Source organism: Orcinus orca, chromosome 4 (genome assembly GCF_937001465.1).
Source record: "Orcinus orca chromosome 4, mOrcOrc1.1, whole genome shotgun sequence".
Lineage (NCBI taxonomy): Eukaryota > Metazoa > Chordata > Mammalia > Artiodactyla > Delphinidae > Orcinus > Orcinus orca.
Window position 1 is genome coordinate 72,689,862 of NC_064562.1, and position 144,179 is coordinate 72,834,040.

Here is a 144,179-nt window from a genome sequence, read left to right on the forward strand (position 1 = left end):
CGCAGACATAGAGAATTGACTTGAGTAAACGGTGTGGGGAATGGTAAGCTGGGAGGAAGTGAGAGAGTGGCATTGACATATATGCACTACCAAATGTATAATAGATAGTTAATGGGAAGCAGCCACATAGCACAGAGAGATCAGCTCCATGCTTTGTGATCACCTAGAGGGGTTGGTAGGGAGGGTGGAAGGGAGACACAAGAGGGAAGGGATATGGGGATATATGTATACGTATAGATGATTCATTTTGTTATACAGCAGAAACTAACACAACATTGTAAAGCAATTATACTCCAATAAAGATGTTAATAAATAAATAAATAAAAACCTACAGGAAAAAAAATCCATAATTCCAGAAGATAATCTTAGACACCTAATGAAATGTAATAGTGAATTAATCATACAGTTTTTGTAATGAGCTTTACAAACCAGAACTCTGTCAGATTAAAATATTATGTTAATAACCAACAAATGTTTCCATGCTCTATGCAAAAAGAACAGTAATTTTTATCCTGTATTTTAGTGCTATGAATTAATATCTAACAGAGATGATTTATATGCTAGAAGAGTGTAATCTGGAAAAAACAAAATGACCTTCTTTTAATGAAACACCATTCATGCTCATTTCTGTAAGAAGCCAAAACTTTGTTTAGTCCAGGTTATAAAAGCATTGATCCCTATAAAGATAAATTATGGATTCTTAAAATTATACGTCTGTAAATTCCAGAGGAATAATTTTAGATACCATAATGAAATGTAACACTGAATCTTCTCAGTTGATTACACAGGCTGCTTTTATGGTAAACCTTATAAACCAGAACTAAATTCGTAAAATCAAAATGGAGTAATGGAAAATGGATTTACCTTCCCACCTAAAACAACTAAGCAAAACAAAAACTAAAACTACTGCCAAAGTGTATGTCAGCCATTGTTAAGATGTTGGATATCAGGCAATGAAAACAGTGATCCCTGAGAGATAAGAAATGAAAGAGCCAAATCCTACAAATACCTCAGCTTACCTCCTGGAGAAAGTTTCCAGGCTATAACGTAGGAAGAAGGAGCCCAGAATTGAGCCCAGAATTGTCCTTGAAATGAATAAATAGAACTGGGGATCTGAAGACTAAGAGGAAGCTATGATTAATATGGAGAGAATATCAAACAGGAGAAAGATGAGAGAATAAGGGAGAGAGAGGAAGTGAGAGAGAGAGAAGGAGGAAGAGAGAACACATGAGAGAGAGAGAGAGAATGAGCTCTAGAGGTCTGAAAGGGAACATCCTTGATTCTTTAGCTGAATACTTTATATGATACAGAAGAGAGGAAACTACATGAGAAAGGAGAAAGAGCCGTCCAAAAGGACTACAGGGGACAATGCACCAAAATTACACAGGAAAAGGAATGGTTTCTTTTCCACCAGTGAAAGTGAATAACCTCGTATTTCATAGTGTATTGGATAGAAAATTTAGAATGGCTTTGCCTGTGTGGTACTGAAAAATTAGTCCTAAATAAATACCATTCCTTTCCTGAAACGCTAAAGTTGCTACTGCAGCTCCCAAGAATCCTGTGCGTAAGAACAGGTCACTATCCACACCTCCCCTCCTGAGAGGCTGTGCAACCTGCCACTGCCAGGGTCCTGTGATCCAGGGGCAACTTCCCCAGGAGAACACAAAGCATGCCTCAGGCTGCTGCAATGTCATGCCAGCCTCTGTTGCCAGAGGCATTCCTTAACCATCCCTCCTGCCAGCCTGAGTGAGCCACAGCCTCCTAATCAGCTGCTCCTTTAACCCTATCCTGTCTGGACGGGAACAGATGCCCTCAGGGGAGCTAAATGCAGAGGCGGGGCCAAATCAAAGCTGAACCACAGGAGCTGTACGAACAAAGAAGAGAAAGGGAAATCTATCCCAGCAGTCTCAGGAGCAGTGGATTAAATCTCCACAATCAACTTGTTTTACCCTGCATCTGTGGAATACCTGAATAGACAATGAATCATCCCAAAATTGAAGCAGTGGACTTTGGGAGCAACTGTAGACTTGGGGTTTGCTTTCTGCATCTAATTTTTTTGGGGTTTATGTTTATCTTAGCTTAGTATTTAGAGTTTATTATCATTGGTAGATTTGTTTATTGATTTGGTTGCTCTCTTCCTTTTCTTTTTTTACACATAGATATATATATTTTTTCCTTTTTATCTTTTTCTGAGTGTGTATGTGTATGCTTCTTTGTGTGATTCTGTCTGTATAGCTTAGCTTTTACCATTTGTCCTAGGGTTATGTCTGTCTGGGTTTTTTGTTTGTTTGTTGTTTTAGTATAGGTTTTAGTGCTTGTTATCATTAGTGGATTTGTTTTTGGTTTGGTTGCTCTCTTCTTTCTTTGTTTTATTACTTAAAAATTTTTTAATAATTTTTTATTTTAATTACTTTGTTTTTTTCTTTCTTTCTTTTTTTTTTTAACATCTTTATTGGGGTATAATTGCTTTACAATGGTGTGTTAGTTTCTGCTTTATAACAAAGTGAATCAGTCATACATAAACATATGTTCCCATATGTCTTCCCTCTTGCGTCTCCCTCCCTCCCACCCTCCCTATCCCACCCCTCCAGGCTGTCACAAAGCACCAAGCCAATATCCCTGTGCCATGTGGCTGCTTCCCACTAGCTATCTACCTTACTACGTTTGTTAGTGTGTATATGCCCATGACGCTCTCTCGCCCTGTCACAGCTCACCCTTCCCCCTCCCCATAACCTCAAGTCCGTTCTCTAGGAGGTCTGCGTCTTTATTCCTGCTTTACCCCTAGGTTCTTCATGACATTTTTTTTCTTAAATTCCATATATATGTGTTAGCATACGGTATTTGTCTTTTTCTTTCTGACTTACTTCACTCTGTATGACAGACTCTAGGTCTATCCACCTCATTACAAATAGCTCAATTTCGTTTCTTTTTATGGCTGAGTAATATTCCATTGTATATATGTGCCACATTTTCTTTATCCATTCATCCAATGATGGGCACTTAGGTTGTTTCCATCTCTGGGCTATTGTAAATAGAGCTGCAATGAACTTTTTGGTACATGACTCTTTTTGAATTTTGGTTTTCTCAGGGTATATGCCCAGTAGTGGGATTGCTGGGTCATATGGTAGTTCTATTTGTAGTTTTTTAAGGAACCTCCATACTGTTCTCCATAGTGGCTGTACCAATTCACATTCCCACCAGCAGTGCAAGAGTGTTCCCTTTTCTCCACACCCTCTCCAGCATTTACTGTTTCTAGATTTTTTGATGATGGCCATTCTGACTGGTGTGAGATGATATCTCATTGTAGTTTTGATTTGCATTTCTCTAATGATTAATGATGTTGAGCATTCTTTCATGTGTTTGTTGGCAGTCTGTATATCTTCTTTGGAGAAATGTCTATTTAGGTCTTCTGCCCATTTTTGGATTGGGTTGTTTGTTTTCTTGTTATTGAGCTGCATGAGCTGCTTGTAAATTTTGGAGATTAATGCTTTGTCGGTTGCTTCATTTGCAAATATTTTCTCCCATTCTGAGGGTTGTCTTTTGGTCTTGTTTATGGTTTCCTTTGCTGTGCAAAAGCTTTGAAGTTTCATTAGGTCCCATTTGTTTATTTTTGTTTTTATTTCCATTACTCTAGGAGGTGGGTCAGAAAGGATCTTGCTGTGATTTATGTCATAGAGTTTTCTGCCTATGTTTTCCTCTAAGAGTTTATAGTGTCTGGCCTTACATTTAGGTCTTTAATCCATTTTGAGCTTATTTTTGTGTATGGTGTTAGGGAGTGATCTAATCTCATACTTTTACATGTACCTGTCCAGTTTTCCCAGCACCACTTATTGAAGAGGCTGTCCTTTCTCCACTGTACATTCCTGCCTCCTGTATCAAAGATAAGGTGACCATATGTGTGTGGGTTTATCTCTGGGCTTTCTATCCTGTTCCATTGATCTATATTTCTGTTTTGGTGCCAGTACCGTACTGTCTTGATTACTGTAGCTTTGTAGTATAGTCTGAAGTCAGGGAGCCTGATTCCTCCAGCTCCATTTTTCGTTCTCAAGATTGCTTTGGCTATTCGGGGTCTTTTGTGTTTCTATACAAATTGTGAAATTTTTTGTTCTAGTTCTGTGAAAAATGCCAGTGGTAGTTTGATAGGGATTGCAGTGAATCTGTAGATTGCTTTGGGTAGTAGAGTCATTTTCACAATGTTGATTCTTCCAATCCAAGAACATGGTATATCTCTCCATCTATTAGTATCATCTTTAATTTCTTTCATCAGTGTCTTATAATTTTCTGCATACAGGTCTTTTGTCTCCTTAGGTAGGTTTATTCCTAGATATTTTATTCTTTTTTTTTTTTGCAATGGTAAATGGGAGTGTTTTCTTGATTTCACTTTCAGATTTTTCATCATTAGTGTATAGGAACGCCAGAGACTTATGTGCATTAATTTTGTATCCTGCTACTTTGCCAAATTCATTGATTAGATCTAGTAGTTTTCTGGTAGCATCTTCTGGATTCTCTATGTATAGTATCATGTCGTCTGCAAACAGTGACAACTTTACTTCTTCTTTTCTGATTTGGATTCCTTTTATTTCCTTTTCTTCTCTGATTGCTTTGGCTAAAACTTCCAGAACTATGTTGAATAAGAGTGGTGAGAGTGGGCAACCTTGTCTTGTTCCTGTTCTTAGTGGAAATGGTTTCAGTTTTTCACAATTGAGGACGATGTTGGTTGTGGGTTTGTCATATATGGCCTTTATTATGTTGAGGAAAGTTCCCTCATATATGGCCTTTATTATGTTGAGGAAAGTTCCCTCTATACCTACTTTCTGCGGTTTTTATCATAAATGGGTGTTGAATTTTGTCAAAAGCTTTCTCTTCATCTATTGAGATGATCATATGGTTTTTCTCCTTCAATTTGTTAATATGGTATATCACGTTGATTGATTTGCATATATTGAAGAATCCTTGCATTCCTGGAATAAACCCCACATCATGGTGTATGATCCTTTTAATGTGCTATTGGATTCTGTTTGCTAGTATTTTATTGAAGATTTTTGCATCTATGTTCATCAGTGATATTGGCCTGTAGTTTTCTTTCTTTGTGACATCCTTGTCTGGTTTTGGTATCAGGGTGATGGTGGCCTCATAGAATGAGTTTGGGAGTGTTCCTCCCTCTGCTATATTTTGGAAGAGTTTGTGAAGGATAGGTGTTAGCTCTTCTCTAAATGTTTGATAGAATTTGCCTGTGAAGCCATCTTGTCCTGGACTTTTGTTTGTTGGAAGATTTTTAATCACAGTTTCAATTTCAGTGCTTGTGATTGGTCTGTTCATATTTTCTATTTCTTCCTGATTCAGTCTTGGTAGGTTGTGCATTTCTAAGAATTTGTCCATTTCTTCCAGGTTATCCATTTTATTGGCATAGAGTTGCTTGTAGTAATCTCTCATGATCTTTTGTATTTCTGCAGTGTCAGTTGTTACTTCTCCTTTTTCATTTCTAGTTCTATTAATTTGAGTCTTCTCCCTTTTTTTCTTGATGAGTCTGGCTAATGGTTTATCAATTTTGTTTATCTTCTCAAAGAACTAGCTTTTAGTTTTATTGATCTTTGCTATCGTTTCCTTCTTTTCTTTTTCATTTATTTCTGATCATATCTTTATAATTTCTTTCCTTCTGCTAACTTTGGGGTTTTTTTGTTCTTCTTTCTCTAATTGCTTTAGGTGCAAGGTTAGGTTGTTTATTCGAGATGTTTCCTGTTTCTTAAGGTAGGATTGTATTGCTATAAACTTCCCTCTTAGAACTGCTTTTGCTGCATCCCATAGGTTTTGGGTCATCGTGTCTCCATTGTCATTTGTTTCTAGGTGTTTTTTGATTTCCTCTTTGATTTCCTCAGTGATCATTTCGTTATTAAGTACTGTATTATTTAGCCTCCATGTGTTTGTATTTTTTACAGATCTTTTCCTGTAATTGATATCTAGTCTCATAGCGTTGTGGTCGGAAAAGATACTTGATACAATTTCAATTTTCTTAAATTTACCAAGGCTTGATTTTTGACCCAGATGTGATCTATCCTGGAGAATGTTCCATGAGCACTTGAGAAAAATGTGTATTCTGTTGTTTTGGATGGAGTGTCCTATAAATATCAATTAAGTCCATCTTGTTTAATGTATCATTTATGCTTGTGTTTCCTTATTTATTTTCATTTTGGATGATCTGTCCATTGTTGAAAGTGTGGTGTTCAAGTCCCCTACTATGAATGTGTTACTGTCGATTTCCCCTTTTATGGCTGTTAGTATTTGCCTTATGTATTGAGGTGCTCCTATGTTGGGTGCATAAATATTTACAATTGTTATGTCTTCTTCTTATTGATCTTTTGATTCTAATTAAAATAGAAAGATACCACCCAAGGGTAAGTGTTCTACCTGAAGCTCAGAGAATTTTATAAACAAAAGTGAAAATGAAGTTGACAACTTTTATCATTCAGACCATACTGCTATTTATTTGGAATAGCACTTATCAACATTCATTTAGCAATTTTTAGTCTGAATATGATCTGTCCATACACAATCACATTCAGTTCTCACCCTTGAGATGCAATTTTAGTACAGCTTTTTTAAAAATTGAGATGCAGTTGGTGTAGAATATTATATAAATTACAAGTATACAACATAGTGATTCACAATTTTTAAATGTTATACTCCATTTATAGTTATTATAAAATATTGGCTATATTCCTTGTGTTATAAAATATATCCTTGTATTTTATATCCTTGTATCCTTGATTTATTTTATACACAATATTTTGTACCTCCTACTCCCCTACACCTCTCTTGCCCCTCCTTCCTTCCTTCTCCCTGTTGGTAACCACTAGTTTGCTCTCTATATCTGTGTATCTCTTTCCTTTTTATTATATTCACTGGTTTGTTTTATTTTTTGGATTCCACATTTAAGTTATATCATAAAGTATTTATCTTTCTCTGTCTGACTTTTTTCACTTAGCATAATATCCTCCAAGTCCATCCATGTTGTTGCAAATGGCAAAATTTCATTCTTTTTTATGGCTGAATAATATTCCATTGTGTATATATACCACATCTTCCTTATCCATTCATCTGTTGATGGACACTTAGGTTGCTTCCATATCTTGGCAAATGTAAGTAATGCTGCTATGAATATTGAGGTACATGTATCTTTTTGAATTAATGTTTTCATAGCTTTGTAGTTGAGGCAGTTTGAGTGGTTGTGGAAGTGACCAATGGTCAATGGAAATTCAAAACATGCTACACACTTGAAATACACAATCTAATTTAATACTTTCAACAGTCATGCAACTAGCTATTATAATGCACATTTTACAGTTGAGAAAATACAATGTCAAAAATTTGTCAAATGTTATTTATGTACACAATTGTAGAGTTAATATTGCAAACCTAGTTCTAATGACTATTAACGTACAGTCACACTGAGGAAATAAAGCAAAACATAACTGCATTCACTCCAGGTCTAGTCTGTGGTAGGAAAATGGTCCCTGGTCTAATAAAATGTTTGTCAAGTCTTATAAATTTTAGGCTAATGGAAAAATTGTAGGAGTAAGCAACTTTCAAAGGACCTGAAAACTGTACCCTGGGTATCAGATCTTTATTTATTTGAGCTTGGTAATTTCTGGCAAGATTAGGGCTATCATGAGACTGGTTTCCAAGAGTTAAAGGAGATAATAAGCAGAGGAAAAAATTATTCCCATTTGCCTTACTGCCATTCATTGTATGTCAGATTATAAATTCTTTGTTTCCAAAATAATTCATGTTAGATACCTTACATCCAGTGAATGAATGGATGGATGAATCAATAAATGAGTAAACAATAAAATAAATAAAAAATAAATAGGATAGACTACAAATCATCAGATAACATTCTCTGATATATTTTTATTTGAATTTGAATATGACCCATAATGATATGCATTTTAAAGAGAATTTATCTTTATATTCTTGTCTTTGTAAATGTCATTTTAAGGAAAAAAGTATGGTAGAACTTTAAAAAATTACTGTATAAAATTTTGTAAATGTTCACAAGGAAGCACCTGGTGACATGGAAATTATATCTGCTCAAAGACTTAGAGCTCAAAAGCAGCTTGGTTAATGCTGAAAGGAATGATGCTCTGAGGAAAAAAAGAATTCTAATAAAAATGGAAACGATGACCTACTACATTCCTATGCTTCTTCAGGCTACTGATCATCCTGCCATTCACTTTGCCATTTATCATTGTAGGTTAGGCTGGAGAACATTTTCCAGCAGATTAACAACTCTTAGTATTGAGAAAGTTATGACTTATTTACAACCTTCCTCTCTCATCTGCAAAGGGTACTGGCATTTACCCATAAGGCATACAAACAACATCCTGTGAGTGTAGTTTATTTCTTTAATGAAAATATGTACAGTTTGCCAGAATCTAAAACAGCATGTAAAATTTAAATCTGTAACTTTCTTTAAAGTAAAGAGAAAATTAATGTGATTAGAACAATAATAATAGATTATTGATGATGGCTTTTGTTTACAATTCTTTGAAAATTAATGAATAATGAATCTCACATTTATTAGGGAAAACACTAAAATATTTTTAAAGAGGTATATAGTCACACTTTAGGGTGCCTAATTTTCAGAAATGCAAATGTAAGTGAGATTTTAAAATTGTGTTCCTTATTTTGTTCAATATGAGGAAATATTGAGTACAGTTAAAATTTTTGATTTGCAATTAATTTGTGTTAGTAACAACATTGCAGTTACTAGTAATTTTGTGCTACCATGTGAACCTTTAACTGAATAAAGGTGATGTAAGTACCATTTTTTTGACAAGAATTATATAAAAACACTTTAATTTAAAAATCTCAGTATTTTTCATAGCTTTTCCTGATTCATGTCTGATCTTATGTAAGCAGTGTCACTAATGGCATACACTGAGGGATTTACAAGGATTGCATGGGGATCTTGACTAATGCCTAAATTAAATCATTCATGATTAATGCAACATTTCCAAAAATATTTGACATGTCAAATTTATAAAAATTTTGTTTGAATATTGATATAAAATAATTTTTCTTTGTGTCTGAACATGGGAAATATACTGAAAGCTCCTTTGGAGTATAGAATTTATAGAAAGATTATCAGAGAAGAAAAGGGGAAAAATGGTTTTGATGGAAGAGGTAAATTTGGTGGGAAAGTGAAAGAAAGAGTAAACACCATTAAATACATATTTTGAATAATATATAAATTATATAAATTATAAATATATAGTAAATATATAAAATATATATGAAATTTATTTATACATATACATGTATTTAATTTTAATGGTGTTATAAATTTAAGTTCGTTTAATGCCATTAATTCATTAGATCTATCATTGAAAAAGACATGTTGGTCCAGAAATTTTAATTTGAACTGTACATTTTGTTGACAAAAGTAAAATGGTTCCCTCCACATTTTATTAAGGACATCTCAGTTCTCTGCTAAAAGTGACAGGCAAAATAATAGAAAAGGAAAATATCAGGGATTCTAATTTCTGTTTGTTGGACATTTTATGATTATTATTTGAAATATGAGTGTCAGATAAGTTTGTGTTTAAATTCCAAAATATTCTCTCTCATTGTTTCCTCAACAATTTTATTATGAAAGGAAAATTTCTTGTTTTAAAATCTTAAAAGCATCAAAAGAGTTCATTTACAGAGTAATGAAATCACTAGACTGAAGAGATGTTTTCTAAAGTCAGTGTGTGTGTAGTATATGTGTGTTTGAACATGTGTGTGAGTGAAAAGAGAAGAGAGTGAAAGTTGTGATTGGAAAAAACACTGATGTTCTACACAGTAGGCAAGGCATGGAGCTATTTTTAACAGCAGCTTTTCTTTCCAAATCAAAACATGCTAGATTGCAAATGGGATGAAACTGCCAATGTGAGACCAGGCAAGAGTGTGTGGACTGAAAATTTCTAAGACTGACTTATATGCTCTAAGTAAAACCTATATATAGGACATATATAGCTTCTGGGGAGAACCCCAGAAGTACAATTTCAACAACAAAGTTAATATGAACAAATTAACTTTGAAACTCCTGTTGGTGTTAGAAGCGATAGGAGACAACCAACAATCACTTCAACTTTCTTCACAGATCATTCTTTCTCTTTAATTTTTTGTTGGTCTGTCACTTCCTCATGAGCCACAAGGCAGCAGCTAACAGCCCAGTGTATATACTTCCATAGCTTTCTTTATATTCCTATAATCATAATCAAAATATATTAACATATGCATTGATTTTTGACATTTAAGAAAACAGGTCACACTTTATGCTATATATACATCTTGATTTTTCTCATTTAAAAGAGAAAATATCTAACTCATTCATTTAGAGGCTACATAATGTATAATGATTTGCATGAGCCAGAGTTTACTCAAATATTACCTATTGGTGGTCACTCAGGTAGTTTTATTTATTTTTTTATTTTTGCTGCTAGTAACAATGAAGTAATAAATGTTCTTGTACTTTAAAGTGCAGATGGCTGCTTTACTTTTTTTTTTTACAATATTGAGGAGCTATAGTTGACATGAAATAAACCATACTGAATTAAAGTGTATAGTTTCATAGTATTGACATATGTATTTACCCATCAAATTACCACCACAATTAAGATAGTGAACATATCCATCATCTCCAAAAATTTTCTCATTCTACTTTGTAATCCCTTCTGCCTGCCCCTCCCACTGCCCAAAGGCAACCCATAACCTGCTTTCTGCCACTAAAGATTTGTTTGCTTTTCCTAGAATTTCATATAGACAGAATAGACATTTTAAAGAACTAGTTTCTTTCACCCAGTATAGTTACTTTAAGATGAATACATGTTGTTGAGGGTATCAGTAGTTTATTCTGTTATATTACTGGGCAGTATTTTATTGTATGAATATCCCATAATTTATTTATTCATACACCTGCTTCATGAATTTTGAAGCTTTGTTGTTATGTGCATAAATATTTAGAATTATTATATTCTCTTAATAAGTTGAACCCTTTATCATTAAGCAATGAACTTCTTTATCCCTGGTAATATTTTTTTTTCTCTAAAATCTAATGTATCTGATATTAATCTATCCACTTCAGCTTTATTTTGTTAGTTTTAGCATGGTAACTCTTTTACCAAGCTTTTACTTTTGATATATGTGTTTTTTTATACTTAAAGGGTGTTTTGGTAGACAAATATAGTTTGAGTGTTGTTTTTCATCTAATTTAACAATGTCTGACTTCTAATTGCAGTGTTTTAATCATTTACATTTAATATGATTATTACTATGGTTACAATTCAATCTTTCTATTTTTATTTGTTCTTCTTTGCATTTTTTCTTTTCTCTTCCTTTATGAATAAACTGAATACTTTTATTCATTTTAAACACATCCACAGGTTTATTCATTGTAATTCTTTGTTGTATTAGTTGTTGGTTTACAGTTGGAAATATACATCTTTAGCTTTTCTCTGTCTAGCAGTAAGTTATATTATACTACTTCCCATATAGGTAAGAACCTTACAATAGTATGCTTTCATTCCGTCACCTCCCAATCTTTGTGCTATTGTTATAGTGCATTTTACTTACACATATGCAATGAACTACCCTGTACAATTTTTTCTGTTTAAACAATCAATTATATTTTAAAGGGATTTAAATTATCAGAAAGGAAATATGTATAGTAGTCTATGTGCTTACTATTTCCAGTGCCTTTATTTCTTTGTGCAGATATGTATTTCCATCTGTATCACTTTCCTCCTGCCTACAGAATTTCCTTTAATATTTCTTGTCAAGTGGGTCTGTTGGAAATAAATTACAGGTGATTTTTATGGACGTAATTAGAAATGACTTCTAGAAATTGGATTGTTGATTTGAAAGATATACATTATTTTAGTAAAACTTTATTGAAATGCAACATACAGTGAGAAAAGGAAACATAATATAAATATATAACAATAAATTTCCATAAAATAAACACTTTCATGTAATCATCACACAGATCAAGAGAAAGAAAATTACTAGCAATTCTGACGACTCCTCCTGGCTCTACCAATCATTAAACTCCATAAGGTTAACCAATTTTCAGACATCTAGCCTCCTAGTTTAGTTGTGCATATTTTACAAGCATTATAAGTGAACTCATGTAGTAAATGCATATCTATGTCTGGTTATTGTTTGTGAGCTTTGTGTCTGATTTCTATTGGAGACATTGACCCATGTTTCTTGTGTAGTTGTATCATGTTCATTTACATTAGCGTATATTATTCCAGTATGTCATTATGGCAAAATTGATTTATTCATAAACTGTACATGGGCTTTACAATTTTTGCTATTTAGAGTGGTGTCACCTTGAACTTTCTTCTTCCTGTCTTTTGGTTAACATATTATCACATTTCAATTCAGCATATACAAAGAAGGGAAATTCCATATGTGCATATGGTCAATTTCTGTAGCTATGGTCAAAGAGTTTTCAAAACTAATTGATCTGATTTACTCTCTAAAAAGTGCTGTAGGAAAGTTCTAATTTCTGCAAACCCTCAGTAACACTTATGATTGCTCATTTGCTTTTCTTTTAGCCATTCTGAAGCCTATGCAGTAATGTCTTGTGGTTTAACTTGCATGAAATAAGTGATTGAATATCCTCTTTTTGAAATGTGTGTACAAGTATTTTGCTCATTTATTGTGTTATTTTCTTACAAATTTGTAGAAATTATTTAGTATTTGAATTTTTTTTCAAATATCGGTATTGCAAATACAATTCACTCTTTGATTTATTTTTCATTTAATGGTGCCTCTTGATAAGTAGAAATTTTTAATATTAATTTTGTCTTAATTATTATTTGCCTCGTTGGTTAGCACTTCTGGGAGCCCTTCTAAAAGAATGTATAGCTACCCTAAGCTTATAAGAATATTTTCTGTATTTACTTCTAGAAACTTAAATATTTTTATCATTTATATTTTGATATTTAATCAATCAGAAATTTTTATGCATCAAATAGGCATATTCATTGTTTTTATATACAAATGTACAATTGACTATTGAAAATAAAGTTCAACAAATAATTGAATAGTAATTAAAAAATAAGCAATTCCCCACTCTATTGAGGTTTCACGTTTGTCATAAATCAGATGGTGTTCATTAATGGATGGATCTGTTGTTGTAATTTGATGTCTCCCATTGAAAAAAGTTTCAACCCCACATTGTAATAGAATTACAGTATGAATTTATATTTACCTCAAATTTCATATATACTTGAGGGTGAGATTGCTGGCTTTCTGTTTGATGTACATACCATTTTTATAAGCATTATGATATAACAAAAGTTTACATAATGCCTTTTCAATCTAGTCTGTAGTCATTTTTTAAGAGTTTTTCCCTCTTGCTTTTTAATCTTATTTTCCTCTCTTTTTACATGCTTAATCATTTTTGTTTGAGTAACAGATATTGTGTGTATAATAAATTTTCTGGAGACTCTAAGTGACAGTATCTTCTTTCAGAGTGGATTCACCCTTTTATTTACTGAGCAGCTATCATCTTAAACTAATCAGGAATAGATGTGTCATTTGGATTATAGTTTGGGTAATGCTCTTTCTAATTCTGGTTTACATACCATGATCTTGTGTCTAGGATTACACATTTTAACTGAAATAGGATTTTCAATCAGGTTCCAGCTCCATTTCCTCTTCTCACTCCCACAAGCTGCCTGATAATACGTGTAGACTGTTTTTAGAGGATTTTGCCTTAGCTATTTGTTTCTAACTCTCATACTTTCAGAATTTGGTAGATTCCTTTAGGGGAAATGGCTATGAGGTTAGTACCAATCCAGTCATCAATTTCTTTACTCTGACACCAATTACCACCAAAAGTTCTGTCAGTTTTATTGTCCTTCAGTAGCAGCCCTGTACCAGGCAAAGAACACATTTTTTAAAAATCTCTTGCATTTCTTGGATTTGGCAAATTTCCATGAAAGAAAAGGTTACATAAATTTAGCCTACTTTTCCTTGATTCGTCACTATGTGTACTCTTTGCCCTTCTAGTTCTTACTGCTTCCATTATTCTCTTATATCTTTAGTAAGAGGATTTTTATATTTTATCCAACTTCCTTACTGTTCCCAGCAGTAGTATTGGAATGTCACAAGCTGTATGTCCTGTCATAATTTATATTGCTGACAGATGTACTGACAGATTGCACTTGAAGAATGGATATACAATTCATATTTCCTCTAGCATTGTTTAATAATGTCCTTTTTACAGCATTACCATCAGCACAGGTTTTTATTTGTTTGTTTTATTTTATTTTTTCATTTTGCCAGTGACATGGTTGAGAATGGATTTCACATACCCAGAATTCATTTATATTATGTTGGACTCAATTGATGCATAATTTTATGGTAAAGGCAGGTTCCTACTCAGTCAATTTATGAGGGTTTTCTGAAATATTTTTAAAAGTATAATATACATAAATCAGTCTAAAAGGGAAACCATGTTTAGCTTTAATAGTATTATGCTTTTGAGACTTATTGGTAAATAATGCTAGAGTCTATATTTTGACCAGAAGAAAGGTAAATATAATAATTCAGGAAAACCTCTCCCATGTAGAATCTTTGAGAAACTAGGTACAATTATAATTAATAACAGTCTGACTTCAGAATATTTATGAGTCACATATTATTCCCATATACATTGGAGTAATAAAGTATAACTGGCTTCTCAAACTGGCTTTTTTATCCTCACATCAGTTTTCTATAAAACATAGAATAAAACATACGTAAGCAGAACTTTTTATTCTAAATTTTTATTCATTTGTAGTTCCATTGGTACTGTGATAAAAAATAGTATTATTATTTTGTTCTTAGAATTTAATTCAAGGCATAGCATTTCTGAATTACTGGAGTAGAATTTTATTTATTTGCACTGAGATATTCCTAGGAGCAATTTGCCCAGCTCCTAGTTTATGGAGACTTTCAGTTGACCAAATTAATCAATGTTCTGAAAAATATGGTACCTCTTAGCTTTAAAAAATGTTTGCTCGGGGCTTCCCTGGTGGCACAGTGGTTGAGAGTCCGCCTGCCGATGCAGGGGACACGGGTTCGCGCCACGGTCCGGGAAGATCCCACAGGCCGCAGAGCGGCTGGACCGGTGAGCCATGGCCGCTGAGCGCCTGCGGGTCCGGAGCCTGTGCTCCGCAACGGGAGAGGCCACAACAGTGAGAGGCCCGCGTACCACAAAAAAAAAAAAAAAAAGTTTGCTTGTTTCTTAGAGTTTGAACACTTTGCTATAGGCAAGGTTTTCATTACATTTAGAGTCAATATGACCAAAGCTTCTGATTTTTCCTTCAGTTCTTTTTAAAAACGTTTTCTGCTCAGTGTGACTTAACTTCAGGTTTAGGGGTGATGTTTCTGTGTCATACAGAGAGATTTTTATACTTTCTTTTTAAGACTGACAAGTTACAGGGAAAGTTTTAGCAACCAAAAAAATGACACTCTGTTTACTTTAGAGAGTTCTTTTTCTTTGATCTTTTTTGGATGGTGCACTCAAATTTATCTCTTTTCTACATCTGAGAATTTGCTCATTTGATCTTATTATTTTGGATGCTTTTTTTTTTTTAAAGATTATTGCATCTGTTCATTTCCATTGCTGCTATCATAAATATGCCATGACTTTCAGAGAATTCCCAATTACTTTCAACCTTGCTAAAGGGATTTTTGTCCTAAGAAAAACCTTTATGAAATCCTGAATATTAAGTTATGATGCATCCCATTTTTGTATTTTTAAAAATCTGTATATTTCTAATTTTATACCTGATGTTACATAATTGAAATCATATTATCTACTAAATCATAATTTTACTGAGACTGAGCTACTTAAATTAACCATTATTCAAAATTTTATATAGTACCCTTCAAGTTACTGACTATAGTTATACATTATATAATAAAGTTATTTTTTTAGTGATCATTAAAGAAATTGAAGTTTTATTTAGTGTGGCTTCACTTAAAGCATGGTCTAATCTCATAGACAACACAATTTACATTAAAGCAGTATGTTTTCCAAAAATATGGATTTTTTTTAAAATGTCATTTCAACTTTGTGTATTATTTTATAAGAAATATGCCACTAATTCAGGATATAGGTATAGTTTTCTCCAAGAGGATGCTAGATAGATATACTTAAGTGCACTCTATTTTTCAGTAATATATTCCAGAAAGGTTTTGATTTTTCAACTAAAAAAAAGTACTTATTAGGAAATAAGGTAATAAATGTATGTGTAAATATTTATTACATAACAATAACATAAATATTACTATTATAAGAAATTCTGTATACATGAGAATCATGTTACAAACATTAATTGAACACATATTATACTGCTGAACTCTTCTATGCACTTCCCATTATAAGTTTATTTAAATAGTATCGGTCACTATAACTAGGTAACACCAGGTTAGGAGAAAAATAAATTAATCCATGAATATACGATACTCTTACAACTAGGTAAGAACTACTTAGAAATGTGTACTTGATCGTATGGGACACAAAGAATCAAAGTTAATAATAATAATAATAGAGGTTTGTTTTTCAATCGTTAGGTGGTTTGCAATAAAATAAAAATATTTGTGTTTAATTGATATATATTCTTAGCACCTATTCTTTCAGTTTGTTTTTATTCCAAGAATTCAAGGAAAAATATACATAAATTTTATAGTTGTAGTTGAAGGAAAGAATAAGAATAAAGATCTTTCTAAAGAAATTGTGACATAAATGTATAATTTATACATTGACTCTTTTTTTCTTCCATCAAAGTGCTGGAGCAGTGAAATGCTATTTTCATGTACTTTCTAGTGTTCAGTTGACATCAAAACGTACGTGGGCGAGAACATTTCATGATGTTTAAGGGTACTGAGTTTATTTGTCTAGGTTTGAAATTCAGCACCATGAATTACAAACTATGTAATCATAATAAAGTAACTATTTTATTTTAATTCTTAGTTTCATTATCTGGGAAACCCTAATGCTGATATTTGCTCCTACATTGAATGTTTGTGAGTTATTCATTATTAAATGAAGTTTAAAAATATTTATATAACCAGGAGCCTGAACATACAGTTAGCACTCAGTAAATGTTATCTATCATTATGTTACATTTCAGCAATTAAATATATGGCCTTTTTAAGACATAAATTGACATATCTTACAAAAAAAGATTAAATGCAAAGAAATAAGGTGTTCAGAGTTTTTTATGATGAAGGCAAGTAGTTGGATATATTTATCTCTATATTACTCCCATCTAAGAGATTACTACTATTATTAATTGATATGTATAAGCATGCACAATGAAGGCAACTTTAAAGAGAACTTTGGAGAGTACAAATGTCTATTTCCAATAAAATTTATAGAAATTTCAGCCAAAAACTATGTTTTTAGGGTAGAAAGTAGCCAAGTACTAGTGATTTAAGGGGTCTATGTCTGATTTTAAAAAATAAAACTTTGAGGGCTTCCCTGGTGGCGCAGTGGTTGAGAGTCTGCCTGCCAATGCAGAGGACACAGGGTCGTGCCCCAGTCCAGGAAGATCCCACATGCCGCGGAGTGGCTAGGCCCGTGAGCCATGGCCGCTGAGCCTGCGCGTCCGGAGCCTGTGCTCCGCAACGGGAGAGGACACAACAGTTAGAAGCCCGCGTACAGCAAAAAAGAAAAAAAAAAAAAAACTTTGTTACACATATACATATATCCACTCTTTTTAGCTGTACACCTGGAACCAATACAACATTGTAAATCAATTGTACTCCAATAAAAATTTAAAGAAAGAAAGAAAATAATAAAAATATTAAAACTTTGCTCACACACAAAGAAAAATGTCAGTACATAAAATGTTTAGGTATGAACTATATAGAAAAGAAATTCTCCATTTTAGAATTTTATACTTTTCTGTAATGTTTTCTCTAATGTTTATAAGTTTGTGTGACTGCAATGATAAATTTGCAATAGGGAGGATGTAGGATTTATGAAATTAAGCCCAGTGTCAATGAATTAGAATATCTGTTTAAGAGTCTCTCTAAACTAATCCAATTATTAACACTCTAAGCATTTGCTGTTTTGCTTGTTTGTTTATTTATTTAGCACATCTCTAATATTGGAATGATTGTGTCTAATCTGATTTGCAAATTCATTGACTTATACTGCCCCCACTCTGAACGGATTTTAACTGTAGCTGAATGAGTTTATATTTACTCAACATAATCTCTTCTGCAAAAATATGTGAAAAAAAGCAGCCACTTCAATATATATTTCCTGTATTTTCCTAATTTTGCAAAATTATTTGACACATATTCTCCACATTAATAAACATATAGAGTATTCAGATTTTATAAAACTGAGTCTCCTCTTATGAAATAATTAAAGTTTTGCTTTGCATTTTAGTACATTCATATTTATTTTTAAATAGAATGATGTTTTATTTCCACAGTGCACATACAGTTTGAGCACTGAGAAACTGGCAAAACTATACTTTATATCAAGACTCAATTTAAATATCTATGTAAGGAGAAAGATGCTGTAGATGATATATACTGCACATTTGGTATTTTGGGGACAACTGATATGTCTTCATTGTCAGTGTAAATAAAATGCATCACAAATAATAAATATACACATAGTCAATATATGTAATTCTATTTGCTTTGTTAAGATGTAAGTTTACCCAAATAGTGAATTAAGATTCTTTTAAAAATCTATTTAGCTTAAACAAATTGTATAGGACTATTTTAGTGCAGATCATTTTTCCCACCAGTTCCATAAGTCAATAAAAATATTTTCTTAATCAAAAGCAAAATAAAGAATCGGTACATATACAAAATAATTTTACATCTTAATTATTTCTATTTTAGTTGCATGTCTACAGTAACACTAATGATAATAGCATTGCAAGTACTACAAAGATACAGTTGAGTCTTTCTAATTAAGGCAAAATAAGCACACTTAAAGGCTGAACATTAAGTACTTTTAAACAAAATACGAACACTTCACAATTTCTTAACAGGTCTGATAACAAAAAGACAATAGGCTATATATCATTGCAGAAGCAGAAGCTGAAAACATTTACTAATGGCTTATTAAAAAAAAGAAAAGACAAGAACGAGACTGAAGCAAATTCAGACGCTAACTGCAAGCTTTTTCTCAATATTTTAGCAATGGGAATAAATAATAAATCCACAATAATTTTTAAATTGTTTTTAATTTTTTGCTCTATGTTGATAGGGCAAACTGCTGGTAGTTTGAAGTAACTTTATTTTATACTATGGGTTTAGACATCTCAGTTAATTATTTTCCCCTTACAAAAATCTCTGATTTAAAGAAGCATCCTTGAGAACTTTCAGGGTAGATATATAAAACAAGTAAATATATCTGATATTTTCAGCTACTCTCCTATTTCTATAATATACAAGGATCCAAACATTCCTCTTGCATATTAAGTATTTTAAGATGACTTCATGTGTCACAAAGGAGAAAAAACAAAAAGAGAAATTACATTCTCGTTTATAGAACCACACAACAAATATGGATATATACAACAGTACATGAACACAGGCCTTCTGAATAGAAAACCATATCCCATGCATCCCAAAGCAATAAATAGTATTCATAGACATTAACAAGTTTGAAGAAATGATTGATAGTAGTGACCCTCTAAGCCATCTATCACCTGCATTTTCCAGAGACATGACTGAAGCCTGTGGACACTCATCAAAACCTCTAGTATTACCAACTTATAAACATCGAGGAAAAGCATGGAGCAGGTCTTGAAATACATGGATGTCATAGACAGGAAACTGAAAAACTTGAGGATATATAAACTCTTTTCATGTCATAATGTAGAAGCTCATCCCTTTGGAAAATAAGCAACGTAAGGTTTAAGTAGATAGTTATATTGAAAGGAGATTTATTTTCTAGCTTAAGATACTGGTATTTGATTATAAGCTCTTGCCACTGAAATAATGAAGGAGAGGATGAAAAATTCCTTTGCAAGTAACTTTCCAGAAAAAGTATCAAGTTTAGACCGGTTAATCTAAATTTATTTCTAACACCAAGATTCTGTGATATTAAATGTAATATAGCCAAAATGTCAATATATTTAAATATATGTAATACATATAAAATATTAAAACTGTTTTGGTCATTTTAAGAATAATCTTAAGTATATAACAGAACTTTTGGAAAGTAGAGGAAAAAAATCATCCGTAAGAGCACTAGCCACAGAAGTACCATAATCATTCCATTGTGTTTGTTTTTATAATTATTGAATTATGTAAGACTGTCAGTTATATAAAGATCATTGAATATGTTAAATTGTATATAATAGCTGTTTAGATGAATACATTTAAGTATTATTACATATTATTAATAGGTGTAATTCATAGTGACTATATACTATTCCATTCAGGGAATAAAATATAATACAAATTTTATTTTTTAAACATTTTTATAAATATAAAAATATTGTTATGAACATCTTAGTGACTTTTACACATTTCAAGTTTTTTCACAATAGATTTTCAAAAGAATAATTATTAGAACAAAATTTTTGCACGTTTCTACTGCTGCTTATGTATAGTGTAATATTGCCTTTCTGAAAAATGTTTTTCCATACTACATTATTTTATGAAAGTTTTATGTTGAATCTGAATCTCAGCCTTTACATACAGATATTTTACCTCATTAAGTATTTTTGGCAACAGTAAATAATTTTGAATTTCTACTATGCTCTAGACAATATCCTAAATCAGGTTTTGGCAAACTTTTTTTGTAAAAGGCTATATAGTAGATATTTTAGACTTTATGTGCCTTGCAGTCTGACATATACTCTACTCTGCCACTGGAACAAGAAAGCAGCCATTAACAGTACTTAAATGAGTAGATAGATGTTCCTGTGTTCCCGTAAAACTTTACAAAATCAGTGGAGCTCTGGATTTAGTCTACTAGCTGTAGTTTGCTTATCCCTGGGCTAAATAATTAAGTATTAATGTATATTCTGTATATAAAATATTAATGAATATCTTTGTTATTCAAATTATAAAATAATTTTACTGGAATGAAAGTTAAATTTTGAATTTATCTTACATATATAATAGCTTTCTGGAAATCAAAATAACCTTGAATGTGTTTGATTCCACCTTCTTTCTTTAGTGCCATGTGACATAGTAACAGTAATTATCATTTGTATTTGTGACAGCAACATAATGAGTTATCTGCCTTTTAGTGTTTTATTTTGTTTTAGAAACTAATTTCTCATATGTACTATGTAAAGAAATTATGCTCAGTAAAACACCTTCGAATATCTTTACTTAGAGAAAACATTTTCTGTTTTGTCATCTAAGAGACTTCTTTTATTCTTGTCTAAATATATCTGTTACTCCTTGTCGTTGAAATTTTCACTTTTTTGGATAAGTAGTACTTAGAACATGAATTCTCGTTTAAAAATTTTTTATACATATCAAGTATTTATTTAGTAAAGGCATAAACAATAATCTAAGTTTATCCTTGTTTAATATCTATTAACATATATATTTAATATCTATATATATAGTATATATAGAGATATATAAATATATTATATATATTTAATATCTATTAACATTATATATATATAAATATCTATTACCATTATTCTTGTTTAATATCTATTATTGTTTTTCAAATTATTTGCCACAGGGACTCTACTCTTCACAACTTCTTTTAAACACTTAGGGATTCAGAAATAAATGGAAATATGTGATGTTAAAAAAATCTCCAAATAATATAATTTTATTTAGAAGCTTTTGGTTATGTTAGAAACTACATTTCATAATAGAGATCTTAGCCTATAATGTTTACAGTAAAAATGCAGATCTATAAGATTATGTTTTGAGACTATAGATAGGTCTAACATAATTGCTAATTTTAATTTTATGACTACTGTACTTAATATTGACACAAACATTTTTTCTACCACTGAATTGCTACTATATCTTGATATATAAAATATATTTCAGTATTGTCTATGATTTACTTTAGTTTGGAAAACAAATTCACAAGTGGAAATTCTCATTTTGGAAATGGTAAAATGTAATGATAAAGTTAATTTCCCCCGTTACCTATCAAAGGAAAAGCACAGCTAAGACACATCAGTCTGAGGTTCTCTGCTCTCTGGACAGTTCATCTTGCTGCACTATCAAAAGGTACAAGAAAGTTTTCATTATCATGGTCAAAAGATATTCTTTCCTATGAGATGAGAAAATTTAGTGGCAGCCTTATATTTAGGCAGAGAAATTGGACATTGTAGGAAGTTAAAATCCGCAAATACCTACCTTCCATTGTAGGAGGTAACAATTAGCATTCACTCTATGACATTAGGCTCACTCTGTAAAAATGAAAATGCTCTTGGGATAGTTAGTGCTATTTATTCTAGGGAGCATATGGTTCCTAGTGTTTGTAGTACTGTTGGATAAGTCTTCTTTTGTCTCCTTTTTTTACTGATATCCTGTACAACACTTTTTGTGGTAACAGAGAGATGAACTTAATGCTGAAATTTTGAATACCTGTCGCAAGCACAAATGTTAGCTTGTCAGGAACTTAGGCAGACTTCAGGTCTGAAGATTCTGCAATCTAGTAACTGTTGTCATGAAAACATCCTTGAAAACTTGCCAAAACAAAAACAAATAAAATTTTTCCACAGCAATAGAAAAAGGAGTCTGAGCTATTCTATAATATGGGAATAGTGGATACATAATACAATGTTACTAGAATATGAAAAATAATAAAGAGGATAGACACATATTTTGCATCCATTATCAGCAAGGAGAAAAACAAAGTTAAGAAAAAGAAGAAACTCAATATCTCATTCCTCTCACCCTAGGTTTAGAAATTCAAAGCCTACATTTACTTGAATCCAGTCCACTTAGTTCATAAGAATGGATTTCTGACTCACCAGAATAATTTCTAGTAACCTAAACTCTTCTTTTGGAACATCTATTCAGAAAATACAAATGCTAATTTCTACCATGTCAGTGGCTAAAAGAAAATGTATGATTGCACATTATAACAAGAAATGAGACTAAAAGATCCCTGGAAGCTGTCCACCCTGGATAGTAGTTCTGCTGCCCTGGTCTATGAAGAGTTATTAGAAGTGTTTCTCAAAATCTGAGAACAAGTAATGGAGCAGGAGATGCTCCCACATAGTCCAAGTTTCTAACCACAATAAAATAACCCCTGCTGGATTCCTGTTATGGGATACACAAAAATATGGGATCCAGTTTTAGATAAGAGAGGAGAATTCTCAGAGAAAGGGCATGGTCAGAAGGGGGCTAAGGGCCATCCCTGAGGCTGGATAAATTTCTCTTTTTTCATAGATAAGTTAGCAGAAAGAGAAAAAAGCTAGAGACCATTTTTGTGTCAAAACATTTTAAAAATAGGAACACTAATTTTAGGACTTTTAAAGGAAGTTTTTTTCTTAATTTTTCTTACTATCAGAAAGCAAATAAAACAATAGAAAGTTCTCTGCTTTTTACTCTCCGTAAAATAATAGTCAATTGTGTCCCTATAAATAAGAATTTATTATAATGTAGAACATACTGGAAAGACAAAAGAAAATCTTGAGAAAAAATGAGATCAAACAATAATAAGAAAAGCCAGCAGAGTCTAAAATTTTAGTAGCAGAATTGAATTCAGTGTTAAAAATCAATAGAAAGAAAACTTAAGACAAAAAAAATGCAACCTGTATTTCAGAGGTCAAGTAAAAGATTTTTTTTGATACATAATTGAAAATGACAAAGGAGTCAAAATTATGTCATAAGTGATATGTATATACAAAATTGAAATCTAATTCTCAAGAGGCATTAGCAAATAATAATCTTGAACAAATAGTGGGAAAATAATAATCAACATTTTTATTCACGAAAAGTAAAATACCTGAGCTGAAAAGGCAAACAAATGTGAGGAAAAGTTATCTGAAACACAAATGACAAAAAAGCACTAATATCCATAATCTAAATTACTCCTATCCATATGTCTTAAACTCCCTCTGAAACAAATATATCAAAGCAAGAGAATAATTCAGAAAGTAATCTTATAGTATCGATAAAATGAAAAACAACAAGGCTAGTAGTCAAGTAAGTGCAAATTAAAACAAAATTAAAATAGTATTTTTATTAGTAACATTGTAGACTACTGAAATGCAATGATAATATTCAGTTGAATCTTTCAGGTTTCTGTTATGAGAGAGAAAGCACACTGAATTTGGTTGCTTTCAAAGATATTCACAAGGTGAGGGGAATATTTAGGAAAAGCACAGGGACGAGTGAGGAATCCTGGAGAGAATAATAGCAGGAGGCTGTTACCACTCAGCTTTGAAGAAGTAATATGAAGGATGAGGGAAGGCTTATCCGACTGGATATTTATATTAGAGAGAGAGGGAGAGAGTTAAGAGTTTTGTAGGTAAAGTTGGCCACCTGAAAGAAGTTGTGCCTTTTGACCAAAGTACACATAACACAGCAAATAGGGCAAGCCTGCCAGGAAGGAATGACGGGAAGAAAGACCTCAGATTCACATAACTCCCTCTCTCAAACATGTTCTCTAGGTTTCAGCAGCAGATTTTACTATTTTTCATCATCTTTCATCAAGCCCATTTATGGTGTAACCCATATGTCTATGTGTTTTGAGTTCAGCAGGAGAGAAAACTTTGCAACAGATTCAGATTGTCTGGCAAGGTGCTCTGACACTAAGGTATGTGATACAGCAGATTTGATGGGGGACAAAGTGCTTGTGACAAATAGGAATGCTTTAGGAAGGCCCCATAGGTAAAGTATTATGCATACACTAAGGATTTTTGAGCAAATATAAGCTATCTGTTGCAGAAATTTGTTCTTTTTGTGGAGAAAAAACTCTGCAATAACATTGTGCCAGGTAGAGACTGAGTGCTTTATCATGGGCCTCCAAACTACCAAGTAATCTAACGGCCCACCTTGGACTCAGTGTCTGAGCCATCAAGCCATAAATTTGAGTACATTAGTGGCACTCCATCATAAAGTCAAAATGGTAAATAAAAGAGTATACAAGGTAGTAGGTACTGGAGGCATAGCTAGGTTGCATAAGGAAGTGTCTCAGATGCTCATGGAATATCAAGCCATAAGACTTCATAGAGCATTCCCTATGATTGCTTGATTGAAGAAGAAAAGGGTTATCGGATCTAGTTTACAGGTGGTGCTGATAAGCATGCTGTACCACCTGAAAGTGGATAACTGCAAGGAAATCCTCTAAGTAGGAAAAGCTTTAAACTACATGTTTGGTGGCTAACTTTATTTTGAGAAAGAGTTGAGCAGAAGTATAAATCTACATTAACTCATCAAATATGTTTAATAGTTTGACTAATGGTCAAGGACTTGGAAAGAGCAAGATTGGAGATTTGATGACAAAGAAGTCTGGGGAAGAATTATGTGAATGGACCCCTAAATTTGGCAAATTGGGGATGTTTGTTTCCCAAAAAAGTGCACATCAAAATAAATCATAGGAAAAAGAAGGCTCTCAATTATCAGGTGATCAAGATAACCTACTTTGTGGGAGCCAATAATCTTCTTCCCCAGATGCTCTTGTCTTTGTTTAGTAGACGCATTACAATGTGCTGACAACAATAGGGAGGAAGGTTGTGTATGAGTTCAACAGCAGTCATTTGCATTCAACAAGGCTAATCTGATCATCGTTAACAGCAGAAACTATGAGTTTCTGATACGGCACCATTCCACAGGGAAACAGAAAGTCATATGAAAGCAAATTGGTTACATCGAACCATTTCCATCATGACATTTTTACCTTTGTTAGAAGATGCTTACCTTTTTTCTTTTTTATAATTAATATTTAACATCATTTTTGAGTTGTAATTAACATACCTTATAATTCAACTATTTAAAGTGTACCATTCAATGATTTTAGTATATTCACGTGGTTGTGCAACCAGAATCACAATATTATTTTAGAATATTTCACATTCCCACCAGCAATGTTTGATGGTTCTAACTTCTGAACATCCTCATCAACACTTGTTATTGTCCTTCTTTTTTACTATAGCCATCTAGTGGATGTGAAATGGAATTTTGCTGTGATTTTGATTTGCATTTCTCTAATGACTAACCACATTGAGCATCATTTCATGTTGGCCATTTGTATATCCTCTTTGGAAAAATGTCTATTCCAATCTTTTAACCATTTTTAAATATTTTGGATACAATGTTTTCTTTATTAGATATATGATTTTAAAATATTTTCTTCCATCCTGTGGTTTGTCTTTTCACTTGCTATTATCCTTTTTAAATGTTTTACTCAAAAACTTGATGAAGTCAAAATTATATATTTTTTCTTTATTTGCTGTGCTCTAGGTATCATAACAAAGAAACCAGTGCCACATGAAAAGATGTTCAACATTGCTAATTATTAGAGAAATGCAAATCAAAACTACAATGATGTACCACCTCAGACCAGTCAGAATGGCCATCATTAAAAAGTCTACAAATAACAAATGCTGGAGACGGTGAGGAGAAAATGGAACTCTCCTACACTGTTGGTGGGAATGTAAATTGGTGCAGCGACTAGGGAGAACAGTATGGAGGTTCGTCAAAAAACTAAAAATAGAGTTGCCGTATGATCCAGCAATCCCACTCCTGGGCATTTATCTGAACAAAACTATAATTTGAAAAGATATATGGCACCCCTATGTTCATAGCAGTGCTATTTACAATAGCCAAGATATGAAAACAACCTAAATGTTCATTGACAGATGAATGGATAAAAAGATGTGGTACATGTATGCAATGGAATATTACTCAGCCATAGACAAGAATGAAATAATGCCATTTGCAGCTACTTGGATGGTCCTAGAGATTATCATACTAAGTGAAGTAAGTCAGAAAGAGAAAGACAAATACCCTATGATATCACTAATATGTGGAATCTAAAATATGGCACAAATGAACTTATGCACAAAACAGAAACAGACTCACAGACATAGAGAATAGATTTGTGGTTGCCAGGGGAGGGGGAAGTATTGGACTAGGAGTGTGGGACTAGTGGATGCAAACTATTATATATAGAATGGATAAAGAACAAGGTCCTATTGTGTAGCACAGGGAACTATATTCAATATCCTGTAATAAAACATAATGGAAAAGAATATGAAAAAAATATGTATAACTGAATCACTTTGCTGCACACCAGAAACTAACACAGCATTATAAATCAACTATAGCTCAATTTAAAAAAAAGAAAAACAAACCAGTGACAATTTCCAAGTCATCTTTATTTGTACTGATTTATTTTAAATATTTTTATTCTTAGCTCTTACATTTCCATCTTTGATCCATTTTGATTTTATTATTGTAAATGGTGTGAAATAGGGATTCAACTTCATTTTTTTGCATGTGGCTATCTAGTGTCAACACCATTTGTTGAAAAGACTATTATCTACCCCATTTAATTGTCTTGCCATTCTTGTCAAAAAATCAGTTGACCCTAGAAACATGTGTTTATTTCTGGACTCTAATTTCTATTCCATTAATTTTTATTTCTATATGTCTATCCTTAAGCCAGTATCAGAAAGTCTGGATAACTGTAGCTTCATAGTAAGTTTTGAATTCAGTAAGTATAAGCCCTCCAACTTTGTCTTTTTTTCAAAATGGCTTTGGCTATTCTAGGTTACTTTCATTTCCATACAGATTTTAGGATCAAGCTGTAAATATCTGGGGTAGGGGAAAAAAAGCCAGGCTGGATTTTGATAGGGATTGGATCTGTAGACTAGTTTCGGAATATTGCAATCTTAAAAATATTATTTGCTGAGTCATGCACATGGTATGTTTCCAATTTTTTAAACCTCTAAACATTTTAGATGATTTTTTTTACTAGAGTTAACTTGCTTGAACTAATTTTACAAAGGCTATTTTCTCTGCAGTGTATAGCCTTTTATATCCCCTCTCAGATTCTTCCCCCTGTTTTTCTCTTTTAGCCTTTCTATCTAGGGTTTGTCCCTGGGTTGGCATAAGCCACTAATTGGTTTAATTCTGTGCTTAAGTCCCTTTAGCTAATTTGATTTTACTCTGTATCACTGGGTGTACATGTGGCTGGAGGCTGCTATCACAGATCAGGGTGTCTGTGAATTTTCTTCCCCCCTCAAGTTCAGCCATGGACTTGTAGCTTGTAGTTTCCTGTCTAATGACTCCTTAGAGCGTACATCCTTGAGTAAGCACATAATCTTTTAGACAGCCAGGGATGACCATAATTTTATTTTTAAGTCTGGCATCCTTCGAGTCACCCCTGAATCAAAATAGCTTATTGTTCAATGTTTGATCAGAACTCGTTTCAGCCCTTTAGGACAGTGAAGTGTCAGTCCCTTGTTGATGAATTTGTGTATATCTTGAAAATGGTTTCAAGTTTGCCTCACATTCTGCTTTGGTTGTCCCTGAGTGGGTACAGCCTAACAATTGTGTACAGCTTTTCTGAGCCCCAATGTTTACTGTGATCACAGAAAGGCTCTTCTTGGTTTTCTCTTCCGTGGTTCTCTTTATTAAATTTCTGATTGCTCTGCTATTTTGCTTCTGTCATGGAGCTGATAGAGCCTCTGAATTGCTTTTCACCAAGACTTTCATAGTTTTTGACATCATCCTTAACCATGGCTTTCTCCAATCTTTGGTCCAAATAAAATCAATCTTCTCAGGTAAAGCTGTGAAGTGTCTCATCCTTACAGCCTGCTTTTCACTGTGCAGAATCACTACACCACTGGACCAGAGGTGAGATCAGGAACCTGCTTTATCTGGAGTGACACCTTTGCTCTATGAGTGGGTACTGGTATTTGGGGAGTAGCAAAACCTGGCCTTTGAACTTCTGCCTAATGGGGGAGCAAGCTGAGGAAGGAAAATATGGAGTCCTAGTATTTTCTGTCTGTTGTGCCTGGAGTAGGATTTCTGCCCTGTAAATATGGACTTGGCTGGGAGAAAGGAGACCTGCTCCCTCAGCCATGCCTCTGGGAACAGAGCCTCTGCAACACAAAGGACAAGAAACAATAGCCTGAACCTGTAGACCCAGAATGGGAGCTTGGAGGACAGGGGAGTCCGGTATTTGTGGCTGTATATGCCTGGGATAGAGTTTCCATAACATGCAAATGATGGGGGAGGGATGTGTGGTAAGATAGCAGATCATATCTCAAAAGCCACAGACTTTCACCATCCTTGCCAAGATTTAGTAGATTTTCAAGTTTTGTGTTCACATTTCTTTATTTATTATATGCCCTTAGGTCAATTTCAGAGACTTTCAATGATAACACTTTTATAATATTCAGCACTTAAATTGTTGTTCCGCTGAGATCCTTATTCTACCATTTCAGAAGTCACATCTTAAAGGCACTGTGACTTTTTCTCCTCTACCCCCAGTGCTTTTGCTGTAACACTAATCTGTATATTTACAGAATGCATTCCACACATCATTGCTTCTAAAATGAAGCATGTTGCTAAATGTAACTAATTATAATTCAAGGAATAGTATCTAGGTCAAAGAATTCATTGGTCTTACTATGTGCTAAAGAGAGCAGATGGCCTGAAAGGACAACGGGATAACTTTTTGAATGCTTAGTTTTAGTCCCAAGCAGTAGTGTATCTAAACCAGCAACAAATAGATGGCATTATTTCTCCACAGTTAATATACACAGGTCAGAAAACCAAACGGTAGATATAGGTATGTCTCATTTTACCCCAAATTATTCGCTAGAAATTGCCACACAAATTTATTCTTTGCTTTATGTATGTATGCATGTATATATGTGTGCATATATACACACACACACATATATATGTCAGCATGTGCATGTTAATAGATACGAAGTATATGAAACTAATTATTTTTTCTTTACTTTTCTCTCCTTCTCCTACTCTTGTATGAGAGATCTAGTAATGATTAACCATATTTTCACCATTTAATTCCATATGTATTAAACAGGATAGCTCATTGAGATTGTAAATGAGCTAGAAGAGGAATAAATATCAAATAATAACGTGGCATACAGGATTGTATGTCTGCCTTTATGGGAGAGGTAAGCATGACTTTGGAGGTATGAGATAGTTACATCATGTTAGGTGGAAGTATGTTGCTACTGTCTACTTAAGATATCAAATATAATATGTATAATCCCTTGTATCATATATATCTTATATATGTATACATATTTTATATGTGTATATACTTATTACATATAAAATATATAAGGAGATACACGTATCTCCCCAGTTTGTGAGGAGGTGGACTGTGCTGTGTTATCTGGCCAGCTCAGTATCTTCCCAACATAATTCTGTCCAGCATGGAGGAGAAACCTGGCATAGGTTTCCCAGAATCTCTTTACCTGTGTGTTTTATGTTAGAATTGGCCAATAAGAGGAGATCACATGATATTTGGAAGGTGGACAGGATGGGAAACCTTTGGTTTTTTTGCGGTTGTTGTGATCAGACAAGATGGCCCTGAAGACTTCTCCATGACTTTCTGATGTCCATCATGACATCGAGAGGTGTCAGATTAGCACTTCTCTATTATGAATTTGTGCTTTCATGTTTTAAAGTGTGCTGGTGGCTTCACAGACCTCTCTATTTGCTCCTGTTTCACAGTGGAAGACATGCTGTTCTCCTCAGACTTTTCAGTAGTGCCCGTTTCTCATACGCTTCAGCTGAGATCTTTCAGATCATCCCTAAATTCTTTTTACATACTCCTAAGCTCTTATTCCTGCATATGTTCCCTTTATTCCCCTAACACATGTAGTGGTCAGTTTTTCTGACCAAACTGAGACTGACATACCATGCATGCCCAGTGTAATAGAAATGTGATCAAGTATTAAAATTTTCAGGTGTAGACAAATTTATTTTTATTAAACGTGTGTAACACTTTGAAAAATCAGTTAACATAAGAGTTTAAAAATTCTTTTGTAATATACAAGTGTATATATTTATACATATTTAAATATTATATTATAGTTAATGTAATATAATTTTTTACAGAAAATAATTTTACCATTTAATTTAATATATTTGCCCAACTAATCACAGCAGTTTCCCTTTCACATCTGATGACTTGGTGCTCTTGAATACTCTGTTCCACCTGTGCACTTCCTTTATTGCCCCCTCCACTGAAAAGGAGTGGGGAGCTGGGAACAATTAAGTACTTAGAAACTGATTAACGATACATGTGTTTTTAATTTGAGAGCAATATTTAATAATTAAAGTTTTCTGTGTGTTAAGACTCAAACTTTGTAATACATGGATACCTGTGGATTCATGGGCAAGAGTAGGGAGATGTGTGGGGCTTTAGGTTTTGACAATTACTTTTTTTCCTAGAATTTATGTCAGGTAACAGTCCATTTAAGGAGATTCCAGTCCTTCAAAGTGAAGGTGAAGCAGTGAAAAACAGTGCCAATTCACTCAGCTGAGGAACGGCTACAAAATGTGAACAAGATGAGTTGCATAACAATGTGCCCAGGAAGCGTGGAAAATGGATCTAGACCAAAAGCTCAGTTATACAACTATATAGATAGTGTAGCTTCCTCGTATTAGGGTCATGATCCTTCCCACCTACATGCCTCTCAGTTATTTATTTGCCACAATAACACGGATAAACTTTATTTATTTGAAGCATATTATATTGGTTCCTTTTAAAGAAATCCAGTAAGTCCTTTGCCAAACTTCTAGCAAGCATCATGAGCAAAGAAGGGTGTTAATTCTTGCACACTCCAGTAGAGAACATTTTAGTTGCCTGACACCTAAGTTTGTTTACCAGGGCTGGGAGCACATCAGTATTTAAGCAGCCTGGGAGACCTATCTAGCCAGGATGATTTCTAAACACACTAAATATAAAAACTCTTTTCAGGTCTGTATTCTTGGCTTTAACAGGATGTACTTTGAAATCAACTGTTTTTAAGTGAGCAATAGTAAAACTATACATAAGTCTTCTGAATTTCTCAGGGGAATGAGTGACGGTGGACAGAAGACTTTGGCGGCATCGTCCATGGGCTGTCTGTCCTGGTGGCGACTGGGCGCACGGAGACTATGAAACAGGCCAAACGGCTCTCTTTCCGGTCAAGGAGTAAAAAGCCAAGGCGCCGCGTCTCCTTTACTGGCGGTGGGCGGGGCGCGGCGAAGCGACCGCGTTGCTATTGGCGGCGGTTGGAGGCGTGGAAACTGAACGCGCAGCAGAGATAAAGGCTGCTTTGTTGGGCTTCCCAGCGCCTTGAGCGTCTCTGGACCAGCCAAGACTGCGCCGTGCCCGGTAAGTTCTTGTGGTGGTCCTCCGTGTCTGAGTCTCTTTGTGGGGCCAGTGGGCCCCTGGTTGGACGCCGGGTTCCGAGCCGGTCGTCCCTGGCCCCAGTGTACCGTCTGTGCAACGGGGCCCTGGGTTGGAGCGCCTAGTGAACTACCCCCACCCCGCACGTGCAAGTACCCTTGCAGGTTACCGGCACTAGCAAACCAGTCTCAGCCCTTAGCGGAGGAGACGCTAGTAAGGCCCGACAGGAGGTGTGGCTCGAGGCCAGCGCTGGGCTTCTCTGGCCACAGTCTCGTTATTCTGAGCAGTGGGTGGCTGAATGGGGGCTTGTTGAGGGTGCACCCTTCTCCGACCGGTGGAAGTAGCAGGCCTCCGTGATGCCCGGGACAGCCCAGCCCTGCAGTGTGACCTGGGCCAGCCCGTCCTCCCTGAGTCCCAGGTTCTTCCAAAGGCTACATGGGAGCACTCGAAAGCCCCTGTTTTTTTTTTTTGTTTTTTTGCGGTACGCGGGCCTCCCACAGCTGTGGCCTCTCCCGTTGCGGAGCACAGGCTCCGGACGCGCAGGCTGAGCGGCCATGGCTTACAGGCCCAGCCGCTCTGCGGCATGTGGGATCTTCCCGGACTGGGGCACGAACCCAAGTCCCCTGCATCGGCAGGCGGACTCTCAACCACTGCGCCAGCAGGGAAGCCCTAAAGCCCCTCTTTTTGAGAGGTTGTTTTGAATCTGTGTGGTCCTCTGGCTGGGTTTAAAGTCAGGGAGGCTGGGTGGTGGTCTGTTGGCTTCCTTAGTTGTCTGGGCACTTGAGCAGAGGGCTGAGACTAGTGTCCTAGGCCTTTTGACCCTTAATCTGGTGTTCTCTCCCCTCCCCGCAATGGGGATGATGAGGAACCAGAAAGCCTGTGGGATTAGAAGAGAGAGTGTTGGGAGGTTTGAGGGCTCCCTGGTTAGGGGTGGATCTGAACTTGCCTTTAAAGGTGGGCACTATTTTACCCTTGTTTTTCCAAGAAGCTCAGGTGGAGCTGTTGCTACTCTGTTGGGTGCCCTGCCATTCCTTCTCTTGTTGAAAGGTGGACTCAGGCAGGTGTGTTGTGGTTGGAGCTGGGCTTGGGACCATGGGGCCATTTGTTCTGGTTACAGCTCTCTGGAGTGGTAGAGGCCTTGCTCTGCCCCCAAGGACATTTTTTTTCCCGCCAAGAGGAGGCTTTGCTGGGCTCCCTAGTGTGCCCAAAGTGCTTCTTTGAGGTTTCTGTTGTTTGGGGTAGGGGGAGATGTTTGCATGGCTGAGGTATAACTCTTTAAGTGCTAAGACATGAACTGCTGTTGGATGGAGAGAGTCTCTGGAATATTATCTCCATGTCTTCCTAAGCTACTGCTTCTTTGATGTTGGGTGGAGTGGAGACGGTGGTAAAGCCACAAGGGGCTTGTTCAGGGCTGACCTTTGGGTTCACTGGCCAGTCCTAAGTGGGATTGAGGGTATGGGACCTGATTCCTGAGATGGGGGATACTGAAAGTCCCCATTTTCTGTCCTTGGGTCTTTTGAAAAATAACTTTATTGAGATATTATTCGCATACCATAAAATTCACTCTAAAAAAATATCTTTTGACCCAATTTATTACTAGACCAGCACAAGTCACTCACCCAACGGTGTAAACATATAGTAAAGTAAAAACTTGTGGAGATTAAAGATGACTTAAGAAATTCCCATATTTGGTATATTGTTTGGTGTTATTGATGGATGAATAATCTTTGGAAAATATTATTTTATCCAGGATAATCAAGTCATAAATCAATAGCTTCCAAGATCAGATTTGAAGCATTTCCACTAGACAATTTGATACTTATTTTTATTCTATCCCGTTAAAAATTCACTAGAGAATTCAAGTGGATGAAACGCTCAACTTCCTTAGGCAAACCTAACTTCTAAACTGAGATAACTTTAATCTTTTGTACCTTATACTATAATTCTGAATAAACTTCGAAATCATCATTTGTGTGCTGGTGAACATACTGTTATAAATGCTAGCCAGGATTATGAACAATACAAGTAAAAGTTGGGCTTGGTCTTTTTGAATGCTACCTGTTTCCTGCAGAGGTGATTTAGAAAAAGTCTTCAACTTGAAAAGTCTTTAGTTCAAGACATTTACTTTTTCATTATTTTTTCAGATCCCAAGAGTAACCAGTATGTTTCTGACCTTTGTAGTTTAGTTGGAACGTGGATGTTGTGTTCATTATGTATGGTATTTATGTTGATAATGGCCAATTTCTTATTTCCAACTTCATTATCTTGGACTGCTCCCTTCCACTCTCTCTATTCTTAACAAACTAGAATGATTAATTCTGTTAAATAAAATGTAAGTCTGATTATCTCAGACTTAAAATGTTCCCCATCTAACTCAGATCATTATATAGATGTCAAACAAGCTTTTTAAACTTAATATGTTCAGAACCAAACTCTTTTCATCCCACCTCCTTCCTGCGTATGTGAAATATGTTACTTTCACAGTTTTAGTTACCTATTGTTATTATTAGCAATTAATGTGTACCAGTGGTTTAGTCCAAAATCTTGGAGTATTTTTGACATCTTTCTTTGTAAACATTTCCCATTCAATTTGGCAGCAAATTTGGTTGGCTCTACCTTTAAAATATATTTGTAATTGACTATTATTATTGTCACTGCATAGATCTAGTCCGTATCACCATGATCTCTTACCTGCATTGTGCTAATGGCCTCCTAACTGGTCTTCCTACTTCAGAATTGCTCACCTTCATCCTAGCCTCAACACAACTTTAGTGATCCTGTCAGAGTATATGTCACTCTTTTGCACTAAACCCAGCAAGCCTTCTTCACATTTCACTTAGAGAAAAGTCAAACTCCATAGTTCAAATCTTAACCACCTTCTTATTTCCTCTGTGACCTCATTTCTTGTTACTTGACTACCACCACTATTCTTCTTCAGCCATCTTGGTCTCTTTGCTGTTCCTTAGACATACCAGATACTCTACTTCCCTGGGCTTTTTGCCTCTCTTAGAATACTTTATCTAAAAATATGCTCCCTCATCTCCATCCAGTCTTTACTCAAAATTGACGTTTTTTTCACCAAAAACTTCTCTATCCTCCATATTTAACAATAAATACTTCCCGCCCGTTAAGCCTAAAACTTTCCACATGTTTTCTCCAGAGCACTTATCACTACCTAACATTACACATATTTTACTTTTTTTGTGTTATCTCTCCCACTACAATATAAGCTCCATGAGATGATATGTTTCTTTTGTTCAATGCTATATCCCTAGGGACTAGAAGAGGGTCTGGCACAAATGTGTTAAATGAATATTCATTAGTGAATAAATTAATGAAATACATTAAATAATTGTGACTCAATGCAATTAAAATGTATTTCCTATTTGACAATGATATGTAAGATTAAGAGCTATTAAAATGGATCCCATATCACCACACTAGAAATTTATCAGTTCCTATAGAATTTCTGTTTTTTGTTTGTTTTTAAATTATATTAATAAAAGCGTATCATTAGGTAGTACATTGATGCCTTCAAAGCATTCCAACAGCTAAGACCATATGAAGAAGCCTAGAAAGCCTCCAGTGTAATTCACAGATTCATTCACTCAAAATTATCTCACAACGTTAGTGTTTGCAGGTTTAAAATCGTTAAAAATACTCCTCTTGGCAAAACTCTGGCCATTACATTACTTTTTAGCTATAAAATTAACAGTAAGTTCATATTCAAATTAGTTTATACATAATTTGCATGAAAGAGGCTTTCAAATAAACACCATGACAAGCCATTGAAATGTTGATATTTAATTTAGGCCTTCATCATTAAGTAGAATAAAAGGCTACTCATTAAAAGGGCACAAATTTAAGAAAGAAAATTATGCTACATCTAACCACAAGTTTGGATAGTTTCCTAAGGTTTATGGGAGGATAGAATACTTGCACTTGTATGCAACAGACAGGCTTTCTATAGAGCAAAAATACAAGTAGTAGACTTTGGGGATTATCATAATAGTTTCATTATTTAAAAGCAAGAAGAGAAGTTCAGTGTATCCTAATACATTCTTGGACCTGAATTGTTTAAAGCTCTTATTATTTTATAGAGCTGCTTGAGGAGAATCACACTGCCAAAAGAAAAACAACTTAAAACAAAGAAGGAAAATAACCTGTTTAGTTGAATTCATTGATTCATTTTATGTTGCAAACAATGTCTTGAAGCAGGCATTGGGACTGTGCTTGACTGTTACCTCTGACAGACACCTACTGCCTATCGCTGTTGAAAAATGTCCTTATCCGCTTTTATTTATGATAAAAACCCTCCAGAAAGTAGGCATAGAGGGAACTAACCTCAACATAATAAAGGCCATATATGACAAACCCACAGCCAACATCATTCTCAATGGTGAAAAACTGAAACCATTTCCCCTAAGATCAGGAACAAGACATGGTTGCCCACTCAGCACAATTACTAAACATAATTTTGGAAGTTTTAGCCATAGGAATCAGAAGAAGAAATAAAGTGAATCCAAATCGGAAAAGAAGAGGTAAAACTCACTGTTTGCAATGACATGAAACTATACATAGAGAATCCTAAAGATGCTACCAGAAAATTACTAGAGCTAATCAATGAATTTGGTAAAGTAGCAGGATACAAAATTAATGCACAGAAATCTCTTGCATTCCTATACACCAATGATGAAAAATCTGAAAGAGAAATTAAGGAAACACTCCCATTTACCACTGAAACAAAAAGAATAAAATACCTAGGAATAAACCTACCTAAGGAGACAAAAGACTTGTATGCAGAAAACTATAAGAATTGGGTGAAAGAAAGTAAAGGTGAATCAAACAGATGGAGAGATATACCATGTTCTTGGATTGGAAGAATCAACATTGTGAAAATGACTATACTGCCCAAAGCAATCTACAGATTCAATGCAATCCCTATCAAACTACCAATGGCATTTTTCACAGAACTAGGACAAAACATATATATTAAAAAAAATAGGAGGCTTGATGATCTAAAGATGATTAGTATGATTTAAAGAAATATTTTAATATTTTCAGCACATTTCCAATCCATTTGGAAAACAGAGTGATAGCAAATTCCAGAAGAAAACCCCAAAATTGTGAAGCTTTCAGTTCTGTTTTCTGTTCACAGTGATTTATATAATCTCTGGGTAAGCCTCTAGGCCTGAAGGCTAAAGAAAATACAACAGTGAATGTCATACAGTTCATCCACAGGTGGTTCCTACTTACAAAATCTTTGTCTTGGGCCACTTGATTTTATGTGTCAACTGGGCTGGGCTTTCATGCCCAGTTGTTTGCTGAAACACTAGTTTAATTGTTGCCATGAAGGTATTTTGTAGATGTGACTAACATTTTTAATCAGTGACTTTAAGTAAAGGAGATTATCCTCCCTAATGTGGGTGGGCCTTATCCAGTTAAAGGAGTTAAGAGGAAAATCACATTTTTCAGAGTAGAAGGAATTCTGTCTCAGAAGTGTAACATAGAAACCCTGCCTTAGTTTACAGCCTGCTAGCCTGCCCTACATCTTTCAGATTCAAGACTATAAGTATTCAGGTATAAACTGATGTTCTGTTCTAAACTGAGGCACAAAAATTCAGTTATTACAAAGCCAAGAATTAAATGGGGTAATTGGAAGGTTAGAATCTTACACATCTCATATATTAATGAGGAAAGTAGATCTCTGGGTCTGTTAAGCATAGAGGTATTCTGTTATTGATGATTTATTTAGTGAATATATTTGTGTTTAGTTGGATTTAATTATTGAAATCTTGTTTTGAAAATTTCAGTTCAAAATACTTCCAAAAATAACACCTGCTTATATTTAGTATGTTGATTGATGTGTGTTTGTGTGTCTAACTTATGTTTGAAATCCTGTGCCAAACACTTTCAACACATAAATTAATGTCAGTTAAGTACAACTTAGTGTTTTCACTTTTTTTTCCTTATTTCTAAATTTTGGAAAGCTTTAATTATACCGAAAAATTATTAAAAATTTTTTTAAAAGAAAAAAGTATAGACAAGTATCTTTCCTTTCACTCATTCTTCTTGAATCGTCTTCTTAGCCGGGAAAGAAATATGCTGGAATTTCTATTGGTAATGGAGCATGCCAGTTGCATAGTCAGTATGAGATTCCATAGTTTCTAACTGAATTGATCAGTATGGGTAGTGTTATTATCACTATTTTATCACTATTGTTATTGTTTTTACTACCATTGGTCTTTCAGTAGCCACATCCTCACTTAACCAGGGAGTTATTCTTTATTTAAGTTATAACTAAATTAATCCATATATATATACTGGAATATATTTGATAAATGGATGCTTAGGAACTTAATCATTTATATATGAAAAATTACTTTGCAAATCATAGATTCGGTAAATAATTTATTAAAATTACCTATCAGTAGCGAAGTTTTGCTGTTCTTCAAATCTTGATAGGAAAAAATAAACATCTAGGGTGTAATCTTTGGATAAATTATAATCTTAGACAAGATTATACATATTTAGAAAAACTGTGTGTTGGGTATAAAATAGATAGGTCTGAGTATTTAACCCACAAAGAGAGCAGCATTTAAAAAAAAAATTATCCAAGGAAGGATAACTCTTTTCTCATTACTAGACAGTATGAAACATTTAAATAAATTATAAAGTATGAAGTAGGTACTCATGTTGTTTACATTTCTAAATTTAATCTATATCTGAGATAATTATATAAGCCGATGGCTTCCTTAACACATTTTCAAACTATTTGAAATTAAACATATAGCATACATAAATATACACATACATATATATGCATATTTGCATATTTATGCACACTGTACAGCATACTTTTAAAATTGTCTGATAATAAAGAGAGGTAAAACATAAGAAAAGTGGTTTTTTCAAATGCATAATATTTGTTATTTTATGTTTCATATGACAGTTTATACTTACTGAGAACTTCAGATGAACTGAGCTCTGTGCTTGAATGAGGACATCAGAGATAATATAGATAAGCTCTCTGATTTGAAATTGCTAATAATTAGTAAAAGAGATGTACCATCATAATGTTGTTCAAGAAATACTTTACAGAGATATTTTTCCTTAAGACTTAGCCCTTAGAATAAATACGTTTCCAACAGAATGGAAAGGGGAAGTGAGTCAATTCTTGCATTTCATTTTGATGTAATAAAAATTTAGCACCTGTATTCTAGAATATCTGAAAAATATGTGTTTCTGTAACTATGTGTTTATATATCAATATATAGATATTTATATGTAATAATACAGGAAGCATTATTTGTGCTTCCAAATGAGCTCAACATCTAGTGGAAGGGAAATACCATATTATAATTTATAACAATATTGTATTTGTCATTTTAATAATAATATAAGGATATATTGTTTCTGTTATTTAATCTTCACTGGGAATTTATTATGTACCAAAGAGTGTGAAAAGGACCCTTTAAATTTCATTTAAGTTAATTAATCATAGAGTGATATAAATATAGTAGCATGAAAGATGATGGTAATTATTCTGGCTGATGGAAAATAGGAATATTTCACATTATTCAAAACTAAATCTATATTTGAGAATGGGGAGGATTCTACCCAGTAGCGGAAACTTATTCCTGAAAGAGGGAATATTTTCAGAAAAAAATGAGGAAACTTGAAAATGAATGGAGTATTACGAAAACTTGGTCAAGGACAGTTTGAGTGGAGGCTGGAGTATAATGTTCTAAAGGTGGTGGTGAGAGGAGAGGATATGGTAATAATAATGATGATAATAAGTTGGAAGACTGATTAAGCTCAAATTGTAAAGAACATCATTTGTCTATTAATTTTCTATCAGCAGTGGAAAAAAACTAAAAAGAAATAGATCAGAGGAGTATGAGATATTGTGTTATAGAATGGTATCTAAGAAACAAAGCTGGAATGAAATAAAAAAGCCAAAATACATCAATATATCTATATCTATATCTATAGATGTGCATATGATTACTCTTAAGCTATTACTGCTAACATTTTATTCTCATGAAATAAATCATTATAGAAATGTGTATTTAGAACAAGAGTTAGATATTTAATACCTATAAAAGAAAAAAAAGAAAGGAACAATGGAAAAAGTAAAGAAAGGGTTAAAAGGAAGGCCAGAAGAAGAGGAGGAAAGAAGAAAGGAACAGAGGAAGGAAGGAAGAAGCAACTAAGTAAACAGGCATAAATGACCAATACAGGGAAATGTTTGAGTATGTTCCAGCAGATCTGCTAGTTCAGATAATATGAAGTCATTAAGATGAATTTTTGAACTTCATGAACAGACTTACAATAGAAGATATCTAATGGGCATGTAGATTATAATTGCAACTTTAGAGTGTTAAGAGCACAAACAAAAGTCAATATACCATGTTGAAAGTTATACTAGGTGGTGGTACTCTGAGTGTTTTAGATTTACATTATATTTTGCCATGTTTTTAATGTGAAAGGGCAAAATAGTAACGGCAGTTATTGGAGAGAATTTATGAGAGAAGCAGCATAGGGAGAAAGTATTAAGAAATTCAGTTTGCAGGTGTCGCAGGTAAGATGATGAGCCTTGAATGAAATATTATCTTTTTTTATAACTTTCTATCAACATATTCAGTTAAAATGCAATATATTAAGATTTTAAAGTTCTTTTTACATTACAATCAAATTCACGTATTATCCAAGTAAAAGAAAAAAAATTGAAGGCGTCATATAATACATCTCAGGGGCAACCACAGTATTTGGATATATCCTTATAGTTATTTAAATATATATATATATATGGCAGTGTGTCAGTGTCATAAATATATATAAATATATATATATAAATTATATGTATTATATATAAAGGAGGTCATATTATTAATATTAGTATTTAATTCTCAAAAAAGACTTTTAAAAATTTTATAGAAAACTGAACCTAAGTGTCTAACTCAGTGACTTTTCACAGACTGAACAGCAGTGTGAAACTAAGAATCAGATTAAGAAAGAGATATTGCCAGTACACAAGTAGCCTTCTCATATCCTTCAAGTTACGACTGCCACCTCCTCCAAGAGAACCAGTATTTCAACTTCTTATGGAATATATTAACTTTGACTGTTTTGTACTTTACATAAGTAGACTCATATAAAGTACACTCTTTTTTATCTTGCTGCTTTAACTCACCTTTATGTTTGTGAGATACATATTGTTGCATGTTGCTCTATATCATTCATTTTCATTACAATATTCCAGCAAGTGATTATATTGCAGTTTAGGTACCCATATTTTTCATTGTATTTTGCTGATACAAGCATTCATATTGCTGTCATTTGAGGGTATATGTACCTGTTCTGTAGGCTGTATACTAGGAATGGAAATTCTGATTTATAGGGTTTGTATATGTTCAGCTTTAACAGACGGTGCTAAACAGTCTCCCAAGATGGTTTTACCAATTTACTCTCTTCATCAGTATATGAGAGTTCTGGTAGAGTAACATATCCTTGCTTTGTATGTGTTTTGTCTTTTTAAAAATGTCTTTTCTAGTGGGTGTATGGTAGTGTGTTGTGTATATATAAATATATAATATATATATACACAACACACACATTATATATAGACACATTTTATATATACATTTTATATATATATATATATATATATAACATGTAAGGTCTACGATATATTAGATAGTTTTTAGAGCAGCTTTATGTTCACAGCAGATTTGAGAGAAAGATATGGAGATTTCCCAATACCTTCTGCCCCCACAAGGGCATAGGTACCCCCTTAATCAAATTCTCCCACCAGAATGGTACATTTGTTACAATCAATGAAACTACATTGACACATTGTTATTACCCAGAGTCCATAGTTTACATTAGGGTTTTTCTTGATGTTACACATATATTAAGTTTGCACAAATGTATAATGACATGTATCCAGCATTTTAATGGCATATAGAAAAGCTTCCTACCATAACAATCCTCTGTGCTCTGCCTATTCATTCCTTCTTCCCCTCTAAACTCTGGACACCACTGATCTTTTTACTGACTTCATAGTTAGGTCTTTTCTGGAATGTCATATAGTTGAAATCATACAGTATATAGCCTTTACAGATTATTCTCTTTTACTTAGTAATATGCATTTAAGTTTCCTCTTTGTCTTTTCCTGGTTTGATAGTTCATTTCATTTTAGCACTGTATAACGTTCCATTGTTTGGATGTACTGAAGTTTGTTTATCTGTTAACTTACTGAAAGACATTTTGGTTGCGTCAAAGTTTTGACAGTTATGAATAAAGCTGCCAGAAATATCTGTGTGCAGGTTTTTGTGTGGACATGTTTTCAACTCGTTTGGTTAAATACCAAGGAATGTGATTGCTGGGTTGTATGGTAAGAGTGTGTTTAATTTTGTAAGAAACCACCAAACTGTGTTCCAAAGGGGCTGTATCATTTTGTATTCCCACCAGCAATGTGTGAGTGTTCTTTGCTCTATATCTGTGTTAGCATTTGGTGTTGTCAGTATTCTGGAGTTTGGCCTTTGTAATAGGTTGTAGTGATTTCTCATTGTTGTTCTGATTTGCATTTCCCTGATGACATATAATGTGAAGCATCTTTTCATATGATTATTTGCCATCTGTATATCTTCTTTGGTAAGATATCTGTTAATATCATTAGCCCATATTTTAAATGGGTTTATGTTTATTGTTGAGTTTTAATAGGTTAGAAGCTAAGACCAAAGGAAAGCTCTTTTGACAAAATGAAAGAAAAAATTAACACTAGTTGGAACAAAACTTGGAAAGAGAACTAGGTAATATGTCATAAATGACATAGTAATTTTTAGGAATTTTTTTTTATTCTAAAAGAAATGAAAAGGCATTGAATGGTTTTAAGTTGAGAAGTGTCATAATCACACTTGGATTTTTGGAAGAATTGCTTTGAAACAACACTGAATTAAAGTGGTTTTACAAATAGAGCAATTAGAGTCAAGGAAAACAACGATACGATTTTATTATAATTCGGTTGAGAGAGTACTTTTACCTTCACATCATTTTCACTCACAATATTGAAACTACTGTTTATTGTTTTCTGCATACACTTGGAGAGAGAAATGTCCAGTGACTGATACTTGTTCCATTTGTTGGTTACTGATTTTCATCCCCTCCATCAATATAGTTCTCCCCTCTTCCTCTCCCCCACCCCTCTCTAATATATTCAATAATTTTCTAGTTTTAGTTATTTCAGATTTAAACTCAAGTTTGTTTTTTTTTTTTTTTTGCGGTACACGGGCCTCTCACTGTTGTGGCCTCTCCCGTTGCGGAGCACAGGCTCCGGACGCGCAGGCTCAGCGGCCGTGGCTCATGGGCCCAGGCGCTCCGCGACATGTGGGATCTTCCCGGACCGGGGCACGAACCCGTGTCCCCTGCATCGGCAGGCGGACTCTTAACCACTGCGCCACCAGGGAAGCCCCTAAACTCAAGTTTGATAATAAGTGCGGAAACAAAAAATTAAGACATTTCAAGACTCTACTTACTAATAATTTCTTCATGGAAAATCTCTGACAAGAAAATATCTGCGAATTTTTAAAACATGCAAATTGCTTTTCAAAAGGTGGTTGTTTGACAGTGTTTTATACGTTTTGATTTAATTGTAGGAATGATATAGAGGTAGAAGGAAAATAAGAAATCAACTAATACAATGACTTACAGGTGAGAAAACAGAGGCTCAAAAAGTTATAATGGTCATTTGTTTAATACCTGACTTTTAGTTCTGCAGATCTGCTTATATCATTACCTTATAGATATTTGTCAAAATGAATATACCTATCCTTTAACAGAAATGTTGACCTTATGTAGTGCAATTTTTCTCCAGTAAAAAAGAACTTTTTTTCTCTACTAAGTTATCTCTGACATAGTAGAGAGAACAGAGATTATGAAATGTCTTTAAATTTTGAACATGTTTCAATAACCTGTCAGCTCTAAGACTATTCATTTAACTTAACTTGCAAAAAATTCTGAAGGCCTATTTCATCACTGACTCCCAAAGGTTAGACCAAGCTTGAACTTTGAGCAATGAACCTTTAGAGTGAGGGCATATTGAACTATAATTTGTCATTTTTCAGGAAAAAAAATGTACCTATTGCAAGAAATAGATGGGAACTTAGTTCTCTCACCTCACTTGTGCTTGAGAGGGCAGACTGTCATTCTCTGCAAGAATTCAGAAAGTCTAATTTGGCAAATGCCAGGAATTTATTATCACTGAATTTGATAAAGTAAGAAACCATTGCATTTTTTGTCAGAAAAATTTCAGCATATGTATTATATTCCAAGGTGGTTATTTATTTTAATTATTTTATTTATTTTAAATAGAACATTTCAAGTATTAAGACAGTCAATCTGGTAAGAGTTATGTAGAGTAAATTCTGTTTAAGGAGTTTGGCTAAATATTGACTTACACTTTTTAATCTGATGTACATTGGTAAATGTACTGCTTTATTTTATATGTATTTCAAAAATAACATTTTGTAGAAGTAGTAGTGCTTTTTTTGTGTGTGATGGTTTGAGTTGACAAAGTATTCTGACATTCATTTTATTTTTCTCAGAAACCCTGGCATATATCTTCTCAAACACATTAATGTCCCTGTCTCAACTGGCAGGGACAGAAAGTTCACTTGTATAAGGGAAACTTTGTTTCTAATGAAGTGGTCTGTTAGTTTTGGAAACAAATGCCAATTCTTTCTGACGGTTCATACTTTTTCTCAAAATCAACAAAAATATAATCATATAAATTAGCACCTGCTAACATAAGTAATATAAATAAAATAACCTAAGATTCACACAAACACAATACACAAATTGGCATAAAATAAAAATGATGTCTGCAAGTGTGAATGAAAGAAACTTTTTGTAAGCTCTGACCATTCAAAAGAGGATGATAAGAAATGGGGAAGTAATGTTGGTGGAGTGCTGGATTATTACATGATAGGGTTGAAACTAAATTGAGTTTTGTATGTTCAGTGAAAATGTCTTGTAAATCCTCAAAATCCTCTTAATCTGGCTGTTGTGTAATTCTCCAATTTTATTTAAGCTACATTTGCCACACTGTCTTCACTAATGTCAAATTAAACTTCTGTTACTTATTAGAATATTGAACAGCTATGAAAATGACAGAAATATAGATTTATATTTAGTGATGCATAAAGATACCCAGCATATTTTAAAGTCAGTAATTCATGTATCAGGGTAATATATATTTATAAACATGATTTTCTAAAAAAGAATGAATGCACATATGCTTCTATAAATTGTAAAAGAAACTTTTCATAGTTTATGCTCTGGGAAACTGGACTTTTTTGTTGCAGTTTTCAGATCTTTAACTTTTCTTTTTCACTATGCACATAGAATAATTTTAAAATATGATTAATTCACTATTACAAAAAATAAATGGATAGAAAGAAAGGATTTCTCATCAGGCAGTTTAATGTGAAGGGAGACATTGTGGTACTGCAGGTTTTTGGAGCTCCAAGTCTACAAGGTGGCTTCCCCAGTTACCAAAATTTCTCCACCAAGAAAGAAAACATATTAAATTGTCATCATTTAGTATAAGATAGTATCCCATTTCTTAATGCAGTATGCTTTCCTTCATTTTAAAATGAATCCTTATTCTACAAAATTTTATAAAAATAGAATCATTAATATAAAGTATCCTAGCAAAATATGTGGAATTACAAATGCTAAAGCTTCAATATGTTATCCAGAAATTGAAATTATAAACACAGCACCATTCATGGAACTCTTCCATAGGACAAGATTAATTTCAGTAATGCTTCTGCTTTAAGCATCATCAGTATATTTAAGATGAATCATGTTTCAGCGAGGTATATTGTTGGAATATTTGATGCATATTAATGTCCTCACAGTTGTGGTTATTTATCTTCATATTCAAAAGTTGTCACAATCTGAGCAATAGTAATGTGCAAAGTCACTGCTCTACAAAGTCTCCAGTTATGCACAATGGAACAATTTTTTTAAAGATGAGACATACATCTTAAACTTTTTTGCTCGTATGTAACATCTTTAAATGCTTTCTGAAAAATGAGTATTGTTAAAATTCTGGTTTCTATCTTTCATAATATAAAAATCTCAAGAAAACCAGAGGCACCAACCAGACTGAAAATATCACTCTGTTTTGTTCATGAAGATATTAATATATTGTATTTGTCAGTATCTGAAGTTACCTTTAAAAATTAAAATATAAAATCATTGGGTTGTCTACCCGCATATACATAAAATTTTACTCCATTTCCTTCACCTTTTTGATGAAGGTGAAGGAAATGGAGTAAAAAATTGGAATTTTTAATTGAAATTAATTTTAATGTCTACTGAAATTTCCACACATATTTATTTCCAAGCCAGGCCACACTTTTGAATTTCAAACCTACATGACTACTACGTAACTGAATTCTTCAACGGGAATGTCTTATTAACACCTCAAACAAACGTGCCTAGAAGAGTGAGAAATCGTAGGGACTTCCCTGGTGGTACAGTGGGTAAGAATCCGCCTGCCAGTGCAGCGGACAGGGGTTCGAGCCCTGGTCCGGGAAGATCCCACATGCCGCGGAGCAACTAAACCCGTGTGCCACAACGACTGAGCCTGCAGTCTACAGCCCGCGAGTCACAACTACTGCAGCCTGCGTGCCTAGAGCCTGTGCTCCACAACAAAGAGAAGCCACCGCAATGAGAAGCCCACCCACCCGAACAAAGGGAAGCCCCCGCTGGCTGCAACTAGAGAAAGCCCGTGCACAGCAACGAAGACCCAACGCAGCCAAATAATTAATTTTTTTTTTAAAGTGAGAAATTGTAATCACTCTCTTGGCTATGATTGTTCTTCTAGTATTCCCAGTGTATATCAAAAAAATATATTCACTTACCAGTCTACCCATATCAGTTCTTGTCTTTATCATTGCACTGAGAGTAATCTCTTAAAAACTGCAAAACTTTTATTTTCACTTCTTTGCTTAAAATCCTGTGGACTCCATGTTGCTCGTAGAAGATATTCCAAAATTCTTAAACTACCCTACAGGATTTTAAATGGTAAGGTCTTTTCTTACCTTTATAGCCATACTTACCACTCTTCCATTTTATTATTTTTCGGCACCCATATTTTCCTTCTTTCAGTTCTTAATTTTGACCTGATCTCAGTTCTTTGATAATTTCTTACATAACTTTCCCTTTAACTATCTCCGAAATCAATGTAAAATAAATCTTTATATCATACCAATTTGCTTACCTTTAATCTTTCCTTTTTCTGTCAATGTTTCAACTATTTTTCACATCACTGAAGCCATTTATTTTTGTCTCGTTCCTCTACTTGACTACCAAGTAGGTCAAATCAATGACCAAGTTTTTAAATTTAATCATCTTACTTCAAAAGATTAATAATGTCTTTCACCTTATTTTCAGTCTCAGTGCTACAGTGTCATTCAGATTCCCATCATCTTGCTGTTTTAATCTAACAACCATGTTCCTATCCTTTCATTTGTCCATTTTCCTATCCTTCTTTCATTTGTCCATACTCCATTGATGCATGACATTGTCCCAGACGCTGGAAATAAAATAGTGAACAAGATTGGTCTGTGTCTCATGGGGTTTATATTCAACTCAAGGAGATGAACAAGTGGATAAATAACTAAGCAAAAAATAATGGACTGTTATTACACACCATTATCAAACTGAATGTTATATAATTCAATGAATAGGAACCTTACAAAATTCTCCTCATTATTTTAGGTATTTATTGTTATATATATTTATGTGTATGTATATACATACACACACACATATATATATTTCACTGTAGAAATGGTTATCTACATTATCTTATTGAATGCTTCCCTGGAATATTCTTTAGTTTTTATTATTTACTTTTGTAGAGGACACAAACAAGAGTCAAAGACATTACATGATTTTTAAAGGACCTGTAGCTGTTGACATGTTGATGAAATTTATGGATATGAATCTAGATAAATTCTCAGGCCCAGAGAAGCATGCTCCCCAACCTCCAGTGCCCTCCCCTTTCTATATTTTTTTGAGATGAGGTAACTCTGAAAGTATGGAGTATATAAGTTGTATTTGATTTATATCTTCAAGTGTTGTTTACTAGTGTTGTTTACTATTGTTATCATCATCATCATTACCTTGGGGAGAAGAGAGTATACAGAAGGGTAATTTACTGGACTATCTTTGCAGTAGTTATTACCAAGATGGAAGTGAGGAGAAAAATAACCCCTAAAATTATAATTTAATGATACGAAAATATGTTTAAAGAAACCTAAAAATTATTCTTTCTGCAATTTTCTAATAAGGGTATTTATACTGAGGTAGTATAAACAACATTCCGACTCAAACTCTCTCACTCTTTCTTCCTACATCCTTTTTGTTTCCAAGTCCTGTAGAATTGAATATTTGAAGTTATTTTTGTTTTTCTTCAGCTGCTCCTTCCTTCTAACACTATGCGTTTGATTTTGAGCCTCTTGTTATCCCAAGACACTTGCATTTCTGTATTATCTGGCTTCCTTATTTCTCAATTATTTTGTTTAATTCACAACTCTGAGTATAGCATGATGACTAAAAAAGACTAATTTTTCTTCCTAGGTATGCACTGCTTAGTTGCTGTATGTGTGATACCACAAAGCACCCAGTGTCCCACCTTTTGTTGTCATTAACTTTTTCTGTCTGACTTTGAGGAATTCAGTCTGTCTCCAATCTTTATTTCAAATACCTCATAAAATCCATTTCTAATGTCTTTGTATAAATCTGTAAGTGAATATGTGCAAAGAAAGGAGAAGAAAACGAAAAAACAGAATGGCAATACTTGGCATTTGGGGATTATATAACAGTTTTCTTTTTTGCATATTTCTAAAAGAAGATTTTTCAAATATTTTAACACTGTCATTTCCATAATAAAAATGTAATTTAATTTACAGAAGAAGCAATAAGAATGAATTTTGTCATGTGACTTTGCCTTAAAATTATTAAAATTTAGTAGCTAACACAATGTTAGTTCACATTTGAAAACTGAATGATAAAAGATTGCTCAGAGTTTTATATATAAGAATTTTAGTACACTTTCTGAAAATCCAGCCAAATCATTAGACTAGGAAACAGTTTTGTTTAAAAGAGTATTCTCTCCAGAATAATCCTTCTAGCTTTTGAATGTACTGCTAATAATCATCCTTAATAAAGGTAATAAATCATTTTTTGAATGCTGTTTCTCTGCCAACCACCAAGCTGTTTCTCAACAAATTCATTTAGCAGCCATGTTAATTGGATTTTATTATTATTCCCATTTTTAAGATGAAGAACATAAAGCTCAAAGACATGAAATTACCACCCTTACCTTGAATAGTACATGGTTTATAAGAAAGCTTTTGAAACCAAGTCTTTCTGATTCTAAAATCTGTCATAAGTATTGAGTGTTCAAACTATTATTAAATTCTATAAAATAATTCATTGTTGGTTTTGAAGGAGCTATTTTAAGAAGTATTAAATAAAATTAAAGTTAAGGATGGTTATGGAGTAGATAGGTAAGAAAAGTTATTAAGGATGAAATAATTGTAATTATTTAAAATGTAAGAAGTTTTCTCAAAAGTCACTACACTTTTTAATGGATTGGATTGGTATGCCTTTAAAGACTTTGGCATCTATTCTAAAATATAGTGTATTATTTTTCTAGAATATTGTTTATTAAAATGAGATATGACAAATTCAGTCCATGTATAATCATGGGTCAAGTCTATTAGGCCAAAGTTAACTTCGGGAGAGACTCACTCCTAGCACCACCATTTTATGACATATTATTCAGATGTTATATTAAAATTATTAAGATGATGCCTTAACTGTGTAAGCCCACTTGCAGCTAAAGGGGGAACACATTGCCTTGGGTAGTTGAAGTAGTGGTATAATTAGGAGACATACCATTATCTGGATTTCCTAGGTCTGCATTATTATAATTCAAAACATTTTGCATAAATCATTTTGCTTACAAAAGTTGATTAATGAGAAGTCAGAGTGATTTAAATGCCTGTACAAAGTACATACTTAGTGCTTTTTCAGTAAGCATACTTTCATCAATTAATTATTTAATCCTAAGGATTAAATGGCAACAAAAAAGAGTATATGACAATTATTTATGCCTGTTTCAGTTGTATTTTAACTACAGATTTTAAGGTATTTGGCTTTATATAAGGAAAGGAAAATCCTGAAAACATACATAGATAAAAATCATATTGATTCCCATGGCAGAAGATCCATGTTTAGTTTTTCAAGTAAAAAATATAGCATGTGAATTTTAATACATGTATTTTGTGAAAGATGATAATACTGTCAATAATGACTTTTTATGGACTGTATATTGATTTATTGATCATTCTGTTTTTCTTGGTTATACCCTTTTGAGAAGAATTTCAAAAGATAGGTCAAACCAGTCAAAATTTAGAGTACTGAAAAAGCTTATACACACACAGTATTTTAATGTGTGGTACAGATTTGAAAATATATTCATATTTGTGCATTTACATATATACGTATTAGTTTAATATACTTTTATGTATGCCTATATATACATGTATATGTAAATAAGTATGTATTTGTAACTGGCTCTTACAGTAGTTATGCATTACTTGCATTCTTTTGCCAATAATGATATCAGTAAATGATTTAAAATTTATGTGGAATTAAAATTATTAGTGTGTGGATTTAACATAATTTTAGTTTCATGAGCTCTTGCCCTCCTTCATGAAGATGAAGTCAGTGAAGATTAACATATAAGAGTTGTGTGTCTGTGTATGTGTATGTGTGTCTGGTTGGCCAAGCTAAGGCAATTGATTAAAAATGTTATGCTAAAACAAAGGATAAATATGGACATAGCTGTTTGAATTTTTACCATGAAGGTATCCCCAAAATTATGTGGATGAAAGAGTTAAAAATTTATACTTTTCAAAAGCTATTTATACATTAGTCAATTTAAAGTAAATATAATACTTTATTCAACTTTCTGTACTTCTAAATTTACAAATGGCATTGTTGTGCCAGAGATCCAACACACCTGAACAAGTAAATTTCTTCCTTTTATAGTATACTTGGTTCTATATTGTATACTTGGTTCTAGTATTCTTGGTTCTATTTGTCAGTAAATTATTATAACTCATGTCTCCATAATATTTTACCTGAATTCTACCTGTTTTTTACTTCAGAGAAATGTTTTTTCATTCTTTCACATAGGTTTACTTACCATGTATGTTATATATTGACATATTTGACACATTTCCCTTTAAAATAGTCTTTGTCTAACATATGTTGGTTTGATGGAAGTGTTATAAATGTCAAACGATGCCTTGTGTGTGTGTGTCACAGTGTGTGCACATGCAAGCACACACATATTGAAGACATTATATAGATGTAACTATTAATTATCACTGGGCCAAGATTCAAAAGAAGACAGAATCCAGAAATGAAAGCCAGTGTTTGAGGCTGTTTTTCTCAAGGGAATATTTGCTATTCCTGGATGAGCCAGGTGAAGGGCTGAAAATGCATGTAACTTTGGAATATAGGAACCACCATAGATTGAGGACATGAGCTGGCAAGTGACCTAATGCAACAGTTTCATAGTCCTTGCTGTCCAGCTGTTCAATTCTACCTTCAAATGCTTACAAAGTAAGATAAATTTATTTCTTACTAGATCCATTTCTATCACTTTTCTCAATTTAAAGGTGTACATTAATTTATTAACTTTTTCTTTCCCAATCTGTATTTCACATTTTATAAGCTGGCTTTAGAGGTACTTCGTAAAGAAGTGCACAAATCACAAGAGCACAGATTAATTACTTGCACAGCACTCAAATTAAGAACTACAATTTACAGCATCCCAGAAGTACTCCAAGTACCCTTTCCAGTCACCACTTGTTCCAAGAGAGTATCCACTATGCTGACTTTTAACACAAAGATTTTGCTTGAGTTTTGAATTTTATATCAAAGAAAGTATGTACAGCTTTTACTTTATCTAGTTTCCATTTTTTCATATTATGAGTTTCATCTACCTTGTTACATGTGTATATAATTGTTCATTTTCATTGTCATGTTTCATTGTCATTCATTATATAAAATATACTACATGTATTTTTCCATTGATAAACATTTGAGTTGTTTCCCTTTTGTGCTTCCTACAATAAGAGTAGCTGTTGATATTTTTTGTTCCTATATCATGGCAAACATCTATAAAAAGGTCTCTTGGATTATAACAAGGAATTCAATTGCTGGTTACATAATTTTCATATATTAAGCTCAATAGACCTTGCCAAGAAGTGTTCCAAGTTAGTTATAAAAATTACACTTTCACCAAATGTGCATAAGGATTCCTTTGTTCCACATTATAACCAACACTTGAATTTTTTGTCTTTAAAATTTTTTTTAGCCATTCTCATGGTGTGTAAAAGTATTGCATTTTGATTTTAACTTCTGTTTTCCTGATGACTAAGTTGAGTACTTTTTCACGTTTATTGGGTAATTTCTGAGGTGCCTATTTTTGTTTCCTGTTGAGTTGTCTCTCATTTGTTTTTGTATTCTAGATATGAATTTTTGTTGGATGTAGATATTGAAAATACACCCATGCACTCTTTGTTTGGTCTTTTTACTCTCTTAATTGTGTCTTTTGGTGAACACAGTTTCTTAATCTTAATATAACCAAATTTATTGTTCTCCACCTCCATGTCCTTTTTAAGAAATATTTGCCTAACCAAGGACATAAAAATAGTCTCCTATATTTTATTCAGTGATTTTAATTGATTTGCCTTCCATGTTTAGATATACAGTATATCTGAAAGTGATTTTGTTACTGCCACTCATTTCTTTTTTCTTATGGGCATTCACTTGTCCAAAACTATTATTTCAGGAAGATCATTCTTTTTCAATTTCAGAGTTAGTGTCATCTTTATCACAAGTTAGATGACCATATACGTGGGGTTATCTGTCTGGACAGTAAATGCTATTCCTTTGATTGATCTACCTTTTGACAAAGTAATACTACTTTAATTGTTATAACTTTATAACATGTATTGATATTTGGTAGTGCAAACTTGTTTTCTCTTAGTCTTGCCTTGGCTATTCTTGGCCCTTTGTCTTGCCATACAGAGTTTATGATCAGATTATGAATTTACAAACACACATGAATACATACATGATCTTGACTGGGATTGCATTGAATCTATAAATCAATCTAAGGAAATGAAAACCTTTACAATAATAGTTCCAATATGGAAGAGATTTTGACCTCAAAGTTATATTTGTCAATGTCTAGAGACATCTTTGGTTGTAACAACTGGGGGATGCTACTGCATCTAATGAGATTGAGGCCAAGAATGCTGCTTAATATCTACAGTGTACAAGGCAGCCCACATCCAACAACATCAAAATACTCAAACCAAAATATCATTGGTGCCAACATTCATAAACCTTTCCTTACAATGTTTAGTTTTCCAGTCCATTAAAATTACATGTTTATACATTTATTTAGAACATTTTTCCATTTTCCTAAGCAATGTTTTATGTTTTACATTATGGAGGTTTTGTACATCTTTTCTTATATGTATTCCTAAGAATTTGATGTGTTTTTTTTAGTGTTCCTGTAAAGCATGTATTAATTTTATTTTTCAATTGTTCATTGATGGTATATAGAAATTACATAGTTATTTATATTGATTTGTATCTATGATCTTGATAGATTCACTTATTGTTACTGTTTTCTCTAGATAATTTTAGATTTTCTTCATATACAGTCATGTTATCTGTGACTAGTAATGGACTTATTTCCTCTTTCTGAATACTGATGCCTATTCTTTCTTATTTTTTTTTATTGAGGTAAAATTGGTATATAACATTATAATGTTTTAGGGGCACAACATTATGATTTAACATCTGTGTTCATTACAAAGTGATTATCACCAAAAGTCTGCTTACCATCCATCACCATACACTTGATCCCCTTCATCTATTTTGCCCACCCCCCAACTCCCTTCTTGTAATTTTCTTACTGTTTTTTTGTGGTCTCCTGTGCAATGCCAAATAGAAGTGGTTATAGTGGCCTTTATCCTGTTCCTAATTTTAGGTAAAGAAACCTTTCAATAATTAATTCATTAAGGGTAGGATGTCTTCTCTAAGCTTGTTGTTAATATTCTAAACATATATGTAAAAGTTTTTTTATCCTACTTTTTAATATTATTATGACTTGGTATTTTATTTTATAAAATGCTCTCCAGCATGTCTAAAAATGAGCGTATGATTTTTCTTTCATTTCTTATTATGTGATGAAACAGATTAGGGGAAAAAACCCAAAAAACTTCAACTTCTATAATAATCTTCATTTGATTGGTGTTTTATGTTTTGCTGTATTGATGTATAATATTTTAAGACTTTTCATCTAGGCCCATGAGCAAGATTGATTTCTAATTTTCCTTTCTTTTGATGTCCCTTTTATGTTTTGCTGTCTAGTTCATTTTGCTCAAATGTCTTCAGAAGTGGAATTCCACCTTTTTCTTTTCTCTAGATGAGTTTGTGTGAGATGGCTATTACTTTATTTCAAATTTATTAAGAATATTTATTTGCTGAAGAGATTAGAAGTGGTTTACTCAAGTAAGACTTGATAGTAGATAAACATTTAAAAATTCATTTAGATTAAAACCATCATTTGTGTACACCTATTTTCATGTTTACAATAGATCAGAAAATGAATGTCTTATTTTACATATTATATATTTTTCTTTTTAAAATTCAGAATCAAATTCTTATGGAAATAAACATTAAGCTTAGTATGTTTCAATCATCTTATAAGTTACAACTTCCATAGACATGATATCATTTAGTTTTCCTAGTGGATTGAACTGAGGGAGATAATAAAATTGACTCTATTTAGTCAGTATCCTGACTGTCATAATTTAGAAAACATATTTAGTCCATAATTATTCCCAGATTATTAAAATAATTTTATTTAGAAAATTATTTCTGTTCTGTAGAGTAAGAATGGAATTAGGTTACTTTTCTTCATAACTCTTTTTGGATTTTATATTTTTTTCTAAATTTTTATGTATTCTTGTACTAAGAGGGGCAAAAAAATATAACAGTTTGCCTTGCAAGGCTTCCTTCATTTATGTATTCATTTAAACATGGAGTTGAAATTTCATGTAACTTCAAGTTTTCAAACTTAGAAAATATCTATCCAGAAGAAGAAGGAGACTTGAAGTGTCAGGAGGGAATGTTAGCTAGAGACAGCTTAACGTGCAATTTTATGAGTACATTTTTGTCCCAAATTTTATCAAAACATGTAGTATCCTACTCTTCCCACAAATGGACCATTTTATCACACAATGCAACCATGGTACTGATTTATTGTTGGTGTATATAACAATTTGCCTTGATTACTACATCTCTCAGATAAGCACAACCCATTTTCCCGGGTTTGAAGTGTAAGTTGTAACATTTTTATTGGAGTGGATATGTCTCAGATAAAAATAGAGTATAGTTTTGCCTTTTGGCATGACCTTGTTATTTGAGAAAGCATTGCATTTTAACGACATATAATTTAAAATGCCTCTGGGAGTGAGTTGAATTTACTGAGATATTTTTAAGGGTAATTACTTAGCAGAGGTTGTCAGAGCACTTGTAGAGTATCAGCCTTCTTCAGGGCAGATATTTGAGACTAGTTGAAATAAATTAAGGCTTCTACCATTAATGTTTGATGGGAAACGACAGTGAAAAAGATGGATGCTTATATAATTGACATCCTTAACATTTAGAGCTGAATACTTAAATGCCAGAAACATAATTCTGAATGAAATGTCAGGACCTAACTCAATAATATTTAATGATATAGTAGGAAAGGAATGAACAGAAGTCATTTTATATTATTAATGAAATTATTTAAAATAGGCTTAATTGTCCTCATATATCAGTAAGAAGTTTTTATTCATATTATTGTTTCTAAGAATAATTTGTCTCAAATATTCAACTTCTGCCAGTCCAGAGATGTCAAACATCCTTCTGATTAACATGATTGCAAAATACTTTTATCAAAATGTAAACAGCAGTTGTACTTGGTCAGCTAAATATTTTAATTACGATCTGTACAGTACCAAATCCTGCTTTATCCTTGATTTATTTAGTCTTCATCAACAGATTGATCTTTTCTTACTTAAACAGTATACTTAACAAAGTTAACTTACATTAGTAGGCATATACAAATATAAAAATATATAATACTGAAACAATATCCACTCTATTAAGGTAATCATTAATTAGCATGGTTGAAAGATAACTGAATGGTAGATAACTATATTATATACTGTGTTTGCATAATTTTCACTAACAATTCTATGAAAATGAGAGGCAAGAGTTTCAAGAATAATTAATTTCATTTTTAATAAGATAATGTTTGGGGGGAGGATACTTTAGAGGATACTTTTTACAAAATCTTTACTCACTATATATCCAGAGCTGTAAGAAACTTGGGGTGGGTTATAGTTCAGCTAGTCATTTTGCCAAGCCTAAAATCCTGCCATTATAATCTTAATTATCTCTATAAGAAAAAAATAGGCTACAGTGTGGTAATCAAACTGATATTTAACCATGTCCATCAATGTAGGGAAGGTTCTTGAAGAGAATTCCTGGATGAGATAGTGAATCATGCCCTCACTTCAGACCACAGAGGAAAGATGTCAATATTAAGCATAGAATTCTGAGACTATAGTGACAAGTAGCATGAGTTGTCCAAGATATCAAATGACATTGACTACTTCTAAATATAGTCATCTTTTCTGTCTCTGTCTAGGCTACAAAGCAGTTAACCAATCTATTGAGCTTCATGTTCCCTTTCATGGTATTATTATAGAAGGCTCTCAACTTGAACTCCCAAGAACCTTCCAGGGACATCAGATGTTGAAACTACTGTCACAATAATTCCTTTTTCACTCGCATTCCCTCATGAGTGTACAGTGGGTTTTTCAGAAGGCTTCAGGACTAGTGATATTGCTTACAGACTGAATGCAAGAATACATGAATCTCTATGCCATTTATTCATTACTCCAGTTATTAAGGAAACTTGCTGAAATGTAAAACAATGTCACTCTTTCACTATTGTTTTTGGAAAGTAATTATTTTTAATAGAGTATGCTATTTATGCAGTGGATTTATTATGGTTATTTTAATTGAATTAATATTTTTAATTTAATTTCTAATATTGTAGATTTTAATAGATCTAACATATAAATAATATTCTTTAGACTCTCAATATTTTCCAAGATTGTAAAGAGTTACCAAGAGCAAATAGTTTGAGGACCACCATTTTATAGCATCCTTAATGATTGAGTATTAATATTGGTTATTGCTGTTATCATTATTATTTGAGGGATGTTTTCCCTCCTCCTGCACCATTGGAGAGTTAGCATTTTTTTTCCTAGGATGTACAAATACTTCCCTATTACAGGATATATGGTAACTAGAGTTTCCAAGTCCTTTGCATTTGTAGGAAAAGCCTACATCGCAAATAGCCTCTATGATTCGTGGAAAATTCTATATCTTTGGCCAAATTAGTTATTGTAATTAATCACACAAGAAAGCTACTCAAGTATAGTACTTATTCATAGCTACTCTACTGAACATTTCCCGATGTCAATACAGTGACATTCAAGATATTTTTCCCCTTTTCTGTAAGCATATTTGGAGCAGGGGAATGCTGTCTCCTCACTGTCTCTCCAACACATAGTACATTTTCTGGAACAAAGTAACTACTCAAGTATTTGATGAATTAATAAATGGCACGTGTGGCAGAAATGCATACACTATTTACTATTAGTATTCAGTTACCCTGAATTTTTTAACTTCACCCAAGTCAGATTGAGATTACTATACTATTCTTTTAAAGGACATAACTTCCCATTTTCCTTACGGGTTCAGTGTATTAATCACCCATATGCAGAAATTATTTTTCATTTTTTTAAGTGAGTATTTCAGATATTCTTTGAAATGATTCTGTTTCCTTGTTGCCTTCAAAAGGAAGTAAAAACTTCTTCACATTAACTTTCAAAGGCTTTTGTTATAGGAGTGAAATTTAACTTCCCAAAATATAATTTTCCAGTGCGCTTTGGGTTGTTTTATATTCCTAGCCCTAGAAAGATTTATATTTTCTAAAATATATCAATAACTCTGGCAATTCATGTTTTTCATACAAAATAGTAGTAAGAGTTACTATTTCCAACAATATAGTTTTATCTAATTTGCCAAGTTAAATTGCATAATTACAGTTTGTTTTATGATCCTTTTAATCACAGTAATACTATTTCCCAGTATCACTTAATAACTATTAAGTGATAGCACTTAACCTGACATTAACCATTTCTGTTAAGTCTAAATGTATACACACTGATGAATTTTACAATAATATGGCTTAATGATTAATATTACTATATACTTCTTTGCATAATAATTTTTTATTTCCTCTCTTCTGCGTTATGTATTTTTGCTGGCTTTTGAATCTACAATGAAACAAAAAATGAGGAAGTAAAATCATACTTTAGTTTCTTTTTTTAATGGAAGTATATTTAACTTACAATATTAGTTTCAAGTGTACAACATAGTGATTCAATATTTTTATACATTAGGAAATGGTCACCATGATTAAGTCTAGTTAACATCTGTCACCATACAAGGTTCTTACAATATTATTAACTCATTTTCTATGCTATTCATAACAGCCCCATGACTTATTTATTATAACTGGGGTTTGACCTCTTAATCCCCTTCACCTGGTTTGCTGATATCCCCACCCCTTTCCCCTCTGCTAACCACCATTTTGTTCTCTGTATCTATGAGTCTGTTACTGTTTTGTTTGTTCATTTGTTTTGTTTTTTTAGATTCCACATATAAGTGAGATCAAATGCTATTTCTTTTTCTCTGTCTTACTTATTGCATGTTGCATAATACCTTGTAGGTCCATCCGTGTTGTTGCAAATGTCAAGATTTCATTCTTTTTTATGGCTGAGTAATATTTCATTGTGTGTATATACCACATCTTTACCCATTAATCTGTCGATAGACACAAGTTGTTTTCATTCCTTGGCTGTTGTAAATAGTGCTGCAGTTAACACTGGGGTGCATGTATCTTTTTGAATTAGTGTTTTCCTTTTCTTTGCATAAATACCCAGAATTTGAATTGCTGGATTGTATGGTAGTTCTATTTTTCATTTGTTGAGGGATCGCCACACTGTTATCCATAGTGGCTGTATCAATTGACCAACAGTACAAGACCTTTTCTCTATATCTTTTCCTACATCTGTTATTTCTTGTCTTTTTGATGATAGTCATTCTACCAGGTGTAAGGTGAAATCTCATTACTGGTTTTGATTTGCATTTCCCTGATGATTAGTGATGTTGAGCATCCTTTCATGTGTCTGTTGGCCATCTGTATGTCTTCTTTAGAAAAATGTCTATTTTGATCCTCTGCCCATTTGTGAATCAGATGTTTTTGATAATGAGTTGTATGAGTTCTTATATTTTGGATATTGAGCCCTTATCAGATATATTATTTGTAAATATCTTCTCCCATTCAGTAGGTTGTCTTGCATTTTGCTGATGGTTTCCTTCACTGTGCAAAAGCATTTTAGTTTCATTAGGGCCCATTTGTTTGTTTTTGTTTTTGTTGCCCTTGCCTGAGGAGACAGGTCCAAAAAAATGTTATAAAGACTGATGTTCAAGAGCATACAGCCTATGTTTTATTCTAGGAGTTTTATAGTTTCAAGTCTTACATTAAGTATTTAATCCACTTGAATTTATTTTGTATATGGTGTAAGAATATTGTCTAGTTTCATTCTTCTACATGTAGCTGTCCAGTTTTCCCAACATGAATTATTGTGGAGACTGCCTTTTCCCCATTGTATATTCTTGATTTCTTTCTCATACATTAATTAAGCATGGGTTTATTTCTGGGCTCTCTATTCTATTCCATTGACCTATGTGTCTGTTTCTGTGCCAGTACCATACAGTTTTGATTCTATAGCTTTAGACTAGTTTGAAATCAAGGAGTGTGATTCCTCTAGCTCTATTCTTCTTGCTCAAGATTGCTTTGACTATCTGGGGGTATTTTGTGATTTGATACAACTTTTAAGATTGTTTGTTCTAGTTTTGTGAAAATGTCATAGGTATTTTAATAGGAATTGTATGGAATCTGTAGACTGCTTTGTGTAGTATGGACATTTTAACTATATTAACTCTTCCAATTCAGGACATTTTAACTATATTAACTCTTCCAATTCATGTTCCATTTATTTGTGTCATCTTCAGTTTCTTCCATCAGTATTTCATAGTTTTTAGTGTATAGGTTTCACCTGCTTGGTTATATTTATTCCTAGGCATTTCAGGTTTTTTTGATGCAATTGTAAATGGGATTGTTTTCTTAATTTCTTTTTCTCATAGTTTATTAATAGTGTATAGATAAGGAACAGAATTCTGTATATTCTTCTTGTATCATGCAACTTTACTGAATTCATATATTAGTTCTAATAGTTTTTTGGTGAAGTCTTTAGGGCTTTCTATATATAGTATCATGTCATCTGCAAATAGTGATAGTTTTTCTTCTTCCCTTGAAATTTGGATGCCTTCTATTTCTTTTCTTGTCTGATTGCTGTGGCTGGTACCACCAATACTATGTTGAATAAAAGTGGGAAAAGTGGGCATCCTTGTCTTGTTCCTGATCTTGGAGGAAAAGCTTTCAGCTATTCTCCAATGAGTATGATGTTATCTGTGGGTTTGTCATATATGGCCTTTATTATGTTGAGGTACATTCCCTCTGTACTCACTTTGTTGAGAGTTTTTATCATAAACATATATTGAGTTTTGTCAGCTGTTTTTTCCTGCATTTATTGTTATGATTGTGTGGTTTTTATCCTTGATTTTGTTAATGTAGTGTATCCCATTGATTGACTTGTGGATATTGAGCTATCCCTGCATCCCTGGAATAAGTCCCAATTAATCAGGCTGTATGATCCTTTCAATGTATTGTTGAATTTCAGTTGCTAAAATTTTGTTGAGGATTTCTGCATCTTATGTGCATCAGCAATATTGGACTGTAATTTTTGTAGTATCTTTTCCTATTTTTGGTGTCAGGGTAATGCTAACCTCATGGTAGTGTTTCTTCCTCTTCTGTTTTTGGAATAATTTGAGATGGGTAGATATTAATTCCCCTTTAAATATTTTGTAGACATCCCCTATGAAACCATCTGGTCCTGGACTTCTGCTTGTTGGAAGTTTTCTGATTAATGTTTTAATTTCATTACTAATAATCAGTCTGTTCAGATTTTTTATGTCTTTCTGATTCACTCTTGGAAGATTATATGTCTCTAGGAATTTATTCATTTCTTCTGGGTGGTCCAACTTGTGGATAATTGTCTGTAGTAATTGCTTATGATTGTGTTTCTGTGGTATTGGTGGTACTCCTTTCATTTCTGATTTCATTTATTTGGGCCTTCTCTTTTTTTTCTTGGTAAGTCTGGCTAAAGATTTGTAAGTTTTGTTTATCTTCAAAGAACCAGCTCCCAGTTTCTTTAATCACACACACACACACACACACACACACACACACACACACACACACATTTATTTAGTCTCTGTTTCATTGTTTCCATTCTGATATTTATTATATCCTTCTTTCTACTAAATTTGTACTTTTCTTTGTTTTCTAGTTGCTTTAGGTATAAAGTTAGATTGCTTATTTGAGATTTTTCTTGTTTCTTGAGATAGATCTATATTGCTGTGAACTTCTGTCTTATAATTGCTTTTGCTGTGTACCAGAGATTTGGGGAAATTGTGTTTCCCTTTTCATTTGTCTCAGGTTTTTTTCTATTTCTTTGATTTCTTAATTGACCCATTGGTTGTTTAGCATGTTGTTTAATCTCAACATAGTAGTGTATTTTCCAGTTTTGTGTAATTAATTCTAGTTTCATACTGTTGCAGTTGGAAAAGATGCTTGATGTGATTTCAGTTTTCTTAAATTTTTTGAGACTTGTATTGTAGCCTAACATGTGACCTATCCTGGAAAATGTTTTATGTCCACTTGAAAAGAATGTGTGTTTTCCAGTTTGGCAATGAAATGTTCTATATATATCTATTAATTTTATCTTGTCTAAGGTATTGTTTAAGGCCAGTGTTTCCTTATTTATTTATTTTTTTTTGCTTGGTTAATCTATCCATTGATGTAAGTGAGGTATTAAAGTACACTACTATTACTGTATTACTGTCAAGTTCTCCCTTTATGTCTGTCAGTATTTGCTTTATATACTTAGGGGCTTCTATGTTGAGTGCGTAAATATTTACAAACATTATAGTCTCTTCTTGGATTGACTGCTTTATCATTATGTAGTGTCCTTTTTTGTATTTTTGTTACAGTGTTTCTTGTAAAATCTATTTTGCTTGTTATGAGTATTGCTACCCTAGCATTCTTTCTGCTTCCATTTTCATGAACTTTTTCATCCTTTCACTTTCAGCCTTTGTGTATCTTTAGATCTGAAGTCAGTCTCTTGTAGGCAGCATATAGATAGTTCTTCTATTTTTTTTCTTTTTTAAATCCATTCAGCCATCCTGTGTCTTTTGATTGGCACATTTAATCTATTTACATTTAAAGTGATTACCGATAGGTATGTACCTATTGCCATTTTGTTCATTGTTTTCTGGTTTTGTGTTTCTTGTCTGTTCCTTTCTTCTTTTATTATCTTCCTTTGTGGTTTGATGATTTTCTTTAGTGTTATATTTGGTTTCCTTTCTTTTTATTTTTTGTGTATCTGTTATAGGTTTTTGCTTTGGTTACCATGAAGTTCATATATATCACCTGTATATATAGAAGTTTATTTTAAGCTAATAATCACTTAAGTTCAAATGCATTGTAAAAGTACTACACTTTTACTCCTTCCGTCCATGTTTTGTTTTATGTTTCTGAAGTCATATTTTACAGCTTTTAACTTTGCGTGTACCTTAACTACTTATTGTAGTTACAGTTAATTTTACAAATTTATTCTTTTAACGTTCATACTAGCTTTCTAAGTGGCTGATTCACTTCCTTTACTATATACTTGCCTTTACCAGTGAGATTTTTTCACTTTATGTATTGTTTCTAGTTATGACCTTTTCTATTCTGCTTAAATAAGTTTCTTTAACATTTCTTGTAAGAGTGGTTTAGTGATGATGAATTCTTTAGCTTTTGCTTTCCTGGGAAACTCTACCTCTCCTTCAGTGATGAGTGATAACTTTGCTGGGTAGAGTATTCTTGGTTGTAAGGTTTTGTTTTGTCCTTTCAGCACTTTAAATATATTATGCCACTCCCTTCTGGCCTGAAAAGTTTCTGCTGAAAAATCAGCTGATAGTCTTATGGGAGTTCCCTTGTATGTGACTAGCTTTTTTGTTTGTTTGTTTGTTTCCTTGTTTCCTTGCTGCCTTTACAATTCTCTCCTAATTTTAACTTTTGTCATTTTAATTATATATCTTGGTGTGAATCTCTTTGGATTCATCTTGTTTGGGCCTCTGTGCTTCCTGGATATCTGTTTTCTTCCCTGGGTTAGGGAAGTTTTCAGCCATTATTTCTTCAAATAAATTTCTGCCCATTTCTCTCTCTCTCTTCACCTTCTAGGACCCCTAAAATTAAAATGTTAGTATGCTTGATGTTTTTTCAGAGGTCCCTTAAACTATATATATTTTTAGTTCTTTTTTCATTTTGCTATTACAATTGGTTGATTTCCACAATTCTGTCTTCCAGATCACTTATGCATTCTTCTGTATCATCTAATCTTTTTTTTATTCCCTGCATGTACTTTTATTTTAGTTATTATATTCTTCAGACCTGATTGGTTCTTTTTTATATTTTCTAACTCCTTGTTGAAATTCTCACTGTGTTCCTTCATTCTTCTTCAGAGTTCAGTGAGCATTTTTATGACCATCACATTGAACCCTTTATCAGATAAATTACTTCTGTTTCATTATTGTTCTTGTGTTTTATCTTATTTCATTTGGAATATATTTGGCTCCTTATTTTGTTTGACTTTCTGTGTTCTTTTTCTATAAATCAGGCAAAATGGTTACCTCTCTTGGTCTTGAAAGCATGACCTTATGTAGGAGCCTTTCATATATAGATTGCCTGTGCTGGGTAGCTTGGCAGGTGGACTGGGGCTGCAGCAGACACAGGCTGGAGGGTCCTGGAGTACACTGAACTAGGGCTGCCTTGGCTAGATGGCTGGATCTGGAGTTGGTGCAGGCCAGGTTTTTCCTGGGGTGCACTGGGCAAGTTGCCTTGGCGTGGCTGGAACTGGAGTGGGCATGGCCAGGGGCTGGCTGGAGTGACCCTGGCAGACTGGCTGGAGTGCCAGATGCCTCTGTGCCAGGATTCAGAGTGAGTAGGATTTTATGTGTACCCTTTAAGAGTAGAGCCTTGGTTTCCTATAGCCCTCTGGCTCTCCTGGGCATAAGCCCCACTGGTTTTTGAAGCCAGCTGTTATGAGGGCTCAACTTCCTGGTGTGGGTCCCCAGGGCTAAGTTGCCCAGTGTGAAGCTCAAACCCCTTGTTCCTTAGGGAGGACTGCCGTGTTTGTTGTATCCCCTGCTGCATGTGGTCATCACACCTGGGATATGGATGCTGATTACATTGAGTCTCTGCCCCTCCTACCTTCAATGTGGTTTTTTCTTTATATCTTAATTATAGAAGAGCTGTTCTACTAGTCTTCAGGTTGTTCTCAGAGAAAGTTGATCTATATATAGTTGTAGTTTTGGTTTGTCTGTGGGAGGAGGTGAGCTCATGATCTTTCTACTTTGCTATCTTGATCCCGCCCCTTGTCATATTTTAGTTTACTACTACTGCTGTTTTTTTTAATTCAATGCAAGTTAAGTCTTTAACTTCATTTTATATAACTTCTATATTTAAATAACTTCTATATTTTTCTTAGTTTTATATATAATGTATTAATTTTGTTAACCTGGATAATAACTAACTAATGTAATAATCCATATTTCGTCATCAAATTTCTACTGGTCATGTATGCCTACATGGTTTGTAAACTTTCTAAGAACATTGGAAGCTGGTACAGTGCAACCGTTTTTTTATTTGGATACTTAGCTAGAGAGGAAGTAAATTATAGTTGCACTAATTTTATTTAGTGACAATTTAAATGTCTAAAATTTTATTTTATCATGCCACAGGAATATTATTCACTTTGAAACTGAAACTTAAATTCCCTCAAGTCAAATTTGTTGTGTTTTGATTGATTTATTTAATTGGGCTTTGTTTCATTAGTAATCATCTGTAATTAGGAATACTAGATGCTTTTGAAAATGTTTGAAATGACATATGTTGCTGCCTTTTGTACAACAGTAGAGCTTCTTAGCAAAGTCCTTAATGGTAACAAGTTGGCATCTAAAGCATTCGCCAAACTTGTTCATCAGGATGTCACCTTTATGTACCCAACTCTAGATTCAGTAGAAGTCAACATTCCGCAGGACATTTTGGGAATTTGGGTGGATCCCATAGATTCAACTTACCAGTGTATAAAAGGTTCTGCTGACGTTAAATCCAACCAAGGAATCTTCTCCTGTGGACTTCAGTGTGTCACCATCTTAATTGGTGTCTTAATTGGATATACAAATAGGAGTGTCCCTGATGTTTGTCATCAACCAGCCTTTGTATCACAAGACCTAAGCACTCTCAGTTGGAAAGGACAGTACTACTGGGGCTCTTCTTACATGGGGACCAATATCCATGCATTTCAGCCCCCAATTCTAAAAGAAACGGTAATGAAATGCAGAGCCAACTGACCAAAACACAGCTCTCAGGTGGAATTCTCCCACTGGTTTTCAGCTATCAGTACAAGTGAAAAGGAGACTATCAAAATCTCACTGTCACCTCTGTTACTGGGTTGGTGTGCATTGTGTCAAATAGCTTCAACTGAGGAGGTCAACAGAAGACCTGGGCCAGCAATCTCGGTCCTTACGATAGCAAGTAAAGAATTGCAGACTAGCACTTTGAGCTTAAGCACAAAGCAAAGTTTATTAAAGCATAGTTGTAATCTCAGAGGGAGAGTGGGCTGTTTCTGCAAAGTGAAACCAGCCCTTCTGTACAGGTTTAAGGGTGTTTATAAGGAGAATTCTGCGAGGAGGTGGGGTGTGATCATGGGTGAGTGACAGGGGATCATTATTTGATTCACAGTCCTGAGTCATGTAACAAGTTCATTATTGTGCATGCCCTTACCCTAGCTTCACTAAGAAAAGTCCATGGGGCAGGGAGGAGCAAAACCACATGCAGATTTTATTATAATGATGGTATAATAAGTTTGGGTTTACTCTAGGTTTTATACGCCTGTTTAGTCTGGGCATGAGCAGCCCGGGGAAGTTCCTTCGTGTTACTGTGCTCCCTCTTTATTAGGAAAAGTTGCCCACCACCTGACCATAGTTTTGCCTGTTTTGGGTGGAGTCAGGGGAGGGTTCCCAGATGGTTGGGGTGTGACTTGATTATTCCCCTCTTTTCACCACCGTCACCTCCTTGCTGCTAATGTCTGACTAACTACCTAACACTTGTATGTGGAGATAGCCTATTCCAGGCAACTAAGGCTGCTTACAAGAGCCCTGAGTTGTCCAAGGTCTTGCTGACATTTATATATTTTCAGAAAAGATATATCTTTTCACATTCAAGTGAGTGTCTTGTACTGTTAATGTCAAACTCAGGGCCATGGGTGAGGGAATTGTAAACTTAAAAGAATTCTTGGAACGGAATCCAGAAACTGGAGTTGGTACCACATGGAAAATGAAGGTGCCACTGCAGTAAATCAGTGGGGCAATAAGGGAGGACTAATTGCATACAGATCAAGAAAGCAGCAAGAGACATTTCTGAGCTTCCTCATCTGAAGTCTTGAATCTGCAGCTACACACTACATAGATAAACTTTGTCCTCATATGCTTATAAACTGAACTGTGAAACTATTTTTCACATCTCTATCTTTTGAAGGTAGTTTTGTGCTTGTTTTGAAGGTGAATAGTCAACATTCCCCTTCCTCTTTTGAGGAGCATATATATATATCACTAAGTTCTAATAACATTTTTTTCTGTATTGCAAAATGTGATCTTGGAATAGTTTTGATTTTCTCCAAAATTCATTTTTCCTGCTGATTAAATCAAGATGTGTCCTGCTTGTTTATAAACTTCTGATAAATTCAAGCAAGGGTAAATGCCCCACATAAATTTATTACTATTATTATTATTGTTTTTTTTTTTAAGTATTACCAATCAACTGTATACTGTTGCCACTTATAGTAATATAAAATTGCTGTCTACATGTGTTCTAATTAGGAACCTGTACTAGGGTATTTAATGAGAGCCACTCTACCTGATAAGACAAGAAATTTCAAGGTTCTCTGCATGATGAACATTTGTTACTCGCCTCACTGCCCGTTGTGGTTGGTGGGGAGGAGGAAAAGGAGACTCTACCCCACATAGTCATTCAGGGAACAAGGTGTCTTTTATACTTCAGTCTGCCATTATTAGTACATGGCTTCAAGGTTAGCCTGGTATCATCTATCTGAAAGAAGAGGGTAAGCATGGAGTATTCCATAGAGATTTTAGGGCATAGAATTGGTATATGTAATTTGCATCCACTTTCAAATGGCAAGAACTCAGTCACATGGCCCTACCTGACAGTTCTGAAGTGCAGACAGTGCTACATTGTAGAAAAACTACAGTTTTTCTGTATAGTTAGGGGGAAAAGAAAATAGTTTGGAGAAAGAACAACAAAGCATCCATCAGACTAAGTATCCAAGTAAGACTGGCATTTGAGAAAAGTTTTGAACACCAATATAGAATATTATTTCTTGGGATAAAACACAATTTAAATACAGTAAACTAATTTATTATTAGATACATCACATTAGCAAAGGACACTGACAATTTTTCTTCCATAGATAAGATTTTATTCCATACAGTAACACTTTGTTAACATCCCTCCTTCTTGCTCTGGTTTTGAAGTACAGAAATAATACTGATTTTTAAAAGCCTGGACAAAGAAGTCTTAGTTATAATTATTATCTGCAAAAGACAAAGACAGTTTAATGTCAATTTGAGACTAATTAATATACCATAAATTATTTTATTCAGTAAGGCTTTGAAATTTTCATTTAATTTATTTCTGAAAAGATTCCAGATTGACATAGTGGCAGGAGTGAAATATCACATCTCAATTGAGAATTCAAACGTTGATGAAAATGAGTAGCAGAATTTCAAGCTAATGAATCTTGAGCAGTTAAAAAGCAAGTCTTTAAGAATGTGAGACTATGAAAAGGATTATGAAATTGAATACTTTAACGACTTCATTGAGTTCTCAGGAATCATCTTTGATATAAAATTAACATTTTATACACACAATATAAATGTTAATTTTATTAGGATGCTTACACATATTAGAATACTTGCATATTGGAATATGTTTTTAGTTTCCTCCTGAGAATGCCACATGTTCAATAAACAGACCTGCTTCTCTCTCTCTTTCTCTCTCTCTCTCTCTCTCTCTCTCTGGCGAGCACGTGCGCTTGCACTTGCACTCTCTCTCTCTCTCCCTCTCCCTCCCCCTCTCCTCTTGCTCTTTCTCTCTGTTCATCTGTCTTTCTGAGAAAGCAGCTGGTCTTTATCCTTATAATACTTCTCCCCTTTCACTCTAAGGGTTGCCAATCAACACATTTAATTATGCATTTGACTTTATTTTCACAGCACAATGATTATGTGATGACTGGATAGTGTTGACATCAGTGTTAGTAGTTAAAAATCTGAAAATAAATTAATCTGTTCTGCTAATTATTTAGAATGCTTGACAGCTCTGATCAAACATTCTACGTCAGCCTTTTCTAAGATGAAGAGTTTAGCAGAATTTATTTATCAAAAACTGTTAGGGACATCCACTCAAAGTTATCATGTGATATTTGATGAAAGATTCTCAGAACCTTTAATACTCCATTATATATTTTGAATCTATAGACGGTGCATAGTTTGTCCTCATAGAAAAATATTTTGTGTGTATGTCTTTCATATTCAGGAAATTAAATGTAAATATTTCAAGACTAATATAATGAGAAATAAATATGCCTTAATTATATAAAACTAGATTAAAATTTACTTAACTGAGAATTCACACCTATATTCATTTAGACAGAGACATTTGGGGAAAAGTAAGAGGAATATAAGTTAAGGGAAGTTGTATTATTAGATAGATAAAACATAGACAAAAATGTTGAGAGATTTAGATAAATTTATTTTTATATGTTTTTGGTATTGTTGTTTTATTATGGGTTAAATGGGTACTCCCTAATAAGCCTTTCAGGTTGGTCTGAGAAGTCTTACTGGAAAATACCACTGACAGCCTCATAAGTGGTAAATGCTACCATTTTCTGAAGTATGTTGTTTCCATCTTTGACCAAAGTTCTGTCAGAAAAACTACAAATTTTTAATATTCCCAGCAATAAGGAGTTTAATACAGGGCATCAGAAGCTTTTACAATAATTGGTAGGCTGAAGAGTAAGGGTCCTGAATTAGCTTGGGAAATCCAGAAGTGCTGGCTCTTCCCGCATTATAACACACAAGTGATTTGGGGATGTTTTCCAGAAGCCACTGCAAACTTGTATTCTACATAGTTCCCATGCAACTGTCTTCAGCTCTCATCTAAGAATACTTTCAATTTCTATTCTGTCTTCCAAATCTTTTGCAAATATCCCTCATTGGCAGAAGAACCAGAATTTTAACTCTGCTTGCAGAACATCTTAGAGACTGTAATTTTCTATCTTGCTCTATAGGAGAGAGTATAAAAAAGAGAATTCAACAGTTGAAAAAAGATAATATTAAACGGTATACCTCTTTTTTGGTATCTATAAACTCCAAACCACAGTGATAAAACAATGTATATGCCTAACAGGTTTTAAGTAACTTTTGTGTACAAATGAACCCATGGTCACTCTTTCTTCCAACAACATATTCAGAGCCCCAGTGCTTACTCTCTATATATCTGTAGACTATATTGATCACTTTTCTAGTCCATCTGCAGCTGTGCTATACTTAGTGGCTATTGATAGTAGTGTATAGTGGAAGTGATACAATTGCATTCCAGATCTAGATCCTAAGTGGCTATGCACTTATGCCTGTCTCTGTGGATTACTTGTACTGGAGCCCTGAGTTTTCATATGAACAGTCTGACTTCTCTGTAAGCACCACACATGAAACAACCACATGGAAAATCATTGGAACTACATAAAGAGAGAGAAACAATCAGCCAGAGCCAGTGCAGTGTACAGTAGGTACCCGCTATTCCAGATCCAGCCACGTGAGACAACCTGAGCTGGAATGGCTTAGCTAAGCCCATTCCAAATTCCTGAGCCAAACAAATCATGAGAGAGAATTTTAAAAATACTTTATATTTAGAGGAATAGAAAATTTAGGAAGGAAATTCCTTCCTCATATTAATCATGGTTCTCTAGAGAAACAAAACCAATTCAGCAAGGTGAATACAGAAAGTTTTTAAATACCAATTGCTTTTTCTCTATTTGTATTAAAACAAAACACTTAGGAAAGCAAAATATCCCATATATGATATCAGTAAAGTTGTAAAATATTCATAATAAGCTGTTTGTTGTTGTTGTTGTTTTGCGGTACACGGGCCTCTCACTGTTGTGGCCTCTCCCATTGCGGAGCACAGGCTCTGGACACGCAGGCTCAGTGGCCATGGCTCACGGGCCCAGCCACTCCACAGCATGTGGGACCTCCCGGACCGGGGCACGAACCCGAGTCCCCTGCATCGGCAGGCGGACTCTCAACCACTGTGCCACCAGGGAAGCCCCATAATAAGCTTTATAAGAATGTTATATGGCATATATTAAAAAATGTAAAATCTTCAAAAGACATAAAATTAGATGTTTTGGGGTGGGAAAACAATATAAAATTCCAATATTCTCAAATTAATGCAATTAGTGCTATTCATTAAGAAGTTCAACAGGTTTTTGTTGTTGCTATTGTTATTGAGGCAGATGATCTGAAAGTATGTAAGAAATGAGAAATATCTAAGAGTAGCTGCAGTGTTTGAAAAGAATTAGTTCAGGTCACCATTATGTGTCTCTCATTTCTTTCATCCTAGCTGGTCACCCAGTGCATGTTCTTCTCTTGGAAATGGCAGAAGGAAAAGAAGGAATGCTCAACATGCAAACATATTGAAGTTCTCTGCTTGTTCAGTGTCTACTAATATCCCATTGCTGAAAATACAGCATGATCAAGACAAAAGTGAAGGGACAGATGTGAGGATGATAACCAACAATAAAACAGAAGCTTTGAGATGTAAGGTAAGTCTTTTAATGGTATCTACCCTTTCATCCATGTAGGTAGTGGAAGAGAAGAAAAGGTGAAATATGCTGAATGATAAATATTTTAATCCACCAGAGTGGAGCAATATGGGATTCTTGACATGGACTTCAATTTGGAAAGACTGTGTTTCATGTATACTTAAATTTAGACCTCCCTTTGGAACAGGAATGCTCCTGTTTTCCTTTGGATATCATTATCAAGCTTCTGTGCTTTTGAAATAACTCCTCTTCCATTTTCTCAATTCCAATCTTCTCTTCCCTGTAGCCCATCCTCTATAGCAGTGACTTTCAAACTTTAGAACTGTATAAAAGTCACCTGGCATCTTTTTAAAATGTGGATTCCAATTCAGTAATTCTGGGTAGGCCTGAGATTCTTCTGTCTATCCAACTTCCAGAAGATGCTTATGTTGCTGTATGTGGACCAAGCTTTCATTAATAAGATTTTATCCTGTTTTCAGAAGTGTCTTTCTGGTACACACAAACACACACACAAGTGAGCTCGTTAAGTCTCTTCTTTAATTTTTTTAAATTGTGTTCCTGTTAATTACAGGGAAGCATAATTCAACTGCACACGTCTTCTTCACTCTTTTTCCATGGTGCTTCTCACAATGCCAGTTATAAGCTCTTTGCTGCTTCCTTCCTTTTTAATTAACAAACACTGATCCATTCTTCCAGAGGGAGCTCATGTGCCTATAAATACCATAATGCCACCAGACAGCATAGCCACCCAATTTTTCATTCTCTACATAATGAATTTGTACATTTGTTTGATTATATGTTTGTTCTAATAGTCAGCCTATACTTTCTAGCAGAAGAGCAATTCTGCTTTATTTACCTGTACCATCAGAATCTAGCATGTGGGCCTGGCACACAGTAACTACTCAGAGATATTTATATCATCCAAGTGATGTTGTATTTGTATGTTTCTTTACTATTATTATTTCACATACAGTCAAGTGCCTATGAAGTGCCAGACACTGACCAGATCACTGGTAATACAATGATAAGCAAAGATCACTTCTCCCTGAATACTTATAGTTCAGTGGGAGAAATAACCATAAATAAGTGATCACACTAAAAATTATTTCATTACAGACTCTGAGAAGTGCTATAAAGGAAAAGAAAAAAGTATAATATAGACATAATGGCAATGCAGACTGATTTAGTGGGGAAGCACCAGTTAACCCTTCTCTGAAGAAGTATTATTACAGAATCCTAAAGTATAAATAGGAGTTAGTGACTAAAAAATAGCAGGAGGATTGGAGGAGTGTTCTAGACTGAGAAAATAGTAAGAATTAAGATTTTCAGTCAGGAAAGTGCTTGGGATATTTCATGGACTAGGTAGTTACAGCTGTGCACCTTGAGCATATAAAAGAGGGGTAGTAGTATACCAAATGAGGTTGAAATAGTTGGTGACAGCAAACAGCCAATTGTGCAGCCTTCTTCCCACCATCTTAAGGAGTTTGAATTTCACTTATCTTTTTGAAGGGAAGCGAAGGAAAGATTTTATGCAGGGCATTGACATAAGATTCATATTAGAAAAATACTGTTCTGCCAGTAATATGGGTTATGAAACAGCAGGAAGCTTATAGTGTACTTATTAAGGCTTGCTCATTGTTTCACATGTGGTTCACATAATATTTGTCAGTTTGAGGCACTATTTCTGACTTCAGTTGCAGTAAGTGTGAGAATAAATATTTAACATCAGCATGGGGAGTACCTAAATCATTCAGTACCCTAGAGGTTAAGAGTTATTCATTTTACTTGCCCCAGGGAAGTGCTTGTGTGACTCTGTGTGTGTGTGTGTGTGTATGTGTGTGTGTGAAATAAGGGTTTTGCTTATGACACATTATACTAATTCCAGGAAAGCAGAGCCCAAGACAAACTATCTACCAATTTCATTGCATGACTCACCCTTCAAATAAACCTCTTTAATAAAAAAAAAGTCATTTGGCAGACTATAATTTTTAAACATTTATGATATGTACTCTTAATATACTGGCTTTGTTTAAAACTTTGTGTATATTATTTAATGATTTAAACATGTATTCAATCCAAAAAGACATGTTCGAAATAATTTCAAACACACAAATTCTACATACTTGTGAGCTGTTCTTATTCTAAGCTGAGATATCTTAAAAACTTTAAAAAATCACTGTAACTTACTGTCTTGTACAGTTTACAAATAATTTTATCTGCATTTTTACTTTATCTTTCCAGTATCCCCCACTATAAGTCACACTCTCAATAAGAATCAAACCTTTTGAATTTAAATTCAGTATTTTATATTCACTATTATTTCCTCTTAATATTGTCTCACTGCCTTTATCTAATTATTCATCTCTAGCGTATGCTCTGTTTAGAGGAGGAAGAGTGTTTAGAAGTATAGAGAATATATTACTTCAGTGCATTTTTCAGGTTATTATGGTTTTCACAGAATTCGTGTGACAAATCAATGATCAAATGACAGATAAGCAATTTTACTTATTTTGTGATATTTAGTACCAAAGTAGGGCAATTGTAGTAAATGCATATAAGTGACAACCAGAATATCACAGTAATTAATGAGTAAAGGGTTTTTGACAAACTTCACCTGGAAAGTAATTTTATATATCAGATTATCCTTAGAAAGATGCAAAATAAAGTATTTCTTCCCCATGGGATTAGTCTCCGGAGTTTACTTTAGTAGATATTGTGATTTTGAATGAATCAGTTTGAATTCATAATTTAAATGTGTATAGTCAGTAATGGGATATTCAAGAGTAATGAATATAAATAACCATAAGTGTATTGAATATAAATAATCATAAGTGTATTTCTTTTAAGACATTGAAATAACTAATTTTCTGCTTGAGTATAGGGCAGCCAGGAAGGTTTTGTATACTTAGAGAATAAACTATGTGAATATTATTGGTTGTAAGTGCAGTTTGAATATGTCAATGTGATTCAACTTAAGTCCAAAGTATAGTGTTCTTTTCCTAAGCAATGACATATCAGTGGATGCCTTAGAGCCTTTTAAAATAAATAAGGAAAAAGGTAAAGTTGCTTTTTTCCATTACAAGTAAAACATCTATTTTAGTTAGAGGCTTTAGTTCCAGGAATGTGAGTGTATCCGAATTTCAGCCAGTGAGGACTACACATTGCTATTCAGTAGATCTTCATTCTTCATTCTCTTATAACTCTTGTACCAACATAGAAAGGTTAAAATTTGTTATGTTTTATTATTCTATGTAGTAATAGAAATTTTAACAACCCTTTTGAGGGTTTTTAATTTAGGGCTAGTGGGTGCTAGTAACATGGAGTAACATGCACGGACTTCTAATTAAACATGAAAAATTAATACATGCTTTCTTCTGAATTTCACTTTAAAGGACAAAGAGAATGAAAGAGACAGTAGGTGATGAGAGATAGAGTGAAATTAGAAAGAAGAATCAGTAACTCACCTAGAAGAGTAGAAATAGATGAAACCTAAATGCTGGCCAAAATAAATGTCTTATGACTCAAGACAATTTATCCTAAAGAAATCCAGTCAGGATCAGGAACTAGAGGGTTTAGGTATCTCAGGAAGCAGGGTGAGATGTCAAACTGACATAGGTAAATCCACACAAGAATAAATTAGAAGTGAAATGTTACTTAATAAGGCTGTACCTAGCACAATCTATCAACTCAGAAACTGGAATGCCTCTGGATGTGGAGTCACTGAGCGTAAAGAAAGACTGCCAGAATCTGACAAACTAAAGACCAAAATAAAGGGTAGAATATTCAGTTTATGGATTCCTTAAACTCTTTTATTAAACATACAAGTAATGTATTAATTTATAGAATTATTTTGCATTCCAGAGTTTTCTTCTAGATAATTTACTGTTTCTTGTGCTTTAACACTTAAGAAGAAAGAAAGCTTAACGAAAGGACAGTAGGTAATAGTGATGGATATTAACTTAATTTTTACAGTATATTCATGTTGTAGTGAGTGAGAGTGAGAGAGATCTTTTATTTCATATTTAAAGTATTTTAGGTGGTGGAAATTTGGTTTGTTCACAATTATTCAAAAACTAAGTTACATTAAGAACGACTTCTTTTAGCTAGTGGGAAGCAGATGCATAGCACAGGTGGATCAACTTGGTGCTTTGTGACCACCTAGAGGGGTGGGATAGGGAGGGTGGGAGGAAGGGAGACGCAAGAGGGAAGAGATATGGGGATATATGTATATGTATAACTGATTCACTTTGTTATAAAGCAGAAACTAACACACCATTGTAAAGCAGTTATACTCCAATAAAGATGTTAAAAATAAAATAAAATAAAATAAAAAGAACCGCTTCTTTTACTCAACATGGTATCTATTAAATTTTTTCTCTTCAAAAGGATCTTTTCTTTTTGTTTTTCTTCCTTGATTTTTTGTTTAACATCTTTATTGGAGTATAATTGCTTTACAATGGTGTGTTACTTTCTGCTGTATAACAAAGTGAATCAGCTAAACGTGTACATATATCCCTATATATCCTCCCTCTTTGTGTCTCCCTCCCACCCTCCCTATCCCACCCCTCTAGGTGGTCACAAAGCACTGAGCTGATCTCCCTGTGCTATGCGGCTGCTTCCCTTTAGCTATCTATTTTACAGTTGGTAGTATATATAAGTCCATGCCACTCTCTCACTTCGTCCCAGCTTACCCTTCCCCCCTCCATGTCCTCAAGTCCATTCTCTACATCTGGGTCTTTATTCCTGTCCTGCCCCTAGGTTCTTCATAACCTTTTTTTTTTAGATTCCATGTACATGTGTTAGCATATGGTATTTGTTTTTCTCTTTCTGACTTACTTCACTCTGTATGACAGACTCTAGGTCCATCCACCTCACTACAAATAACTCAATTTCGTTACTTTTTATGGCTGAGTAGTATTCCATTGTATATATATTTGCCACATCTTCTTTATCCATTCAACTGTCAATGGACACTTAGGTTGCTTCTATGTCCTGGCTATTGTAAATAGAGCTGCAATGAACATTGTGGTACATGCCTCTTTTTGAGTTATGGTTTTCTCAGGGTATATGCCCAGTAGTGGGACTGCTGGGTCATATGGTAGTTCTATTTTTAGTTTTTTAAGGTAAAGGGATCTTTTCTTGAAATGACTTTAAAAATAATATTTTAAGACAGCAGAACTCCCAAAGCAGTAGGGTCTGTTCTGTTTAAAAGAAACTTTTTCTGTGGAATGACAGATCATAAGCACACACTTTCAGAACAACAAAAGTCAAAACCTTGACTCACCAGGTCCCTATTCTCATTGGTTCCTCAACAGATGCCACCAATAGCCATTCAAGCAAACACAAAACACAACTGACAAAAAATAATATTGATGCTAATTTGAATCACAAACGCATATACACATGCCCCAAGTATATTTCACCTTCATTTAAGCTTGAGATGACAGGAAATTCTTGGGGTGAAATCTGTGGTTTCATTTTCACATGCAAATATTCAGGAAGAAACACTGGTATTTCTTTTTTCACTTGCGTTTTCACAGGGCATTTTTTCCTCTTAAAATCCTTAATTTTAACCTTATATTTCCACAGTCTGACTGCAAGTTTATAGTTTTGTGATAACTTTGTATTATAAAATATGTGCTTAAATGGTATTTGTGACTTCCCATGCTACAGGCTGAGCCATTGATAAATCTTTGTTGTGGAACAAATTTATTTAGTTTGGACATTTGACATTAAAAAAATAAAGATATTTTTAAAACCAAATATTAACTATTTGAAATACATCAGGAAGACATACTATAAATTGATATAATATGAAACAATTTATCATTTCATTTATTAGGAAAACCAACATATATACATATACATATATATTGATAGAAAAAAATATATATAAATATTATATCTAAAGAAATAGAGATGCTCATGTACATGGTTAGTGTCAAATAAGAAGAATTTGCATAAGGATAGTTTAAGGATATTATATTGGAATATTTAATAATAGAGCATATTTAACCACTACAAATATATAAATTGGTCACAAAAACCAATCAATTTAATTACAGTTGTTTCTAACTTTTTATTAGCAACATATAGTTAAAGTCCTGGTGAGACTTGTGTACTATGATTTTTCTTTCCATAAACTGAAATTTGGAGTCATTTAAGCCATCGTTCCCCAATTTACTTGCTGTGTGTACTTGCATAGGTTACTTAACTGTTCTGTGCCTCAATTTTCTTCTCTGTGTAGTGGAGATAAACTCTGTCTCAGAGTTCTTGAGGATCAAATGAGTGAACGTATTTCAGACATATGGCAAGTGTTAAATAGGGATGCTTGTTGTTGTTATTGTTGCATACATATAAGAAAAAGAAAAAAATATTTTCTATTAGCCTTATTTATCTCCATTTTACCATAGTACTAGAATATATATTTAAAACCGATTTCCATTCTTTCAGGAATATATAAAGGAGCATAGTGTCTTTCGATGAAAAAATAGAAAGAAGCTAAAAGACTAATGTTGAGGCCAGAATGCTTTTAATAGTCAGAATGAGAAAACTTTTGTCCTTGGCCAATGATATTCTTTGTAGTAGACACATCCCCTTTTAGATCTCTTATTTCTTGTATGTTTCAATTTACTTTAAAATCATATATATATGTTTAAAATCATATATATATGTTTAAAATCATACCTTCATAAAATTATTAATAACGGAATTCAAAAGGTGATAAGTGTAAATCATATGTTAAAATTAAGGTTAAAATTAACACCAATGTACCAGTTACACAGATAAACACATCAAAATTTAAGATTGGAATACATGCCTTTGAAACCACCTGTGTGCTCTTGCCAGAAAGCAACCAATGTATTAACTATGCTATCTACCACTCCTTTGTTTTTTCCAGATCTCTCTCTCTCTCTCTCTCTCTCTCTCTCTCTCTCTCTCTCTCTCACACACACACACACACACACACGCACACACGCACATGCACACAGACAAATACTGATTGGTTTTATATATTTTTAAAATCATAAATGGAATTATATTTTTACATACTTTGGCAACTTTATTTTTTGCTCTACAGTATATATGTGAAATTCATATCTATTGTTATATGTAGTTTAGATCCAGGTCTTTTATTTTCATTACTGCATAGTATACTACAGGATGCATAAGAATTCATCTCTTTTGAAAGATTCTTTCCCATTTTTACTATAACATTGCTAATTAAAAATTATTATGTATGTCATCTAGTACACATGTGCAAGGTATTATATCCTATACACATGTACAGAGTAGTGTTTTTCAGTCTAAGTCACAGCACTTCACAGGGTCATAAAGGTGATATAGAGGATTGTGTCCTACATTCGTGAATGTAATGGGGTGGATTAGAAAAGAACAGAAAGAAGTAAACAGAATACATTAGTTTCATCGTTCATCTCATATTTTTGTGGCAAATATTGCTCATTGAGCTTTTTTTATACACATACAAATAGTGTGGGATATATTTTCCTTTTGTTTTCATATACATGGACACAAATTCTTGTAAGCATGCATGTGTTTACAATGTTACAATATTAAATACATTTCTTACTATAAGTCCCTATTAAATTTTGAAAAAAAACTGCTCTAGTTCATATGCCCAGAAGTGGAATTGCTGAGTAACAGAATATAAGCATTTCTAAATTTACTGTAAAAGGCCACATTGTCATCTAAAATATTGGCATAAATTGTTTACACCATTCAGTATAAGTTTACATTTATACCAGGGATATAAAGTTCTGATTGCTTCAAATTCTTGGCAATGATTGATACTCTCAGCCTTAAAAAATTTATCAAATGGAGACAGGGAAAATGTTATTGGTTATTTTGATTTTCATTTTGTTTACTTCAAGTGATGATAAGCATCTTTTTATATGCCTATTAGCTATTCAAGTTTCCTCTTGAATGAATACTCTATTTAAGGTTTATTTTATATAAATTGATTTGTTTACCTTATTCTTACTTATTTGTAGGCATCTAAATTATATATTGGAAACTATTTCTCAGTTTTATGTCCAATATTATTTCTATTTAAGGTGAATATTCACTTCCTTTATGCTCTATTTGGATAAACAGAATATCTTTGGTTTTAATATAGACAATTTTTAATCTTCCTATTGAAGAGAGAGTGAATTCACAGGGGGACTGGGAAAACTATCTTTCTCTCTGGAGAAGACGGAATGTCTAGCTTTTAACTCTTGGCCATGATAAGGGCAGGGTCATTTATGATGTGGCATTTGAACCTCAAACATCCCTGATGACTTCACAACTTCCCAAGGCTAGTTTTTGTTTTGCTTGTTTGTTTAAAAAATATAGAGTAAAAATGTAATTATCTTTGATTTGTAATGCACAGTGAAAACCTTGATCTGCTCAGCCACTTCTGGGCTACCAGAGGTTTTTTTTCATTTCAGTCCTTGTTTAATATTTTGTCAATTGGTCTTGGGAATTTTTTACCTATTTAAGAAGCTCAGTTTACTGAATATAATCTTTCTTTGAGGACTAAGAATCTTACAATATTAAATTGACGTTTGTGAACATTAGTTCTTTTCTAAGCATTCTGAGAGTGTGCTGCACGTGTTGTGTGGTGAACTGGGGATTAAATGGGCTAGTTTTGATATCAAAATTGGCTCCACCACTTAACCAGCTGGGTGGACTCAGACATGTAGTTACCAGTCGAGTTTATGAGGCTTAGTATCCTCATCTGTAAAATGGAACTAATAATAATTACTTTGCTAGGATTTGGGATGATGAGTGTAAAGCCCTTAGTATAATATCATCTGCTACATAGGAAGCACTGAACAAATATCTTCTTTTTCTCACTTTATAATGATGTGGAATACATATTGATCACAGGACATACCCTAGAAATATTGATTACTTGTAGTGAATACTGTAGTGTCTCCCCAGGGCCCCTCTTCAAGACTGGGCTGTACTCCAGTTGCTCAGAGATCACAGTTGCGCACCTCCCTAGCCATTGCCCTGGGACACGAGGAACTGTAGAACTAGTTTTTTCACTGATGGTTTTCAGCTGGTGTAACTGGTTAGGCAGCTTGGCTTGAATATGCGATCAGAGGGACATAAAAACCCCACAGGGAAATTCATTCCGCGCTGAATTTTTCTGAAGTCAGGATTCATTGTACAATTATTGGTGGTTCAATTTAGGGACAAAGAACATGTGTGTGAATAAGAATCCTCAGAGCTTTCACCTGGATGTCTCTTGAATCCCATTGCTTTCTTGTACTTTTTTGGTTGCTTTAAAATAAGCTTTAACATGAGGATGCTCTGTACAAGTTTTGACACCTTTTAAAGATCAATAGGTATGGAATCTTTGCAGTTGGCAATGAGAATGGTATATTTGAAACCATCTCTGACAATGCAATTTAAATAACAATGACTAAGACAATGTTTGGGAGATATAAAGCCAAGGGGATTGGGGAATAATTGTTGTTTAAAGGTTGACTTCCTGGGCATTGCTGGGTTGAGGCTGCACAAGCACTATGTCCACTGACAGGAGGAAAATTGTAAATGAGACTTGAAGTTCATGGATCCAGGGCTAGGTGGACAGCTAAATGTATTACAAAATAAATTTTTTGAAAAGATAAATCAGCCAAGAATGTGCTGTAGTTTTTTTTATTATGTTCTAGTAAAACTGAAGTTAACAAAGAAGCAGCTGGAGGCTGCTAGAGCCACAAAACCATGACCTTTACTTCCAGTATGATATTAAGGTTTCTACTGTCTCCATACCCCTCACCAAGTGATGACTGATGCTCTGATAAAAGGGTCTCTAATTTTTTGTGACCCCTATTTACTTTATTGTTGAGGAGAAAAGATGATGGCAGAAAGCTGTTAGGGATTTTAAGCCCCAAAATGGAGCTAAATGGCAGGAAATTATTCAGGATTACACAAAAGAAATGGAACAATAAGAAAGAAAAAGTATAAGAAAACCTTACATGTGGAATTAAACTATGTGGAATTCTTCAGAGGCTCAATTAAAAATGACATGAAAAAAAGGAAGAAACAGATGGAGTAGCTACTAAAATTTTAATGGATGCCTATAGGAGACCAGGTCATCCAGCCCTACCAGCTACTCAGGTTGTAAAAGGACTATGACAAATTCACTTACTTTATCTTGGCCTTGATACACTTTTTAAAATCTGATGATTATAGAAAACTGAAGTCTACTGTCCTTTCAGAGTCAGTGCCAATTAAAACAGCAGAGAATCAGGATTCTGACTGACAAGAGGGCCAGGGTCTTGGCACAGTCCCTAGTAGGGGACCGAGGTCATTTGCACTGAGATGGGAACAATTTCCTGGTGAGGAAATTTCTTAGAATTGATGGACACTGGTGTTAGTGTACTATCCTTTATAAACTTTCTAATGAAAATTAAGAAGATAATAAATGGTATGGGATATGGTGATACAAATATAGAAAGTTTTCAGGGGAAAATATGGCCCAAAGCAGGAATTTATGAACAAAAGTTATTTATGGGTGTTGGCTCACCATTGCCAGAATGTATTATTGGAATATATGTGATGTCTAAATGGAGGAGTTCTCCCTTATCCAAAATCCAGGAAAAAGGGATGATATGCATATCTGCTTTTCAAGCTGCTTTGATTGGAAAGTCTGAATGGGAACATTTAGAATAATCTAAATATATGCAAGTGCTTCATTTAAAACAATGTAGGATACCTGGGAGGTATAAATATTCTGGTTTAATAAAGGAGCTATTAGATGCAAATATATTAGCATCACAAAACTCTTTAATAGTCCAGCCTGGCTCATAAGAAGATAATGAGTTTTGAAAGATAACTGTAGATCATAGAGGATAGCATAAAGTGCTGCCTTCAAAAGCATCAGCTGTACTAATATGGTATCAGCAGTTCAAAAATTCAAAATATGCCACAAACTGAAGGACACAGCTTGGTTGGCTCTTACCTTCTTTACCAACTCTGTGTTTAGAAGAAAGTTAAAGCTTATTTGCATTCACCTGGGTTGGCTGAAATGTGCATTTACTGTAATCACAGCTTGGTGATAAGAGATATAGATAGGATTTAGTTGGAAAGTACTGTTATTCATTATATTAATCATAAAATGTTGATATCACAATCTGAAGACTAATCCAAGAAATAATTAAAAATACTTATTAATCACATGACCATTGGAGGATGGCTAATTAACATCCCTAAAGTACAGAGCTCAAAGCAAATGATAAAATTCCTTGGTATTACTTAAATAGGGGGGGCAATAGAGACATTGCTCAGACGATCAAAACTAAGTTATTAACTCTGCTGTCTCCATAGTCAGTCAAGAGGTATAGAGATTTATTGGGTTTTTCAGTTTCTAAAGATATCGCATGACAAATTTGGGAATATTATTAGCACCTGTTCACAAAGTTACCAGAAAAACAATGAAATTTGATTTTTTTCTTGCAAGAGCAAGCTTTCTTTCAGCTTAAAAAAAAACACGTGGTACAATCCAGCATGTATAGACCCCATGCTCACATGATTTTGGAAGTGTCTGAAACTTATGTCCATAATGATCAGACATGAAAACCTGTTACTGCCACCCAGCAGAGATCATCCTGATTTTGGACAAACTTACTGTGCAGTTTCAAGTTATACAGTATTTAAAAGGCAATTGCTAGTTTGTTATTGGGATTTAGTTCCAACTGCTTCTGTTATAGAGGGACAAAAACTTATCTTGACACTCAAGATACCCATTGTGTCAAATCACCTGCTCCATTCCTGACTTATCAACAGTGTCTTACTGTATACAGAGCATTTTTTGTGTGTGGATGGAAGGAAATAGTTAAGGTAAAGAACACTTGGAAAACAGAGGCCAATATTAGTTTAGGGGTGATTTGGTGGCACATATTCTTGCTTCTTATAACTCCAGTGGCTGCCAAAGATACCTATGAGAAACTCTTTGACATGCTCAAACTAAATTATATTTTGATGACTACAATCCATATGATACTGCCCTGGGGAATTCAACATTTCTGAGTCCAAAGTATGTACTCAATTTGTAATTATCAAAGGAACATTCTAAGGCAACAAAATGTTTGGTAGATAAACTAACATTTACCAAAACCTCCTACCTAAAAGAGCCTAGAGAAATTGGCACAAGTCTAGGAGTCCTTGGGCAAGCCAAATTTGCCTTCACTAAGGAGAGACATACTGAGGAAAAAGTCATGCTGGCCTTTATTGGCCACTTAAAGGGGAATTTATTTCGGGAGAAAGGAAAAGGATGCAAGCAGTCTAGACAGATTATGCTTGTTTGAAAAATGAATAAAATAACCTCAAAGGATAAACAGCATGATAGGAATAACAGTGGAAAAGAGCATGGACACTGAACCAAGAGGCGCCGTTAAGAATGCTCCTTGAGATGAAAACAGAGGTAGTTCAAGGACAATGGTCTAGATCTTGGTAAGAGAAGTAAAAGCAATGAACTTTATGAGAAATTTATTGTCCACCTAGTCTATGGGAATTCCTAAATGGAGAATGAATGTAATTTGCATAGGTGCTCCCCAGATGCCAAGGCCCCATGTATAAACAAACAACAGATATACCTACTAGAGTAGTTGGGAATGGAATCCTGTTCAGCTTAACCAAGAATTTACTTGTGTGTGTATATGTGTGTGTTTTGGGGAATGGGGCTGTGGGGTGGTTGAAGGATTACTTAAATATAAGGCTCATTATGAAACCTGGTCAATAAAATCTTGTAGTATGAAATAGGTCATATGGCTATGCCCCAAAAGAGACCTGGAATCCAGAATTAACAAAGCTTTGACTCCTGGCTTATATCACAATCCATGACAACATTTGATAACACAGGCAAGGACTGCTTTTGTTAGGAAACCCTAAAAAAATACTATTGTACTTCTAAATGACTTATTTTGTAATAATTTTAGATTAATGATGCAGTTGCTATTTAGTGTAATACTGATATAATTAGTAAGAATAATTTGACTGATTTACTTATACCTCATTTGATGATGCAAAAATAGTATTTGAAAGTTGTCCTTTTGCTTTTTTGTTCTATAAATATTGCAAAAGATGCATGGGAAGAGATGATCATAGCAGCTCATAATTAGAAGACTTGTTTCAGCGTCAGGAGGTTAACTTCGTAAGAGAGAGTTAATTTATAGCTGAACTGGTAAGCTATATCTTATCTCTGGGAATGCCAGAATGTATGGTTTTGACTCTTGGCCGAGATAAAGACAGTGGACATGCTATTTAAAGTGCAGAATTCACTTGGCTATCCCCAGGGTCAGTTTGTTCACTGATGGTTTTCAAAAGGCATAACAGATTTTAATAATTATATTACTTTTGTGTTAAGGAAATTGTGGGCAGACAAGAGGGGGCTATTTCCTTGGAGAGGAGTCATTCTATTGGATAATTTTTCTTTCAGTGTTTATTTTCCTTACAATTTTTTTAAACATCTTTATTGGAGTATAATTGCTTTACAATGGTGTGTTAGTTTCTACTTTATTTCCTTACAATTTTGATGGTGTGTTTTTTCTAGCCTAGACATAGAGGTGTCCTTATCCTGGGTTCAGCTAATTATTTGATCTTAAGCATTGTTAATTTGATATGTAACTTTTCTTTTTTCTGAGTCAGAGTATCTTCCAAGAGCTCCACAAGCTCTTGTAATTTAGGGGAGAAAGGCAATCTGCCATTTTATTTTCTGTTTCTAACAGAAAGTTTAAGATGATCAACAAAGAGCATAGATACAGTTTTTGTGATATCTTCACCCTTATCTTGATCCGTGTGTTCCCAGAAGGTGACATTTAAGGGGACTCTGAAGTAGATGCTTACTTCTTCCTGTTTACCAGACTGAATTTTTGATCAATCAGTTTTGAGAAAAAACCTCGGATAAAGCTACTAAAATGAATTGTCCTATTTTTATGCTAATTTTATATCCATCTATGGTCAAATTTTGATCCATATATTTGATAACATTTTAGTAATCAATCCTTCCTGCTTTTTCTACCAAGTTTTCACATATCCAGGATCTACAAAGGAATAAACTAATTGATAGAGATCAAGGAATCCTAGAATAAAAGTTCACAGAGCAATGTTAAATTCTTCAGTAAACTTTCATCTTTGCTGACCTCAGTGAGATTATGCAAGTATGATCTCAAGCAAGATTCCAAATTAAGGAACCAGAGTTTTGTCATTTTTTTCCAACCACAGTATAAGATATTATGATAATGTTCAGTGAGTGGAGTATCTTTAGGAAAGGCCTGTGTGTGAAACAGAAAAGGGTCTGATGAAAGTTCAAGAGATACAGGAAAAGCAAAGAAAAGGGGAGGAAGAAGTTGAGGTCTGAGGAGGCAGGATGCCAATCCGGAGTTGCAGCAGAATAGGGTGAGAAGTGTTTAAGTTTGGATGTTAGATATTGCACATTTTCATTAGGTTTTATTCATGAGTCTCTAGGAGAAATAATATTAGAATTTTCCTGCTCTTTAGTGGTCTCTTCATGCCAATCTAAAAATGCTAACCAATGGGTATTTAAATTTATTGAAAGTTTTGATTCTAAGGCACATAGATGGGTTATATTATCCTAAATTCTTTGGAGTAGACGCTGAAGTTCTAATTTTTCCATGACAGAATCTTGTCAAAACTTTAATTATTTAGTGCTATTGTCACCATAACCCTAAGGTTTTCTGAAAGTCTGCTAACTACCAATATCCAAGTGAAGAGAAGAAACAAAATACAAATAATCAGGCACTAAGATTCTTAGCCCTATTCCACCTTATCTATAAGATTCCTAAGCAATACAAAGCAAATCAAGAAGCTAATGTCAAGGGGAAAAAAGAAAAAAAAAAGACTTAGGGGCACTTCAACGTATGGGAAACTGTACTCGTTAGAAGTGGGACTTAGTAGTACAGTCACTGGAACTCTGAGGACGGATGTTAAAGAATTTCTGTTATGATCTATCCTCCTGGAAGTGGTCTCAGGGTGAGAAGCAGAAGATACAGTCCTGATCTGAGTTACCTCATCTAAATCCAGATTAGAGACTGATAAGGTCAAAGACCCCAGGGTACCAGGACAGGCTGATTCCCCTCCCCCATGCCACACTTCACTCAATATTTCCCAAAACACCACTACAGCAGAGGGGAGGAAAGAAGACCCTTTATCTGGGGAACTGGGTGGTGTAGGCACACTGTCCAGGTGACTTGAGTCCTTTCCTCCTTCCACCTGCTCACACGTTCTCAGTCTCACTGTGTCTTCTGGCCTGGCAAGCTAAGTTCTCCCCAAAGGGCCTGCTCTAGTATATTTCATTCACTAGATTAGTTACAGATTTTGAACAAACTTTCTTAAGAGAATGAAAAGAAAAATAATTATATAGATACATGTATATACTTAGTATTTGTATTTATGTTTTCTATAATATATAAAGTTCTATTTATATATTTTTATTTCAGCATTAGTATTTGTGAAACCCTCCAAAGTGTGTGGCCCAGAGTAGGATGCTTTTCCTATATTTAAGTGTCATGGTATTCGTCATAGCTATCACCATGTGGCTTCTGTGCTATTTCATTACATCTGACCATAATGATTGCATGTGAGCTAATTCCATTCCTAATAAGGTCATAAGTTATATTTCAATCTAGTAATACTAATCCATTTTTAACATAAATTATTATTCTTGAAAAACAAAACAAAGTGAGTTATTCTATTCAGGTAATACACATTCCTAAACTTCCTCACTGCTTCCTGAAGATAGCAAGAGAAAGAGAACTCACTAAATTGATATAAATTTACCAATTTGTTTAAAAATGCAGAATGCCATTATTTGGGCATTTCACTGAAGGTGCATTTGTGGAAATAGAAACTATTTCAAAACTTTTACAAATTACGGGTTTTATAGATAAATATGATATATTCAGAAAGTGTCGCTTTTTTTTCTCAATTTTCACTTTGCTTTTTGAGAACAGTTATTTTCAGATGTTTCAGCTAAAGTACTGTGCTGCATTGCAGCATGTAAGGTTATATGCCACTGATGCTGCATTACAAAAGCAGAAATAGTAGTTGAAAAGCATTTCTTAAATCTGGACTTAAAAGGCATTATCATTTTAGAACATGGTCCAGTAAAAAAAAAACCTTTGAAGATTTATCTTTTTATGTGGATGTTGCTGGTGACTCACAAGATGCTTTCACCTCTGTCACTAAGGCTCTTTCTACAAAAGAGCCAAAAATGGTTTGCAGTGAAGAAAAAAGTAGGGTCAGCAATTTGTTATTATTGAAAGTACATAAAGCAGTCAGTTCTGGTTTCATCTTCTTTATCAACAGTTTAAAGAACATTTAAAACAAAAAGATAAAAATAGAATAGGAAAATTTTTTCTTTTTGACATAAAATTTTGGTTTGTAATTCCAAGTGTTTCAAAATCACTCTGGGTCAATAAAATTTGGTGGTGTATAAATAATCCACTTGCCCTGAGAAATATTCTGAAGCTTAAAGTACAAACTACTTAAACTTAAATATCCTTGGGCTCTTCCACAATTTATGAAAAGCTGAGTAAAGCTATTCCATTGAGTCTGTCATTTCTAACTTATAATTGTATTACAACCATATTAAGTTCTATTGCATACATATATTGATTTTATATAATATTCAAAAGAATAAAATATGACTACACGGACCAATAATTATAGGAAAAAGGAAGGGTTCAAACTAATTACTTTTTGTATAAAACATGTTTATAATATAACATTCATTAATATACTTAAAGCAAAAGTGGAAATCATACATAATTATATTTTATAAATGCAGGGATTAAGTTTACTTTTATTTTCCATACCACATGGATAAAAATATGGTATAGAAAATAAATGTTTAAGTAATTACATTTGCAACTAACAAAAAGAAATATTACCATATGGCACCTATAATTTTTTAAATGATTTTAAATTTTACGATCATATGCTTTTTCACCTTCTTTATGTAAAAGTGTTAAATTTGTGACCTTATGGAGACACACTCCATTTGCCAAGCAAATTTGGGAATATTCGCAGAATTCTTGGCAATGAAACTAAAATGCATTACTCACCAGATTCACATTTCAGGCTACATTAACTAAAAATGATCTCAGGCTAAAATAATGATTATATAGGTTAACCTATTTGAAAGAAACTTCACAAAGTCACACCTAATGAATAGCAAAGCAGGGTCAATTAGAACCATTGTGAGATCATTAGAAAATGATTCGTCTTTATGCTGTTATAAGCACTATATTCATTTACTTACCATAAAAATCTATTCCCTAATCCTATAGTAGTAATTTCCAAGAAGTCATTATATCTACCAGGTAAGTGATTTGCTCATACTGTGCTAAGGACTTTACAAACAGTATCTCATTTACTCCTCCCATCTGCCTTAGGAGGTCAGGACTATTATACACAGTTTAGAGGAGAACAGTACAGGCATAGAGAGGTCAGTTGATCTGTTTACAGTCACATGTCTATAAAGAGGTGATCCACAAGTTCAGGACAGCTCTGTCATTTCTAACCCCCTTTAGACTTGACATCTCTACTGTTTTGCCTCTTCTGTATGGTTTTCTACAGGAGCAAATCTGTCATTCAGGAGTCCAAGTTAGATTTAAAGCAATGATTATATATTTGCATCTGAAAAAATGAAATAAAATCATGTTAATATTTCTAAATTTAAAAATGTAAATTGCTGCTGCTTAGATACATAAAAAATTAAATCTATGTCTTTTAATGTTATAATTATTTAATCCATTTATTTCCTGGTAGGCATTTTAGCTACAGGCTATGTTAAAGTTGTAGCCACTGACTTCTATAATTAGAATAGAACTTGAATTCATATCACAAGCACTTTTAGGTATATATCCCAAAGCTGGGCTTCAAAAATGAGAAATATAGCATAACAAGAGCCATCATGTTTACCACAGTTGTCCTTTTGGGGTTTCTACTTATACATACAAAAAAAGGCAACTACAGAAACAGTCTGGTCTGTTTGTTATTTTCCATATTTATGAACATCACCTATCTCATGAGAAGGTAATAAAAATTACATGAGATAATACATAATGTTTTTAGGCAGATGTCTGGCATGTTGGTTGTCCAGTGAATGTAAGCGTTATTTTCTGCTATTGACGTTAATATTTCTGTTAGGTAATCTTGGTGGTCAGGAGTGAGGTAATAATGTTTTACTTTTTGTAGAGTCTAAAGCAGAAATGAAATTATCCTTTTTATAAGTCTGTGAGTATTTGAAACATTTTAATTGGGAACTGTTTTGGTTAAAATAGCTAATCAATTTTAGGAGAAAGTTTATTAAACATATACTTATTGTTTTAAAATATAAGATTACTTTTCAAACAGATTTTTGCATAGGTACAGTTCCTCTGTCCATTTGACATTTATATTTGTGGAACAGATGTGGGCTTCTTTTCATGTTTTATAATTACAAGTGCTTTCTAAACTAAGTAGTAGAAATTCCAGATGTTAATGTTATTTTGGATATACATGAAATGTAATTACAAAATTAATTTGTAATCTTATAATACATTCAGATTATGTACAGTGAAGGTGATACAGCTATTGTTATCAAATTCAGGTTCTGCTACTCACCACTCAAAAGCCAATACTTGAGAAGCACGTGTTGGTAGAAAGGAAAGTTGCTTTAATGAGAAAAGCTGGCAATCTAGGGAGATGATAGACTCATGTCCCCAAAACAACTCTGAAGTTTCTGCTCAGCCATGACAGTTTTTAAAGCAAAAAAAGGGAAGATCTTAGTTAATCGTTGAAGCAAAAGGTTAGGTTCTGCATCATTTTTATTGCATGCAGGCTGGCTGACTCCTCATGATCTTTCTTCAGTTGTTATGTTGCCTGTGTGGTCTACCTATAGAATTGTTAAGGGGGTTCCTGGGGGTGGAGAGCTAGTCATTCTTTAACTATTTAATTCTTCATTCCTACTTCTTTTAATCTAGAATCAACAAGTTAGGCAAGGCATTGTGTGCATTCAGAAGAGCACAAGTCAGGAGTTAGGTTAAATGTTACCTAGTGATCTCATTTTTATAATTAAGGGTTAATGGTAACGAAAATAGACAAACAGGAAAGGAGCAAAAGAGCTGCTTACATTATCAGATTAGGTAAAAATAAATTATTCATTATAGGCACACTACATAAAAGCACCTGCTAACATCTAACTGAATTCAACTCTTTCTCCTATATATTTTGCTCCCTTAGCATTTTAAAATTATATTAGTTTACCTATAATTTACATTGCCCAAAATGGTAGCAACTTGTCACATGTCATTGAGCATGTGAAATCTAGCTAGTTCAAATTGAGAGGCATTGTAAGTGTGAAGTACACACTATATTTTGATGATGTAGTGCAATAAAGTAGTATTAATAATCTTCATGTTAATTGTATGTTAAAATAATAATATGTTGGGTAGGTTGGTTTAAAAATAGTTATTAAGGGCTTCCCTGGTGGCGCAGTGGTTGAAAGTCTGCCTGCCGACGCAGGGGACGCGAGTTTGTGCCCCGGTCCGGGGGGATCCCACATGCCGCGGAGCGGCTGGGTCCGTGAGCCATGGCCGCTGAGCCTGCGAGTCTGGAGCCTGTGCTCCGCAACGGGAGAGGCCACAACAGTGAGAGGCCCACATACCGCAAAAAAATAAAAATAAATAAATAAAAATAGTTATTGCTTATTTTTAATATGGCTACTAGGAATTTTAAATTACATATGTGGCTCATGCTTGTGAATCACATATTTTGATGGGGCAGCATAAATCCATAGAATATGCATGTGCACATTTGTGTTATTTTATGTATACATGTGCATACACACAATGACAAAACTGTTTGATTTTGTCTATTTACTATAAAGACATTTTGTTACATTTATTGAAAGGTATATGAATTTAATGCTGAAGCTCAAGCACTGTGCTACAGGAAAATGCTAATTACTCCTTATAATCACATCTATGTCACTTTGTCTCACTGTCTGTTTTCTAGAAATATATCAATATAGACTTTTTTGAATAGATTATACTTTTCAAAACCTGATTATTATTTATGTAACATACCCATTGATATTTTGTTTCTTTTCATTTTACTGTTTAACTGATGTCTATTAATTATTTTTTCTCCTAAGATTTATAAAGGAAGTTAACCACATGTATGCTGTCCAGTGCTATATGCTCAATACATAGTATAGTCTCAAGCACACAAGTGATATTCAATCATATAAATTATATGAATAAGTGAATAAAGAGGAATCATTATATATATTTCTGTGGGGTTATTTTAATAGCTGTATTCTATTCTACATTTTAACTTATTTGGCTAGTGCTATATAGTTTTTTAAAAACAATATTTACTTTTATATTGATGTGTTTGTGATATTCTTTAAGTCCATTTTTCTACTCAGATCCCTTGAATATTTCTACTTATGTAAGATGAATTTGTATTAACTTGACAGAATCAGAGGTAAATAGCACAAAGATGAATATTAGCAGGTTTTTTTCCAGAAATATTAGGATGAATTTACATTGCCACTGCTGGCCCATAGTCATATATTTTCACCAAAATTAAGATGTAAATATTTAAGTAGATGAGAGAAAAATAGGGAGGGGGGAAGACACTCCACTAATTTGAGAATTTTATAAAAAAAGAATTTTGTTTCAATGTGTATGTTTCAAATTGTACATAAACTGACCATTTTTGCAAATGTTTGTAAGTCAATTCTATTTTTCTATGGAAATTTGGACTCATTTTTAAACCTTAGGAATAATAAGAAATACATGTATATTGTCAGTATCACAGACAACTCAAACTCAATATAACCATATTAGAATCATTATCTTTTCAAGTGGGATTTTTCTGAACACTTGTAGATCCACAAATGTTAACTCGAGTCATGACCAATAAGTTTTATATAACATATTTGAATTTTAAACTTTTATTTCCATGATAAGATTTTTAAAAACATTAACAAATGTATTAAAATGATAGTCTAGTAACCCTTAACAAGTAGTTCTCCAAATTATAACCTTGTAGACAAGATTAGCACTCAATTTTTTAATATCTTTGTTAACATTTAGGATATCTTTGCTGCCGAGTATAAATCTATAGTAAGAAATTAACATTCAATATAGTGATAAGTGTATATGACTACCCTACTTTGGCATGTCTTAATGTATAATGACATCATTTTATGTAAACTCCATAAGCACAGAGATTTTATATTTCTCACTGATATATCTTAAACATCTAGAATAGTACCTGGCCTTTATAAGACACTCAATAATAGTTAATTTGAATGATCATCAATGATCATACTTCTGTATATGGACAAAATTTTTTTATTTATACCGATAAATTTCAATTAAAATACATTTTCATAAATCAAAACTTGTATTTAAGATTTAAGGAATTAATTTCAATATTAAACTATTTCATTTGTCATCATGAAGTAGGGCAGCTCTTCATATTTTATTTAATTGTGTCCATGAGCTAATAAGTGGTAATATAACATAAAAATAATTCATTTGCATCAGGTGCACTATATAGGAAAATGTCTTTGAAGTGGTTCAAAAGGAGAAATGTGTTGAGAGAAGTGAATCTTTATACAACATATTGTCTGAAAGATGTCCAAAGTCAAGAGAACCAAGGACCTGTGGTCAAGACCAAAATCACATTTTAGTGGATGTATTAGAGTGATGCTAACTTTTAATATTTTGACTGCTGAGTAGTGGTAAATATGCTATGCAGTTTTTGATAAATGTAGATTAAATTTGTCAATACTATATTTGGAGGTGTAAACTGTAAAAGTAATTAGACCATACAAATAATGACTGAATTTTTTTCAATATGATACAATATTTCACAGTTGATCTTACCTTTAATTTTAATAATGCTTCTGCTTACATAACTTATGATTTTTAATTTGAAATTAAAATTTGTAAGTGTAATTTAAACCTAGCTTTATTTTAGTAGATAACATATGAGTTTGTATTTAAATAAGTATTCAACTTTGGGAGTTCATGAGAGCTTTACCTTTACAGAGGGTCTGCACATGACTTAAATTCATTGTAGTGCAATGCCTATAGGTTTGTAATCAGACAGGTTTAAGCTCCACTACTAAAGGATAATTGATCTGAAATTTGGCAAGTTTTTTGCTACATAATTTTTTTAACAGCACAGTGATATTACCTGAATCAGGTAACGCCTATGGAATATGACTGATGTAAGGTATTGTAAGATAATAGAAAATATATATTGGTCTCTATCCCCAGTTACTGGCACAGAGCTCCTAAAACTCTTGTAACTGCCTAAGTGATAAGAGCACTAGGAACATCTTTTGTTCTAATCTTTGGTCTTTGGCCCCAGTTCCTGACACAGGGCTCCTGAAACCCTTGTAATTTCCTGGGTGATAGGAGTATCTTTTGTTCTGATGAGGTGACTCTGGAAGGGCTTCTGGATGCCTCCTGGATGGGGGTGGCCATTGGAAAGACCAGGCCATGATTAGAAGCTCAGAAATATCAGCCCTACCTTCTGTTTTCCAGTTAATAATTGATCATGTTCACATGAGGAAGCCACCATAAAATCCCAATACTATGGTATTTGGGGAGCTTCCATGTTGGTGAACACATCCATGTACTGGTGAGGTGATGCACCCTGACTCCATGGGAACAGAAGTTCCTGTGTTCAGGACCCTCCCAGACCTCACCCTATGAATCTCTTCATCTGTCTATTAATCTGTATTCTTTATTAAAGAATAATAAATTTATCCTTTAACAAGCTAGTAAATATAAGTGTTTCCCTGATTTCTGTGAGCCCCTCTAGCAAATTAATCAAACCCCAGGAGGTGGTCGTGGGAACTACTGATTTAAAGTCCAGCAGTACAGATGTTCTGGGTGACCTGAGGACCTACTGTTTGCAATTGGCATCTGAAGCTGGGCGGGAGCAGTCTTGAGGGACTGAGCCCTTAACCTGTGGGATCCGACACTATCTCCATGTAGATGGAGTAAAGGACACACACAGGTAGAGTTTTTCCAACTCAGGTATAAAATTACCTGAAGCATATTAGTATTTATTAAAGGCTGGTGCTTTTCCACAGTTATCCCAGTATGATGAGATTATCTGCTTTGTGGGGCAGTGGTGAACATTGCAGATTAAGAACCCAAATTAAAGTGCATTTAATCTCTCTGTCCCCTTGGTTTTTCATCTTTTTTTGAGGACTAAAGATACTAATTCACATTGTTTGCTGAGAGTAGTGTCTGACATAGAATAAGCATATAATAAAAAGAGATATAACTTTTAAAATTCCATTTAGATTATTTTATATTATGTTCAATATATTTTTAATTTGGTTACGGTATTAAATAGTGTTACTGGTTGATTTGGGTCCTGAAAAATTCATATTTGACATAATAACCCCAAGTACCTCAGAATGTGACCTTATTTGGAAATCGGGTCATTGTAAATGTAATTAGTTAAATTAAGATGAGGTCCTACATGAGTAATGTGGGTCCATAATCCAATAAATTGGTATTTTAATAAAAGAATGCCATGTGAAGAGACATATACAGGAGAACATTATGTGAAGATTGGAGTTATACTGCCAGTAGCTAGGAGAGAGTCCTGCAACAGATCTTTCTCTAGTAGCTTCAGAGGGAGCATAGTCCCACCGACACCTTAAATTTTAACTTCTGGCCTCCAGAACTGTGAGATAATAAATTTCTGTTATTCAGAGCCACTCAGTTTGTGGCATTCTGTTATTCCAGCATCAGCAAACCAATAGGATTAAATTTACTATTTTGTGTCATACTTAGAAGACACAAAGATGAAGAGTACATGATCCCAAAATAACCAGTAAACAGCTAGTATAGTGATTTTTGATACGTATAATGAAAGATGTCTGTCTTAGGTGAGGGTATCTGATAAGCACATCATAAGCTAAAGATCCAGGTGCATGTGATTTATTCAGGAAAAGCTCGCAGGAGGAGCCAAAAAGAATGTGGAGGAGGCAGGATAGAAAAGGGGAAGAAACTTGGCAAGGGTGGCATTTAAGTTAAAGTCCCAGACAAACCTAATCTCAGGAGGAACTTTGTAGTATACATTCGGAAGTTTGTTTCAGCTGAAGGTAAGAGCTGGGCTTTTGTACTCCCACACCAGTCATAGATCACTGATCACCTGGGATATGGGGAAGATAATGCAAGAGTGATAGGGCAATACTGTGAATGTCGCGGATGCTCCTAGCTGGGGATGGGGCTTGAGGACCTAATAATCTATCTACACAGGAACTTATGGGAGATCTTATGAGGGGCATGACTTTAACCTTGGGGGTTTAAGGAAAGCTTTTCTGGAAGGAGAGTCTTCTTTATTGAACAGTCTTGAGGTACGTGTACATGTGAACCAGTTGAATGTCAGCAGTACTCTTTTTCATTTCTCAGTTTTGTGATCTTACTTACATTCTACATTCTACTTACTATTATATTCCCTGGGCATTGAACTTGTATTTGGTTTAATAATGTTTTTCACAGTGTCCAGCAGAGTGCACTCAAATGTGTATTTAAAGAATGAATATTCAGTCTTTTTTCTATCCACCTCATTCTCCTTTTCTTTGTCTATCAGTCACTGCTCTTCTAAAGCAAACTTTATTTTTAAACCTGTTCCAAGATATTTGCATCTTTAGGAAGCTGTTTTTGACAATCCACTTATGTTACACTGTCACTCTGGAATGAAAAAAATAACAATTTTATGAAAATGTTGAAACACTAGTTTAAACACATATTCTAGATGTGGTGTTGTTATAATTAATTTATAATAAATATTTGCTCATAATATACATAAAATATAATCTTAAACTTTAGAAGATATATGTAATAGACTGAATTGAGAATTTTCACTTCTATCTTAAACCTGATGTTAATAATATAAAATGTCAATCACTAGATACAAGAAAATGTGATTTAATCCACATGTTCTTTTAAATTGACTCAAATCATTTAGAGGAAAAATATCAAAAGAAAATACTGGAAACTACAAATCATAACAAGTACAGATTAAATGTAAACTCTAAATATGAAGATTTTGTTTGAAAAGTGCTTTGTAAAAATCTAAATTTTATTAATAGAACAACTGTTTAATTAACTTTCTGATTGCCTGAGAAATTACTTATAAAGTCTGAATAAAGTTCAGATTTTAAACACAGTATCAGTCATAGGAGAACAGTTACACTGTGCAAAACTGTTCTCTAAGAAGTAGTGCATTTACTGGTTATTAATTTAATAGTAAATTTTCTGGTTTTTCTTCCTTTGAAGTTACTGGTAATTTTTTTTAAGATCTAGAAGTACATGTAAATGAATATGGATCAAATGTAAAATTTCACCTTAGACATCAATGCATCTAGTAAAAATTGAAAACAGTTCTAAGGTGATACCAAAAGGGTGGAATTCATGCCCTTTTTTTATTTTTCACTCCCTGGAAGGTCTTATCTACTTGAGGCAGATAGGGGACAGTGTCTTTGCAAACAAGGAAAATAGAATTACAGAACTACTAGTCTTTAAGGACCAAAGTTTATAAAGACAATACATATAAGTGTAATTGATGCTTTTAATGAAGGGATATAGCCCAAGTTTTACTGAAGTTACTCAATGACTAATGGCTCAAAGGAAAAATAACCAACCCTAAAAACAAAATGCCTATTTAAATATGTATACAAACTTTTGTACACATTTTCCTACTTTATCTTTAAGTCGGATGCACTAAAAGTATCTTGTGGTACCATTGAAACAGTTGCAAATATATCTACAAATATATGTATTTGGTTTTTTTTGTTTTTTTTTTTTTGTGGTACGCGGGCCTCTCACTGCTGTGGCCTCTCCCATTGCGGAGCACAGGCTCCGGACGCGCAGCCTCAGTGGCCATGGCTCACGGGCCCAGCCGCTCCGTGGCATGTGGGATCTTCCCAGACCGGGGCACGAACCCGTGTCCCCTGCATCGGCAGGCGGACTCTCAACCACTGAACCACCAGGGAAGCCCAATATATGTATTTGTAAAGCTAAAAACTACTCAATCTATTTTTCTATTTTAAACTTTTTTTATATATCAAATGTTAGCTGACAAGTTGTTTAGAAGCCATGTGTTAATTACTTCTTGTAATTATCGTAATTGCTTGTCTTTTACAGTAGTGTCTGAGGCCAGATACTCGATAATTCCACTTTAGTTGTGAGAGTAATTTGTTTGATACTGACATCAAATTTTTTAGTACGGTTTGTGAGTTAATTTCAAGTGAATAAAAGGGTTTAGATCACAAGCACATTAGCAGAAATGCCAATGGATATATAAAATTACAGACATATATTAAATTGTCTATTTCTTATACCTAAAAATAAAAGAAAAATAGAAATTTTACTGCCTAAATATATATGTGGGAATTTACTATTCTATCATTTTAGGATTTTTATATGTTTAATTGGGATAACTCAGAAATAAAATATAAGACTGTAATAATGAGACATACACGTATGGCTGTCAGCATAACTGATGCCATCTTGGTCTTATTCTGTTCCTCCCGACCCTACCTAGGGCTTTTTTGTGTAGTAATTCTCTTCTCTACTGTCAAGGACTTTGTAGTTAAAAGATGTTGTTTAATGATATTTAGGGCCAGGTGGCCTCTATGATCTGTTAGCCTCCAAAAACAATGATGAAGACCTTCATTGTGTATTTCAGGCACCCACAAGACTAGTTAAGTATCCATAAATATTGACTTAGGGATGCACTTCCTGTTTCCAAGCACTCCCATGCTTCCAAAGCATTCCCATACCCTAGGTTACTGATAAAATTGTCCCAATGGCCCCTCAGTGTTGCAGAGTGCAGCTGTGAATGCTTTCAGATTGTTGTCCAACTGATCCTACTTTGTGAGTAAATTACCCTATAAAAAACTGATCCATTGATTACAGTAAATCCCCTACATACAAACGAGTTCCATTCCAAGAGTGCGTTTGTAAGTCCAACTTGTTTTTAAGTCCAACAAAGTTAGCCTAGGTACCCAACTAACACAATCGGCTGTATAGTACTGTACTGTAATAGGTTTATAATGCTTTTCACACAAATAATACATAGAAAACAAAAAATAAAAAAACTTCTTTTTAACATCTTTATTAGAGTATAACTGCTTTATAGTGTTGTGTCAGTTTCTGCTGTATAACAAAGTGAATCAGCTATATGCATATGTATATCCCCATATCCCCTCCCTCTTGCGTCTCCCTCCCACCCTCCTTAGAAGTATAGTAGTACAGTATAACAGCTGGCATACAGGAGCTGGCATCGAGTGAACAAGGAGAGTTGTTGACTGAAGGAGGCAGAGGAGGTGGGAGATGGTAGAGCCAAAGGATCATCAGCAATAGTAGATGGAGGGCAAGCTGAAATTTCACTCACACCTGACGTTGATGGCACAGGTTCTGGTTCCTTGCTGGATTCAATTCTATCTACCCTCTTGAAAAAATGGCATCCCTGGGTAGTAGCTGTTTTGTCCTCAACATCTATGACATGGTGGCACTGGATTGCATTCTGAATGGCTGCTGCAACCTTCATGTACCGTTCTACATTCGGGTCCTATACCTCAAAAAGTTACAGTGCCTCCTCAAATAAAGAAAATCCCCTTTCCATTTCCTGTGTCCTGAATCTCTTCAGTTCTTCAATTACTTCGTTTTCCTCTTGCCTCTCTTTGTCCATTCTCTGGGCCTCCGATTCCTGGCACTTCTTACCAGTACCAGCTACATCACCGCTGCTTTTACACTTGCTTCTGGACATCCTGGGCTTGAAATAAAGATACTGTACTACTGTACTCTCTACAGTACCGTACAGTAAAGTACACAAAAGCACAACCACTTGTAGATGATGTACGAACGTGACAGTGTACACCACACATGTGAAGTAACATATTATTGGACATGCGAACACATTTTCACACCTTTGAAAGTTCGCAACTTGAAGGTTCGTATGTAGGGGACTTATTGTATGCGGAGCTGTCTGCCTCGCTTCTTGGTCTCAAATTACCTCCTCAGTTCAGTGGGTACTTTTCTTTCTCGCCATTCTCTAACACATATGATTTCATAGTTCCCTTTAATGTAACTCTAAATTATAGTGTTATTTAGAATAAACAGCTTCCCCATCCTTTATTTAATTATAAATATTTTTCCAAAACTATTTACTAGGCAACTACTTTGTTCTGAGAATTTTGCTAGACCTTGGGGATACAGTGTTGAAAAAGTATATTCTTGTTTCTCAGAAGCACTGGGAAGAATGTAATAGTTGCAAATGAATGCAATATTGAATAAGTATTTTGGTGAGTATATGCACAGAACATGTGGAAGCCCACTAATGGTGTCATTTAGCCAGTCTTCTGGCTTCCTAAAGAGAATTTTCATGTGAACTGATTGCTAAGTAAAATCTGCAAGACCTAAGTGTGAAACCATTTGGGTATGTTTCAGAAGGAGGGAAACCAGTGGAGGAAATCCCAGATAAGAGAGGTGAACCAAAAGGTGAAAGAGGACACAGCTTATTGGGGAAAAACCAATCTGGTAAGTAGAGACCTCAACAAATATGATTTATCAATAAGGTAAACAAGTAATTCATCATGAAGACTGGTCTTTTTGACTAAGGGTTTTGGGTGTTATCTGAGGCTTTAGTGTTTGTGCTTTGGAAGTAGTTGCTGATAATCAAATGCTTAACAGTGTTAAACAGGACAAATGCTAAGCAGATTTTTCAATGGGAGAAAAAAATCTTATATGTTGTCAGTATGTGTTTAGGTTATTTTTCATTTTAATAAGGTTTATATTTGACAAAGTATTAATGATTTCTTCATTTTTTTTATTATATGACAAGCTTCAGAGAACAGAGTTTTTATTAGATTTTTGTTTAATGCCTTATCCGACAGCACACATACATATGTATATCTCGTTAGCTCAGTTTTTAAAATTTATAATCATGAAGTGACTGACATAGAGCAGTTGTTTTAGTTCAATGCTGTATCATTCTACTAAAGCCTAGTCATTCCTCTTAGAAATTCATACAAAGAAATACACGTGATTAACGGGAAGACCTTCAAGTCGTGTACTTCTGATTAACTTTAAGATATATTTAATAATGAAGATCAGTACATTGGCTAATTGCTGCATACAGTGCTAAGAATTAGAAAATTTTCAATCCAATATGCAGAGATAAGCACAATTGAATTCCTGAACTATCAACTACCAAGCAAAGCACTACCAAGCAGACTACATTTCCTCCTAGTTCCAGACTGGGAATAATGTGGAATCATTTTAGGTGATACGTATTTTTACTTTTTAAACACTATAACCAAATTTAATATAAAATGCAAAAAAAAGTTCTTTCATGCTCAAATAATTTTACATTTTGGTTTCAGATACCTATAGTAAAAATTTTAAAGAGTGTCTTATGTAAATGATGGACTCTCTTCACTGTTTTATCAAATAAGCTAGGTCCAGTTACTAAGAAGTGAGGTACTTCTGTGATTCCAAAGTACTTTATACTGAGCATAGTGTATTAAGTCATCTATGCCTTTTGTAAATTAATGAACATCTCTGACTTCCCACTGTGCCCTAAAAAGTCTTTTGCTTCCTCTGCAAATTTTATTAGATACTGAATGACTTATTTTAAAATAGTTTTGTCTTGGTAATCATTTTTCGCTCTGTGTAAAATGGGTGATGATTTCATAATCTATAAATCTTAAATGAATATTTTTTTAACATCTTTATTGGGGTATAATTGCTTTACAATGGTGTGTTAGTTTCTGCTTTATAACAAAGTGAATCAGTTATACATATACATATGTTCCCATATCTCTTCCCTCTTGTGTCTCCCTCCCTCCCACCCCCCCATCCCACCCCTCCAGGCGGTCACAAAGCACCAAGCCGATATCCCTGTGCCACGCGGCTGCTTCCCACTAGCTATCTACCTTACGTTTGTTAGTGTATATATATCCATGCCTCTCTCTCGCCCTGTCACAGCTCACCCTTCCCCCTCCCCATATCCTCAAGTCTGGTCTCCAGTAGGTCTGTGTCTTTATTCCTGTCTTACCCCTAGGTTCTTCATGACATTTCTTTTTCTTAAATTCCATATATATGTGTTAGCATACGGTATTTGTCTTTCTCTTTCTGACTTACTTCAATCTGTATGACAGACTCTAGGTCTATCCACCTCATTACAAATAGCTCAATTTCGTTTCTTTTTATGGCTGAGTAATATTCCATTGTATATATGTGCCACATCTTCTTTATCCATTCATCCGATGATGGGCACTTAGGTTGTTTCCATCTCCGGGCTACTGTAAATAGAGCTGCAGTGAACATTTTGGTACATGACTGTTTTTGAATTTTGGATTTCTCAGGGTATATGCCCAGTAGTGGGATTGCTGGGTCATATGGTAGTTCTATTTGTAGTTTTTTAAGGAACCTCCATACTGTTCTCCATAGTGGCAGAACCAATTCACATTCCCACCAGCAGTGCAAGAGTGTTCCCTTTTCTCCACACCCTCTCCAGCATTTATTGTTTCTAGATTTTTTGATGATGGCCACTCTGACTGGTGTGAGATGATATCTCATTGTAGTTTTGATTTGCATTTCTCTAATGATTAATGATGTTGAGCATTCTTTCATGTGTTTGTTGGCAACCTGTTTATCTTCTTTGAACAAATGTCTACTTAGGTCTTCTGCCCATTTTTGGATTGGGTTGTTTGTTTTTTTGTTATTAAGCTGCATGAGCTGCTTGTAAATTTTGGAGATTAATCCTTTGTTGGTTGCTTCATTTGCAAATATTTTCTCCCATTCTGAGGGTTGTCTTTTGGTCTTGTTTATGGTTTCCTTTGCTGTGCAAAAGCTTTGAACTTTCATTGGGTCCCATTTGTTTATTTTTGTTTTTATTTCCATTTCTCTAAGAGGTGGGTCAAAAAGGATCTTGCTGTGCTTTATGTCATAGAGTGTTTTCTGCCTATGTTTTCCTCTAAGAGTTTGATAGTTTCTGGCCTTACATTTAGGTCTTTAATCCATTTTGAGCTTATTTTTGTGTATGGTGTTAGGGAGTGATCTAATCTCATTCTTTACATGTACCTGTCTGGTTTTCCCAGCACCACTTATTGAAGAGGCTGTCCTTTCTCCACTGTACATTCCTGCCACCTTTATGAAAGATAAGGTGGCCATATGTGCGTGGGTTTATCTCTGGGCTTTCTATCCTGTTCCACTGATCTATATTTCTGTTTTTGTGCCAGTACCATACTGTCTTAATTACTGTAGGTTTGTAGTATAGTCTGAAGTCAGGGAGCCTGATTCCTCCAGCTTCGTGTTTCGTTCTCAAGATTGCTTTGGCTATTCGGAGTCTTTTGTGTTTCCATATAAATTGTGAAATTTTTTGTTCTAGTTCTGTGAAAAATGCCAGTGGTAGTTTGATAGGGATTGCATTGAACCTATAGATTGCTTTGGGTAGTAGAGTCATTTTCACAATGTTGATTCTTCCAATCCAAGCACATGGTATAGCTCTCCATCTATTTGTATCATCTTTAATTTCTTTCATCAGTGTCTTATAATTTTCTGCATACAGGTCTTTTGTCTCCTTAGGTAGGTTTATTCCTAGATATTTTATTCTTTTTGTTGCAATGGTAAATGGGAGTGTTTCCTTGATTTCACTTTCAGATTTTACATCATTAGTATATAGGAATGCCAGAGATTTCTGTGCATTAATTTTTTATCCTGCTACTTTACCAAATTCATTGATTAGCTCTAGTAGTTTTCTGGTAGCATCTTTAGGATTCTCTATCTATACTATCATGTCATCTGCAAACAGTGACAGCTTTACTTCTTCTTTTCCAATTTGGAATCCTTTTATTTCCTTTTCTTCTCTGATTGCTGTGGCTAAAACTTTCAAAACTATGTTGAATAAGAGTGGTGAGAGTGGGCAACCTTGTCTTTTTCCTGATCTTAGTGGAAGTGCTTTCAGTTTTTCACCATTGAGGATGATGTTGGCTATGGGTTTGTCATATATGGCCTTTATTATGTTGAGGAAAGTTCCCTCTATGCCTACTTTCTGCAAGGTTTTTATCATAAATGGGTGTTCAATTTTGTCAAAAGCTTTCTCTGCATCTATTGAGATGATCATATGGTTTTTCTCCTTCAATTTGTTAATATGGTTTATCACATTGATTTGCGTATATTGAAGAATCCTTGCATTCCTGGAATAAACCCCACTTGATCATGGTGTATGATCCTTTTAATGTGCTGTTAGATTCTGTTTGCTAGTATTTTGTTGAGGATTTCTGCATCTATGTTCATCAGTGGTATTGGCCTGTAGTTTTCTTTCTTTGTGACATCCTTGTCTGGTTTTGGTATCAAGGTGATGGTGGCCTCGTAGAAGGAATTTGGGAGTGTTCCTCCCTCTGCTATATTTTGGAAGAGTTTGAGAAGGATAGGTGTTAGCTCTTCTCTAAACGTTTGATACAATTCGCCTGTGAAGCTATCTGGTTTTGGGCTTTTGTTTGTTGGAAGATTTTTAATCCCAGGTTCAATTTCAGTGCTTGTGATTGGTCTGTTCATATTTTCTATTTATTCCTGATTCAGTCTTGGCAGATTGTGCATTTCTAAGAATTTGTCTATTTCTTCCAGGTTATCCATTTTATTGGCATAGAGTTGCTTGTAGTAATCTCTCATGATCTCTTTTATTCCTGCAGTGTCAGTTGTTACTTCTCCTTTTTCATTTCTAATTTTATTGATTTGAGTCTTCTCCCTTTTTTTCTTGATGAGTCTGGCTAATGGTTTATCAATTTTATCTTCTCAAAGAACCAGCTTTTAGTTTTATTGATCTTTGCTATCGTTTCCTTCATTACTTTTTCATTTATTTCTGATCTGATTTTTATGATTTCTTTCCTTCTAATTTCCGGATATTTTTTGTTCTTCTTTCTCTAATTTCTTGAGGTGCAAGGTTAGGTTATTTATTCGAGATGTTTCCTGCTTCTTAAGGTGGGCTTTTATTGCTATAAACTTCCCCTTAGAACTGCTTTTGCTGCATCCCATAGGTTTTGGGTCGTTGTGTCTCCATTGTCATTTGTTTCTAGGTATTATTTTATTTCCTCTTTGATTTCTTCACTGATCACTTCGTTATTAAGTAGTGTATTGTTTAGCCTCCATGTGTTGTAAAAATACAGATCTTTTCTTGTAACTGATATCTAGTCTCATGGCGTTGTGGTAGGAAAAGATACTTGGTACAATTTCAATTTTCTTATATTTACCAAGGCTTGATTTGTGACCCAAGATATGATCCTGGAGAATGTTCCATGAGCACTTGAGAAAAACGTGTATTCTGTTGTTTTTGGATGCAGTGTCCTATAAATATCAATGAAGTCCAGCTTGTTTAATATATCATTTAAAGCTTGTGTTTATTTATTTTCATTTTGGATGATCTGTCCATTGTGAAAGTGGGGTGTTAAAATCCCCTACTATGAATGTGTTACTGTCGATTTCCCCTTTTATGGCTGTTAGTATTTGCCTTATGTATTGAGGTGCTCCTATGTTGGGTGCATAAATATTTACAATCGTTATCTTCTTCTTGGTTCGATCCCTTGATCATTATGTAGTGTCCTTCTTTGTCTCTTGTGATAGTCTTTATTTTAAAGTCTATTTTGTCTGATATGAGAATTGCTACTCCAGCTTTCTTTTGGTTTCCATTTGCATGGAATATCTTTTTCCATCCCCTTACTTTCAGTCTGTATGTGTCTCTAGGTCTGAAGTGGGTCTCTTGTAGACAGCATATATATGGGTCTTGTTTTTGTATCCATTCAGCCAATCTGTGTCTTTTGGTGGGAGCATTTAGTCCATTTACATTTAAGGTAATTATCGATATGTATGTTCCTATTCCCATTTTCTAAATTGTTTTGGGTTCATTATTATAGGTATTTTCCTTGCCTTGTGTTTCTTTTTCCTTTAGCATTTGTTGTAAAGCTGGTTAGGTGGTGCTGAACTCTCTCAGCTTTTGCTTGTCTGTAAAGGTTATAATTTCTCCATCAAATCTGAATGAGATCCTTGCTGGGTAGAGTAATCTTGGTTGCAGGTTTTTCTCCTTCATCACTTTCAGTATGTCCTGCCACTCCCTTCTGGCTTGCAGAGTTTCTGCTGAGAGATCAGCTGTTAACCTTATGGGGATTCCCTTGTGTGTCATTTGTTGTTTTTCCCTTGCTGCTTTTAATATGCTTTCTTTTTATTTACTTTTTGACTGTTTGATTAATATGTGTCTTGGCGTATTTCTCCTTGGATTTATCCTGTATGGGACTCACTGTGCTTCCTGAACTTCATTCACTATTTCCTTTCCCATATCAGGGAAGTTTTCAACTATAATCTCTTCAAATATTTTCTCAGTCCCTGTCTTTTTCTGTTCTTCTTTTGGAAACCCTATAATTTGAATGTTGGTGTGTTTAATGATGTCCCAGAGGTCTCTGAGAGTGTCCTCAGTTCTTTTCATTCTTTTTTCTTTATTCTGCTCTGCAGTAGTTATTTCCACTATTTTATCTTCCAGGTCACTTATCAATTCTTCTGCCTCAGTTATTCTGCTATTGATCCCATCTAGAGTATTTTTAATTTCATTTATTGTGTTGTTCATCGTTGCTTGTTTCATCTTTATTTCTTCTAGGTCCTTGTTAAATGTTTCTTGCATTTTGTCCATTCTATTTCCAAGATTTTGGATCATCTTTACTATAATTATTCTGAATTCTTTTTCAGGTAGACTGCCTATTTCCTCTTCATTTGTTAGGTCTGATGCATTTTTATCTTGCTCCTTCATCTGCTGTGTGTTTTTCTGTCTTCTCATTTTGCTTATCTTACTGTGTTTGGGGTCTCCTTTTTGCAGGCTTCAGGTTCGTAGTTCCTGCTGTTTTTGATGTCTGTCTCCAGTGGCTAAAGTTGGTTCAGTGGGTTGTGTAGGCTTCCTGGCGGAGGGGACTAGTGCCTGTGTTCTGGTGGATGAGGCTGGATCTTGTCTCTTTAGTGGGCAGGTCCACGTCTGGTGGTGTGTTTTGGGGTGTCTGTGGACTTACTATGATTTTAGGCAGCCTCTCTGCTAATGGGTGGGGTTGTGTTCCTGTTTTGCTAGTTGTTTGGCATAGGTTGTCCAGCACTGTAGCTTGCTGGTCGTTGAGTGAAGCTGGGTGCTGGTGTTAAGATGGAGGTCTCTGGGAGATGTTCGCCATTTGATATTATGTGGAGCTGAGAGGTCTCTTGTTGACCAGTGTCCTGAAGTTGGCTCTCCCACCTCAGAGGCAGAGCCGTGACTCCTGGCTGGAGCACCAAGAGCCTTTCATCCACATGGCTCAGAATAAAAGGGAGAAAAAGTAGAGAGAATTAATAGAAATAGGAAGAAAGAAAGGAGGGAGGGAAGGAAGAAAGAAAGAAGGAAAGAAGACAAGAAGGAAAGAAGGGAGGAAGGAAGGAAAAAACACAGAAAGAAAGAAGATACAGTAAAATAAAAGTATAATAGTTATTGAATTAAAAAATATTTAGAAAAAAAAAAGGGACGGATAGAACCTTAGGACAAATGGTGGAAGCAAAGCTATACAGCAAAATCTTACACAGAAGCATACACATACACCCTCAAAAAAAGAGGTAAAGGGAAAAAAATTATAAATCTTGCTCTCAAAGTCCACCTCCTAAATTTGGGATGATTCAAAGGAGGGAGGAAAGGAAGGGAGGGAGGGATGGAGGAAGGAAGGAAAGAAGGTAAAGTATAATAAAGTTATTCAAATTAATTATTAAGAAAAAAATTTTTAAAAAATGGATGGATAGAAGCTTAGGACAAATGGTGGAAGCAAAGCTATACAGAGAAGATCTCACACAGAAGCATATACATACACATTCACAAAAAGAGGAAAAGGGGGAAAAAAATCATAGATCTTGCTCTCGAAGTCCACCTCCTCTATTTGGGGTGATTCGTTGTCTATTCATGTATTCCACAGATGCAGTGTACATCAAGTTGATTGTGGAGCTTTAATCCGCTGCTTCTGAGGCTGCTGGGAGAGATTTCCCTTTCTCTTCTTTGTTCTCACAGCTCCCAGGGGCTCAGCTTTGGATTTGGCCCTGCCTCTGTGTGTAGGTCGCTGGAGGGCGTCTGTTTCTTGCTCAGACAGGACGGGGTTAAAGGAGCCGCTGATTCAGGGGCTCTGGCGCACTCAGGCCGGGGGGGGAGGGGCACTGCGTGTGGGGCAAGCCTGCGGCCCGCCGTGCTTTCTCCCGGGGAAGTTGTCCCTGGATCCCGGGAACCTGGCACTGGCGGGCTGCACAGGCTTCCCGGAAGAGGGGTGTAGATAGTGACCTGTGCTCGTACACAGGCCCCTTGGTGGCAGCAGCAGCAGCCTTAGCATCTCCTGCCTGTCTCTGGGGTCCGTGCTTTTAGCCGCGGCTCGCACCCGTCTCTGGAGTTCCTTTAAGCAGTGCTCTTAATCCCCTCTCCTCGTGCACCAGGAAACAAAGAGGGAAGAAAAAGTCTCTTGCCTCTTTGGCAGCTCCAGACCTTTTCCCGGCCTCCCTGCTGGCTAGCCGTGGTGCACTAACCCCTTCAGGCTGTGTTCATGCAGACAACCCCAGTCCTCTCCCTACACTCCGCCCGAAGCCCGAGCCTCGCAGCCCCGTCCACCCCGGCGGGCAAGCAGACAAGCCTCTCGGGCTGGTGAGTGCCGGTCGGCACCGATTCTCTGTGCAGGAATCTCCCTGCTTTGCCCTCCACACCCCTGTTGCTGTGCTCTCCTCCGTGGCCCCAAAGCTCCCCCCTCCACCCGCGAAGGAGCCTCCTAGTGTTTGGAAACCTTTCCTCCTTCACGGCTCCCTCCCACTGGTGCAGGTGCTGTCTCTATTCTTTTGTCTCTGTTTTTTTTTTTTTTCTTTTGCCCTACCCAGGTATGTGGGGAGTTTCTTGCCTTTTGGGTGGTCTGAGGTCTTTTGCCAGCATTCAGTAGGTGTTCTGTAGGAGTTGTTCCACGTGTAGATGTATTTCTGGTGTATCTGTGGGGCGGAAGGTGATCTCCGCGTCTTACTCTTCCACCATCTTCCCAGCACCCCTTAAAAGAATATTTTAACAAAGAGCATAGATTATATTTTTCTCTGATCTCCAGTGGCTGTGTATCTGAACTTGTTTGTGCAGTCTACCTCAAATATGTGAAAGGAATCATTTGTCATTTTCTGGCTCAAGAAAGAGTATATGTCTCAATATAAAATAAAAAAATCACTACAGTTGATGAGGGATGGGGAGTTAGGGGTGAGAGGGGAGAATAGTGGATGTGATAGAGGATATAGGATTTCTTTTTGGGTTGATGAAAATGCTCTAAAATTCACTGTGATGATGGTATAGATATCTGTGAATATTCTAAAAAATCATTGAATTGTATTCTTTGAATTGATGAATTGTATGGTATGTGGATTATATTTCAAAAAATCAGTTAAAAAAAATCTCAACCTGCTTTTCCTGGCTTTGAAGATGGAGGAAGGGGCCATGAGCCAAGGACTGTGAACGGTCTTTAAAAAGTAGAAAATTCAAGGGAACAGATTCTCCACCAAGGCCACCAGAGACCTAGAACAACCTTGTCAACACCTTGCTTTCACCCCAGTGACTCCATTTTGGACTACTGACCGATGTAACTGTGAGATAACAAATTTGTGTTGTTGTAAGCCAGTGAGTTTGTGACTTAAACAGGCAACAAAAAAATAATACTCCTTACCTAGGCTACATCACTGTATTTGTAGCCATTTAGTTGACAAAATTTCCAATAGATTCACACATAATGGATTCACCCAATGGACAGACAAATTCTATATTAAAATAAGATAGGGAGCGAGGGGGAAGATGGTGGAAGAGTAAGACATGGAGATCACCTTCCTCCCCAAAGATACATCAAAAATACATCTACACGTGGAACAACTCCTACAGAACACCTACTGAACGTTGGCAGAAGTCCTCAGACCTCCCAAAAGGCAAGAAACTCCCCACGTACCTGGATAGGGCAAAAGAATAAACAGAGACAAAAGCATAGGGACGGGACCTGCACCAGTGGGAGGGAGGGAGCCATGAAGGAGGAAAGGTTTCCACACACTAGAAGCCCCTTTGTGGGCGGAGACTGCGGGTAGCAGAGGGGGGAAGCTTCGGAGCCGCGGAAGAGAGCACAGCAACAGGGGTGCAGAGGGCAAAGCGGAGAGATTCCCGCAGAGAGGATCGGTGCCGACCAGCACTTACCAGCCCGAGAGGCTTCTCTGCTCACCTGCCGAGGCAGGCGGGGCTGGGAGCTGAGGCTCGGGCTTCGGTCGGAGTGCAGGGTGAGGACTGGGGTTGGCAGCGTGAACACAGCCTGCAGGGGGTTAGTGAACCATGGATAGCCAGGAGGGAGTCCGGGGAGAAGTCTGGAGCGGCTGAAGAGGCAAGAGACTTTTCCTTCCCTCTTTGTTTCCTGGTGCGCAAGGAGAGGGGATTAAGGGTGCTGCATAAATGTGCTCCAGAGACAGGTGCCAGCCGCGGCTAAAAGCACAGACCCCAGATACAGGCATGAGACGCTAAGGCTCTTGCTGCCGCTACCAAGAAGCTGCCGCTACCAAGAAGCCTGTGTATAAGCACAGGTCACTATCCACACCCCTCTTCCGGGGAGCCTGGGAGCCTGTGCAGCCTGCCATTGCCAGGGATCCAGGGACAACTTCCCTGGGAGAACGCATGACACGCCTCAGGCTGGTGCAACATTCTGCTGGGCTCTGCTGCCGCAGGCTCACCCCTCATCCGCACTGCTCCCTCCACACGGCCTGAGTGAGCCAGAGCCCCCCCAAGCAGCTGCTCCTGTAACCCCATCCTGCCTGAGCAAAGAACAGACGCCCTCCAGTGACCTACACGCAGAGGTGGGGCCAAATCCAAATCTGAGCCCCTGGGAGCTGTGCGAACAAAGAAGAGAAAGGGAAATCTCTCCCAGCAGCCTCAGAAGCAGCAGATTAAAGCTCCACAATTAAATTGATGTACCCTGCATCTGTGGAATACATGAATAGACAACGAATCATCCCAAATTGAGGAGGTGGACTTTGAGAGCAAGATTTATGATTTTTCCCCTTTTCCTCTTTTTGTGAGTGTGTATGCTTCTGTGTGAGATTTTGTCTGTATAGCTTTGCTTTCACCCTTTGTCTAGGGTTCTATACGTCTGTGTTTTTGTTTAAAATTTTTTTTTATTTTAATAACTTTATTTTATCTTTATTTTATCTTCTTTCTCCCTCCCTCCCTTCCTTTCTTTTTCTCCCTTTTATTCTGAGCCGTGTGGATGAAAGGCTCTTGGTGCTGCAGCCAGGAGTCAGTGCTGTGCCTCTAGGTGGGAGAGCCAACTTCAGGACACTGGTCCACAAGAGACCTCCCAGCTCCACATAAAATCAAATGGCGAAAATCTCCCAGAGATCATCTCAACACCAGCACCCAGTTTCACTCAACGACCAGCAAGCTACAGTGCTAGACACCCTATGCCAAACAACTAGCAAGACAGGAACACAACCCCACCCATTAGCAGAGAGGCTGCCTAAAATCATAATAAGTCTACAGACACCTCAAAATACACCACCAGACGTGGACCTGCCCACCAGAAAGACACGATCCAGCCTCATCCACCAGAACACAGGCACTAGTCCCCTCCACCAGGAAGCCTACACAACCCACTGAACCATCCTTAGCCACTGGGGACAGACACCAAAAACAAGGGGAACTACGAACCTGTAGCTGGCAAAAAGGAGACCCCAAACACAGTAAGATAAACAAAATGAGAAGACAGAAAAACACACAGCAGATAAAAATGCACCAGACTGAACAAATGAAGAGGAAATAGGCAGTCTACCTGAAAAAGAATTCAGAATAATGATAGTAAAGATGATCCAAAAATCTTGGAAATAGAATAGAGAAAATGCAAGAAACATTTAACAACGACCTAGAAGAACTAAAGAGAAAACAAGCAATGATGAACAACACAATAAATGAAATTAAAAATACTCTAGATGGGATCAATAGCAGAATAACTGAGGCAGAAGAACGGATAAGTGACCTGGAAGATAAAATAGTGGAAATAAATACTGCAGAGCAGAATAAAGAAAAAAGAATGAAAAGAACTGAGGACAGTCTCACAGACCTCTGGGACAACATTAAACGCACCAACATTTGAATTATAGGGGTTCCAGAAGAAGAAGAGAAAAAGAAAGGGACTGAGAAAATATATGAAGAGATTATAGTTGAAAACTTCCCTAATATGGGAAAGGAAATAGTGAATCAAGTCCAGGAAGCACAGAGTCCCATACAGGATAAATCCAAGGAGAAATATGCCAAGACACATATTAATCAATCTGTCAAAAAGTAAAGACAAAGAAAGCATATTAAAAGCAGCAAGGGAAAAACAACAAATAACATACAAGGGAATCCCCATAAGGCTAAGAGCTGATCTTTCAGCAAAATCTCTGCAAGCCAGAAGGGACTGGCAGGACATATTTAAACTGATGAAGGAGAGAAACCTACAACCAAGATTACTCTACCCAGCAAGGATCTCATTCAGCTTTGATGGAGAAATTAAAACCTTTACAGACAAGCAAAAGCTGAGAGTTAGCACCACCAACCAGCTTTACAACAAATGCTAAAGGATCTTCTCTAGGCAAGAAGCACAAGAGAAAGAAAAGATCTACAATAACAAACCCAAAACAACTAAGAAAATGGGAATAGGAACATACATATCGATAATTACCTTAAATGTAAATGGATTAAATGCTCCCACCAAAAGACACAGACTAGCTGAATGGATACAAAAACAAGACCCATATATATGCTGCCTACAAGAGACCCACTTCAGACCTAGAGACAGATACAGACTGAAAGTAAGGGGATGGAAAAAGATATTCCATGCAAATGGAAATCAAAAGAAAGCTGGAGTAGCAATTCTCATATCAGACAAAATAGACTTTAAAATAAAGACTATCACAAGAGACAAAGAAGGACACTACATAATGATCAAGGGATCGAACCAAGAAGAAGATATAACGATTGTAAATATTTATGCACCCAACATAGGAGCACCTCAATACATAAGGCAAATACTAACAGCCATAAAAGGGGAAATCGACAGTAACACATTCATAGTAGCGGACTTTTACACCCCACCAATGGACATATCATCCAAAATGAAAATAAGGAAACACAAGCTTTAAATTATACATTAAACAAGATGGACTTAATTGATATTTATAGGACATTTCATCCAAAAACAACAGAATACACGTTTTTCTCAAGTGCTCATGGAACATTCTCCAGGATAGATCATATCTTGGTTCACAAAATCAAGCCTTGGTAAATTTAAGAAAACTGAAATTGTATCAAGTATCTTTTCCGACCACAACACTATGAGACTAGATATCAATTACAGGAAAAGATCTGTAAAAAATACAAACACATGGAGGCTAAACAATACACTACTTAATAACGAAGGGATCACTGAAGAAATGAAAGAGGAAATCAAAAATTACCTAGAAACAAATGACAATGGAGACACGACGACCCAAAACCTATGGGATGCAGCAAAAGCAGTTCTAAGAAGGGAAGTTTATAGCAATGCAATCCTACCTTAAGAAACAGTAAACATCTCGAATAAACAACCTAACCTTGCACCTAAACAATTAGAGAAAGAAAAACAAAAAAACCCCAAAGTTAGCAGAAGGAACAAAATCATAAAGAGCAGATCAGAAATAAATGAAAAAGAAATGAAGTAAACAATAGCAAAGATCAATAAAACTAAAAGCTGGTTCTTTGAGAAGATAAACAAAATTGATAAACCATTAGCCAGACTCATCAAGAAAAAAAGGGAGAAGACTCAAATCAATAAAATTAGAAATGAAACAGGAGAAGTAACAACTGACACTGCAGAAATACAAAAGATCATGAGAGATTACTACAAGCAACTCTATGCCAATAAAATGGACAACCTGGAAGAAATAGACAAATTCTTAGAAATGCACAATCTGCCAAGACTGAATCAGGAATAAATAGAAAATATGAACAGACCAATCACAAGCACTGAAATTGAACCTGGGATTAAAAATCTTCCAACAAACAAAAGCCCAGGACCAGATGGCTTCACAGGCGAATTCTATCAAACATTTAGAGAAGAGCTAACACCTATCCTTCTCAAACTCTTCCAAAATATAGCAGAGGGAGGAACACTTCCAAACTCATTCTACAAGGCCACCATCACTCTGATACCAAAACCAGAGAAGGATGTCACAAAGAAAGAAAACTACAGGCCAATACCACTGATGAACATAGATGCAGAAATCTCAACAAAATACTAGCAAACAGAATCTAACAGCACATTAAAAGGATCATACACCATGATCAAATGGGGTTTATTCTAGGAATGCAAGGATTCTTCAATATACGCAAATCAATCAATGTAATACACCATATTAACAAATTGAAGGAGAAAAACCACATGATCATCTCAATAGATGCAGAGCAAGCTTTCGACAAAATTCAACACCCATTTATAATAAGAACCCTGCAGAAAGTAGGCATAGAGGGAACTTTCCTCAACATAATAAAGGCCATATATGACAAACCCATAGCCAACATCATCCTCAGTGTTGAAAAACTGAAAGCATTTCCACGAAGGTCAGGAACAAGACAAGGTTGCCCACTCTCACCACTCTTATTCAACATAGTTTTGGAAGGTTTAGCCACAGCAATCAGAGAAGAAAAGGAAATAAAAGGAATCCAAATCGGAAAAGAAGAAGTAAAGCTGTCACTGTTTGCAGATGACATGATACTTATACATAGAGAATCCTAAAGATGCTACCAGAAAATTACTAGAGCTAATCAATGAATTTGGTAAAGTAGCAGGTACAAAATTTATGCACAGAAATCTCTGGCATTCCTATACACTAATGATGAAAAATGTAAAGTGAAATCAAGAAAACACTCCCATTTACCATTGCAACAAAAAGAATAAAATATCTAGGAATAAATCTACCTAAGGAGACAAAAGACCTGTATGCAGAAAATTGTAAGACACTGATGAAAGAAATTAAGATGATACAAATAGATGGAGAAATATACCATGTGCTTGGATTGGAAGAATCAACATTGTGAAAATGACTCTACTACCCAAAGCAATCTACAGATTCAATGCAATCCCTATCAAACTACCACTGGCATTTTTCAGAGAACTAGAACAAAAAATTTCACCATTTGTATGGAAACACAAAAGACCCCGAATAGCCAAAGCAATCTTGAGAAAGAAAAATGGAGCTGGAGCAATCAGGCTCCCTGACTTCAGACTATACTACAAAGCTACAGTAATTAAGACAGTATGGTACTGGCACAAAAACAGAAATATAGATCAGTGGAACAGGATAGAAAGCCCAGAGATAAACCCACACACATATGGTCACCTTATCTTTGATAAAGGAGGCAGGAATGTACAGTGGAGAAAGGACAGCCTCTTCAATAAGTGGTGCTGGGAAAACTGGACAGGTACATGTAAAAGTATGAGATTAAAACACTCCCTAACACCATACACAAAAATAAGCTCAAAATGGATTAAAGACCTAAATGTAAGGCCAGAAACTATCAAACTCTTAGAGGAAAACATAGGCAGAACACTCTGACATAAAGCACAGCAAGATCCTTTTTGACCCACCTCCTAGATAAATGGAAACAAAAAGAAAAATTAAACAATGGGACCTAATGAAACTTAAAAACTTTTGCACAGCAAAGGAAACCATAAACAAGACCAAAAGACAACTCTCCGAATGGGAGAAAATATTTGCAAATGAAGCAACTGACCAAGGATTAATCTCCAAAATTTATAAGCAGCTCATGCAGCTTAATAACAAAAAAATAAACAACCCAATCCAAAAATGGGCAGAAGACCTAAGTAGACATTTGTTCAAAGAAGATAAACAGGTTGCCAACAAACACATGAAAGAATGCTCAACATCATTAATCATTAGAGAAATGCAAATCAAAACTACAATGAGATATCATCTCACACCAGTCAGAGTGGCCATCATCAAAAAATCTAGAAACAATAAATGCTGGAGAGGGTGTGGAGAAAAGGGAACACTCTTGAACTGCTAGTGGGAATGTGAATTGGTACAGCCACTATGGAGAACAGTATGGAGGTTCCTTAAAAAACTACAAATAGAAGTACCATATGACCCAGCAATCCCACTACTGGGCATATACCCTGAGAAACCATAAATCAAAAAGAGTCATGTAACAAAATGTTCATTGCCGCTCTATTTACAATAGCCAGGAGATGTAAACAACTAAGTGTCCATCATCGGATGAATGGATAAAGAAGATGTGGCACATATATAGAATGGAATATTACTCAGCCATAAAAAGTTATTTGTAGTGAGGTGGATGGACCTAGAGCCTGTCATACAGAGTGAAGTCAGAAAGAGAAAGACAAATACCATATGCTAACACATATATATAGAATATAAGAAGAAAATGTCATTAAGAACCTAGGGGTGAGATAGGAATAAAGACACAGACCTACTAGAGATGGACTTGAGGATATGGGGAGGGGGAAGGGTAAACTCTGACAAAGCGAGAGAGAGACATGGACATATATATACGCTACCAAACGTAAAATCGATAGCTAGTGGGAAGCAGCCACATAGCACAGGGAGTTCAGCTCGGTGCTTTGTGACCACCTGGCTGGGTCGGATAGGGAGGGTGGGAGGGAGGGTGGTGCAAGAGGGAGGAGATATGGGAACATATGTATATTTATAACTGATTCACTTTGTTATAAAGCAGAAACTAACACATCATTGTAAAGCAATTATACTCCAATAAAGATGTAAAAAAATAAGAGGGAAAACGATGGTCAGGCAAGTATGTCCTATAAGTATTATCATTTTCAAATAATATAAAGTAATGCTGACAAGAGTATTTGCATCATGTGAAACAACAAACCCCAAATTGTTTAATTGATATCATTGATTTTTGTAGTATAAATAAAATTAATAAGTAAAGCCTTAATGTATCCTTTTTACCTCTTATTGTTCTTATTAAAATAAAAATATTTACCTCATTTTCTTTAAATATTTTTTAAAAAATTTATTGAAATATAGTTGATTTACACTGCCATGTTATTTTCAGGTGTACAGCAGTGATCAGTTTTTATATACATATATATATATATGTATATATATATATATTCATTTTTTTACATTCTGTTCCATTATAGGTTATTACAAGATAATGAGTAGAGTTCCCTGTGCTATACAGCAGTTCTTTATAGGTTATCTGTTTTATATATAGTAGTGTGTGTCTGTTAATCCCAAACACATAATTTATCCCTCCCCGCCTTTCCCCTTTCGTTACCATAAGTTGGTTTTCTATTTCTCTGAGTCTGTTTCTGTTTTGTAAATAAGTTCATTTGTATCATTGTTTTTAGATTTCCCATATAAGTGATATCATATGATATTTGTCTTTCTCTGCCTAGCTTACTTCACTTAGTATGATAATCTCTAGGTCCATCCATGTTGCTGCAGATGGCATTATTTCATTCTTTTTTATGGCTGAGAAACATTCCATTATCTATATATACCGTATCTTCTTTATCCAATTCATCTGTCAGTGGACAGTGTGGTTGCTTCTGTGTCTTGGCTGTTATAGATAGTGCTGCAGTGAACATTGTGTGTACATGTCTCTCTTTGAATTATGCTTTCCTCCAGATATATGCCCAGGATTGGGATTGCAGAATCATATGGTAACTCTATTTTTAGGAACTTCCACTGTTCTCCATAGTCGCTGTACCAATTTACATTCCCACTAACACTGCATGAGGCTTCCTTTTACACCACACCCTCTCAGCATTTATTATTTGTAGACTTTTTGATGATGGCCATTCTGACCAGAATGAGGTGATAGCTCATTGTAGTTTTGATTTGCATTTCTCTAATAATTAGCAATATTGAGCATATTTTGATGTGCCTGTTGGCCATCTGTATGTCATCTTTGGAGAAATGTCTTTTTAGATCTTCTGCCCATTTTTTCATTGGGATATTGTTGTTGTTTTTTGATATTGAGCTGTATGAGCTGTTTGTATACCTTGTTAGTCACATCTTTTGCAAATTTTTCCTCCCATTCTCTAGGTTATCTTTTCTTGTAACATTAGGTTGTTTATTTAAGATTTTTCTTGGTTCCTGAGGTAAGTTTTATTGCTATAAACTTCCCTCTTAGAAGTGCTTTTCCTGCATCCCATAGGTTTTGGATCATTGTGTTATCATTGTGTTACTGTCAATTTCTCGTTTTATGTCTGTTAACATCTGCCTTATATATTGAGGTTCTTCTATGTTGGGTGCATAAATATTTACAATTGTTATATCTTCTTCTTGGGTTGATCCCTTGATCATTATGTAGTGTCCTTCTTTGTCTCTTGTAACAGTCTTTAAAGTCTAGTTTGTCTGATATAAGTATTGTTACTCCCAGTTTCTTTTGATTTTAATTTGCATGCAATACCTTTATCCACCCCCTCACCTTCAGTCTGTATTCGTCTCTAGATCTGAAGTTTGTGCTTGTAAACACTATATATATTGATCTTGTTTTTATATCGATTCAGTCAGTCTGTATGTCTTTTGGTTGGAGCATTTAATTCATTTACATTTAAGGTAATTATTGATATGTATGTTCTTATTGCCATTTTGTTAATTATATTGGATTTGTTTTTGAAGGTCATTTTTCTTCCTTTCCTCTTTTGCTCTCTTTTCTTGTGATTTGATGAGTTTCTATAGCATTGGGTTTGGATTCCTTTTTCTTTCTTGTGTGTATATCTGTTATAGATTTTTGGTTTATGGTTGCCATGACGTTTTGATATAGCAGTCTATTTATATCCATGATTGTTTTAAGTTGCTGGTCTGTTAATTTCAAATGCAGTTCACATATTCTGATTTGTACTCTCCTCCTCTCAAGATTACTTGTTTAGATATCATATTTGTGTGTGGATGATTTCCTACCTTTACTGTATGTTTGCCTTTACTGGTGAGCTTTCCCATTCATAATTTTCTTGTTTCTATTAATAGTTGTGGCTTTTTCTTTTCTGCCTAGAGAAATTCGTTTAGCATTTGTTGTAAAGCCAGTTTAATGGTGCTGAATTTTTTTGCTTTTGCTTGTTTGCAAAGCTTTTGATTTCTCCATCAAATCTGAATGAGAGCCTTTCTAGGTAGAGTATTCTTGGTTGTAGGTATTTCCCTTTCATAGCTTTAAATATATCATGCCACTCCCTTCTGGCCTGCAGAGTTTCTGCTGAAAAATCAGCTGATGGTCTTATGGGGATTCCCTTGTATGCTATTTCTTGCCTTTCCCTTGTTTTTTTAAAATATTTTCTCTTTATCTGTAATTTTTGTCAATTTGAATTTGATTACTGTGTGTCTTGGTGTGTTCCTCCTTGGGTTGATCCTGTATGGATCTGTGCATCCATTCTTTTTTTTTCCCATGAGGCTTCTGGGATCTTCGTTTCCTGACCAGGGATTGAACCCGGACCCTCAGCAATGAGAACATGGAGTCCCAACCACTGGACTGCCAGGGAATTTCCTGTGCATTCATTCTTTTCCAGAGTTTTTGGATCATCTTTATGATAATTACTCTGAACTGTTTCTCTGGTGGATTGCCTATCTCCACATCACTTAGTCTTCTGGAGTTTTATCTTGTTCCTTTGTCTGGAACATATTTTTCTGCCATACCATTTTATCTAAACTCCTATTTGTATTTTTATGTATGTGGAAGGTTAATTATGTTTTTAGACTGTGGAGAATTGGTCCTCTGTAGGGCATGTCCTATGTGTCCCAGCAGTACCCTCCCCTCTTGTCACCCAAGGGCCAGGGACAAGCTGGTCCCAGGGTAGGTTCTGACCTCTGTTTGTGTACTCAGTTCCACAGGCTGTGGGATTTTAGTTTTCTTGCTTCTGGTGTCTGCCCCGATTGGTGAGGCTGCTCTAGAGGCTTGTGCAGTCTTCCTAGTGGGAAGGGCTGATGCCTGCTCACTGGTGTGTGGAGCTTGGTTTTGGCCCTGTGTTGGTGGCAGGGCCATGTCTAGGGGCATGTCTAGAGGTGGTTATGGGCTCTGGAAGTCTTTAGGCAGCTAGTATCCATGAAGCAGTAACTACCTCACTTAGAGGCTTGTAAGTAGAGTAAAATCCTAGACTATTCACAATTCTTGATATTAAGAAGGAATTTCAATATAGTGTTGTGATACTACAATATTGGGGACCAAAGCAAATAATTGTAAGTGGATGGAATTCAAACTTCTAAGGATAGATTGCCAGGAATTTACATTTGCCACTCTGACACAATGTCTGTGTCTTGTCTAATATTTGTTATTTCTAACCAGTGCTGTTTCATGTTGAGTTTACTGGTCATTCTGGACACAAGGACCTCTGAGTAAACCAGAGACTGACTAAATCTTCTTATTAATGCATGACTGTGATCCTAGTTTCTCAAGCTTATCTATTACCCCAATTCCCTTTATCTCACATAGAACTGACATTCTCAATTGAAAAAAATTTTAAAAACTTGAATTGTTGCTTTTCCATAGATTGCAGACCAGTCCCACGTTCTTGAATTAGAAAGCATAGGATTTTGGAGCCTGTTGCTATTACACTGTTTTTCATTAAGATGTTATGGGACCACTACTTAGGTTTGTCATATTTAACATTTTCTTTTTCTCTCTAGCTCTGCTTCTTCACACCATTATTCCAACTACAGTACATAATAAATACCATTCATTATTCTTACATCATCAAGAAGCAATTCCCCAATAGTTTGTCTCCTCCCCAGCTCCTTTGAATGAAATTTATGAAATATTCCCTTAACACATGGAGCTAAATTCAGTCATTAAACAAATATTTTCTGAGCCCTTAAATCCTTTACTAGGAAATTAGAATTTAATTTTATTCCTGAGAAGCTTCTAGTCAGTCCTTTGATGAAAACCAAAATGTCTTCTGAAAAGAAGTGACAGTTAAGAAGAAAAAAGTTGACACGTAGGTTGAGGGAAGATAGTGGAAAATTCTAGGGAGAGGGAAGAGTGCATATGAACATAAAGATTGACAATAAAATATGTCATGCTCTGAGTAATACAGTTTTATAAAAATACATAGTAGATTGCTGAGATGGAGATATATACACACATATATGTTTATTTATTTTTAGGACTACTACCCTCTCACAGACACAATTAAATAAACACCTACCCACCACATCCTATTCGTTTCTTTAAGCCACAAAGGAAGTTTAGCCACCAATAAAAAAAAAGTAATAGTTGACATTTATTGAGTGCTCATTTGTGATATTATGATATAATATGACATGATACAATATAATATATTCTCATAAAAGCCTAATGGTGACTTTATGGATATGAAGTTGCTACTAGTATCCTCACATTGAAGCTAATGAGATGGGGTAGAAGCCAAGTCGATTTTATATACTCTATACACTCGTCCACAAACTACATGATGTGTAGTTTACAGAAGCTGTTGGATGGTAGAGTGTGATTGTCCATCTCTAAATGAAGTTCCAACATGTGTTGGAACATGTCACATCAGTTCTAGCAAGAAAATACATTAATAGGCAAACTGTTTTTTTTCATAATTTGAGACTTAACCATGGAACCAGTCAAACTTATTTGTATTCAGTTATTCCATTACTCATCAACTTACTGACTGAAAAAAATGGTGATCATCAATGCTGTACTCTGTTGGAAAAGTGAAAATATTTGATAACTTCTTATAACTGTATATATAATACACATATATAATGCACACACACATATTGAATTTAGAAAATAGTATGAACAATATTTTCTCTAGTTATGTATGTAGTGTTGTGTTTCTGAGTAGGGAGTAGTTTGTAATAATGAATAATCTCCTTTATATAGTTCCCTAAACTCATTCATTAAAATTTATCCTTGATATGCTGACATTTATTTCAGTTTAGTAATCCATACTGTTGCTTGAAAACTGATATTATGTTTGTTTCAGTCCATAAGATAAATATTGTATAGTTGCTGTGCATCAGGAAACTAAAAAAGGAAGAAGTCAGGACTTGTTCAATTTCATTATAAGGGAAAAGTAAAGATAATATTTAGTAGATCTATGATTTGAATGTAGATTTGTCTTATAGCCCAAGGTACTTTTAATTAAATCATAAAGCAAAATATCAGGTTTAATATTTAAGTTATCTCTAAAATATATCTTGTATAATCTAAAGAACATAGTTTCAATATATGTGTCCAAATCTTGTCTAAATAGACAAAACAAATACAAGCTATTAGTAGAAACAGATACAATTTACTTATGCCAGAGTCCAAGGTGAGACAAGCTCATTCTAATAAGATAGTTCTCAGTACTACTTTCTCTGCAAATTAGTGAAGAGCAAACGAAAGTAAAGGTAATGCTTTGGGAGGTTTTGGTGCTTAGCATTATTTTTTTATTGTGATAATATACAAAATATAAAATTTATTATTTTAACCACTTTTTTCTTTTATTGTGTTAAAAACACTTAATACAGGATCTACCCTCTTAACAAATTAAGTACAAAACACTGCTTTGTTACCTCTAGGCATGCTTTTATGCAACAGATCTCTACAACATATTTATCTTGCATAACTGAAACTTTATACCCATTGAATAACAAATTCCCTTTTCCCCTAACTCCAAACAAGCTAACTTTATACCTCAAAGAACTAGAGAAAGAAGAAAAATCAAAGCACTAACTTTATACCTCAAAGAACTAGAGAAAGAAGAAAAATCAAAGCACAAAGTTAGCAGAAGGAAGAAAATAAATAACAAGCATCAGAAATAAATGAAATAGAAGAAAATAGAAACTCAAGGGAAAAAAATCAACAAAACTAAAAGTTGGGGTTTTTGTTTTTTTTGAAAGATCAACTAAACTGACAAACTCTTGGCTATACTAAGAAGAAAAAGACTCCAGTAAATAAAATCATAAGTGGAAGAGGAGACATTACAGTTGACTCCACAGAAATAAAAAGGATCATAAAAAACTACTATGAATAATTATGCACCAACAAATTGGATAACCTATAAGAAATGGATAAATTTATAGAACATACAACCTATTGAGACTGAATCATGATGAGGTAAAACATTTATATGAATAATAAGTGAGTAATTAATAATCTCCCCATGAAGCAAAGTCCAAGATGAGGTGGCTTCACTGGTGAATTCTACTAAAAATTAAAAAAAAAAAAAACGCATTTACACCAAACCCTTTTAAAGTCTTCCTGGAGAAGAAGGAACACTTCTAAACTCATTTCATGAGGCCAGCAGTACCCTGATATCAAAGCCAAACAAAGACACTATAAGAAAAGAACTATACAATACAATATCCCTGGTGAACATAGATGCAAAAGCCCTCAACAAAATGCCAGCAAACCAAATTCAACAGCACCTTAAAAGGACTATACACCATGACCAAGTGGGATTGATCTCTGGGATGCAAGAATAGTTCAACACACAAAACTCAGTTAGTATGATACAGCACATTAAAACAGAATAAAGGATAAAAATCACATCATCTCAATAGATGTAGAAAAAGCTTTTGACAAAATTCAACAATCTTTCATGATAAAAACTCTCAACAAATAAGATATAAAAGGAATGTACTCCAAGACAGTAAGGGCCATGTATGAAAGCCCACATCTAATATCAGACTCAAAGGCAAGCTGAAAGCTTTTCCTCTAAGATCAGGAACAAGACAAGGATGCCAACACTCCCCACTTTTATTTATTTAATACAGTAGTGGAATTTCTAGACAGAGAAATTAGAAAGAAAAAGAAATAAAAGGCATACAAATTGGAACAAAAGAAAACTCTCACTACTTGCAGATGAGACGATACTACGTATAGAAAACCTTAAAGACTCCACCAAAAACTGATAAAATTAATAAATGAATTCAATAAAGTTGCAGGATACAAAATTCTATACATTAATAACAAACTATCAAAAAGAGAAATGAAGAAAACAATTTACAATAGCATCAAAACGAATAAAATTCTTAGGAATAAATCTAACCAAGGAGTGACACTGTACACAGAGAACTACTGGACAGTGATGAAAGAAACTGAAGAAGACACAAACAAGTGGAAAGATATTCCATGCTTATGGATTAGAAGAATTAATATTGTTAAAATGATTACAATACCCAAAGCTATCTACAGTAGCTATCAAAATGCCAATGGCAATTTTCACAGAACTAGAACAAATAATTCTAAAATATGTATGGAACCACAAAAGACCCTGAATAGCCAAAACAATACTGAGAAAAAAGAACAAAGCTGGAGGTATCATACATCCTGATTTCAGACTGTACTACAAAGCTATAGTAATCAAAACAGTATGGTATCAGCATAAAAATAGACACATACATTGAGATTGCTGCAAGATGGTAGAGTAGGAAGACCTGCACTCAACTCCTGTCATGGGCACACCAAAATTACAACTATTTACAGAGCAACTATTGATGAAAAAGACTGAAATCTAATGGAAAAGCAACTAAAGATATAAAGAAGGAATCACAGCAAGACAGATAAGAGAGACTTGTGGTATGGTCAAGATCCATACCCCTGAGTGGTTAACCCACAAATGGGAGAATAATAAAAATTGCAGAGGTTCTCCCCAAGGAGAGGGGGCCTGAGCCCCACATCGGGCTTCCCAGCCCAGTGGTTCTGTGCCAGGAAGACAAGCCCCGAGAACATTTGTCTTTGAAAGCCACCAGGGTATACTTTTGGGAGAGACAGAGGGCTGTGGGAAAATAGAGACTCTGCTCTTAAAGGACACATACAAAATCTCACGAGCTCTGGGACTCAGGACAGAAGCAGTAATTTGAAAGGAGCCTGGGCCAGACCCACCTGCTGATCTTGGAGAGTCTCCTGGAGAGGCAGGAGGCAACCTAAATTCACCTTGGGACAACAGACACTAGCAGCAGCCATTTTGGGGAGCTCCTTCTACCACATGGACACTAGTGCTGGCAAGCACCAATCTGTACTCCTCCCTGTAGCTTATGACCCTTGGGACCCAGCCCTGCTTCTTCCCACAGCCTGTAGGCACTATTACTGGGACACCTCAGGCCAAGTAACTAGCAGGGTGGGGACATAGCCCCACCCACTAGCAGGCTGACTTAAGAACCTCTGAGCCCAAAGCCACCCTGTACATGGCCCTGTCCACTAGTGGGCACAGGAACCAACCCCACACAACAGGAATGAGACCTGGGACCCCCAAGGCCCAGCAACCAGAGACCCTAGGACCCAACTCTGCCTATTACTGGGCAGGCATGAGCTTCAGAACCCACTGTGCACCAGCGTCACCACCACCAGACAGACACTAGCCCCAGGATCACAACAGTGCTGCAGCCTGCCCTGGCAGACCCAGTCCACCTACCAGCAGGCCAACACCAGCCCTGGGTCACAAAGGGCCCCATCCCTGTGCATCAGCTGGCAAAGACAAGCTCTGAGACAACTTGGGCCCCTCAGCCCACCTCCTTGGAATCCAGCCCCACTCACCATCGGGCCAATACAAGCTTAGGACAAGATACCCTGGAACCTGCATCCAGCTATGTCAGGAACTGGACCCACCCATCAGCAGTCCAGCAGCAGCTTTGAGGTACCTGGGCCCTGCAGGAAGAGAGCCTAGGACCCACCTCTGCCTGCTAGTGGACCAGCACTAACTCCAGGATCCAACTTAATGCTCTGTTGGGCGGGTAGCAGCCCCAGGATCTACTGGACCCCATCCTACCCACCAGCATGCAGACAGCAGCCTCAAGACAACCTCAGCCCAGCAGCCTCCTTTGTTAGGATCCAAACAGCATGTCAGCAGGCCAGCAGCAACCCTACAACCACATGGATTCCATCCCTGACAACCAGCAGGCATACTCTGGGACACCTTGTGCTCCTCAGCCAGAATCCTTGAGATCCAGCTCCACCCACCAGCAGGCTGATACCAGCTTTGGGACATACAGGGATCTACAGCCAGAGACCTGGGGACCTGGCTCTACCCATCAGTGAGCCCATATTAGTCCTTGGACCCCCTAGAGTTCTACAGCCAGCTGCTGCATGACCCAGACCTGCCTACCAGCATCCAACAGCCTCCACACAAGGCAGGGACTGGCAACCAAATGGATCTGGGACCAGCCATACCTACAATACCACCTTCAGTAGTCAGCTCTCCACAACAGAAGGACCCACACAGTGCACATAGGAGACACACCTAGAGCACACAACATACAGAGGGGAGGTTGCTGCTGGGATGTATAGGACATCTCCAACAAAAGGATAATACTGCAAGGTCATGAAATGTAACCAGCCTACCAGATACACAAAAAAGGAAACAGCTGATTTGCAAAATGAGGTGACAGAGGAACATGTTCCAATAGAAGGAACAAGATAACACCCCAAAAGAACAACTAAGTGAAGTGGAGATAGGCAATCGACCCAATAAAGAATTCAAGGTAATGACTGTAAAAATGCTCAAAGAACTTGAGAGAAGAATGGATAAACAGAGTGATAGAAAATGCAAAGAAGAACCAGAGATTAAAAATACAATAGCTAAAATGAAAAATACACTAGAAGGAATCAACGGTAGATTAAATGATAAAGAGGAACAGATCAGTGAGCTGGAAGAGAGAGCAGTGGATGTCACTGAAGCTGAACAGGAAAAAGAAGAACGAATAAAAAGAAATGAGGACAGTTTAAGAGACCTCTGAGACAACATCAAGTCTACTAACATTCACATTATAGGGGTCCCAGAAGAAGAGAGAGCGAGCAAGGGGCAGAGACTATATATGAAGACAAATAGCTGAAAACTTCCCTAACCTGGGAAAGGAAACAGACATCCAGGTCCAGGAAGCAACGAGAGTCCCAAACAGGATCAACCCAAAGAGGACCACACCAAGGCATATTGTAATTAAAATGGCAAAAATTAAAGACAAAGAGACAATAATAAAAGCAACAAGGGGAAACAATGTTACATACAAGGGAACTCCCATAACGCTACCAGCTGGCTTTTCAGCAGAAACTTTGCAGGTGGGAAGGAAGTAGCACAATATATTTAAAGTGATGAAAGGGGAAAGTCTACAATCAGGAATATACTACCTGTCAAGACTCTCATTCAGATTTGATGGAGAGATCAAAAAGTTTTACAGATAAGCAAAAGCTAAAAGAGTGTAGCACTACGAAACGAGTTTTACAAGAAATGTTAAAGGGACCTCTCTAAGCAAAAAAGAAAAGGCTACAAATAGGAAGATGAAAATTACAAAAAGAAAAAGCTCATTGTAAAAGACAAACATAAAGTTAGTAAATCAGCCCCATATGAAGCTAGTAGGAAAATTAAGACAAAAGTAGTAAAATCATCTATATATACAATAAGTAGTTAAGGGATACCAAAAATGAAAACATGTAAAATATGATGTGAAAAACAATAATTGTGGGGGGATTGGAGTAAAAAATACAGAATAGTTAAAATGCATTTGAAACTAAGAGATAAGCAACTTAAAATCATCATGCATAGATAGATAGATAGATTGCTATATTTAAACCTCATAGTAACTACAAACCAAAAATCTATGAGATAGATAAACAAAAAAGAAAAATCCGAAGATAACAATAAAGATAGTCATCAAATAACAAGGTGAGAGAACAAAGGTAGAAGAAAGGAATAAAAAAGAACTACAAAAACAACCCCAAACAATTAACAAAATGGCAGTAAATGCAAACCTATCAATAATTAATTTAAATGTATTGGGTTGCCCAAAAGGTTCATTCGTTTTTTTCCCGTAAGATGGCTGTAGTAGCACTTAGTTGTCTTCAACTTCATTCAGAGCAATTTTGTTAGATTGTATGTGACAGCTGTGATATCAGTGTGCACTAAAAAAAGACTTATCAAAATTGGTGAATTTTTGTGTAGCCATTTTAATATTGAAGGTGGTAGGGAAAAAGCAACATTTTTTGGCATTTTATGCTTTATTATTTCAAGAAAGGTAAAAACGCAACCGAAATGCAAAAAAAAAAAAATTTGTGCAGTGTATGGAGAAGGTGCAATGACTGATCGAACATGTCAAAAGTGGTTTGCGAAGTTTTGTGCTGGAGATTTCTTGCTGGATGATGCTCCACGGTCGGGTAGACCAGTGGAAGTTGATAGCAATCACATCGAGACATTCATTGAGAACAATCGTTTACCATGCAGGAGATAGCCAACATACTCAAAATATCCAAATCAAGCGTTGAAAATCATTTGCACCAGCTTGGTTATGTTAATCACTCTGATGTCTGGGTCCCACATAAATGAAGAAAACCTTCTTGACCATATTTCCGTATATGATTCTCTACTGAAATGTAATGAAACATTTCATTTTCAAAACAAATTGTGGTGGACGATGAAAAGTGGATACTATACAATAATGTGGAATGCAAGAGATCATGGGGCAAGCAAAATGAAATACCACCAACCACACCAAAGGCTGGTGTTCATCCAAAGAAGGTGATGTAGTGGTGGGATTGGAAGGGAATCCTCTTTTAGGAGCTCCTTCCAGAAAACCAAACAATTAATTCCAACAAGCACTGCTCCCAATTAGACCAACTGAAAGCAGCAGTCAATGAAAAGCATCTGGAATTAGTCAACAGAAAATGCATAATCTTCCATCAGGAAAATGCAAGACCACATGTTTCTTTGATGACCAGGCAAAAACTGTTACAGCTTGGCTGGGAAGTTCTGATTCATCTGCTATATTCACCAGACATTGCACCTTCGGATTTCCATTTATTTCAGTCTTTACAAAATTCTCTTAATGGAAAAAATTTCAATTCCCTGAAAAACTGTAAAAGGCACCTGGAAGAGTGCTTTGCTCAAAAAGATAAAAAGTTTTGGGAAGATGGAATTATGAAGTTGCCTGGAAAATGGCAGAATGTAGTGGAACAAAAGGGTGAATACATTGTTCAGTAAAGTTCTTGGTGACAATGAAAAATGTGACTTTAATTTTACTTAAAAACCAAAGGCACTTTTTGACAAACCCAATAGATGGAATAAATGCTCCAAACAAAAAAAGTTGAGTGACTAAATGGATACACAAACAAACTCCATACGTATGCTGCCTATAAGAAACTCACTTCAGATCTAAAGACACACAGATTGAAAGTGAGGGGTTGGAAATTGTTATTTCATGAAAATGAAAATCAAAAAGAAAGCTGGGTTAGCAATACTCTTATCAGGTAAAATAGACTTTAGAACAAAGACTGTAACTACAAACAAAGAAGGACATTATATAATGACCATGGGATCCATCCAAGAAGTTGTTTGTAACATTTGTAAATATATATGTACCCAACAAAGGAGCACCTAAATAAATAAAGCAAACATTAACAGACATAAAGGGAGAAACTGACAGTAATGCAATAATAGTGGGAGACATTAAAACCCCACTTACTTCAATGGACAGATCATCCAGACAGAAAATCAATAACCGTCATTGACACATTATATCAGATGGACTTCATTGATATATAGAACATTCCATCCAAAAAGAGCAGAATACACATTTTTCAAATGCACATGGAATATTCTCAAGGGTAGATCACATGTTAGGCCACAAAGCAAGTCTCAGTAAATTTGAGAAAATTCATATCAAGCAACTTTTCCAACCACAATGCTATGAGATTAGAAATCAACTATAAGGGAAAAAACTGCAAAAATTACTAACATGTGGAGGCTAAACAATATGCTCCTAAACAACCATGGATCATTGCAGAAGTCAAAGAGGAAATTTTTTAAAATACCTGGATGTGAATGAAAGTGAAAACAAAACCTTCCACAATATATGGAACACAGCAAAATCAGTTCTAAGAGGGAAGTTTATAGTGATACAAGCCTGCCTCAGGAAGTAAGAAAAATCTCCAAGAAACAAACTAACCTTACACCTAAAAGAACAAGAAAAGGAAGAACAAACATAATCAAAAATTAGTAGAAGTAAAGAAATCATAATAGAAAAGGCCAATGAAAATAAAAGCTGGTTCTTTGAAAAGATAAACAAAATTGATAAATCTTTAGCCAGAGTCATCAGGAAAAAGAGAAGGCCCAAATCAATAAAATCAGAAATTAAAAAGAAGTTGCATCTGAATCCACAGAAATACAAAGGTTCACAAGAGGTAACTATGAACAACTATATTCCAATAAATTGGACAACTTAGAAGAAATGGAAAATCTCCTGACTGAACCAGGAAGAAATAGAAAATGTGAACAGACCAATTACCAGTAATGAAATTGAATCAGTAATAAAAAATCTCCCCAACAAACAGAAGTCTAGGACCAGAAAGCTTCACAGGTGAATTCTATCAAATATTTAGAGAAGAATTAACACCTATCCTTCTCAAACTATTCCAAAAATTTGAAAAGGAAGGAATGCTTCTGAAACCATTCCACAAGCCAGCATCACCCTAATACCAAAACCAGGTAATGATATCACACAAAAAAAGAAAATTATAGGCTAATATCACTGATGAACATAGGTGCAAAAAATCCTCAACAAAGTATTACCAAACCAAATCCAATAATACATTAAGGGTCATACATTTTGATCAAGTGTAATTTAACCCAGGGATGCAAACATGGTTCAATATCTGCAAATCAGTCAGTGTGATTCAGCACGTTAACAAATTGAAGATTAAAAATAATGTCATCTCAATGAATGCAGAAAAAGCTTTTGACAAAATTCAACATCCATTTATGATAAAACGTCTTCATAAAGTGGGTATAGAGGGAACATATCCCAACATAATAAAGGACGTATATGATAAGCCCACAGCTAACTAACATCATACTCAACAGTGAAAATCTGAAAGAATTTTCTCTAAGATTAAGAACAAGACAAGGATGCTCACTCTCACTACCTTTATTCAACACAGTATTGGAAGTCCTAGCCACAGCAATCAGAGAAGAAATAAAAGAAATCCAAAGAGGAAAGGAAGAAATAAAACTATCACTGTTAGCAGATGACATGATACTATACACAGAAAATCCTAAAGATGCTACCAGAAAACTACTAGAGCTCATCAATGAATTCAGAAAAGTTGCAGGATACAAAATTAATACATAGAAATATGTTGCATTTCTATACACTAACAGTGAAAGGTCAGAAAGAGAAGTTATGGAAACAAAATCCTATTTACCATTGCATCAAAAAGAATAAAATACCTGGGAATAAACTTACCTCAGGAGGCAAAAGACCTGTATGCCGAAAACTGTAAGATGCTGATGAAAGAAATTGAAGATGGAAAGATATACCACGTTCTTGGATTGAAAAATCAATATTGTCAAAATGACTTTACTCTCCTAGGCAATCTGTAGGTTCGATGCAATCCTTATGAAAATACCCATGACATTTTTCACAGAACTAGAACAACTAATTTAAAAATTTGTATTAAAATATAAAATACCCTAAATAACCAAAATAATCTTGAGAAAGAACAGAGCTGGAAATATCATGCTCCCTGACTTCAGATGGTACTACAAAGCTACAGTCATCAAAACAGTATGGTGCTGGCACAAAAACAACACACAGATCAATGTAACAGAACAGAGAGCCCAGAAATACACCCACACACTTATGGTCAATTAATCTATGACAACTGAAGGAAGTATATACAATGGGGAAAAATACAGTCTCTTCAATAATTGGTGCTGGGGAAAATAGACAGCTACATGCAAAAGAATGAAATTATAACATTTTCTTACAATGTATACAAAAATAAATTCAAAATATATTAAAGACCTAAATATAAGACTGGAAACAAAATTCCTAGAAGAAAACATAGGTAGAACACTCTTTGACATAGATTGTAGTAGTATTTTTTTGTATCTGTCTCCTAAGGTGCAAAAGCACAGTAAAGGAAACCACTGACAAAATTTAAAAACAACCTATTGAATGGGAGAAAATATTGGCAAATGTATAATTGATAACGGGTTAATTTCCAAAGTATATAACCAGCTCATACAACTCAATATCAAAAACATAAACAACTTGAATGGGCAGAATACTTGAATTAAGATTTTTCCAAAGAAGACATGCAGGTGGCCAACAGGCACATGAAAAGATGCTCAACATCATTAATCATCAGGCAAATCAGAACCACCTTGAGCTATCACTTCACATCTGTCAGAACGGCTACCATCAAAAAGACCACAAATAACCAATGTTGTCAAGGATATGGAGAAAAGGGAACCCTTTGTACACTGTTGGTGGGGATGTAAACTGGTGCAGCCACTGTGGAAAACACTATGGAGGTTCCTCAAAAAAATTAAAGGACTACCAAATGATCTAGCAATTCCACTCCTGGATATGTATCCAAAGAAAATGAAAACACTAATTCAAAAAAATTCATGTACCTTGATGTTCACAGCAGTATTTTTCACAATAGCCAAGATATGGAAGCAAAGTGTCCATTAACAGATAAATGGATAAAGATGTAGTATATGTATACAATGGAATAGTACTCAGACATAATAAAGAAACAAATTTTGCAATTTGCAACATCATGGATAGACCTGAAGGAGGGTATGATGCTTAGTTAAATAAGAGAAAGATAAATACTATATACTATCACTTTTATGTGGAATCTAAAAAATAAAACAAATGTATATAGCAAAACAGAAACAGACTCACAGATATAAAGAACAAACTAGTGGTTACCAATGGGCAGAGTGAAGTAAAGGAGGGGCAAGAGAGGGTTAGGGGACTAAGAGGTACAAACTCCTATGTACAATATAAATAAGCTACAAGGATATATTGTACAGCAGAGAGAATATAGCCACTGTTGTATAATAACTATAAATGGAGTATAATCTATAAAAATTTTGAATCACTATGTTGTATATCTGAAATTAATGTATTTTAAATCAACTATACCTCAATAAATAAATAAATTTAAAAATGTTTTTAAAGAATACATATGATTCTATTTCTGTAAAATTTTATAGTGACAGAAGGCAGATGATTGGTTATCTGTGGGTGGAATTGTGTTGGTATGGGAAGGAGGGAGAAATTACGATGTGGCTGAAGAACTTCTGGGGTGATGGATATTCTAATTATCTTAATTATGGTGATGGTTTCACAGGTATACACATATGTCAAAACTTATCCAACTATGTATCTTTAAAATTTACAGTTTTTTATTTGTCATTTACACCTCAGTAAATCTGGGGATAAAAAGATCAGAGGAACAGAATAGAGAGCCCAGAAATAAACCCACCCATCTATTGTCAATATATGACAAAGACAGCAAGAACATATAGTAGGGAAAGGACATTCTCTTCACAATAAGTGCTATTTGGACAACTAGATAGCTACATGCAAAACAATAAAACTGAATTACTGTTTTAAACCGTACATCAAAATTAATTCAAAATGGATTAAAGACTGGAACGTGTAAGACCTGAAATCATAAAACTCCTAAAAGAATACCTAGGTGGTAAGCTCCTTAACATCAGTCTTAATATTTTTTTCTTTTTGGATCTAACTCCAAAGACAAGGGAACAAAAGAATTTTTTTTAAAATGGGACTACATCGAAATAAAAAGTTTCTACTCTGCAAAGGAAACCACCAACAAAATGGGTTTTCCTTGAATAGTGTTTCTTAGATTTGCAAAATCTCTAAATTATTTAATGTGTATTCAGGGCATGAAATACAGCTCATTTTCTCCCAAATTTTGTGTTATAATTTTTGTATGAAAATATGTTCTATTTATTAACAGTAATAAATATTATTTTATATCACTTAAAGGAATACAGTTGTAATGATAGATATTTTCGGCCATGTGTCAAATACTTCATCTATATCTAGTAGTCTGGTTTGGATTGTTCTTTCTCTTTTACTGATATCTTAATCAATTTGGGCTGCTGTAAAAAATAACATAAACTTGATTGCTTATCAGAAATAGAAATTTTTTCACTCACCGTTCTGAAGGCTAAAAGTCCAAAATCATGATGCCAGCATAGTCGAATTCTGGTGAGAGCCCTCTTCCAGGTTGCAGACTGCTGACTTCTCCTTGTGTCCTAACATGTGGGAAAAAGGGAGAGAGAACTCTCTAGGGTCCCTTTTTACAAGAGCATTAGTCCCATTTATGAGGGCTTCACCCTCATGACCTTAAAACCTCCCAACTACCCCACTTGCTAATACTATCACATTCATCATATGAATTTTGAGGAGACACATGTAGTCTACAGCAACTGACATTTTTGATAGTCGATCTCAAGTTTTAAATACTATATGTAGACAACTCTCAACTTTACATTGTACATCTCTTCTCTGAACTAGAAGCACATAGATTCAAATGCTTCTTTGACATCTACATTTTGATATTGGATACGCTTCTCAAAATTATTATGTTTATAAAGAAATACCTAATCTTTGCAACACTACCTTCAGTTCAGGTTCTACTACTGTTTTGCCCATGTCAGCAAAAAACCCATTTTTCCAAATTTTCAGGACCAAATTTGTAAGTCATTCTTCAGGCCTTTTATTATTTCTCCCTTAATTCCAATCAGCCAAGGAAATGTGTTGGCACTTCTTTCACAGTATCAGAGAATTTGACTGCTTTTCACCACCTTCACCACTAGCATCTTGATTCAAATTCCTATCATCTCTCACAATTATTATTATAATCCCTAGTTATCTCGCAATTCCACCCTTTAGTTTCCACGATTTATTCTTACTAAGGGCTGATAATAAATAATAATAGATTTATATAGGAGTGATATAATGGAGGCCATCCTAAGTCAGATTAGAGTTTTAAATATTATTTGGTCAATGAGAAGTTTTATGAGCCTTATGATCTATAAAGTTTTAAAGAGACCATTCTGATTATCATGGAGGGAATGAATTTTGGATAAGCAAATGTGAAAAGGAATCCATGGCTATTGTCATTATTAGGTGAATCATGATTGTGTCTTGAACTGTATTGGTAAAAAAATCAATAGAATTGAATGGATTATAATTTGAAAAGAAGACAAGATTTATGGATGCCTTATTCATATGGCATAAGGAAATGGGTATAATCAAGGGTTGATCAAATGGTGAGTGAACGATGATAATTTTAAAGTTTGAAGACTAGGAGAAAAATAGGTATAGCAACAGTGAATAAAGAATTCAGATTTGGAAATATTAATTTTAGAATCCTATAAATAAAACAAGGAGGTATGTCAATCAGGCTGTTTGTATCTCATGAGAGTGGTCAATTCTGATGTTGTAAATTTACATCAATAAAGTTATAACTAGATCTTAGAGTTTGGATGGCACCCAACAATTATTACCCATTTTTCCTTCCAGAGCACTAAATAAATTTAGAAATAATACTGAAAAGTTTCTCTTCAATATTGTCATTAATATTCTAAATTTCTTTTGCATAAATTGTGATGGCCATATTAAAATAACATTTAAGATGTTAAGAGAAATGTCATAAAACTTTTTTCATCAGTTTTAATTCTTATTCTAGGTACTAAATAACCAAGTCTTCTTTCTTTTTTGCTCTTGTCTTTGATAAAAGTTAAAAGCCAAAATTTTTATTTAAAAACAAAAGTTATTTGAAAATCAAAAAAAATATATGATTAAAATCAGATAAATATTTTTAAATGTCCAGTTCGAATTGGTAGTCTCACTGAATTCACACTGAAAAAGCTTTTAGCAGTTAACTCATTTTTAAAAAGTCACAATTTGTGTTCATTTAATTTGGATTTGGATACATTTAGTGTAATAAAGATTTTTGAAAGCTTGGTGGAAGGTTATTGAAATACTTAGCTTGTTAAATAATGAAGACATTTAATCATCTTGACATAGGAACATCTGACAGTTAAAAAATATTTCAACATTTTAAAATACTTGGGGATACATGGCGAAACAGTAATTTAAAAATTTAAATCCTTCAAACCATAAACAAATAGTAGTATCTCAATTTGCATGTAATAAAATACATGCTTGTAATCAGGCCTGTCAAAACCTGGTTATACTGATAAGGACAAATAAACATTTGAAAATATTGAGAAATTATGTCAGTATATACAAACACATTTTAAAAATTTCTATATTATTTCCGTATAATTTTTTAATAAAAAGTAAATCTGAATAACTAATTTCAAATTCAGTATTGCTTTGTGATATGAATCTCTGTAATGTTTTATGAGCAATGTAGATTTTGAAAAATGTGCTTCTAGTTGAGTAAAAGGTTTTATAATGCCAGTGATTTCCTCAGTGAGAGTGACTATTTCATGCCTTAGAGATTATTGTAAAGCTTGAGAGCAAAGCATTTCAAAATGCACAGGTGTTGTGCTAATGCATTTCTTGGAATTACATCCAAACACCAGATAAATTTTAGCATTCTTGGGATCAATAATTGGAAATTGAGTTTCTGTTCTTTATCACACTTTGCTGAGGAAATCTAGAAACATAACAAATGTATTTATATTGGCAATACGATATATGACATTTTGATATAAATGAAAAAATTCATTGTGATAGTAGTAGATTAAATAATAGCGTTTTACTACCTAAATAACAATGATGAAATTTCACATTAAAGCATTATATTTAAATCGAAGGTGAGTTAACAATACTATAGTTACTTGCACTGTCATGAGTTCCTGACATTTACATTGATACTAAATTTTTATTCTTACAGTGTTGAAGTCAAAAACCATCAAAAACTCAATAGCTGTGAAAAAAATTAAAAACTTAGATTAAAAAAAATCTACCATTTATTTGTTAAAAAATATTAAATGTGCCTTTTTTGTCCTACTCACAAGCTAGGAAACAAAATGCCATATCAAGTCTAACACTGTTTTATAATCACACCGTATTCTGTTAAGCTTCTCACTGCCACCACAATTTGGCACTATTAGCTGTCCATATGTTACAGACTATTATTAACTATATTTGATGTAGGAAAAAACATAATAGAATGCCGGCTTAAAAGAGAACAAGATCCATGACCTAAATAGAAAGTTTCAACAATTATCATGCTTACTGTCGTTTAAGTAATGCATTTTAAATTTAGGTTTAAGGCATGTTTCATTCAGTCTGCTTTCCTTCTCCCTTTATCACATATTAAACGGAGAATTGTTCCCCAATTGTCTAGAGTCTCAGGACTTCTTCAGTGCATCTTCAATCAGCTGCAATTTATTATTGTATTTGTTCTCTAAGAATGTCTATTGATTGATTGAAAAGTAAAAGAAGAACAGACAATGCTTATACTATATGTATGCCCTCCTTGGATATCTCCTTGGTAACAGGTAATTTATCTTCTTCCTCTTCATGCACTCTGTACCATCTAGTACAATGCCTTGGACATAATGTTATTTAACATATATATATATATATATATATATATATATATAAATTTTGAATAGTCTCAAATAATTTCTGGGTGCCTACTGTGGCCATATATTGTACCAGGGCTTACTGTAATTCAGATATTGTGTTAGTTGCAATGGCTCACTTTCCCTTACATTATTTAGTAAAATGAGAAATTCAAACTTATCCTGTCTGTTGAGGCAGATTTATAGTTGTTTTGAGCTTTAGTAGTTAGATTCTTAACACCACGGGCAAAAATATTAAGTATTGTTTAATAAATTGCCAATTCATTATGATGTTCTTTTTATAGTTAACAGAGGCAAATTTTTAATTTCCTATTTTAAACAGTAATGCAATAAAATGATAAGATTTATTTTTTAACAACGGTGTATCACCTTTTGTAACACCGGATGTATTTCATTTCATGTCTGACACTTTTGCATGATATACATGTACAGATAAATAGATTGAGTAATGTCTTTTTTTGTTCTTAATAACTTGAAAATATTAATGTCATAATTTTATAAAGTTAAATATCTTTTAAATTAAATCTTAATACTCTCCAGTTTCTAGCTCAAAACTAATAAAACCACCGTATCAGTAGAATATCTGCCCAAGATAGGATGTGGGGAACAGCAGTGCTTTCTCTCGCTACATGCTGTGGTAGTTCTGTTTAGGGAGTTCTGCCTAAGCAAAGCGTTAAGTCTAAGCATTGTTGAAAATTTATCACATTTAATTCTTTCAATAACTATGTTTAACTATTACTGGTTTTAGAGCGGAGGAAAAGAAATTCCCTAAATTGCCCAGACATGTGGCTAGCTTTTGCTAGAGCTAGATTTGAAATTCAGTCATATTTCCCAAGAGAAGTGTCTTCAAGAAAATAGTTTTATTCAATCCCTTCCTTAGACCATACTCTAAGTTGAATTGGAAAATCCTGCAGGTAAGCACAGTGTTTAATCTTTTAGTTTGTTTTATTGTTTAGCTTAGGTGGCTGGTTGTTCTAAGAAAGAGCTAGGCAAGAGCACATGGAGAATTTTCCACACAGAAATACACCACCTCCACTTGCCTTGTGCTGTACTTAAAATTGCCACATTTATTGTTGTTCTAGTTATGTTTTCTTAGATTCTGTGTATCTATTAATCACCAGGCCAAACTATCAGCCAAAGTATTTACCTCTCTCCTGTAAGTCAGCTTGCCTGGAACTGGCCTTTCCTGTGAGGATCCAAGGCTATGCCCCCACCCACCTTCTTATCTCATTCTCACACACCAAGTCAATGTTTCCCCTGTCCTAAATCATTCCAGGGTCAGGTACCAGGTGCTAGAGACCACCCCTGTAGCCCAGAAATGGCTAGAATTACTCAAACTAGCCAGTCTTACACTGTATAGCCTGCCCTGACTTGCCTTCCTACAGAAACCCCAATTAAGGCCCTGGCTCAGGCTTTCCCCTCACTCAAGTCTTCTACCTCCTGACTCCTGGTGTTTCCCACGTGAGCCTGTGTGCCCCTTCTATAGGAAAATGTAAATAATATATTCTTTCAATGGCATTGGCCTCTCTATCAGCACTCAGTGATAGCTTTATAAATTAAGAATAAATGTCACATGAGTTCATAACATCTGTGGCACAGAATAAACGTCCCATTAGTTCGTAACATCTATGGCACTACTAGTCCTTTACATCATTTGCACATGTCTTTATTAGAATAAGGAACAGAGCATGGATCTGTTACTTAAAAAAGTATCTATAACTTCCACCCTTCACCCCAGATAAGGTAGACTACTGAAGGATATTAAGAATGTGGACACCTGGATTGGTAGACATTTATTAACTTACTATTGTTTAACATCATTTATGAGAGTAGTAAATGTCTCTCCACTTCTAACAATACATTCTGATTGGGACAAATTATATTTATCTCAGTTGGAAGAAAAAGGATTCTACCTGAAATCAGTCCCTGGAAGTATTTTTTAAATGGGAAATAGTATATTTTAATTTTTTTAAATGTAATAATATTTATCTGTGATAAAGTTAAAAAAGCAAGCTTTTTTTCCCACTAATAATCATTGGGCATGGATTGGGTTACAGCATGAATGAATAAGCAATAGTCATATAATATTATGCTCATGTAGTTGAATAATTTTCTATCTAATTGCTCATTAGATACACTAAGATCAATGGGGCTACTCTGAAAAATAATTCTGTACTTTTGATAAGTGAAAACAAACATGCTTAGAGATAAATAATGATTCCTAAGCTTATGCTTTTGTTAATTCCCCTGTAAATATAGTTAAAACAAGCAACAATATCAAAAACAAGCTACAAAATCTATTGCAATTAGTGCTTTTTAAATTTGTCATTTTTAGTTTGATTACCCTCATGGGATCAAGAGATGAATCAAAATCTCCTTGGAACAGTTGGACATGTGAATATTATGCTTATATTCAGCATATTTTTAGAGATATTTTAAGATAAGAATATTACTACACTAAATTACTTAAATGCAGCTTAATGTGAACTAATTTTCTAGAAGTTGTGCTAAGGTGAATCTATGCCAAGCTACTTTCATATTTAGTAGCTTTTGGGACACTGGGATCTAACTTCCCAGTAGACCGTCTTCTGGACTGAAAATGTTGCAGTAATTTTTCTTTTCCTAGTACAAAACAGAATTACTGAACAGTGGTTTCCAAACAGCAGGAAGGTTTAATTAAATTAAAGCACTGAGTCAATAAAACAAGCATCATGCTATTAGCATCAAGAGAACAGGGTTTCTGAATGTTGGTTTAAAAATGAAATCTTGCCCCCAGATGCTGGGAATGGAAGTCAGAATATCTTAATAAATTCATATAAAATTAATTATTCAAGGCAAAATATAATAAGGCAGTGATAAACTTTACAGCAATTATAATTTTATTCAAACGGTGGCTAATGTACAAAATAGAGCAAAATCATTTTTTCTATTACTACTCTTTTTAACTTGACCTCATGTTTTTATATTTACTTGGTAGGAATAAAAATTTTTCTACATTTTTCGTATATGATCAAAGTGAACAGATAAGAGCTAAAAATACTTTCTCTAGCTTAATATGCTATGTCATCTCTGATAGCTCTCATTCTTAATGAAGAATTTTTGAAATGTGAATTTTTAATAATACATTTATATGAATTTTGTGTAATACAACTATATTTTACCATCTCCTTCAAAATTAAATAAAATTCCGCAAATTAAAATACATAGTTAACCTAAAATGTACTTTATTCTTAAATTGTAGGTGTCATTTTAATCACTGTTTTAATGAGAAGATTGAGAACTGACCTAACCTTGGTTTTCTGGATGATGATCCTGATCTCTAATTCTATCAGTTTTGTTCCTCATGACAAGGTAAATTCACAGCATAAACAAACAGCAGCTACACATGTAGTACATAAAGAAATATTGACTACCATAACTTTTTTTCATTGCTGTCAATGACTAAGTTAAGACGAGGGATACACAATGTTAAAATTGATTTTATTCAGGCCATTGTACATTCAGCTCAGCATGGTTTTTCAATTTTATAAACAGTAGGAAACTCTACTAGAGATAATGAGGTAAAACAGGACCATGAAATTTCTAGCAATTTTTTTTTTCTTTTCCTTTGGCCATTCAGGTTCAAATTTTAATGCTCTTAAAAGTCAAAGCTAGATGGAAATTATGGTTACTAGAGTAACCATAAACTCCTATCTGGTCTTCAAATTTCAACACCAATTGAATTTTCACTGTGAAATATATATATATATATGATTCTCACATTATGATATTATTTTTGTTAGGTATATTAGCAAAATATTTTACATTTTTTCCTAATCTATTGAAAAATATTGAAAATCTGGTGTTTATTTTACTCATACAGAATGTGTCAATTCCACTGGCCCCATTCAAAGCTCTTTAATTGCCTCATATGCCTAGTAAACATGCTATTGTGCAATGTAGATCAGAATGATATTTGAACATGGCAGATACTTGTTAAATTGATGGATGTGTGTGTACACATATATATTAAAATAAGATGTTAGAAAACATGACAGTGATATAGTAAACAGTCAAATTAATAGTTGTAAAAGGGAAATATATTAGGAAAAGAAATAACATATCTATTCTGTATATCTAGCTATAGAATCACAAGTAAAAAGACATGAAAGGAAATAAAAGAACCAAAATTTAAGGGAGAAAAAAATGATTCAATTATAAAGTATTTCACTTCTTATAGCACAACGTTTAATATGCAATTCACTTAAAGATGACTTCCATCTTTTTATATAAAAATGTATGTAAACTTTTTGGTGGTGGACATGTATTATTTATATTCATAGCAGAAAAAGGAAACAATATATGTTACAAAGCAAAGATGGCCAAAGTTTGCATTTTATCCAGTTAATTATTTTAGCCCTCTAAATTTTTTAAGGAAAAATTAATGTCAGTGATTAGAAAGTCATTCAAGCTATCCTGAGTTTATTACAAGAAGATGTACTTCACAGGTCCAAGGAAACACTGAACCAGTGAGCAATTGTAGAAACAAAGACACTTCCAGAGTTCCCATCCAGGGAATCTTAACAGCCTCAACCACCACTCATAGGGCAGTTTGTTTTCTGTTTGTCAATAAATTGGCTCAGTCTGCCAGTGTTCCAGTTTAAAATACTTAGAAGATACAATCTGATTGAAGACTGAATCTGCTCATTCAATCATTATGACTAGGAGAGTAAGGTTAGTCACATCATACATAAAACTAGCCCTTTCAGTTGGTCACATGATTGTTGTGTAAATACTCTCAGGAGAAATAAAGTAATAGAATGGTATCTGTTGTAAACCTATCATATATTACAATATTATCTTCATTATATAACTGCCATCATGTAATTTGTTATATTTCTTCCCTTTCTTTCTCACTGACATACATTTGAAAAGAAACATGCCTTATTTTAATAAATAATTTAAGTTTCTCTTTAAATTTACAATACAATAAAATCTTACTCAGGAAACAAAACAAATCACAAATAAAAACCTAACCTTACACCTAAAGCAACTAGAGAAAGAAGAACAAATAAAACCCAAAGTTAGTAGAAGGAAAGAAATTATAAAGATCAGAGCAGAAATAAATGAAATAGAAATGCAGAAAACAAGAGAAAAGATCAATGAAACTAAAAGCTGGTTCTTTGAAAAGGTAAACAAAATTAATGAAGCTTTAGCCAGACTAATCAAGAAAAGAAGGGAGACAGCTCAAATCAATAAAACTAGAAAGGAAAAAGGAGAAGTTTTACAACTGACACCACAGAAATACAAGCAACAATATGCCAATAAAATGGACAACTTACAAGAAACAGACAAATTCTTAGAAGGGTACAATCTCCCAAGACTGAACCAGGAAGAAATAGAAAATATGAACAGACCAGTCACAAGCACTGAAATTGAAACTGATTAAAAAACTCCCAACAAACAAAAGTCCAGGATCTGATGGCTTTGCAGGCAAATTCTATCAAACATTTAGAGAATAGCTAACACCTATCTTTCTGAAACTGTTCCAAAAAACTGCAGAGGAAGGAACACTCCCAAACTTATTCTGTGAGGCCACCATCACTCGCACACCAAAACAAAACATCCCCCCCCCACACACACACACATATTACAGGCCAATATCACTGAGGAACATAGAGGCAAAAATCCTCAACAAAATACTAGCAATCCAAATCTAACAATACATTAAAAGGATCATACACCAAGATCGAGTCATAATTATCTCAGGGATGCAAGGATTTTCCAATATTCACAAATCAAACAGTATGATACATCACATCAACAAATTGAATAGTAAAAACCATATGATCATCTCAATAGATGCAGAAAAAGCTTTTGACAAAATTCAACACCAATTTATGAAAAAAAAAACAACTCTCCAGAAAGTGGACATACATGGAACACACCTCAAAATAATAAAGGTCATATATGGCAGATCTACAGCTAACATCATACTCACTGGTGAAAAGCTGAAAGAATTTTCTCTAAGATCAGGAACAAGACAAGGATATCCACTCTTGCCACTTTGATTCAACATAGTTTTGGAAGTCCTAGCCTTGGAAGTCAGAGAAGAAAAAGAGATAAAAGGAATCCAAATTGGAAAAGAAGAAGTAAAACTGTCACTGTTTGCAGATGACATACTATACATAGAAAAGCCTAAAGATGCTACCAGAAAACAACTAGAGCTCATCAATGAATTTGGTAAAGTTGCAGGATACAAAATTAATACACAGAAATCTGTTGCATTTCTATATACTAACACAAGATCAGAAAGAGAAATTATGGAAACAATCCCATTCACCATCGCATCAAAAAGAATAAAATAGAAATAAACCTATAAATAAACCTACCTAAGGAGACAAAAGACCTGTACTCTGAAAACTATAAGGTGCTGATGAAAGAAATCGAAGACGACACAAACAGATGGAGAGATATACCACGTTCTTGGATTGGAAGAATCAATATTGTGAAAATGACTATACTACCCAAGGCAATCTACAGATTCAGTGCAATCCCTATCAAATTACCAATGGCATTTTTCACAGAACTAGAACAAAAAAATCTTAAAATTTGTATGGAGACACAGAAATCCCTATATGGCCAAAGCAATCTTGAGAAAGAAAAACGGAGCTAGAGGAATCAGGCCCCCTGACTTCAGACAATACCACAAAGCTACAGTCATCAAAACATTGTACCAGCATAAAAACAGAAATAAAGGTCAATGGAATAGGAAAGAAAGCTGAGGAGGAAAGCCATGCACTTATGGTCAATTAATCAGTGGCAAAGGAGGCAAGACAGTCTCTTCAATAAATGGTCCTGGGAAAACTGGACAACTATATATTAAAAAAATGAAATTGGAACATTCTTTAACACC

The 144,179-nt window shown here is 34.6% G+C and overlaps 1 pseudogene; it reads left to right on the forward strand.

Moving 5' to 3' along the window:
* Positions 1 to 65,755: 65,755 nt before the first annotated feature.
* On the forward strand, positions 65,756 to 67,333 carry LOC101279795 (inositol polyphosphate 1-phosphatase-like; annotated as a pseudogene).
* The last annotated feature ends 76,846 nt before the right edge of the window (positions 67,334 to 144,179 follow it).